Genomic DNA, 139,765 nt, shown 5'->3' with positions numbered 1-139,765 from the left:
TTATTATTTTAATTTTTGAGCATCCTTATTTGTTCAAATATGCTGTAGACTGACAAAATAAGATTAAGAATAATTAAATAGGGTTTGCAAGCATGTATTTAACCCGTAAACTGCCTTAAATATTTTTAAAACTTTGAGTTCGGCTAATTTCAAAATTCTAATTTGTAATATTTTAATTTTTGCGCATCCTAATTGGTTCAAATTTGCTGTAGACTGACAAAATAATATTTAGAATAATTCAGTAGAGATCGAAAGCATGAGTTTAACCTGGAAACTGCCTTTAATATCTTTAAATCCTTGTGTTTGGCCATTTTCAAAATTCTAATTTTTATTATTTTAATTTTTGAGCATCCAAATTGTTTCAAATTTGCTGTAGGCTGACAAAATAATATTTAGAATAGATAAATAGGGTTAGCAAGCATGCATTTATCCCGTTAACTGCCTGAAATATTTTAAAAACCACTTGTTCGGCATATTTCAAAATTCTAATTTTTGTTATTTTAATTTTTGAGCATCTTAATTGGTTCAAATTTGCTGTACACTGACAAAATAATATTTAGAATAATTTAGTAGAGATCGAAAGCATGAGTTTTACCCGGAAACTGCCTTAAATATCTTTAAATCCTTGTGTTTGGCCAATTTCAAAATTCTAATTTGTAATATTTTATTTTTTGCGCATCCTAATTGGTTCAAATTTGCAGTAGACTGACAAAATAATATTTAGAATAATTTAGTAGAGATCGAAAGCATGAGTTTTACCCGGAAACTGCCTTAAATATCTTTAAATCCTTGTGTTTAGACAATTTCAAAATTCTATGTTTTATGATTTTAATTATTGAGCATCCAAATTGGTACAAATTTGCTGTAGACTGAAAAATGAATATTTAGAATAATTAAATAGGGTTTGCAAGCATGTATTTATCCCGTAAACTGCCTTAAAAAATTTAAACACCTTGAGTTCGGCCAATTTCAAAATTCTAATTTTTAATATCTTGATTTTTGACCATCCTAATTGGTTCAAATTTGCTATATACTGACAAAATAATATTTAGAATAAATAAATATGGTTTGCAAGCATGTATTTAACCCGTAAACTGCCTTAAAAAATTTAAACACCTTGAGTTCGGCCAGTTTCAAAATTCTAATTTTTAATATCTAATTTTTGAGCATCCAAATTGGTTCAAATTTGCTGTAGATGACAAAATAATATTTAGAATAAATAAATATGGTTTGCAAGCATGTATTTAACCCGTAAACTGCCTTAAAAAATTTTAACACCTTGAGTTCGGCCAGTTTCAAAATTCTAATTTTTAATATCTAATTTTTGAGCATCCAAATTGGTTCAAATTTGCTGTAGATGACAAAATAATATTTAGAATAATTAATTAGGGTTTTTAAGCATGTATTTAACCCGTAAATTGTCTTAAATATTTTAAAAACCACTTGATCGGCAAATTTCAAAATTCTAATTTTTATTATTTTAATTTTTGAGCATCTTAATTGGTTCAAATTTGCTGTAGACTGACAAAATAATATTTAGAATAAATAAATATGGTTTGCAAGCATGTATTTAACCCGTAAACTGCCTTAAAAAATTTTAACACCTTGACTTCGGACAATTTCAAAATTCTAATTTTTAATATCTTGATTTTTGACCATCCTAATTTGTTCAAATTTGCTGTAGACTGACAAAATAATATTTAGAATAATTTAGTAGAGATCGAAAGCATGAGTTTTACCCGGAAACTTCCTTAAATATTTTTAAATCCTTGAGGTCGGCCAGTTTCAAAATTGTAATTTTTAATATCTAATATTTGAGCATGCAAATTGTTTCAAATTTGCTGTAGGCTGACAAAATAATATTTAGAATAATTAATTAGGGTTTTTAAGCATGTATTTAACCCGTAAATTGTCTTAAATATTTTAAGAACCACTTGTTCGGCAAATTTCAAAATTCTAATTTTTATTATTTTAATTTTTGAGCATCTTAATTGGTTCAAATTTGCTGTAGACTGACAAAATAATATTAAGAATAATTAAATAGGGTTTGCAAGCATGTATTTAACCCGTAAAACTGCCTTAAATATTTTTAAAACTTTGAGTTCGGCTAATTTCAAAATTCTAATTTGTAATATTTTAATTTTTGCGCATCCTAATTGGTTCAAATTTGCTGTAGACTGACAAAATAATATTTAGAATAATTTAGTAGAGATCGAAAGCATGAGTTTTACCTGGAAACTGCCTTTAATATCTTTAAATCCTTGTGTTCAGCTAATTTCAAAATTCTAATTTGTAATATTTTAATTTTTGCGCATCCTAATTGGTTCAAATTTGCAGTAGACTGACAAAATAATATTTAGAATAATTTAGTAGAGATCGAAAGCATGAGTTTTACCCGGAAACTGCCTTAAATATCTTTAAATCCTTGTGTTTAGACAATTTCAAAATTCTATGTTTTATGATTTTAATTATTGAGCATCCAAATTGGTACAAATTTGCTGTAGACTGAAAAATGAATATTTAGAATAATTAAATAGGGTTTGCAAGCATGTATTTATCCCGTAAACTGCCTTAAAAAATTTAAACACCTTGAGTTCGGCCAATTTAAAATTCTAATTTTTAATATCTTGATTTTTGACCATCCTAATTGGTTCAAATTTGCTATATACTGACAAAATAATATTTAGAATAAATAAATATGGTTTGCAAGCATGTATTTAACCCGTAAACTGCCTTAAAAAATTTAAACACCTTGAGTGCGGCCAGTTTCAAAATTCTAATTTTTAATATCTAATTTTTGAGCATCCAAATTGGTTCAAATTTGCTGTAGATGACAAAATAATATTTAGAATAATTAATTAGGGGTTTTAAGCATGTATTTAACCCGTAAATTGTCTTAAATATTTTAAAAACCACTTGTTCGGCAAATTTCAAAATTCTAATTTTTATTATTTTAATTTTTGAGCATCTTAATTGGTTCAAATTTGCTGTAGACTGACAAAATAAGATTAAGAATAAATAAATAGGGTTTGCAAACATGTATTTTACCCTAAAACTGCCTTAAAAAATTTAAACACCTTGAGTTCGGCCAGTTTCAAAATTCTAATTTTTATTATTTTAATTTTTGAGCATCTTAATTGGTTCAAATTTGCTGTAGACTGACAAAATAATATTAAGAATAATTTAGTAAAGATCGAAAGCATGAGTTTACCTGGAAACTGCCTTTAATATCTTTAAATCCTTGTGTTTGGCCAATTTCAAAATTCTAATTTTTAATATCTAATATTTGACCATCCTAATTTGTTCAAATTTGCTGTAGACTGACAAAATAATATTTAGAATAATTTAGTAGAGATCGAAAGCATGAGTTTTACCCGGAAACTTCCTTAAATATTTTTAAATCCTTGAGTTCGGCCAGTTTCAAAATTGTAATTTTTAATATCTAATTTTTGAGCATCCAAATTGGTTCAAATTTGTTGTAGACTGACAAAATAAGATTAAGAATAAATAAATAGGGTTTGCAAACATGTATTTTACCCTAAAACTGCCTTAAATATTTTAAAAACCACTTGTTCGGCAAATTTCAAAATTCTAATATTTATTATTTTAATTTTTGAGCATCTTAATTGGTTCAAATTTGCTGTAGACGGACAAAATAAGATTAAGAATAAATAAATAGGGTTTGCAAGCATGTATTTAACCCGTAAACTGCCTTAAATATTTTTAAAACTTTGAGTTCGGCTAATTTCAAAATTCTAATTTGTAATATTTTAATTTTTGCGCATCCTAATTTGTTCAAATTTGCTGTAGATGACAAAATAATATTTAGAATAATTAAATAGGGTTTGTAAGCATGTATTTAACCCGTAAACTGCCTTAAATATTTTTTAAAACTTTGAGTTCGGCCAATTTCAAAATTCTAATTTTTAATATCTTGATTTTTGAGAATCCGAATTGGTTCAAATTTGCTATAGACTGACATAATAATATTAAGAATAATTTAGTAGAGATCGAAAGCATGAGTTTTACCTGGAAACTGCCTTTAATATCTTTAAATCCTTGTGTTTGGCCAATTTCAAAATTCTAATTTTTAATATCTAATTTTTGAGCATCCAAATTGTTTCAAATTTGCTGTAGGCTGACAAAATAATATTTAGAATAATTAATTAGGGTTTGTAAGCATGTATTTAACCCGTAAATTGTCTTAAATATTTTAAAAACCACTTGTTCGGCAAATTTCAAAATTCTAATTTTTATTATTTTAATTTTTGAGCATCCTATTTGGTTCAAATTTGCTGTAGACTGACAAAATAAGATTAAGAATAATTAAAAAGGGTTTGCAAGCATGTATTTAACCCGTAAACTGCCTTAAATATTTTTAAAACTTTGAGTTCAGCTAATTTCAAAATTCTAATTTGTAATATTTTAATTTTTGCGCATCCTAATTGGTTCAAATTTGCTGTAGACTGACAAAATAATATTTAGAATAATTTAGTAGAGATCGAAAGCATGAGTTTTACCTGGAAACTGCCTTTAATATCTTTAAATCCTTGTGTTTGGCCAATTTCAAAATTCTAATTTTTATTATTTTAATTTTTGAGCATCTTAATTGGTTCAAATTTGCTGTAGACTGACAAAATAATATTAAGAATAATTAAATAGGGTTTGCAAGCATGTATTTAACCCGTAAACTGCCTTAAATATTTTTAAAACTTTGAGTTCGGCTAATTTCAAAATTCTAATTTTTATTATTTTAATTTTTGAGCATCTTAATTGGTTCAAATTTGCTGTAGACTGACAAAATAAGATTAAGAATAAATAAATAGGGTTTGCAAACATGTATTTTACCCTAAAACTGCCTTAAAAAATTTTAACACTTGAGTTCGGCCAATTTCAAAATTCTAATTTTTATTATTTTAATTTTTGCGCATCCTAATTGGTTCAAATTTGCTGTAGACTGACAAAATAATATTTAGAATAAATAAATATGGTTTGCAAGCATGTATTTAACACGTAAACTGCCTTAAAAAATTTTAACACCTTGACTTCGGACAATTTCAAAATTCTAATTTTTAATATCTTGATTTTTGACCATCCTAATTTGTTCAAATTTGCTGTAGACTGACAAAATAATATTTAGAATAATTTAGTAGAGATCGAAAGCATGAGTTTTACCCGGAAACTGCCTTAAATATTTTTAAATCCTTGAGTTCAACCAGTTTCAAAATTCTAATTTTTAATATCTAATTTTTGAGCATCCAAATTGTTTCAAAATTGCTGTAGGCCCACAAAATAATATTTAGAATAATTAATTAGGGTTTGCAAGCATGTATTTATCCCGTAAACTGCCTTAAAAAATTTTAAATTTAATTGGTTCAAATTTAATGAATTAATGAGAGAAGACGCGACAATACTTTGAGAAAATACTTTTTTATTAATAATTTTAATAAATTTATGTATTTCAGATGTCCTTGAAGTGAATTAAAGAGTGAAGACGCGACAAAACCCTGAGAAAATACATTTTAAATAATATTTTTTTTAAAAAAATTAATAAATGAATAAATTAATTAATTAATTAATTAATTAATTAATTAATTAATTAATAAATAATAAATAAAAATTACATGAAGTGAATTAATGAGAGAAGACGCGACAATACGCTGAGAAAATACTTTTTTATTAATAATTTTAATAAATTTATGAATTTCAGTTGTCCTTGAAGTGAATTAAAGAGTGAAGACGCGGTAAAACCCTGAGAAAATACATTTAAAATAATATTTTTTTAAAAAAAAAATTAATAAATGAATTAATTAATTAATTAATTAATTAATTAATTAATAAATAATAAATAAAAATTACATGAAGTGAATTAATGAGAGAAGACGCGACAATACGCTGAGAAAATACTTTTTTATTAATAATTTTAATAAATTTATGAATTTCAGTTGTCCTTGAAGTGAATTAAAGAGTGAAGACGCGGTAAAACCCTGAGAAAATACATTTTAAATAATATTTTTTTTAAAAAAATTAATAAATGAATAAATAAATTAATTTATTAATTAATTAATTAATTAATAAATAAATAATTAATAAATAAAAATTACATGAAGTGAATTAATGAGAGAAGACGCGACAATACTTTGAGAAAATACTTTTTTATTAATAATTTTAATAAATTTATGAATTTCAGTTGTCCTTGAAGTGAATTAAAGAGTGAAGACGCGACAAAACTCTGGAAAATACATTTTAACTAATATTTAAAAAAAAGATAAATAAATTAATTAATTAATAAATTAATAAATAAATGATAAATAAATATTCCATGAAGTGAATTAAAGAGAGAAGACGCGACAAAATCTGAGAAAATACATTTTAATGAATAATTTTAATAAATTTATTAATTTCAGTCGTCCTTCAAGTGAATTAAAGAATGAAGACGCGACAAACCCCTGAAAAAATACATTTTAACTAATATTTAAAAAAATATATATATATGAATAAATAAATATAATAATAAATTAATTAATTTATAAATAATTAATTAATTAAATAATTAAGTAAATAAATAAATAAATATTCTTTGAAGTGAATTAAAGAGTGAAGTAGCGACAAAACCCTGAGAAAATACATTTTAACTAATATTTAAAAAAAATAAATAAATGAATAAATGAATTAATTAATAATTAATAAATAAAAATTACATGAAGTGAATTAATGAGAGAAGACGCGACTATACGCTGAGAAAATACTTTTTTATTAATAATTTTAATAAATTTATGAATTTCAGTTGTCATTGAAGTGAATTAAAGAGTGAAGACGCGGTAAAACCCTGAGAAAATACATTTAAAATAATATTTTTTTAAAAAAAAATTAATAAATGAAATAATTAATTAATTAATTAATTAATTAATTAATAAATAATTAATAAATAAAAATTACATGAAGTGAATTAATGAGAGAAGACGCGACTATACGCTGAGAAAATACTTTTTTATTAATAATTTTAATAAATTTATGAATTTCAGTTGTCCTTGAAGTGAATTAAAGAGTGAAGACAAGGTAAAACCCTGAGAAAATACATTTAAAATAATATTTTTTTAAAAAAAATTAATAAATGAATAAATTAATTAATTAATTAATAAATAAATAATAAATAAATATTAATAATTTTAATAAATTTATGAATTTCAGTTGTCATTGAAGTGAATTAAAGAGTGAAGACGCGGTAAAACCCTGAGAAAATACATTTAAAATAATATTTTTTTAAAAAAAATTAATAAATGAATAAATTAATTAATTAATTAATTAATTAATAAATAAATGATAAATAAATATTCCATGAAGTGAATTAAAGAGAAGACGCGACTAAACCCTGAGAAAATACATTTTAACTAATATTTAAAAAATAAATAAATAAATAAATTAATTAATTAATTAATTAATAAATAAATAAATAAATAAATAATAAATTAATATTCCATGAAGTGAATTAAAGAGAGAAGACGCGACAAAACCCTGAGAAAATACATTTTAACTAATATTTTTTAAAAAAATAAATAAATGAATAAATTAATTATTTAATTAATAAATAAATAATAAATAAATATTCCTTGAATTGAATTAAAGAGTGAAGACGCGACAAAACCCTGGAAACAACATTTTAACTAATATTTAAAAAAAAGATAAATAAATTAATTAATTAATCAATTAATAAATAAATAAATAAATAATAAATTAATATTCCATGAAGTGAATTAAAGAGAGAAGACGCGACAAAACCCTGAAAAAATACATTTTAACTAATACATTTAAAAAACATAAATAAATAAATCAATAAATGAATAAATAAATATATAAATAAATTAATTAATTAATAAATTAATAAATAAATGATAAATAAATATTCCATGAAGTGAATTAAAGAGATAAGACGCGACTAAACCCTGAGAAAATACATTTTAACTAATATTTTTTAAAAAAATAAATAAATGAATAAATTAATTATTTAATTAATAAATAAATAATAAATAAATATTCCTTGAAGTGAATTAAAGAGTGAAGACGCGACAAAACCCTGGAAAAAACATTTTAACTAATATTTAAAAAAAGATAAATAAATTAATTAATTAATCAATTAATAAATTAATAAATAAATGATAAATAAATATTCCATGAAGTGAATTAAAGAGAGAAGACGCGACTAAACCCTGAGAAAATACATTTTAACTAATATTTTTTAAAAAAATAAATAAATGAATAAATTAATTATTTAATTAATAAATAAATAATAAATAAATATTCCTTGAAGTGAATTAAAGAGTGAAGACGCGACAAAACCCTGGAAAAAACATTTTAACTAATATTTAAAAAAAGATAAATAAATTAATTAATTAATCAATTAATAAATAAATAAATAAATAATAAATTAATATTCCATGAAGTGAATTAAAGAGAGAAGACGCGACAAAACCCTGAGAAAATACATTTTAACTAATACATTTAAAAAACATAAATAAATAAATCAATAAATGAATAAATAAATATATAAATAAATTAATTAATTATTAAATTAATAAATAAATGATAAATAAATATTCCATGAAGTGAATTAAAGAGAGAAGACGCGACTAAACCCTGAGAAAATACATTTTAACTAATATTTATTAAATAAATTAATTAATTAATTAATTAATAAATAAATAAATAAATAATAAATTAATATTCCATAAAGTGAATTAAAGAGAGAAGACGCAACAAAACCCTGAGAAAATACATTTTAATGAATAATTTTAATAAATTTATTAATTTCAGTCGTCCTTCAAGTGAATTAAAGAGTGAAGACGCGACAAAACCCTGAGAAAATACATTTTAACTAATATTTAAAAAAATATATATAAATGAATAAATAAATAAATTAATAAATTAATTAATAAATAAATAATTAATTAATAAATTAATTAATTTATAAATAATTAATTAATTAAATAATTAAGTACATAAATAAATAAATATTCCTTGAAGTGAATTAAAGAGTGAAGTAGCGACAAAACCCTGAGAAAATACATTTTAACTAATATGTATTTAAAAAAAAATAAATAAATGAATAAATTAATTAATTAATTAATAAATAAATAATTAATAAAAAAATATTACATGAAGTGAATTAATGAGAGAAGACGCGACTATACGCTGAGAAAATACTTTTTTATTAATAATTTTAATAAATTTATGAATTTCAGTTGTCCTTGAAGTGAATTAAAGAGTGAAGGCGCGTTAAAACCCTGAGAAAATACATTTTAAATAATATTTTTTTTAAAAAAATTAATAAATGAATAAATTAATTAATTAATTAATTAATTAATTAATAAATAATAAATAAAAATTACATGAAGTGAATTAATGAGAGAAGACGCGACAATACGCTGAGAAAATACTTTTTAATTAATAATTTTAATAAATTTATGAATTTCAGTTGTCCTTGAAGTGAATTAAAGAGTGAAGACGCGGTAAAACCCTGAGAAAATACATTTAAAATAATATTTTTTTTAAAAAAAAATTAATAAATGAATTAATTAATTAATTAATTAATTAATTAATAAATAATAAATAAAAATTACATGAAGTGAATTAATGAGAGAAGACGCGACAATACTTTGAGAAAATACTTTTTTATTAATAATTTTAATAAATTTATGAATTTCAGTTGTCCTTGAAGTGAATTAAAGAGTGAAGACAAGGTAAAACCCTGAGAAAATACATTTTAAATAATATTTTTTTTAAAAAAATTAATAAATGAATAAATAAATTAATTAATTAATTAATTAATTAATTAATAAACAAATAATTAATAAATAAAAATTACATGAAGTGAATTAATGAGAGAAGACGCGACAATACTTTGAGAAAATACTTTTTTATTAATAATTTTAATAAATTTATGAATTTCAGATGTCCTTGAAGTGAATTAAAGAGTGAAGACGCGACAAAACCCTGAGAAAATACATTTAAAATAATATTTTTTTTTAAAAAATTAATAAATGAATAAATTAATTAATTAATTAATTAATTATTTAATTAATAAATAATTAATAAATAAAAATTACATGAAGTGAATTAATGAGAGAAGACGCGACAATACGCTGAGAAAATAGTTTTTTATTAATAATTTTAATAAATTTATGAATTTCAGTTGTCCTTGAAGTGAATTAAAGAGTGAAGACGCGGTAAAACCCTGAGAAAATACATTTTAAATAATATTTTTTTTAAAAAAATTAATAAATGAATAAATAAATTAATTAATTAATTAATTAATTAATTAATAAACAAATAATTAATAAATAAAAATTACATGAAGTGAATTAATGAGAGAAGACGCGACAATACTTTGAGAAAATACTTTTTTATTAATAATTTTAATAAATTTATGAATTTCAGATGTCCTTGAAGTGAATTAAAGAGTGAAGACGCGACAAAACCCTGAGAAAATACATTTAAAATAATATTTTTTTTAAAAAAATTAATAAATGAATAAATTAATTAATTAATTAATTAATTATTTAATTAATAAATAATTAATAAATAAATATTACATGAAGTGAATTAATGAGAGAAGACGCGACTATACGCTGAGAAAATACTTTTTTATTAATAATTTTAATAAATTTATGAATTTCAGTTGTCCTTGAAGTGAATTAAAGAGTGAAGACGCGACAAAACTCTGGAAAATACATTTTAACTAATATTTAAAAAAAAGATAAATAAATTAATTAATTAATAAATTAATAAATAAATGATAAATAAATATTCCATGAAGTGAATTAAAGAGAGAAGACGCGACAAAATCTGAGAAAATACATTTTAATGAATAATTTTAATAAATTTATTAATTTCAGTCGTCCTTCAAGTGAATTAAAGAATGAAGACGCGACAAAACCCTGAAAAAATACATTTTAACTAATATTTAAAAAATATATATATATGAATTCATTTTAAATTGTTATTTTTAAAAATAAATTAATTTAATGTCGTCCTTGAATTGAATTAAATAGTAAAGACGCGTTGAATCCCCGAGAAAAAATAATTTTAAATTGTTATTTTTTAAAATAAATTAATTTTATGGTTTCCTCCAAGTGAATTGAATAGTCAAGATGCGTAGAATCCTCGAGAAATTCATTTTAAATTGGTATTTAAAAAAAATGAATTTTATAGTTTCCTTGAAGTGAATTAAATAGTGAAGAAGCGTAGAATCCCTGAGAAATTCATTTTAAATTGTTATTTTTAAAAATAAATTAATTTTATAGTTTCCTTGAAGTGAATTAAATAGTGAAGAAGCGTAGAAACCCTCAGAAATTCATTTTAAATTGTTATTTCTAAATATAAATTAATTTTATGTCGTCCTTGAAGTGATTTAAATAGTGAAGACGCGTAGAAACCCTGAGAAATTCATTTTAAATTGTTATTTTTAAAAATAAATTAATTTTCTGGTTTCCTCTAAGTGAATTTAATAGTGAAGTCGCGAAGAAACCCTGAGAAATTCATTTCAAATTGTTATTTTAAAAAATAAACTAATTTTATGGTTTCCTTTAAGTGAATTGAATAGTCAAGATGCGTAGAATCCTCGAGAAATTCATTTTAAATTGTTATTTTTAAAAATTAATTAATTTAATATCGTCCTTGCAGTGAATTAAATAGTAAAGACGCGTTCAATCCCCGAGAAATTCATTTTAAATTGTTATTTTTACAAATAAATTAATTTAATGTCGTCCTTGAATTGAATTAAATAGTAAAGACGCGTTGAATCCCCGAGAAAAAATAATTTTAAATTGTTATTTTTAAAAATAAATTAATTTTATGGTTTCCTCCAAGAGAATTGAATAGTCAAGATGCGTAGAATCCTCGAGAAATTCATTTTAAATTGGTAATTAAAAAAAATTAATTTTATGGTTTCCTTGAAGAGAATTAAATAGTGAAGAAGCGTAGAAACCCTGAGAAATTCATTTTAAATTGTTATTTTTAAATATAAATTAATTTTCAGTCTTCGTTGAAGGGAATTAAATAGTGAAGACGCTTAGAAACCCTGAGAAATTCATTTCAAATTGTTATTTTAAAAAATAAACAAATTTTATGGTTTCCTCTAAGTGAATTTAATAGTGAAGACGCGTAGAATCCCCGAGAAATTCATTTTAAATTGTTATTTTTAAAAATAAATTAATTTTATGGTTTCCTCCAAGTGAATTGAATAAACAAGATGCGTAGAATCCTCGAGAAATTCATTTTTAATTGGTATTTAAAAAAATTAATTTTATGGTTTCCTTGAAGTGAATTAAATAGTGAAGTCGCGTAGAAACCCTGAGAAATTCATTTTTAATTGTTATTTTTAAAAATAAATTAATTTTCAGTCGTCCTCTAAGTGAATTTAATAGTGAAGTCGCGTAGAAACCCTGAGAAATTCATTTTTAATTGTTATTTTTAAAAATAAATTAATTTTCAGTCGTCCTTGAAGGGAATTTAATAGTGAAGATGCTTAGAAACCCTGAGAAATTCTTTTTAAATTGTTATTTTTAAAAATAAATTAATTTTATGGTTTCCTCTAAGTGAATTTAATAGTGAAGTCGCGTAGAAACCCTGAGAAATTCATTTCAAATTGTTATTTTAAAAAATAAACTAATTTTATGGTTTCCTCTAAGTGAATTGAATAGTCAAGATGCGTAGAATCCTCGAGAAATTCATTTTAAATTGTTATTTTTAAATATAAATTAATTTTCAGTCGTTTTTGAAGGGAATTAAATAGTGAAGACGCGTAGAATCCCCGAGAAATTCATTTTAAATTGTTATTTTTAAATATAAATTAATTTTATTACGTCCTTGAAGTGATTTAAATAGTGAAGACGCGTTGAATCCCCGAGAAATTAATTTTAAATTGTTATTTTTAAAAATAAAATAATTTTATGGTTTCCTCTAAGTGAATTTAATAGTGAAGACGCGTAGAAACCCTGAGAAATTAATTTTAAATTGTTATTTTTAAAAATAAATTAATTTTCAGTCGTCCTTCCATTGAATTAAATAGTAAAGACGCGTTCAATCCCCGAGAAATTCATTTTAAATTGTTTTTTTTTTTAAAAATAAATTAATTTTCAGTCGTCCTTGAAGGGAATTAAATAGTGAAGACGCTTAGAAACCCTGAGAAATTCTTTTTAAATTGTTATTTTTAAAAATAAATTAATTTTATGTCGTCCTTGAAGTGATTTAAATAGTGAAGGCGCGTAGAAACCCTGATAAATTCATTTTTAATTGTTATTTTTAAAATAAATTAATTTTCAGTCGTCCTTGAAGGGAATTTAATAGTGAAGATGCTTAGAAACCCTGAGAAATTAATTTTAAATTGTTATTTTTAAAAATAAAATAATTTTATGTCGTCCATGAAGTGAATTAAATAGTGAAGTCGCGTAGAAACCCTGAGAAATTCATTTTTAATTGTTATTTTTAAAAATAAATTAATTTTCAGTCGTCCTTCAAGGGAATTTAATAGTGAAGATGCTTAGAAACCCTGAGAAATTCTTTTTAAATTGTTATTTTTAAAAATAAATTAATTTTATGGTTTCCTCTAAGTGAATTTAATAGTGAAGTCGCGTAGAAACCCTGAGAAATTCATTTCAAATTGTTATTTTAAAAAATAAACTAATTTTATGGTTTCCTCTAAGTGAATTGAATAGTCAAGATGCGTAGAATCCCCGAGAAATTCATTTTAAATTGTTATTTTTAAATATAAATTAATTTTATGACGTCCTTGAAGTGATTTAAATAGTGAAGACGCGTTGAATCCCCGAGAAATTAATTTTAAATTGTTATTTTTAAAAATAAAATAATTTTATGGTTTCCTCTAAGTGAATTTAATAGTGAAGACGCGTAGAAACCCTGAGAAATTAATTTTAAATTGTTATTTTTAAAAATAAATTAATTTTCAGTCGTCCTTGCATTGAATTAAATAGTAAAGACGCGTTCAATCCCCGAGAAATTAATTTTAAATTGTTATTTTTAAAAATAAAATAATTTTATGGTTTCCTCTAAGTGAATTTAATAGTGAAGACGCGTAGAAACCCTGAGAAATTAATTTTAAATTGTTATTTTTAAAAATAAATTAATTTTCAGTCGTCCTTCCATTGAATTAAATAGTAAAGACGCGTTCAATCCCCGAGAAATTCATTTTAAATTGTTTTTTTTTTAAAAATAAATTAATTTTCAGTCGTCCTTGAAGGGAATTAAATAGTGAAGACGCTTAGAAACCCTGAGAAATTCTTTTTAAATTGTTATTTTTAAAAATAAATTAATTTTATGTCGTCCTTGAAGTGATTTAAATAGTGAAGGCGCGTAGAAACCCTGATAAATTCATTTTTAATTGTTATTTTTAAAATAAATTAATTTTCAGTCGTCCTTGAAGGGAATTTAATAGTGAAGATGCTTAGAAACCCTGAGAAATTCTTTTTAAATTGTTATTGTTAAAAATAAATTAATTTTATGGTTTCCTCTAAGTGAATTTAATAGTGAAGTCGCGTAGAAACCCTGAGAAATTCATTTCAAATTGTTATTTTAAAAAATAAACTAATTTTATGGTTTCCTCTAAGTGAATTGAATAGTCAAGATGCGTAGAATCCCCGAGAAATTCATTTTAAATTGTTATTTTTAAATATAAATTAATTTTATGACGTCCTTGCATTGAATTAAATAGTAAAGACGCGTTCAATCCCCGAGAAATTCATTTTTAATTGTTATTTTTAAAAATAAATTAATTTAATGTCGTCCTTGAATTGAATTAAATAGTAAAGACGCGTTGAATCCCCGAGAAAAAATAATTTTAAATTGATATTTTTAAAAATAAATTAATTTTATGGTTTCCTCCAAGAGAATTGAATAGTCAAGATGCGTAGAATCCTCGAGAAATTCATTTTAAATTGGTAATTAAAAAAAATTAATTTTATGGTTTCCTTGAAGAGAATTAAATAGTGAAGAAGCGTAGAAACCCTGACAAATTCATTTTAAATTGTTATTTTTAAAAATAAATTAATTTAATGTCACCCTTGAAGGGAATTAAATAGTGAAGACGCGTTGAATCCCCGAGAAATTCATTTTAAATTGTTATTTTTAAAAATAGATTAATTTTATGGTTTCCTCTAAGTGAATTGAATAGTCAAGATGCGTAGAATCCTCGAAAAATTCATTTTAAATTGTTATTTTTAAAAATAAATTAATTTAATGTCGTACTTGAAGTGAATTAAATAGTAAAGACGCGTTGAATCCCCAAGAATTTCATTTTAAATTGATATTTTTAAAAATAAATTAATTTTCAGTCGTCCTCTAAGTGAATTTAATAGTGAAGACGCGTAGAAAACCTGAGAAATTCATTTTAAATTGTTATTTTAAAAAATAAACTAATTTTATGGTTTCCTCTAAGTGAATTGAATAGTCAAGATGCGCAGAATCCTCGAGAAATTCATTTTAAATTGTTATTTTTAAAAATAAATTAATTTTCAGTCGTCGTCTAAGTGAATTTAATAGTGAAGACGCGTTCAATCCCCGAGAAATTCATTTTAAATTGTTATTTTAAAAAAAAAATTAATTTTCAGTCGTCGTCTAAGTGAATTTAATAGTGAAGACGCGTGGAAAACCTGAGAAATTCATTTTAAATTGTTATTTTTAAAAATAAATTAATTTTCAGTCGTCCTCTAAGTGAATTGATAGTGAAGACGCGTAGAAAACCTGAGAAATTCATTTAAAATTGTTATTTTTAAAAATAAATTCATTTAATGTCGTCCTTGAAGTGAATTAAATAGTAAAGACGCATTGAATCCCTGAGAAATTCATTTTAAATTGTTATTTTTAAAAATAAATTAATTTTATAGTTTCCTTGAAGTGAATTAAATAGTGAAGAAGCGTAGAAACCCTCAGAAATTCATTTTAAATTGTTATTTTTAAATATAAATTAATTTTATGTCGTCCTTGAAGTGATTTAAATAGTGAAGACGCGTAGAAACCCTGAAAAATTCATTTTAAATTGTTATTTTTAAAAATAAATTAATTTTCTAATTTCCTCTAAGTGAATTTAATAGTGAAGTCATGAAGAAACCCTGAGAAATTCATTTCAAATTGTTATTTTAAAAAATAAACTAATTTTATGGTTTCCTTTAAGTGAATTGAATAGTCAAGATGCGTAGAATCCTCGAGAAATTCATTTTAAATTGTTATTTTTAAAATTAATTAATTTAATATCGTCCTTGCAGTGAATTAAATAGTAAAGACGCGTTCAATCCCCGAGAAATTCATTTTAAATTGTTATTTTTACAAATAAATTAATTTAATGTCGTCCTTGAATTGAATTAAATAGTAAAGACGCGTTGAATCCCCGAGAAAAAATAATTTTAAATTGTTATTTTTAAAAATAAATTAATTTTATGGTTTCTTCCAAGAGAATTGAATAGTCAAGATGCGTAGAATCCTCGAGAAATTCATTTTAAATTGGTAATTAAAAAAAATTAATTTTATGGTTTCCTTGAAGAGAATTAAATAGTGAAGAAGCGTAGAAACCCTGAGAAATTCATTTTAAATTGTTATTTTTAAATATAAATTAATTTTCAGTCTTCGTTGAAGGGAATTAAATAGTGAAGACGCTTAGAAACCCTGAGAAATTCATTTCAAATTGTTATTTTAAAAAATAAACAAATTTTATGGTTTCCTCTAAGTGAATTTAATAGTGAAGACACGTAGAATCCCCGAGAAATTCATTTTAAATTGTTATTTTTAAAAATAAATTAATTTTATGGTTTCCTCCAAGTGAATTGAATAAACAAGATGCGTAGAATCCTCGAGAAATTCATTTTAAATTGTTATTTTTAAAAATTAATTAATTTTATAGTTTCCTTGAAGTGAATTAAATAGTGAAGAAGCGTAGAAACCCTGAGAAATTCATTTTAAATTGTTATTTTTAAATATAAATTAATTTTCAGTCGTCCTTGAAGGGAATTAAATAGTGAAGACGCGTAGAAACTCTGAGAAATTCATTTTAAATTGTTATTTTTAAATATAAATTAATTTTATGTCGTCCTTGAAGTGATTTAAATAGTGAATACGCGTAGAAACCCTGATAAATTCATTTTAAATTGTTATTTTTAAAAATAAATTAATTTTATGGTTTCCTCTAAGTGAATTTAATAGTGAAGTCGCGTAGAAACCCTGAGAAATTCATTTCAAATTGTTATTTTAAAAAATAAACTAATTTTATGGTTTCCTCTAAGTGAATTGAATAGTCAAGATGCGTAGAATCCTCGAGAAATTCATTTTAAATTGTTATTTTTAAATATATATTAATTTTCAGTCGTTTTTGAAGGGAATTAAATAGTGAAGACGCGTAGAATCCCCGAGAAATTCATTTTAAATTGTTATTTTTAAATATAAATTAATTTTATGACGTCCTTGAAGTGATTTAAATAGTGAAGACGCGTTGAATCCCCGAGAAATTAATTTTAAATTGTTATTTTTAAAAATAAAATAATTTTATGGTTTCCTCTAAGTGAATTTAATATTGAAGACGCGTAGAAACCCTGAGAAATTAATTTTAAATTGTTATTTTTAAAAATAAATTAATTTTCAGTCGTCCTTGCATTGAATTAAATAGTAAAGACGCGTTCAATCCCCGAGAAATTCATTTTAAATTGTTTTTTTTTTTTAAAATAAATTAATTTTCAGTCGTCCTTGAAGGGAATTAAATAGTGAAGACGCTTAGAAACCCTGAGAAATTCTTTTTAAATTGTTATTTTTAAAAATAAATTAATTTTCAGTCGTCCTTGAAGGGAATTAAATAGTGAAGACGCGTAGAAACTCTGAGAAATTCATTTTAAATTGTCATTTTTAAATATAAATTAATTTTATGTCGTCCTTGAAGTGATTTAAATAGTAAAGGCGCGTAGAAACCCTGATAAATTCATTTTAAATTGTTATTTTTAAAAATAAATTAATTTTATGGTTTCCTCTAAGTGAATTTAATAGTGAAGTCGCGTAGAAACCCTGAGAAATTCATTTTAAATTGTTATTTTAAAAAATAAACTAATTTTATGGTTTCCTCTAAGTGAATTGAATAGTCAAGATGCGTAGAATCCTCGAGAAATTCATTTTAAATTGTTATTTTTAAATATAAATTAATTTTCAGTCGTTTTTGAAGGGAATTAAATAGTGAAGACGCGTAGAATCCCCGAGAAAATCATTTTAAATTGTTATTTTTAAATATAAATTAATTTTATGTAGTCCTTGAAGTGATTTAAATAGTGAAGACGCGTTGAATCCCCGAGAAATTAATTTTAAATTGTTATTTTTAAAAATAAAATAATTTTATGGTTTCCTCTAAGTGAATTTAATAGTGAAGACGCGTAGAAACCCTGAGAAATTAATTTTAAATTGTTATTTTTAAAAATAAATTAATTTTATGTCGTCCATGAAGTGAATTAAATAGTGAAGTCGCGTAGAAACCCTGAAAAATTCATTTTTAATTGTTATTTTTAAAAATAAATTAATTTTCAGTCGTCCTTGAAGGGAATTTAATAGTGAAGATGCTTAGAAACCCTGAGAAATTCTTTTTAAATTGTTATTTTTAAAAATAAATTAATTTTATGGTTTCCTCTAAGTGAATTTAATAGTGAAGACGCGTAGAAACCCTGAGAAATTAATTTTAAATTGTTATTTTTAAAAATAAATTAATTTTCAGTCGTCCTTGCATTGAATTAAATAGTAAAGACGCGTTCAATCCCCGAGAAATTCATTTTAAATTGTTATTTTTAAAAATAAATTAATTTAATGTCGTCCTTGAATTGAATTAAATAGTAAAGACGCGTTGAATCCCCGAGAAAAAATAATTTTAAATTGTTATTTTTAAAAATAAATTAATTTTATGGTTTCCTCCAAGAGAATTGAATAGTCAAGATGCGTAGAATCCTCGAGAAATTCATTTTAAATTGGTAATTAAAAAAAATTAATTTTATGGTTTCCTTGAAGAGAATTAAATAGTGAAGAAGCGTAGAAACCCTGACAAATTCATTTTAAATTGTTATTTTTAAAAATAAATTAATTTAATGTCACCCTTGAAGGGAATTAAATAGTGAAGACGCGTTGAATCCCCGAGAAATTCATTTTAAATTGTTATTTTTAAAAATAGATTAATTTTATGGTTTCCTCTAAGTGAATTGAATAGTCAAGATGCGTAGAATCCTCGAAAAATTCATTTTAAATTGTTATTTTTAAAAATAAATTAATTTAATGTCGTCCTCTAAGTGAATTTAATAGTGAAGACGCGTAGAAAACCTGAGAAATTCATTTTAAATTGTTATTTTAAAAAATAAACTAATTTTATGGTTTCCTCTAAGTGAATTGAATAGTCAAGATGCGCAGAATCCTCGAGAAATTCATTTTAAATTGTTATTTTTAAAAATAAATTAATTTTATGTCGTCCATGAAGTGAATTAAATAGTGAAGACGCTTAGAAACCCTGAGAAATTCTTTTTAAATTGTTATTTTTAAAAATAAATTAATTTTCAGTCGTCCTCTAAGTGAATTGATAGTGAAGACGCGTAGAAACCCTGAGAAATTCATTTTAAATTGTTATTTTTAAAAAAAATTAATTTTCTAATTTCCTCTAAGTGAATTTAATAGTGAAGTCGTGAAGAAACCCTGAGAAATTCATTTCAAATTGTTATTTTAAAAAATAAACAAATTTTATGGTTTCCTCTAAGTGAATTTAATAGTGAAGACACGTAGAATCCCCGAGAAATTCATTTTAAATTGTTATTTTTAAAAATAAATTAATTTTATGGTTTCCTCCAAGTGAATTGAATAAACAAGATGCGTAGAATCCTCGAGAAATTCATTTTAAATTGTTATTTTTAAAAATTAATTAATTTTATAGTTTCCTTGAAGTGAATTAAATAGTGAAGAAGCGTAGAAACCCTGAGAAATTCATTTTAAATTGTTATTTTTAAATATAAATTAATTTTCAGTCGTCCTTGAAGGGAATTAAATAGTGAAGACGCGTAGAAACTCTGAGAAATTCATTTTAAATTGTTATTTTTAAATATAAATTAATTTTATGTCGTCCTTGAAGTGATTTAAATAGTGAATACGCGTAGAAACCCTGATAAATTCATTTTAAATTGTTATTTTTAAAAATAAATTAATTTTATGGTTTCCTCTAAGTGAATTTAATAGTGAAATCGCGTAGAAACCCTGAGAAATTCATTTCAAATTGTTATTTTAAAAAATAAACTAATTTTATGGTTTCCTCTAAGTGAATTGAATAGTCAAGATGCGTAGAATCCTCGAGAAATTCATTTTAAATTGGTAATTAAAAAAAATTAATTTTATGGTTTCCTTGAAGAGAATTAAATAGTGAAGAAGCGTAGAAACCCTGACAAATTCATTTTAAATTGTTATTTTTAAAAATAAATTAATTTAATGTCACCCTTGAAGGGAATTAAATAGTGAAGACGCGTTGAATCCCCGAGAAATTCATTTTAAATTGTTATTTTTAAAAATAGATTAATTTTATGGTTTCCTCTAAGTGAATTGAATAGTCAAGATGCGTAGAATCCTCGAAAAATTCATTTTAAATTGTTATTTTTAAAAATAAATTAATTTAATGTCGTACTTGAAGTGAATTAAATAGTAAAGACGCGTTGAATCCCCAAGAATTTAATTTTAAATTGATATTTTTAAAAATAAATTAATTTTCAGTCGTCCTCTAAGTGAATTTAATAGTGAAGACGCGTAGAAAACCTGAGAAATTCATTTTAAATTGTTATTTTAAAAAATAAACTAATTTTATGGTTTCCTCTAAGTGAATTGAATAGTCAAGATGCGCAGAATCCTCGAGAAATTCATTTTAAATTGTTATTTTTAAAAATAAATTAATTTTCAGTCGTCGTCTTAGTGAATTTAATAGTGAAGACGCGTTCAATCCCCGAGAAATTCATTTTAAATTGTTATTTTTAAATATAAATTAATTTTCAGTCTTCGTTGAAGGGAATTAAATAGTGAAGACGCTTAGAAACCCTGAGAAATTCATTTCAAATTGTTATTTTTAAAAATAAATTAATTTTATGTCGTCCATGAAGTGAATTAAATAGTGAAGACGCTTAGAAACCCTGAGAAATTCTTTTTAAATTGTTATTTTTAAAAATAAATTAATTTTCAGTCGTCCTCTAAGTGAATTGATAGTGAAGACGCGTAGAAACCCTGAGAAATTCATTTTAAATTGTTATTTTTAAAAAAAATTAATTTTCTAATTTCCTCTAAGTGAATTTAATAGTGAAGTCGTGAAGAAACCCTGAGAAATTCATTTCAAATTGTTATTTTAAAAAATAAACAAATTTTATGGTTTCCTCTAAGTGAATTTAATAGTGAAGACACGTAGAATCCCCGAGAAATTCATTTTAAATTGTTATTTTTAAAAATAAATTAATTTTATGGTTTCCTCCAAGTGAATTAAATAGTGAAGAAGCGTAGAAACCCTGAGAAATTCATTTTAAATTGTTATTTTTAAATATAAATTAATTTTCAGTCGTCCTTGAAGGGAATTAAATAGTGAAGACGCGTAGAAACTCTGAGAAATTCATTTTAAATTGTTATTTTTAAATATAAATTAATTTTATGTCGTCCTTGAAGTGATTTAAATAGTGAATACGCGTAGAAACCCTGATAAATTCATTTTAAATTGTTATTTTTAAAAATAAATTAATTTTATGGTTTCCTCTAAGTGAATTTAATAGTGAAATCGCGTAGAAACCCTGAGAAATTCATTTCAAATTGTTATTTTAAAAAATAAACTAATTTTATGGTTTCCTCTAAGTGAATTGAATAGTCAAGATGCGTAGAATCCTCGAGAAATTCATTTTAAATTGTTATTTTTAAATATATATTAATTTTCAGTCGTTTTTGAAGGGAATTAAATAGTGAAGACGCGTAGAATCCCCGAGAAATTCATTTTAAATTGTTATTTTTAAATATAAATTAATTTTATGACGTCCTTGAAGTGATTTAAATAGTGAAGACGCGTTGAATCCCCGAGAAATTAATTTTAAATTGTTATTTTTAAAAATAAAATAATTTTATGGTTTCCTCTAAGTGAATTTAATATTGAAGACGCGTAGAAACCCTGAGAAATTAATTTTAAATTGTTATTTTTAAAAATAAATTAATTTTCAGTCGTCCTTGCATTGAATTAAATAGTAAAGACGCGTTCAATCCCCGAGAAATTCATTTTAAATTGTTTTTTTTTTTAAATAAATTAATTTTCAGTCGTCCTTGAAGGGAATTAAATAGTGAAGACGCTTAGAAACCCTGAGAAATTCTTTTTAAATTGTTATTTTTAAAAATAAATTAATTTTCAGTCGTCCTTGAAGGGAATTAAATAGTGAAGACGCGTAGAAACCCTGAGAAATTCATTTTAAATTGTTATTTTTAAAAATAAATTAATTTTCTGGTTTCCTCTAAGTGAATTTAATAGTGAAGTCGCGAAGAAACCCTGAGAAATTCATTTCAAATTGTTATTTTAAAAAATAAACTAATTTTATGGTTTCCTCTAAGTGAATTGAATAGTCAAGATGCGTAGAATCCTCGAGAAATTCATTTTAAATTGTTATTTTTAAAAATTAATTAATTTTCTGGTTTCCTCTAAGTGAATTTAATAGTGAAGACGCGTAGAAAACCTGAGAAATTAATTTTAAATTGTTATTTTTAAAAATAAATTAATTTAATGTTGTCCTTGAAGTGAATTAAATAGTGAAGACGCGTAGAAATCCTGAGAAATTCATTTTAAATTGTTATTTTTAAAAATAAATTAATTTAATGTCGTCCTTGAAGTGAATTAAATAGTAAAGACGCATTGAATCCCTGAGAAATTCATTTTAAATTGTTATTTTTAAAAATAAATTAATTTAATGTTGTCCTTGAAGTGAATTTAATAGTGAAGACGCGTAGAAAACCTGAGAAATTCATTTTAAATTGTTATTTTTAAAAATAAATTAATTTAATGTCGTCCTTGAAGTGAATTAAATAGTAAAGACGCATTGAATCCCTGAGAAATTCATTTTAAATTGTTATTTTTAAAAATAAATTAATTTAATGTTGTCCTTGAAGTGAATTTAATAGTGAAGACAAATAGAAACCCTGAGAAATTCATTTCAAATTGTTATTTTAAAAAATAAACTAATTTTATGGTTTCCTTTAAGTGAATTGAATAGTCAAGATGCGTAGAATCCTCGAGAAATTCATTTTAAATTGTTATTTTTAAAAAATAAATTAATTTTCAGTCGTCCTTTAAGTGAATTTAATAGTGAAGACGCGTATAAAACCTGAGAAATTCATTTTAAATTTTTATTTTTAAAAATAAATTAATTTAATGTCGTCCTCTAAGTGAATTTAATAGTGAAGACGCGTAGAAAACCTGAGAATTTCATTTTAAATTTTTATTTTTAAAAATAAATTAATTTAATGTCGTCCTTGCAGTGAATTAAATAGTAAAGACGCGTTCAATCCCCGAGAAATTCATTTTCAAATTGTTATTTTTAAAAATAAATTAATTTTCAGTCGTCCTCTAAGTGAATTTAATAGTGAAGACGCGTAGAAAACCTGAGAAATTCATTTTAAATTGTTATTTTTAAATATAAATTAATTTTATGTCGTCCTTGAAGTGATTTAAATAGTGAAGACGCGTAGAAACCCTGAGAAATTCATTTTAAATTGTTATTTTTAAAAATAAATTAATTTTCTGGTTTCCTCTAAGTGAATTTAATAGTGAAGTCGCGAAGAAACCCTGAGAAATTCATTTCAAATTGTTATTTTAAAAAATAAACTAATTTTATGGTTTCCTCTAAGTGAATTGAATAGTCAAGATGCGTAGAATCCTCGAGAAATTCATTTTAAATTGTTATTTTTAAAAATTAATTAATTTAATATCGTCCTTGCAGTGAATTAAATAGTAAAGACGCGTTCAATCCCCGAGAAATTCATTTTAAATTGTTATTTTTAAAAATTAATTAATTTAATATCGTCCTTGCAGTGAATTAAATAGTAAAGACGCGTTCAATCCCCGAGAAATTCATTTTAAATTGTTATTTTTAAAAATTAATTAATTTAATATCGTCTTTGAAGTGAATTAAATAGTAAAGACGCGTTGAATCCCCGAGAAAAAATAATTTTAAATTGTTATTTTTAAATATAAATTAATTTTATGGTTTCCTCCAAGTGAATTGAATAGTCAAGATGCGTAGAATCCTCGAGAAATTCATTTTAAATTGGCATTTAAAAAAATTAATTTTATGGTTTCCTTGAATTGAATTAAATAGTGAAGAAGCGTAGAAACCCTGAGAAATTAATTTTAAATTGTTATTTTTAAAAATAAAATAATTTTATGGTTTCCTCTAAGTGAATTTAATAGTGAAGACGCGTAGAAACCCTGAGAAATTCATTTTAAATTGTTATTTTTAAATATAAATTAATTTTATGTCGTCCATGAAGTGAATTTAATAGTGAAGACGCGTAGAAACCCTGAGAAATTAATTTTAAATTGTTATTTTTAAAAATAAATTAATTTTATGTCGTCCATGAAGTGAATTAAATAGTGAAGTCGCGTAGAAACCCTGAGAAATTCATTTTTAATTGTTATTTTTAAAAATAAATTAATTTTCAGTCGTCCTTGAAGGGAATTTAATAGTGAAGATGCTTAGAAACCCTGAGAAATTCTTTTTAAATTGTTATTTTTAAAAATAAATTAATTTTATGGTTTCCTCTAAGTGAATTTAATAGTGAAGTCGCGTAGAAACCCTGAGAAATTCATTTCAAATTGTTATTTTAAAAAATAAACTAATTTTATGGTTTCCTCTAAGTGAATTGAATAGTCAAGATGCGTAGAATCCTCGAGAAATTCATTTTAAATTGTTATTTTTAAATATAAATTAATTTTCAGTCGTTTTTGAAGGGAATTAAATAGTGAAGACGCGTAGAATCCCCGAGAAATTCATTTTAAATTGTTATTTTTAAATATAAATTAATTTTATGACGTCCTTGAAGTGATTTAAATAGTGAAGACGCGTAGAATTTAATTAGTGAAGACGCGTTGAATCCCCGAGAAATTAATTTTAAATTGTTATTTTTAAAAATAAAATAATTTTGTGGTTTCCTCTAAGAGAATTTAATAGTGAAGACGCGTAGAAACCCTGAAAAATTAATTTTAAATTGTTATTTTTAGAAATAAATTAATTTTCAGTCGTCCTTGCATTGAATTAAATAGTAAAGACGCGTTCAATCCCCGAGAAATTCATTTTAAATTGTTTTTTTTAAAAATAAATTAATTTTCAGTCGTCCTTGAAGGGAATTAAATAGTAAAGACGCATTGAATCCCTGAGAAATTCATTTTAAATTGTTATTTTTAAATATAAATTAATTTTATGTCGTCCTTGAAGTGATTTAAATAGTGAAGACGCGTAGAAACCCTGAGAAATTCATTTTAAATTGTTATTTTTAAAAATAAATTAATTTTCTGGTTTCCTCTAAGTGAATTTAATAGTGAAGTCGCGAAGAAACCCTGAGAAATTCATTTCAAATTGTTATTTTAAAAAATAAACTAATTTTATGGTTTCCTCTAAGTGAATTGAATAGTCAAGATGCGTAGAATCCTCGAGAAATTCATTTTAAATTGTTATTTTTAAAAATTAATTAATTTTCTGGTTTCCTCTAAGTGAATTTAATAGTGAAGACGCGTAGAAAACCTGAGAAATTCATTTTAAATTGTTATTTTTAAAAATAAATTAATTTAATGTTGTCCTTGAAGTGAATTAAATAGTAAAGACGCGTTCAATCCCCGAGAAATTCATTTTAAATGTAATTTTTAAAAAATAAATTAATTTTCAGTCGTCCTCTAAGTGAATTTAATAGTGAAGACGCGTAGAAAACCTGAGAAATTCATTTTAAATTTTTATTTTTAAAAATAAATTAATTTAATGTCGTCCTTGCAGTGAATTAAATAGTAAAGACGCGTTCAATCACCGAGAAATTCATTTTCAAATTGTTATTTTTAAAAATAAATTAATTTTCAGTCGTCCTCTAAGTGAATTTAATAGTGAAGACGCGTAGAAAACCTGAGAAATTCATTTTAAATTGTTATTTTTAAACATAAATTAATTTTATGTCGCCCTTGAAGTGATTTAAATAGTGAAGACGCGTAGAAACCCTGAGAAATTCATTTTAAATTGTTATTTTTAAAAATAAATTAATTTTCTGGTTTCCTCTAAGTGAATTTAATAGTGAAGTCGCGAAGAAACCCTGAGAAATTCATTTCAAATTGTTATTTTAAAAAATAAACTAATTTTATGGTTTCCTCTAAGTGAATTGAATAGTCAAGATGCGTAGAATCCTCGAGAAATTCATTTTAAATTGTTAATTTTAAAAATTAATTAATTTAATATCGTCCTTGCAGTGAATTAAATAGTAAAGACGCGTTCAATCCCCGAGAAATTCATTTTAAATTGTTATTTTTAAAAATTAATTAATTTAATATCGTCCTTGAAGTGAATTAAATAGTAAAGACGCGTTGAATCCCCGAGAAAAAATAATTTTAAATTGTTATTTTTAAATATAAATTAATTTTATGGTTTCCTCCAAGTGAATTGAATAGTCAAGATGCGTAGAATCCTCGAGAAATTCATTTTAAATTGGTATTTAAAAAAATTAATTTTATGGTTTCCTTGAAGTGAATTAAATAGTGAAGAAGCGTAGAAACCCTGAGAAATTCATTTTAAATTGTTATTTTTAAAAATAAATTAATTTTCTGGTTTCCTCTAAGTGAATTTAATAGTGAAGACTCGTAGAAACCCTGAGAAATTCATTTCAAATTGTTATTTTAAAAAATATACTAATTTTATGGTTTCCTCTAAGTGAATTTAATAGTGAAGACGCGTAGAAAACCTGAGAAATTCATTTTAAATTGTTATTTTTAAAAATAAATTAATTTAATGTCGTCCTTGAAGTGAATTAAATAGTAAAGACGCATTGAATCCCTGAGAAATTCATTTTAAATTGTTATTTTTAAATATAAATTAATTTTATGTCGTCCTTGAAGTGATTTAAATAGTGAAGACGCGTAGAAACCCTGAGAAATTCATTTTAAATTGTTATTTTTAAAAATAAATTAATTTTCTGGTTTCCTCTAAGTGAATTTAATAGTGAAGTCGCGAAGAAACCCTGAGAAATTCATTTCAAATTGTTATTTTTAAATATAAATTAATTTTCAGTCGTCCTTGAAGGGAATTAAATAGTCAAGATGCGTAGAATCCTCGAGAAATTCATTTTAAATTGTTATTTTTAAAAATTAATTAATTTAATATCGTCCTTGCAGTGAATTAAATAGTAAAGACGCGTAGAAACCCTGAGAAATTCATTTTTAATTGTTATTTTTAAAAATAAATTAATTTTCAGTCGTCCTTGAAGGGAATTTAATAGTGAAGATGCTTAGAAACCCTGAGAAATTCTTTTTAAATTGTTATTTTTAAAAATAAATTAATTTTATGGTTTCCTCTAAGTGAATTTAATAGTGAAGTCGCGTAGAAACCCTGAGAAATTCATTTCAAATTGTTATTTTAAAAAATAAACTAATTTTATGGTTTCCTCTAAGTGAATTGAATAGTCAAGATGCGTAGAATCCTCGAGAAATTCATTTTAAATTGTTATTTTTAAATATAAATTAATTTTCAGTCGTTTTTGAAGGGAATTAAATAGTGAAGACGCGTAGAATCCCCGAGAAATTCATTTTAAATTGTTATTTTTAAATATAAATTAATTTTATGACGTCCTTGAAGTGATTTAAATAGTGAAGACGCGTAGAATTTAATTAGTGAAGACGTGTTGAATCCCCGAGAAATTAATTTTAAATTGTTATTTTTAAAAATAAAATAATTTTATGGTTTCCTCTAAGTGAATTTAATAGTGAAGACGCGTAGAAACCCTGAAAAATTAATTTTAAATTGTTATTTTTAAAAATAAATTAATTTTCAGTCGTCCTTGCATTGAATTAAATAGTAAAGACGCGTTCAATCCCCGAGAAATTCATTTTAAATTGTTTTTTTTTTAAAATAAATTAATTTTCAGTCGTCCTTGAAGGGAATTAAATAGTAAAGACGCATTGAATCCCTGAGAAATTCATTTTAAATTGTTATTTTTAAATATAAATTAATTTTATGTCGTCCTTGAAGTGATTTAAATAGTGAAGACGCGTAGAAACCCTGAGAAATTCATTTTAAATTGTTATTTTTAAAAATAAATTAATTTTCTGGTTTCCTCTAAGTGAATTTAATAGTGAAGTCGCGAAGAAACCCTGAGAAATTCATTTCAAATTGTTATTTTAAAAAATAAACTAATTTTATGGTTTCCTCTAAGTGAATTGAATAGTCAAGATGCGTAGAATCCTCGAGAAATTCATTTTAAATTGTTATTTTTAAAAATTAATTAATTTTCTGGTTTCCTCTAAGTGAATTTAATAGTGAAGACGCGTAGAAAACCTGAGAAATTCATTTTAAATTGTTATTTTTAAAAATAAATTAATTTAATGTCGTCCTTGAAGTGAATTAAATAGTAAAGACGCATTGAATCCCTGAGAAATTCATTTTAAATTGTTATTTTTAAAAATAAATTAATTTTCAGTCGTCCTTGAAGGGAATTTAATAGTGAAGATGCTTAGAAACCCTGAGAAATTCTTTTTAAATTGTTATTTTTAAAAATAAATTAATTTTATGGTTTCCTCTAAGTGAATTTAATAGTGAAGTCGCGTAGAAACCCTGAGAAATTCATTTCAAATTGTTATTTTAAAAAATAAACTAATTTTATGGTTTCCTCTAAGTGAATTGAATAGTCAAGATGCGTAGAATCCTCGAGAAATTCATTTTAAATTGTTATTTTTAAATATAAATTAATTTTCAGTCGTTTTTGAAGGGAATTAAATAGTGAAGACGCGTAGAATCCCCGAGAAATTCATTTTAAATTGTTATTTTTAAATATAAATTAATTTTATGACGTCCTTGAAGTGATTTAAATAGTGAAGACGCGTAGAATTTAATTAGTGAAGACGCGTTGAATCCCCGAGAAATTAATTTTAAATTGTTATTTTTAAAAATAAAATAATTTTATGGTTTCCTCTAAGTGAATTTAATAGTGAAGACGCGTTGAAACCCTGAAAAATTAATTTTAAATTGTTATTTTTAAAAATAAATTAATTTTCAGTCGTCCTTGCATTGAATTAAATAGTAAAGACGCGTTCAATCCCCGAGAAATTCATTTTAAATTGTTTTTTTTTAAAATAAATTAATTTTCAGTCGTCCTTGAAGGGAATTAAATAGTAAAGACGCATTGAATCCCTGAGAAATTCATTTTAAATTGTTATTTTTAAATATAAATTAATTTTATGTCGTCCTTGAAGTGATTTAAATAGTGAAGACGCGTAGAAACCCTGAGAAATTCATTTTAAATTGTTATTTTTAAAAATAAATTAATTTTCTGGTTTCCTCTAAGTGAATTTAATAGTGAAGACTCGTAGAAACCCTGAGAAATTCATTTCAAATTGTTATTTTAAAAAATAAACTAATTTTATGGTTTCCTGTAAGTGAATTAAATAGTGAAGACTCGTAGAAACCCTGAGAAATTCATTTCAAATTGTTATTTTAAAAAATAAACTAATTTTATGGTTTCCTCTAAGTGAATTTAATAGTGAAGACGCGTAGAAACCCTTAGAAATTCTTTTTAAATTGTTATTTTTAAAAATAAATTAATTTTCAGTCGTCCTTGAAGTGAATTAAATAGTGAAGAAGCGTAGAAACCCTGAGAAATTCATTTTAAATTGTTATTTTTAAAAATAAATTAATTTTATGGTTTCCTTGAAGTGAATTAAATAGTGAAGAAGCGTAGTAACCCTGAGAAATTCATTTTAAATTGTTATTTTTAAATATAAATTAATTTTCAGTCGTCCTTGAAGGGAATTAAATAGTGAAGACGCTTAGAAACCCTGAGAAATTCTTTTTAAATTGTTATTTTTAAAAATAAATTAATTTAATGTTGTCCTTGCAGTGAATTAAATAGTAAAGACGCGTTCAATCCCCGAGAAATTCATTTTAAATTGTTATTTTTAAAAATAAATTAATTTAATGTCGTCCTTGAAGTGAATTAAATAGTAAAGACGCGTTGAATCCCCGAGAAAAAATAATTTTAAATTGTTATTTTTAAAAATAAATTAATTTTATGGTTTCCTCTAAGTGAATTTAATAGTGAAGACTCGTAGAAACCCTGAGAAATTCATTTCAAATTGTTATTTTAAAAAATAAACTAATTTTATGGTTTCCTCTAAGTGAATTTAATAGTGAAGACTCGTAGAAACCCTGAGAAATTCATTTCAAATTGTTATTTTAAAAAATAAACTAATTTTATGGTTTCCTCTAAGTGAATTTAATAGTGAAGACGCGTAGTAACCCTGAGAAATTCATTTTAAATTGTTATTTTTAAATATAAATTAATTTTCAGTCGTCCTTGAAGTGAATTAAATAATGAAGATGCTTAGAAACCCTGAGAAATTCATTTTAAATTGTTATTTTTAAAAATAAATTAATTTTATGTCGTCCTTGAAGTGATTTAAATAGTGAAGACGCGTAGAAACCCTGAGAAATTCATTTTAAATTGTTATTTTTAAAAATAAATTAATTTTCTGGTTTCCTCTAAGTGAATTTAATAGTGAAGTCGCGAAGAAACCCTGAGAAATTCATTTCAAATTGTTATTTTAAAAAATAAACTAATTTTATGGTTTCCTCTAAGTGAATTGAATAGTCAAGATGCGTAGAATCCTCGAGAAATTCATTTTAAATTGTTATTTTTAAAAATTAATTAATTTAATATCGTCCTTGCAGTGAATTAAATAGTAAAGACGCGTAGAAACTCTGAGAAATTCATTTTAAATTGTCATTTTTGAATATAAATTAATTTTATGTTGTCCTTGAAGTGATTTAAATAGTGAAGGCGCGTAGAAACCCTGATAAATTCTTTTTAAATTGTTATTTTTAAAAAAAAATTAATTTTCAGTCGTCCTTGAATGGAATTAAATAGTGAAGACGCTTAGAAACCCTGAGAAATTCTTTTTAAATTGTTATTTTAAAAAATATTAATTTTATGGTTTCTTAAAGTGAATTAAATAGTGAAGAATCGTAGAAACGCTGAGAAATTCATTTTTAATTGTTATTTTTAAAAATAAATTAATTTTCAGTCGTCCTTGAAAATAATTAAATAGTGAAGACGCTTAGAAACCCTGAGAAATTCTTTTTAAAATGTTATTTTTAAATATAAATTAATTTTATGTTTTCCTTTAAGTGATTTAAATAGTGAAGACGCATAGAAACCCTGAGAAATTCATTTTAAATTGTTATTTTTAAAAATAAATTAATTTTATGGTTTCCTCTTAGTGAATTTAATAGTGAAGACGCGTAGAAACCCTGAGAAATTCTTTTTAAATTGTTATTTTTAAATATAAATTAATTTTATGTTTTCCTTTAAGTGATTTAAATAGTGAAGACGCATAGAAACCCTGAGAAATTCATTTTAAATTGTTATTTTTAAAAATAAATTAATTTTCTGGTTTCCTCTAACTGAATTTAATAGTGAAGTCGCGAAGAAACCCTGAGAAATTCATTTCAAATTGTTATTTTAAAAAATAAACTAATTTTATGGTTTCCTCTAAGTGAATTGAATAGTCAAGATGCGTAGAATCCTCGAGAAATTCATTTTAAATTGTTATTTTTAAAAATTAATTAATTTAATATCGTCCTTGCAGTGAATTAAATAGTAAAGACGCGTTCAATCCCCGAGAAATTCATTTTAAATTGTTAATTTTAAAAATTAATTAATTTAATATCGTCCTTGAAGTGAATTAAATAGTAAAGACGCGTTGAATCCCCGAGAAAAAATAATTTTAAATTGTTATTTTTAAATATAAATTAATTTTATGGTTTCCTCCAAGTGAATTGAATAGTCAAGATGCGTAGAATCCTCGAGAAATTCATTTTAAATTGGTATTTAAAAAAATTAATTTTATGGTTTCCTTGAAGTGAATTAAATAGTGAAGAAGCGTAGAAACCCTGAGAAATTCTTTTTAAATTGTTATTTTTAAAAATAAATTAATTTAATGTTGTCCTTGCAGTGAATTAAATAGTAAAGACGCGTTCAATCCCCGAGAAATTCATTTTAAATAGTTATTTTTAAAAATAAATTAATTTAATGTCGTCCTTGAAGTGAATTAAATAGTAAAGACGCGTTGAATCCCCGAGAAAAAATAATTTTAAATTGTTATTTTTAAAAATAAATTAATTTTATGGTTTCCTCTAAGTGAATTTAATAGTGAAGACTCGTAGAAACCCTGAGAAATTCATTTCAAATTGTTATTTTAAAAAATAAACTAATTTTATGGTTTCCTGTAAGTGAATTTAATAGTGAAGACTCGTAGAAACCCTGAGAAATTCATTTCAAATTGTTATTTTAAAAAATAAACTAATTTTATGGTTTCCTCTAAGTGAATTTAATAGTGAAGACGCGTAGAAACCCTTAGAAATTCTTTTTAAATTGTTATTTTTAAAAATAAATTAATTTTATGGTTTCCTTGAAGTGAATTAAATAGTGAAGAAGCGTAGAAACCCTGAGAAATTCATTTTAAATTGTTATTTTTAAAAATAAATTAATTTTATGGTTTCCTTGAAGTGAATTAAATAGTGAAGAAGCGTAGTAACCCTGAGAAATTCATTTTAAATTGTTATTTTTAAATATAAATTAATTTTCAGTCGTCCTTGAAGGGAATTAAATAGTGAAGACGCTTAGAAACCCTGAGAAATTCTTTTTAAATTGTTATTTTTAAAAATAAATTAATTTAATGTTGTCCTTGCAGTGAATTAAATAGTAAAGACGCGTTCAATCCCCGAGAAATTCATTTTAAATTGTTATTTTTAAAAATAAATTAATTTTATGGTTTCCTCTAAGTGAATTTAATAGTGAAGACTCGTAGAAACCCTGAGAAATTCATTTCAAATTGTTATTTTAAAAAATAAACTAATTTTATGGTTTCCTCTAAGTGAATTTAATAGTGAAGACTCGTAGAAACCCTGAGAAATTCATTTCAAATTGTTATTTTAAAAAATAAACTAATTTTATGGTTTCCTCTAAGTGAATTTAATAGTGAAGACGCGTAGAATCCCCGAGAAATTCATTTTAAATTGTTATTTTTAAAAATAAATTAATTTTATGGTTTCCTTGAAGTGAATTAAATAGTGAAGAAGCGTAGAAACCCTGAGAAATTCATTTTAAATTGTTATTTTTAAATATAAATTAATTTTATGTCGTCCATGAAGTGAATTAAATAGTGAAGATGCTTAGAAACCCTGAGAAATTCTTTTTAAATTGTTATTTTTAAAAATAAATTAATTTTCAGTCGTCCTTGAAGGGAATTAAATAGTGAAGTCGCGTAGAAACCCTGAGAAATTCATTTCAAATTGTTATTTTAAAAAATAAACTAATTTTATGGTTTCCTCTAAGTGAATTGAATAGTCAAGATGCGTAGAATCCTCGAGAAATTCATTTTAAATTGTTATTTTAAAAAATAAACTAATTTTATGGTTTCCTGTAAGTGAATTTAATAGTGAAGACTCGTAGAAACCCTGAGAAATTCATTTCAAATTGTTATTTTAAAAAATAAACTAATTTTATGGTTTCCTCTAAGTGAATTTAATAGTGAAGACGCGTAGAAACCCTTAGAAATTCTTTTTAAATTGTTATTTTTAAAAATAAATTAATTTTATGGTTTCCTTGAAGTGAATTAAATAGTGAAGAAGCGTAGAAACCCTGAGAAATTCATTTTAAATTGTTATTTTTAAAAATAAATTAATTTTATGGTTTCCTTGAAGTGAATTAAATAGTGAAGAAGTGTAGTAACCCTGAGAAATTCATTTTAAATTGTTATTTTTAAATATAAATTAATTTTCAGTCGTCCTTGAAGGGAATTAAATAGTGAAGACGCTTAGAAACCCTGAGAAATTCTTTTTAAATTGTTATTTTTAAAAATAAATTAATTTAATGTTGTCCTTGCAGTGAATTAAATAGTAAAGACGCGTTCAATCCCCGAGAAATTCATTTTAAATTGTTATTTTTAAAAATAAATTAATTTTATGGTTTCCTCTAAGTGAATTTAATAGTGAAGACTCGTAGAAACCCTGAGAAATTCATTTCAAATTGTTATTTTAAAAAATAAACTAATTTTATGGTTTCCTCTAAGTGAATTTAATAGTGAAGACTCGTAGAAACCCTGAGAAATTCATTTCAAATTGTTATTTTAAAAAATAAACTAATTTTATGGTTTCCTCTAAGTGAATTTAATAGTGAAGACGCGTAGAATCCCCGAGAAATTCATTTTAAATTGTTATTTTTAAAAATAAATTAATTTTATGGTTTCCTTGAAGTGAATTAAATAGTGAAGAAGCGTAGAAACCCTGAGAAATTCATTTTAAATTGTTATTTTTAAATATAAATTAATTTTATGTCGTCCATGAAGTGAATTAAATAGTGAAGATGCTTAGAAACCCTGAGAAATTCTTTTTAAATTGTTATTTTTAAAAATAAATTAATTTTCAGTCGTCCTTGAAGGGAATTTAATAGTGAAGATGCTTAGAAACCCTGAGAAATTCTTTTTAAATTGTTATTTTTAAAAATAAATTAATTTTCAGTCGTCCTTGAAGGGAATTAAATAGTGAAGTCGCGTAGAAACCCTGAGAAATTCATTTCAAATTGTTATTTTAAAAAATAAACTAATTTTATGGTTTCCTCTAAGTGAATTGAATAGTCAAGATGCGTAGAATCCTCGAGAAATTCATTTTAAATTGTTATTTTTAAATATAAATTAATTTTCAGTCGTTTTTGAAGGGAATTAAATAGTGAAGACGCGTAGAATCCCCGAGAAAATCATTTTAAATTGTTATTTTTAAATATAAATTAATTTTATGTCGTCCTTGAAGTGATTTAAATAGTGAAGACGCGTTGAATCCCCGAGAAATTCATTTTAAATTGTTATTTTTAAAAATTAATTAATTTAATATCGTCCTTGAAGTGAATTAAATAGTAAAGACGCGTTGAATCCCCGAGAAAAAATAATTTTAAATTGTTATTTTTAAATATAAATTAATTTTATGGTTTCCTCCAAGTGAATTGAATAGTCAAGATGCGTAGAATCCTCGAGAAATTCATTTTAAATTGGTATTTAAAAAAATTAATTTTATGGTTTCCTTGAAGTGAATTAAATAGTGAAGAAGCGTAGAAACCCTGAGAAATTCATTTTAAATTGTTATTTTTAAAAATAAATTAATTTTCTGGTTTCCTCTAAGTGAATTTAATAGTGAAGACTCGTAGAAACCCTGAGAAATTCATTTCAAATTGTTATTTTAAAAAATATACTAATTTTATGGTTTCCTCTAAGTGAATTTAATAGTGAAGACGCGTAGAAAACCTGAGAAATTCATTTTAAATTGTTATTTTTAAAAATAAATTAATTTAATGTCGTCCTTGAAGTGAATTAAATAGTAAAGACGCATTGAATCCCTGAGAAATTCATTTTAAATTGTTATTTTTAAATATAAATTAATTTTATGTCGTCCTTGAAGTGATTTAAATAGTGAAGACGCGTAGAAACCCTGAGAAATTCATTTTAAATTGTTATTTTTAAAAATAAATTAATTTTCTGGTTTCCTCTAAGTGAATTTAATAGTGAAGTCGCGAAGAAACCCTGAGAAATTCATTTCAAATTGTTATTTTTAAATATAAATTAATTTTCAGTCGTCCTTGAAGGGAATTAAATAGTCAAGATGCGTAGAATCCTCGAGAAATTCATTTTAAATTGTTATTTTTAAAAATTAATTAATTTAATATCGTCCTTGCAGTGAATTAAATAGTAAAGACGCGTAGAAACCCTGAGAAATTCATTTTTAATTGTTATTTTTAAAAATAAATTAATTTTCAGTCGTCCTTGAAGGGAATTTAATAGTGAAGATGCTTAGAAACCCTGAGAAATTCTTTTTAAATTGTTATTTTTAAAAATAAATTAATTTTATGGTTTCCTCTAAGTGAATTTAATAGTGAAGTCGCGTAGAAACCCTGAGAAATTCATTTCAAATTGTTATTTTAAAAAATAAACTAATTTTATGGTTTCCTCTAAGTGAATTGAATAGTCAAGATGCGTAGAATCCTCGAGAAATTCATTTTAAATTGTTATTTTTAAATATAAATTAATTTTCAGTCGTTTTTGAAGGGAATTAAATAGTGAAGACGCGTAGAATCCCCGAGAAATTCATTTTAAATTGTTATTTTTAAATATAAATTAATTTTATGACGTCCTTGAAGTGATTTAAATAGTGAAGACGCGTAGAATTTAATTAGTGAAGACGTGTTGAATCCCCGAGAAATTAATTTTAAATTGTTATTTTTAAAAATAAAATAATTTTATGGTTTCCTCTAAGTGAATTTAATAGTGAAGACGCGTAGAAACCCTGAAAAATTAATTTTAAATTGTTATTTTTAAAAATAAATTAATTTTCAGTCGTCCTTGCATTGAATTAAATAGTAAAGACGCGTTCAATCCCCGAGAAATTCATTTTAAATTGTTTTTTTTTTAAAATAAATTAATTTTCAGTCGTCCTTGAAGGGAATTAAATAGTAAAGACGCATTGAATCCCTGAGAAATTCATTTTAAATTGTTATTTTTAAATATAAATTAATTTTATGTCGTCCTTGAAGTGATTTAAATAGTGAAGACGCGTAGAAACCCTGAGAAATTCATTTTAAATTGTTATTTTTAAAAATAAATTAATTTTCTGGTTTCCTCTAAGTGAATTTAATAGTGAAGTCGCGAAGAAACCCTGAGAAATTCATTTCAAATTGTTATTTTAAAAAATAAACTAATTTTATGGTTTCCTCTAAGTGAATTGAATAGTCAAGATGCGTAGAATCCTCGAGAAATTCATTTTAAATTGTTATTTTTAAAAATTAATTAATTTTCTGGTTTCCTCTAAGTGAATTTAATAGTGAAGACGCGTAGAAAACCTGAGAAATTCATTTTAAATTGTTATTTTTAAAAATAAATTAATTTAATGTCGTCCTTGAAGTGAATTAAATAGTAAAGACGCATTGAATCCCTGAGAAATTCATTTTAAATTGTTATTTTTAAAAATAAATTAATTTTCAGTCGTCCTTGAAGGGAATTTAATAGTGAAGATGCTTAGAAACCCTGAGAAATTCTTTTTAAATTGTTATTTTTAAAAATAAATTAATTTTATGGTTTCCTCTAAGTGAATTTAATAGTGAAGTCGCGTAGAAACCCTGAGAAATTCATTTCAAATTGTTATTTTAAAAAATAAACTAATTTTATGGTTTCCTCTAAGTGAATTGAATAGTCAAGATGCGTAGAATCCTCGAGAAATTCATTTTAAATTGTTATTTTTAAATATAAATTAATTTTCAGTCGTTTTTGAAGGGAATTAAATAGTGAAGACGCGTAGAATCCCCGAGAAATTCATTTTAAATTGTTATTTTTAAATATAAATTAATTTTATGACGTCCTTGAAGTGATTTAAATAGTGAAGACGCGTAGAATTTAATTAGTGAAGACGCGTTGAATCCCCGAGAAATTAATTTTAAATTGTTATTTTTAAAAATAAAATAATTTTATGGTTTCCTCTAAGTGAATTTAATAGTGAAGACGCGTTGAAACCCTGAAAAATTAATTTTAAATTGTTATTTTTAAAAATAAATTAATTTTCAGTCGTCCTTGCATTGAATTAAATAGTAAAGACGCGTTCAATCCCCGAGAAATTCATTTTAAATTGTTTTTTTTTAAAATAAATTAATTTTCAGTCGTCCTTGAAGGGAATTAAATAGTAAAGACGCATTGAATCCCTGAGAAATTCATTTTAAATTGTTATTTTTAAATATAAATTAATTTTATGTCGTCCTTGAAGTGATTTAAATAGTGAAGACGCGTAGAAACCCTGAGAAATTCATTTTAAATTGTTATTTTTAAAAATAAATTAATTTTCTGGTTTCCTCTAAGTGAATTTAATAGTGAAGACTCGTAGAAACCCTGAGAAATTCATTTCAAATTGTTATTTTAAAAAATAAACTAATTTTATGGTTTCCTGTAAGTGAATTAAATAGTGAAGACTCGTAGAAACCCTGAGAAATTCATTTCAAATTGTTATTTTAAAAAATAAACTAATTTTATGGTTTCCTCTAAGTGAATTTAATAGTGAAGACGCGTAGAAACCCTTAGAAATTCTTTTTAAATTGTTATTTTTAAAAATAAATTAATTTTATGGTTTCCTTGAAGTGAATTAAATAGTGAAGAAGCGTAGAAACCCTGAGAAATTCATTTTAAATTGTTATTTTTAAAAATAAATTAATTTTATGGTTTCCTTGAAGTGAATTAAATAGTGAAGAAGCGTAGTAACCCTGAGAAATTCATTTTAAATTGTTATTTTTAAATATAAATTAATTTTCAGTCGTCCTTGAAGGGAATTAAATAGTGAAGACGCTTAGAAACCCTGAGAAATTCTTTTTAAATTGTTATTTTTAAAAATAAATTAATTTAATGTTGTCCTTGCAGTGAATTAAATAGTAAAGACGCGTTCAATCCCCGAGAAATTCATTTTAAATTGTTATTTTTAAAAATAAATTAATTTAATGTCGTCCTTGAAGTGAATTAAATAGTAAAGACGCGTTGAATCCCCGAGAAAAAATAATTTTAAATTGTTATTTTTAAAAATAAATTAATTTTATGGTTTCCTCTAAGTGAATTTAATAGTGAAGACTCGTAGAAACCCTGAGAAATTCATTTCAAATTGTTATTTTAAAAAATAAACTAATTTTATGGTTTCCTCTAAGTGAATTTAATAGTGAAGACTCGTAGAAACCCTGAGAAATTCATTTCAAATTGTTATTTTAAAAAATAAACTAATTTTATGGTTTCCTCTAAGTGAATTTAATAGTGAAGACGCGTAGAATCCCCGAGAAATTCATTTTAAATTGTTATTTTTAAAAATAAATTAATTTTATGGTTTCCTTGAAGTGAATTAAATAGTGAAGAAGCGTAGTAACCCTGAGAAATTCATTTTAAATTGTTATTTTTAAATATAAATTAATTTTCAGTCGTCCTTGAAGTGAATTAAATAGTGAAGATGCTTAGAAACCCTGAGAAATTCATTTTAAATTGTTATTTTTAAAAATAAATTAATTTTATGTCGTCCTTGAAGTGATTTAAATAGTGAAGACGCGTAGAAACCCTGAGAAATTCATTTTAAATTGTTATTTTTAAAAATAAATTAATTTTCTGGTTTCCTCTAAGTGAATTTAATAGTGAAGTCGCGAAGAAACCCTGAGAAATTCATTTCAAATTGTTATTTTAAAAAATAAACTAATTTTATGGTTTCCTCTAAGTGAATTGAATAGTCAAGATGCGTAGAATCCTCGAGAAATTCATTTTAAATTGTTATTTTTAAAAATTAATTAATTTAATATCGTCCTTGCAGTGAATTAAATAGTAAAGACGCGTAGAAACTCTGAGAAATTCATTTTAAATTGTCATTTTTAAATATAAATTAATTTTATGTTGTCCTTGAAGTGATTTAAATAGTGAAGGCGCGTAGAAACCCTGATAAATTCTTTTTAAATTGTTATTTTTAAAAAAAAATTAATTTTCAGTCGTCCTTGAATGGAATTAAATAGTGAAGACGCTTAGAAACCCTGAGAAATTCTTTTTAAATTGTTATTTTAAAAAATATTAATTTTATGGTTTCTTAAAGTGAATTAAATAGTGAAGAATCGTAGAAACGCTGAGAAATTCATTTTTAATTGTTATTTTTAAAAATAAATTAATTTTCAGTCGTCCTTGAAAATAATTAAATAGTGAAGACGCTTAGAAACCCTGAGAAATTCTTTTTAAAATGTTATTTTAAAAAATAAATTAATTTTATGGTTTCCTCTTAGTGAATTTAATAGTGAAGACGCGTAGAAACCCTGAGAAATTCTTTTTAAATTGTTATTTTTAAATATAAATTAATTTTATGTTTTCCTTTAAGTGATTTAAATAGTGAAGACGCATAGAAACCCTGAGAAATTCATTTTAAATTGTTATTTTTAAAAATAAATTAATTTTCTGGTTTCCTCTAACTGAATTTAATAGTGAAGTCGCGAAGAAACCCTGAGAAATTCATTTCAAATTGTTATTTTAAAAAATAAACTAATTTTATGGTTTCCTCTAAGTGAATTGAATAGTCAAGATGCGTAGAATCCTCGAGAAATTCATTTTAAATTGTTATTTTTAAAAATTAATTAATTTAATATCGTCCTTGCAGTGAATTAAATAGTAAAGACGCGTTCAATCCCCGAGAAATTCATTTTAAATTGTTAATTTTAAAAATTAATTAATTTAATATCGTCCTTGAAGTGAATTAAATAGTAAAGACGCGTTGAATCCCCGAGAAAAAATAATTTTAAATTGTTATTTTTAAATATAAATTAATTTTATGGTTTCCTCCAAGTGAATTGAATAGTCAAGATGCGTAGAATCCTCGAGAAATTCATTTTAAATTGGTATTTAAAAAAATTAATTTTATGGTTTCCTTGAAGTGAATTAAATAGTGAAGAAGCGTAGAAACCCTGAGAAATTCTTTTTAAATTGTTATTTTTAAAAATAAATTAATTTAATGTTGTCCTTGCAGTGAATTAAATAGTAAAGACGCGTTCAATCCCCGAGAAATTCATTTTAAATAGTTATTTTTAAAAATAAATTAATTTAATGTCGTCCTTGAAGTGAATTAAATAGTAAAGACGCGTTGAATCCCCGAGAAAAAATAATTTTAAATTGTTATTTTTAAAAATAAATTAATTTTATGGTTTCCTCTAAGTGAATTTAATAGTGAAGACTCGTAGAAACCCTGAGAAATTCATTTCAAATTGTTATTTTAAAAAATAAACTAATTTTATGGTTTCCTGTAAGTGAATTTATCAGTGAAGACTCGTAGAAACCCTGAGAAATTCATTTCAAATTGTTATTTTAAAAAATAAACTAATTTTATGGTTTCCTCTAAGTGAATTTAATAGTGAAGACGCGTAGAAACCCTTAGAAATTCTTTTTAAATTGTTATTTTTAAAAATAAATTAATTTTATGGTTTCCTTGAAGTGAATTAAATAGTGAAGAAGCGTAGAAACCCTGAGAAATTCATTTTAAATTGTTATTTTTAAAAATAAATTAATTTTATGGTTTCCTTGAAGTGAATTAAATAGTGAAGAAGCGTAGTAACCCTGAGAAATTCATTTTAAATTGTTATTTTTAAATATAAATTAATTTTCAGTCGTCCTTGAAGGGAATTAAATAGTGAAGACGCTTAGAAACCCTGAGAAATTCTTTTTAAATTGTTATTTTTAAAAATAAATTAATTTAATGTTGTCCTTGCAGTGAATTAAATAGTAAAGACGCGTTCAATCCCCGAGAAATTCATTTTAAATTGTTATTTTTAAAAATAAATTAATTTTATGGTTTCCTCTAAGTGAATTTAATAGTGAAGACTCGTAGAAACCCTGAGAAATTCATTTCAAATTGTTATTTTAAAAAATAAACTAATTTTATGGTTTCCTCTAAGTGAATTTAATAGTGAAGACTCGTAGAAACCCTGAGAAATTCATTTCAAATTGTTATTTTAAAAAATAAACTAATTTTATGGTTTCCTCTAAGTGAATTTAATAGTGAAGACGCGTAGAATCCCCGAGAAATTCATTTTAAATTGTTATTTTTAAAAATAAATTAATTTTATGGTTTCCTTGAAGTGAATTAAATAGTGAAGAAGCGTAGAAACCCTGAGAAATTCATTTTAAATTGTTATTTTTAAATATAAATTAATTTTATGTCGTCCATGAAGTGAATTAAATAGTGAAGATGCTTAGAAACCCTGAGAAATTCTTTTTAAATTGTTATTTTTAAAAATAAATTAATTTTCAGTCGTCCTTGAAGGGAATTTAATAGTGAAGATGCTTAGAAACCCTGAGAAATTCTTTTTAAATTGTTATTTTTAAAAATAAATTAATTTTCAGTCGTCCTTGAAGGGAATTAAATAGTGAAGTCGCGTAGAAACCCTGAGAAATTCATTTCAAATTGTTATTTTAAAAAATAAACTAATTTTATGGTTTCCTCTAAGTGAATTGAATAGTCAAGATGCGTAGAATCCTCGAGAAATTCATTTTAAATTGTTATTTTAAAAAATAAACTAATTTTATGGTTTCCTGTAAGTGAATTTAATAGTGAAGACTCGTAGAAACCCTGAGAAATTCATTTCAAATTGTTATTTTAAAAAATAAACTAATTTTATGGTTTCCTCTAAGTGAATTTAATAGTGAAGACGCGTAGAAACCCTTAGAAATTCTTTTTAAATTGTTATTTTTAAAAATAAATTAATTTTATGGTTTCCTTGAAGTGAATTAAATAGTGAAGAAGCGTAGAAACCCTGAGAAATTCATTTTAAATTGTTATTTTTAAAAATAAATTAATTTTATGGTTTCCTTGAAGTGAATTAAATAGTGAAGAAGCGTAGTAACCCTGAGAAATTCATTTTAAATTGTTATTTTTAAATATAAATTAATTTTCAGTCGTCCTTGAAGGGAATTAAATAGTGAAGACGCTTAGAAACCCTGAGAAATTCTTTTTAAATTGTTATTTTTAAAAATAAATTAATTTAATGTTGTCCTTGCAGTGAATTAAATAGTAAAGACGCGTTCAATCCCCGAGAAATTCATTTTAAATTGTTATTTTTAAAAATAAATTAATTTTATGGTTTCCTCTAAGTGAATTTAATAGTGAAGACGCGTAGAAACCCTGAGAAATTCATTTCAAATTGTTATTTTAAAAAATAAACTAATTTTATGGTTTCCTCTAAGTGAATTTAATAGTGAAGACTCGTAGAAACCCTGAGAAATTCATTTCAAATTGTTATTTTAAAAAATAAACTAATTTTATGGTTTCCTCTAAGTGAATTTAATAGTGAAGACGCGTAGAATCCCCGAGAAATTCATTTTAAATTGTTATTTTTAAAAATAAATTAATTTTATGGTTTCCTTGAAGTGAATTAAATAGTGAAGAAGCGTAGAAACCCTGAGAAATTCATTTTAAATTGTTATTTTTAAATATAAATTAATTTTATGTCGTCCATGAAGTGAATTAAATAGTGAAGATGCTTAGAAACCCTGAGAAATTCTTTTTAAATTGTTATTTTTAAAAATAAATTAATTTTCAGTCGTCCTTGAAGGGAATTTAATAGTGAAGTTGCTTAGAAACCCTGAGAAATTCTTTTTAAATTGTTATTTTTAAAAATAAATTAATTTTCAGTCGTCCTTGAAGGGAATTAAATAGTGAAGTCGCGTAGAAACCCTGAGAAATTCATTTCAAATTGTTATTTTAAAAAATAAACTAATTTTATGGTTTCCTCTAAGTGAATTGAATAGTCAAGATGCGTAGAATCCTCGAGAAATTCATTTTAAATTGTTATTTTTAAATATAAATTAATTTTCAGTCGTTTTTGAAGGGAATTAAATAGTGAAGACGCGTAGAATCCCCGAGAAAATCATTTTAAATTGTTATTTTTAAATATAAATTAATTTTATGTCGTCCTTGAAGTGATTTAAATAGTGAAGACGCGTTGAATCCCCGAGAAATTAATTTTAAATTGTTATTTTTAAAAATAAAATAATTTTATGGTTTCCTCTAAGTGAATTTAATAGTGAAGACGCGTAGAAACCCTGAGAAATTAGTTTTAAATTGTTATTTTTAAAAATAAATTAATTTTATGTCGTCCATGAAGTGAATTAAATAGTGAAGTCGCGTAGAAACCCTGAGAAATTCATTTTTAATTGTTATTTTTAAAAATAAATTAATTTTCAGTCGTCCTTGAAGGGAATTTAATAGTGAAGATGCTTAGAAACCCTGAGAAATTCTTTTTAAATTGTTATTTTTAAAAATAAATTAATTTTCAGTCGTCCTTGAAGGGAATTAAATAGTGAAGACTCGTAGAAACCCTGAGAAATTCATTTCAAATTGTTATTTTAAAAAATAAACTAATTTTATGATTTCCTCTAAGTGAATTAAATAGTGAAGACGCGTAGAAAACCTGAGAAATTCATTTTAAATTGTTATTTTTAAAAATAAATTAATTTTATGGTTTCCTCCAAGTGAATTGAATAGTCAAGATGCGTAGAATCCTCGAGAAATTCATTTTAAATTGGTATTTAAAAAAAATTAATTTTATGGTTTCCTTGAAGTGAATTAAATAGTGAAGAAGCGTAGAAACCCTGAGAAATTCATTTTAAATTGTTATTTGTAAAAATAAATTAATTTTATAGTTTCCTTGAAGTGAATTAAATAGTGAAGAAGCGTAGAAACTCTGAGAAATTCATTTTAAATTGTTATTTTTAAATATAAATTAATTTTCAGTCTTCGTTGAAGGGAATTAAATAGTGAAGACGCTTAGAAACCCTGAGAAATTCATTTCAAATTGTTATTTTAAAAAATAAACTAATTTTATGGTTTCCTCTAAGTGAATTTAATAGTGAAGACGCGTAGAATCCCCGAGAAATTCATTTTAAATTGTTATTTTTAAAAATAAATTAATTTTATGGTTTCCTCCAAGTGAATTGAATAGTCAAGATGCGTAGAATCCTCGAGAAATTCATTTTAAATTGTTATTTTTAAATATAAATTAATTTTCAGTCGTTTTTGAATGGAATTAAATAGTGAAGACGCGTAGAATCCCCGAGAAATTCATTTTAAATTGTTATTTTTAAATATAAATTAATTTTATGTCGTCCTTGAAGTGATTTAAATAGTGAGGACGCGTAGAAACCCTGAGAAATTCTTTTTAAATTGGTATTTTTAAAAATAAATTAATTTTCAGACGTTCATGAATTGAATTAAGAGTGAAGACGCGAAGAATCCCTGAGAAAATACTATTTAAATTGTCCTTGTGTTTGGCAAATTTCAGAATTCTTATATTAATATTCTAATTTTTGAGCTTCCAAATTGGATCAAATTAGCGGGAGACAGAAAAAATTACTTGCAATAACCTAATATAGCTAGCATGCATGAATGTAACACGAAACAGCCTTAATTATTTTTATAACTTCGTGCTTGGCCGATTTGAAAATTCTAATTATGAATCTCTTAATTTTTTTGCATGCAAATTGGTTCAAATTTGCTGGTGAAATATGATTTTTGTAAGCGATGTAAAGGGATGCCACACTTTGCAGACTTGTTAATAAGGCCTTGCTTAAGAATTATTTAGTTGATCAAACATCAATCAAATTGCCAAACTAGAGTTGTAACTATGCATTTTAACCAACCGGCAAGCATTAATTACTCCGATCTTATTATTAAAAATGGGTATCTTGACAAATTACTTTTCTTTTAATTAGAAATTAGAATCAAATATTTTACTAGATAATTGTCAAGGATGGTTTTATGGAAATTGAGAGGTTTCTTATTGTAATGGATTTTCTTGTTTGATTTATTGCGCGACAACTCGTACAGTTATTTTTAATAAAATGTAACGTATATATGATCTAGTTGCACACTCGGATCGATTTTACTGAGTTTTGCCCTCTAGAGCACATTTAAGATCAATGCGAAGAAGGTGAACAAAAATGAATCAGCATTTCAAATGAGATATGAACGGACTGTTGCATGATTTTCTAAAGGTTTTTGACACCTCCACCTCCGCCGCCACCTTCAGGTGCTGCCACGTAGCCTCGAGCTGCCGCATCTCAACTTCCAGCTATGCCCGTTGCGATTCCAGCTCCTCCAGCCCAACCAGCTGCTCGGCCGCGTCCATCCTGACCTTCGTCAGGGCCTTCTGCGCGGTCAGCTCGGCCTCGTTGATCTGCTCCGTCGCGTCCAGGCTAGACATGGCCAAATAAAAATCGATATTTAACATCGATATTTTTTCTGACGATATTTATCGATTTTTATCGATGTTTTTTGTGGCTTAACATAGGTTATATAGGACGATATTTTAACATCGATATTTTTTCAGACGATATATATCGATTTATATCGATAGTCAAAAACATTTGGTGATGTTTAGTCCAGGCGCCGCACCAACTTCTCGTTTGCGACGCATTCCGGGGTCTTCATGTCAGTCTTGGCTGCTCCAGACCTTCCTTCTTCTCCGCCGGTTGTTGTCCTCCAGGCCATTTCTGCGGTCCTCTCCAGTCCTCCTAGCAGTCCACGTCCAAGTCCTCCAGATCTCCAGATCCTTGCCAGCGTATGGGAAAGCAGCTCATTTTATTAATTTAGCCCGAAATCTTAATCTAGTTTGCAAATCCATTGAAAAATACATAAAAATTATGTTGAAATTCAACAAATTTACCTTTCAATTTAAATTCGCTGAATAAAAATTTATAATACAAAGAAAATGCGGTTAAATTTGAATATATTTTAAAGAAAAATAAATATTGAAATCCGATAAAATACAATAAAATTATCCATTACATTAATTCAGAACTAAGCAACAAATTTAACCAAAAAATTATTTATATAATATTGATAACCATTTGAAACGATTAAATCTAATTTAAATTCCATTTATAAAAATCCTAAGGCATCCTCTTATTATTAAGCTTAAATTCATTAAACAAAAATAAATACGTCGAATATTCATATAAAATAGATAAAAATTAATTATTAAATTAAATATAAATTTAAATAAAATAATTATTGTTATTATTCAATTTTAAAAATTATAATTCTGTTGAAATGTTTTTCGGTGCTTCTTTGAAGTAGTGCAAATTTTAATTCATTAACCCTTCTCCGTAATCGCACAAAAATTGCTCTATATCAATTTAAAAATTTCAAACTCTTATTTCATCTGAAACCACCAGCAATAAAATATTATTATCTCTAGGCGAGTGCGTTTGTTTCCATTTTGAATGCTAAAAAATATTTAAAAAATATTATTTACAGCGTGAAAAACAAATCTGTGCTTCTGAGGAGATTGAGAACAGTCTAGTGATGGATTTTGAAATTCTGATTGTTAAAATCCGGGATTAGGCAAAAATTAAAAAATTGAAAAATTGTTTTTTCTCGCAATTTTGAAACTTTGAAACGCCAAATCTCGGGTTCTGAGCATCTCAATTACCAAATCTAACTACCGTTGGACACGTCTCAATCTCCTCTGAGCAGTTGGAATGTTTAAAAGGAGCTTAAACTCGTCCCCTTTCATCCCCAGTGCCACAATTTTAATAACAAGCGACCGCCGTTCCTGTCGCCGCTCCTTGTTTTGCATCGTTCGAGTTGTGTGACATCTTATTGACAAAGAGCAAGCTCCCCAAACCGATCTGTTTGTTAGAACAGGTCAAGTCCCGAGATTTTGAGGTTCAAAGTTTAAAAAACGCGTAAAAAACAAGCAATATATTTAACTTTTCGTGATTTGGAAAGTAATAAAATGTCACAACCGGAGATTTCAGATTTAAATGAGATGTTGAAAAGAATTTAAAGTGATATGGAGCATTCTTTGTGCGATTACGGCGAAGAGTTAATGAAGTGAAAATTGCACTTGACAGAAACACCAAAAAACATTTCAACAGGAATATAATTTTCCAAATTTATATTAACATTAAACATATTATTTGAAAATATATATTTTTATTAATGAATTTTTATTCGTATTATATTAATTTTCAAAACATTTATTTTTATTTATTTAATTTCAGCTAAATAAGATTTATGCCTAAGAAATTAAATAAATCGAGTTCAAAGAAAATTTAATCGCTTCAAATGGTAATAAGAATTACATAAATATTTTTTTAGTGCGATGTAATGATTAGTTCCGAAATAATCAACAGCTATAGATTTTGATTATTTTACGAAATTTAAAAAAATTTTAATTTAAATTTCTTTACTTTATAATAAAATTTAGCAAGATGTTCTTTGTTAATTAAAATTTTTAAAGCGAATTTGAGTGGAATGAAAAATATTTTTTAATTTAGCGTAATTGTTATGATTTGTTGAAAAGATTTGTGAACTAGATGAAGATGTCGGGCTAAATGAATAAAAGGAGCTGCTTTCCCATTGGGTAGAATGGATCTGGGGGACTTGGAGGACGCGAGGGACTGGACTGGCGGACTGAAGGACTGAAGGAAGGAGAGGAATAGGAGCAGTGAAGACGGACCCGAAGACCACGGAGACGGAAGGTGCGGATAGCGGATCAACAAGGCGCAGGAGGCTCTGGCGAAGACCAGGTCAGACGACGCCGAGCAGCCGTCGAGCGTGGCGGCGTTGGAAGCGGCGGTGGAGGCAGAGGGAGCGGTGGTGGAGGCGACCGAGGTGTTGGCGGCGGCGGAGGTGGCGGAGGCGGAGGTGGAGGTGGTGGAGGCGGAGGTGGCGGAGGCGGCGGAGGGAGCGGTGGTGGAGGCGGCGGAGGGAGCGGTGGCGGAGGCGGCGGAGGGAGCGGTGGCGGAGGCGGCGGAGGGAGCGGTGGCGGAGGCGGCGGAGGGAGCGGTGGCGGAGGCGGCGGAGGGAGCGGTGGCGGAGGCGGCGGAGGGAGCGGTGGCGGAGGCGGCGGAGGGAGCGGTGGCGGAGGCGGCGGAGGGAGCGGTGGTGGAGGCGGCGGAGGGAGCGGTGGTGGAGGCGGCGGAGGGAGCGGTGGTGGAGGCGGCCGAGGTGTTGGCGGGGGTGGCGGAGTGGGCAGTTTGAGGCGGTGGGAGAGGAGAGGTCGAAACGGAGACGGCTGCTGGTGGAGGCGTAGAGTCGCGCGAGCAGCGAGGAAAGAGGCTGCTGGAGCCGTGTTGCGTGCGGCAGCGTTACAGTTACAATTTAAAAAAAGGCCATTGGACACGCTGCTTGCGTTCCTGCATCGATTTTATTAATTTTCCCTCTGGTGCAGGTAAGATTGCTGCGAGAAAATTAACAAAAATAAATATCACCGAAAAAGGTTTGCCCAACCAAAATGATAAAAGGATAAAATACAAATAAAAAAAACTGAAATGTGCATGAATAGCAAACAAATCCAATTCCTTTTTGTTTTCTTTGCTGTTAAAAAGTACAGTCATGGAACTATCGCATGTCATTTTAAACGCTTGGAAATTTTTCTTTTCTTAACAAATATTAATGCAGTTAAATTAAATATTTTATGCAAAGAAATTTAATCTGTCATTCACATCAGGAAAATACTCCATCACTCTCGCTCATCATTGCTCTCTCGTCGGCTCCAAATTTTTTGCAATAAAAAAAACTGCAAACTAAATAGGGCATGGAATAAAGTTTGCAGAAGCGTTGGCCGAAGTCACAACTCGGTGTCGGCTGACCGACAGGAAAGAGAGTTTGCCTGCAGCGCGTTTGTACGCAGCGCACGACACAAAATCGGCCTCTGCTATTTTAAATCAAAATAGAGCAATAGATTTGGGCCAAACAATCAATTCTGTTCGAGGTGTAGCAGTCGATCGTGCAAAGGTTTGGCGGCGATTTCAGCGGCGAAGGCAAATCCGAGGAGCAGGAAGGCGAAGGCGCCGGCTACTTCTCGTCGGCGACGGCGCGGTAGTCGGCCATGTCACCGAATTTGCGCACGTCTCGCGCCTGCCACTGCTGCCACAACGCAAACGACGCAATTCCCCGCTCGTGGCTCGCTGCAGCGGCATTCCGATCGAAGGGAACCAGATTCAAATTTAATTTAAATTATTCACTACTGCCATCCTTAATTTTATCATCCCTTGTCTTCATTACAAACTCTAGATAGTATTCGGGTTTACGGCAAAGGGTTAATAAACTGAAATTGTACTTAACAGAAACACTGAAAAACATTTCAACAGCATTATAATTTTTTCGAATTAATATTAATAATTAACATTTTATTTGAAAATATTTTTAATTTATTAATGAATTTTTTATCTATTTATATTAATATTGAAGAAATTTTATTTATTAAATTAATTTCAGCAAACTATTCATTAAGCCTCAGAATTTAAGTAAATTGAATTCAAAGGAAATTTAATTGTTGAAATGGTTATTAGAATTGGATAAATATTTTTTTGTTCGCTTTAATATTTAGTTCGTCAATTATTAACAGCTATTGATTTTAATTATTTTATAAAATTTAAAAAATTTGAATTTAAATTTATTTACTTTATAATAAAATTTAGCAAAATGTTCTTTGTTTTAAAATTTTTTTGAAGCGAATTTGCATTGAGGGAAAAATTTATTCTAATTTATTGTAATTTTTATGATTGTTTGAAACGATTTGTGAACTAGCTGAAGATGTCGGGCTAAATGAATAAAAGGAGCTGCTTTCCCTTAGGCTAGAATGGATCTGCATCTGGAGGACTTGGAGGACGCGAGGGACTGAACCGGCCTGGAGATGGAGATGGAGGTGGAGGACTGGCGGACTGAAGGAGCAACGAAGACGGACCGGAAGACCCTGGAGGTGGACCGAGCAGATCAACGAGGGAACAAGGTCGGACGCGGCTAAGCAGCTGTCAAGCGCGTCGCCGCGGCTGGTGATGGCGGTGGCGGCGTCGGAGGCGGCGGCGGTTGCAGCGGCGGAGGCGGCGGAGGTGGCGGCGTCGGAGGAGGTGGAGTTGGAGGTGGCGGCTGTTTCGGCGGCGTAGTCGGTGGCGGCGTCGGAGGCGGCGGTGATTGCAGCGGCGGAGGTGGCGAAAGCGGCGGCGTCGGAAGCGGCGGTTTCGGCGGCGTAGTCGGTGGTGGCGTCGGAGGCGGCGGTGGTTGCGGCAGAGGAGTCGGCGGCGGAGGTGGCGCCAGTTTCGGCGGCGTGGGAGGTGGCGACAGTGGTGCGGAGATGGCGGCGGCGAAAGCGATGGCAGCAGAGGGCGTAGTGGAGGCGGCAGTGGTCCACGAACGGGAGCTGGAGGCAGTAGCGGCGTGCGGAAGCGTTGCGTTTTTAATTAAAAAGCATGCCGATCGAGACGCTGCTTGCACACCAGCATCGATTTTGCACCGATTTTATTAATTTTTTCCCTCTAGTGCATATTGCGGCAAAATTATGAATAAAAATAAATAAATCATCGAAAATTTGCCTTTTGGTTCGGTTCGAAAAAGGTTTGCCCAACCAAAATGATACAAGGATAAAATACAAATAAAAAAACTATGAAATGTGCAGCGCTTGGAAATTTTTCTTTTCTAAATAAATAATGATGGGGTTAAAGTATATCTTTTATGCTACTTCCTTCTTTTCGCTTAATTTGGGCAATAAATTGAATTGGCCAGCCGCGCAGAGTGAAAATGCTCCGGTTTTATGGATGCTGCTGATTGCGAGAGCGGAGCGAAAACCAAATTTCAGCCTCGCCTCAGCGCAAGGTGAGCAAGAGCCGTCGCGGCGTAAAGTGAGAAAAAAAGCAGCTAACAGACCACGCTCGTTATTTTGTAAGCCCTCCCCGGCCCATTGACAGTCGAAAACGCACTTTATAAAGTGGGAAAAAGATTTTTGTAAAGGAATGAATTCAATTTAGGTTGCATCCTTTCCACTATCCAGACCGCACAACTGGAGCTGTTTCATTTTATTTACGAGGAGTTATAATTCGTGTCATCGGACGCGCGCTTTCGAGAGATAATGAAAAGAGGAAAACACCCGTGGGAATAATCAAGAGCTGCCTACGCGAGTGCGTGTGTATTTTATTGTATTTTTTTCTTTTAACGCGGCCCACGCGAGTGTGTGCTTTGCGCCAGCAGAAAAGTGATAACTGTGCGAGCAAAAGCAACAGAAGCCGAGACTCACTCCCACGCCAAAACAAGTGGAAACACACTCGAAACGCGAACACTCAACAAGTGACACCAGTGCATGACCACTTGCAGATAAAATCAAAATTAATTGAAAAGCCCTTTCAACGTTCAAACCCAGATTTATTTTGCTGTTCATTTGAATTAAAAACAAAAATAAATTTAAATCTTGAGAAATAATTTAAATAATTCGCAAAAATACGGATGCTGGACGCTCTTAACGAGGGAAAACGGACCACATTTGCATTTGATTAAAAAGATTAAAAAAACAGAGGAGCAGTAATGAAAGGCTATTTATTGGTTTGTCATGCTAGATGCAATTTAATTAAGCTGTTTGTGAATTTGGACGGGCGGAAGGACACCTTATTAATTATGAAAATGCGAAAAGAGCAGCTGTTTGCTGCTGCTGCTGCACACGTGGCACGCACACGCACTTATTATATACTTAATTGCCCCGACAAGCCTTTTCTTTCCTCGCATATTTAAATACATTTATTTCTTTACATTAAACTCCTACTCTTTTTATGATAAAGTGTTTCGTAACAAATTGAGCGTCTCCAGGAGTAAGTAATTTACATGAGACACGGTGTGGCGGCAAATTGACAGCTCTGAGAGCACGCAAAGTAATTGAGCAGCGCGCGAGTGAACGCTAATTGCACTGAATCTACTCTCCTTACTAGCTGCCAGCAGAGTGCCAAGTGCTAACAATAAGTGCGAGTCGCCAAAAAAACGCATTTGTGCCAACCGACAAAGAATATCTCGACGGCTGGACTGTAATTTTAACAAAACAAATTATTTAAAATTAACCTCGAGATAAAAATTATGTCATCCCAATTATTTTAATATCTTTTTTGCCAACTGCCTCCGGCTGCACTCGCAGCTAATCCTGGCTCTTCTTGTCGAACAGATCAAGGAGCTAGCAGGTTAACAGGTCCAGTTACACGGCACCATGTGGCGATTCGCAGTCCTTGCGCGCGCCTTCGCCAGCTGCTGCACCTTCATCCTCGTCCTGCTTGCCGACTTGCTCGGGGCATTGTGGTCTTGAGGGCGCATCGCTCCAGCTAACAAGCAAGCGATCTTCGCGTGGAGCAGTTGGACGAGCAGGGCGCGAGTTGCAGGTGATGCTGCTCGCCACCTCGCTCGCTCAGCTCCGCCTCCAGCTGCCGCTCCGCCTCCGCTCCTCGCTCTGCCGCACTGCAACGTGCTCGCTGTGATTCCCGAGCTCCTTCAGCCGACCGGCTGCTCCACGGCGACCCACCTGGCCTTCGCCAGGGCGCTCATCTCGGCCAGGCTGCTCCGTCGCGTGCTGCCGCTGCTCCAGCTTCTTTCCGAAGAAGCTGGCTGCTCCACTCATTCCTTCTAATCCAAAACTCGTCCTCCAGGTCACCTCTGCGATCCTCTCCAGTCCCTCGTCTCGTGGTCCAAGTCCTCCAGATCCATGCCAGCATACAAGAAAGCAGCTCCATTTATTAATTTAATATCTTAATCTAGTTCACCAATCCATTAAACAATACAAAAAAATTACGTTGCAAAACAAGAATTTTACCTTTACATTCAAACTCTTAGAAATTATTTCAAAGAAATTGCGGTTAAATTGAAATAAATAATAAAAATAATAAAAAAAGCAGTAATAAAATCGAATATAATTAAATTAAATTAAATCCAGTAAATTTATTCGGAACTAAACATTAATTAGAACCAAAAATTATTTATGTAATTCTCATAACCATTTAAAACAATGTAATTTTCTTTCAATTCAATCAATTTAAATCCTAATACATCCATATTATTCAGCTTAAATTTAATAAATGAAAACATAAATGTTCAATATTAATATTAATAGATAAAAAATTCATTAATATACCAAATAAATCTTTAAATATAATATGTTTGCTATAACTAATATTATGAAAATTTGAAATCCTTTATTAATTTATTAATTTTAAGCGCAATTTTTATTTTACTAACCACCAAAAGTGCTCTACGGTACCATTTTAAATTTTTGCATCATCAACTTTCATCCGAAACTAAAGTTAAATAATTTTATTACCTAGGCTAAAATACGTTTGTCTCCATTTTGAAAGCTCCAGATTATCAAAACAATATTAATAACAACGTCTAAAACCCATCTGTAGTCCAGAGGAGATTGAGAACAGTCTAGCAGTGGATAGATTTTGAAATTCTGATTGTTAAAACCTGAAATTAGGAATTGCTAAAATCCCCAAAAATGAAAAAATGGATTTCTTTCTCGCGTTTTTCGTAACTTTGAACCTCCAAATCTCGGGTTCTGAGCATTTCAATTGCAAAATATACCTACCAATGGACTCGCCTCAATCTCCCCTGAGCAGCAGAAGGGTTAAGGAGATGCTAACGCTCATCCCCTTTCAACCCCATCGCTTCAATATCGTTAATAAGCGACTACCGCTCACTGTTGCATCTTTAATGCTGTATGACAACTTGTGGATGGAGAGCACACACACCACTTAATCCTTCAGCTACTTAAAGGTGGTCGAGGCGAGTGCAACGGTGGCTGGTTTCTGCAATTCTGATACCCAGAACCCGAGATTTGGAAGTATAAAGTTAATAAAACGCGCGAAAATCAAGCAATTGTGCAGTTTTCGTGATTTTGGCAACTTCAGATATTAACAATCATAATTTAAAAAACTGTCGACCGCTAAACTGCTCTGAATTTCCTTTGGAGCACAGCTTAGTGGTGTGTTTTGGCGTTGTAATTAATATTGTCCAAACAATTTGGAGCTTTCAACATGGAGACAAATGTAATTTCACCTGAGTAATAAAATTTTAAATTTTGAGTTTCGGATGAAAACAGTCCCAGAAAAAATTATAAGTGATGCCAAAGAACATTTTTATGCAATTATGGCGAAGAGCTAATAAAATATTGCTCTCATAAGAAACTCCGAAAAATGTTTCAACAGGATTATCTTATTTCTAATTAATATTAACATTCAACATTTATTTAGAGATAATTTAATTTTAATAATTTTTTTTTAAATTAACATTAATGTAGAACACATTTATTTTTATTTATTTAATTTTAGCTAAATAATAATCATGCCTTAGAATTTAAATATATATTGAATTCTAATAAATTTAATTATTTCAAATGGTTATGAGCAATGTATAAATATTTTTTCAACGATTTAATGGTTAGTTTCTATATAATTAACAGCTATTGATTTAAATTTATTAATCGACATTTACACATTTTTTAATTTGAATTTCTTTATTGAATAATAAAATTTAACAGGTTTTCTTTGTTAATTAAAATTTTTAAAGCGAATTTGAATGGAATGAAAAATTTTATTTAATTTAGCGTAATTGTTATGATTTGTTGAGAAGATTTGTGAAATAGATGAAGATGTCGGGCTAAATGAATAAAAGGAGCTGCTTTCCCATAGGCTAGAATGGATCTGAATCTGCAGGACTTGGAGGACGCGAGGGACTGGACTGGAGGTGGAGGACTGGCGGACTGAAGGAAGGACAGGAGCAGCGAAGAGACCGACCCGAAGACCCCGGAGACGGACGGAGCGGATCAACGAGGCGCAGCAGGCTCTGGCGAAGACCAGGTCGGACGCCGCCGAGCAGCCGTCGAGCGTGGCGGCGGTGGAGGCGGCGGCGGCGTTGGAAGCGGAGGCGGAGGGAGCGGTGGTGGCGGCGGAGGGAGAAGTGGAGGCGGCGGAGGTTGCGGCGGTTTCGGCGGCGGCGGATGGTGCGACGGTTTCGGCGGCGTCCTAGTCGGCGGAGATGGCGGTGGCGGCGGCGGAGGAGATGACGGCGGCGGAGGGTGCGGCGGTTTCGGTGGTGGCGGCGGTGGCGGTTGCGATGGTGGCGGCGGCGATTAATTGATTCGGCTTTTGCGTTTGGCGAAAGGACGAAAGAGGCGAGTGAATGGACCCGTGTCACACTTGGCCTCTGTCGGCCGAGGGGCGATTTTCCAATGGCGGGAGCAGGTGCTCAACGGCCGAGCCGCGCAGACACGACCGCTTATCTCGACGCATTAATCGCGCGCGCACCAGACGACTTTGTTTCTTCTGTCTGGTTTCGCGTGGCCCCCGCCTGCGATGCCCAGCTAATTTTTTCGCGCAATTTGCGATCCGACGACGACGTCGCTCTTATAGAACTTGGCCTGAACAAAAGCATTCCTTTATTTCGTTGCTCGCTTTAAAGTCGGTCGCGTTTGCCAGGCAGCGATGCGATTTGCGTCTATGGAGAATTGCAAACAGAATTAAGGAAAGTCTTGTTTGCTGAATGTATCAACGCCGTTTTACCATCCTCTAACCAGCGATTTTTCTTTTAATCTCTTAGGATGTCAAGCTGCACGAAATTTTCGCCACTGTTAATGAACAAACATATCTTTTATGGCGATACAAGTTTTTTATTTTTCTAACTCATTTTTGAAAACTAAGATAGCTCAAATTTATAAATGCGACATTGTAATTCATTAGTTAAAAATTATTGGTTTTAAAATACATTTATTTGTAATCGCAAAGTTTTTAATATTTAATTAATACTTTACTTTGTTTGCCTGTTAAGCTCTACGTTAATTTAGTTTAATTAATATGACAATCATGAGTGCTTTTATTATTTTGGCCATCGTTCGCATAAATAAAGATCAGACACGTAATTCTTCGAAAAGAGAATAATTTATTTTAATTTTTGAATTACTACAACTGACGCGTCCGATGTGGGCATTCGCGGCGTTCTTACGCAATTGTTTGAGGATGCGGCGAACACCCAGTGTTTTGACAAATTCAAAGAGTAATACAAAAATTAAAATAATTTATTCTCTTCTCGAATAATTACGTGTCTGATCCAATCTCAAGCCAATTAACTAAACAACGTTTTATATTACTATTATATTATGTCTGACTGCTCACTAGGATAAGTCACAACTGCGAATATCGACATAAGAGAGATCAGCTGCAGACTTACTGTTGAAATTTTCCAAACTAAAATCTGCCCGAATTGATTAAAGCAACGCAGATTAAATGGAATGAAAGGGATCGGTAGCGCGCGACACAATGAACGTGATGAATTCAAAGTGAAATTGTGTGCGACAGCCCCGAGGGAGCGCATCTGCCGGCATTACCAGTCGTCGGCACACGCCTTTTTGCGAAAGCCAAATTAAATCGGCGGCCGGCCGGCGCGCAGGTGTAGGGCACGCGTGAAACCTGATGATGCGGCCGGCGGGCGGGCGAGCGAATTTCCATTTAAATAGGCCTCTTTGGGGCAAAAAGTGGCGCCGGGGCTTGCCGCTCTGCGTGACAAATCGCTCCTCCGGCCTCGGCCATCGGCGCCCATTGGCATAATGCAGCAGAGACACGACGAGCCGATAAAAATGGCTGATACGCCATGCCCACCGCGCGCGCACATGCTCTCGATGGCTCCTCTCCGCTCCGCTTCGTCCGTTATACCGCACATACGCTTTGCAATAAAGTGTAATTTAGAGGAAGAGTAAAAATAGGCTAATGCGGTGATTGCGAGGAAGCATCTTTTTGTACTTAAACTACAGGTTTTATTGATGGACGGTCGGTAATTTACAAAAATAAAACAGATGTGAGAAATATAAATTACGGCAAAGATATTTTTTGCTCGTGAAATTGGGCCATAGCGCGAGGTTGGGCGCTCGGATTTCCTAAAAATGAACAGGGCCTTGACAGCGCCATATCAGCGTTCGCTGTCGATATAAATATACAACTGAGTGATTGAAACACGAGCCGACGAAAAGCCATGCTGCGCCAATTGGATCTCAAAATCGCTGCCTTGCAAATAAAGTCAGAAAAGGACATTTGTAAAGCAAGCGTTTAGCCTGCGCCAAAATTAATTTCTTTTTCTTTTGCAATTTATGCACCGAATTTGATTTTTAATAATGAGTTCAATGTCAGTGAACAGCGCCGGTGGAATTGATCATTGAATGGATATTTACAGGACATCAATGATCATAGCAACCGTAATTATTATTTTTGGCCGTAGCTATAGCAGTCCACTGAATTTATTGTTTTTGGAATCTAGAAAAAATTTAACTCCACAAAATGTATTACAATAAAATCTAGACCAAAGTGAAAAAAAATTTCCAATTTCTCGTCGTTTTCCAACGGTGTACAAATTATGAGCTATAAATTCTGTAAAAGGCGATGAAACACATGATTTCTCAATAGAGCTCACCCCGCTTGAATAAATTATTGCTGAAAATTTTAACAGCACTCATCCAGACAAATTTTAGTTCTACCAAATTAAAAGATCGTGATTAGTAACCGTTGGAATGGTTAATAATGCAATATTGGCTCCGGCCGGCGCCGTAATGCTGGTCGGCGGCGGCTTCAAAGGGCTTGCGGTTTTGCATGTTGCGACACGCACGCACTCTGGCGCGTTTGACAGTCGGGCCTCGTTTTGCACTCCCGGTCCCAGGCAGAGGGCTCGGCAAATGCAGTTCCCACGCACTGCAAACACTATTAAATTATTCCTTATATTCATTTCTAACCTTCAAACAAATTTGAACCAATTTGCGTGCTCCAAAATAAAAATATTAAAAATTAGAATTTTGAAATCAGCCGAACTCGAAAATTTAAAATTCTTAGGGCAATTACTGGATACAAATCATGCTTGCAAACTCTATTAAACTATTTTAAATATTAATTCCTGACTTTCCAGCAAATTTGAACCAATTTGCGTGCTCCAAAATAAAAATATTAAAAATTAGAATTTAGAAATCGGCCGAACTCGAAAATTTAAAATTCTTGGGGCAATTACTGGATTAGAGTCATGCTTGCAAACTCTATTAAATTATTTTAAATTATTATTTCTAACTTTCCAACAAATTTGAACCAATTTGCGTGCCCTAAAATAAAAATATTAAAAATTAGAATTTTGAAATCGGCCGAACTCGAAAATTTAAAATTCTTAGGGCAATTACTGGATTAGAGTCATGCTTGCAAACTCTATTAAATTATTTTAGATATTAATTTCTAACTTTCAAACAAATTTGAACCAATTTGCGTGCTCCAAAATAAAAATATTAAAAATTAGAATTTAGAAATCAGCCGAACTCGAAAAAATAAAATTCTTAGGGCAATTACTGGATTAGAGTCATGCTTGCAAACTCTATTAAATTATTCTAAATATTAATTTCTTACTTTCCAACAAATTTGAACCAATTAGCGAGCGCCAAAATAAAAATATTAAAAATTAGAATTTAGAAATCGGCCGAACTCGAAAAAATAAAATTCTTAGGGCAATTACTGGATTAGAGACATGCTTACAAACTCTATTAAATTATTTTAGATATTAATTTCTAACTTTCCAACAAATTTGAACCAATTTGCGTGCACCAAAATAAAAATATTCAAAATTAGAATTTTAAAATTTGCCGAACTCGAAAGTTTAAAATTCTTGGGGCAATTACTGGATTAGAGTCATGCTTGCGAACTTTATTAAATTATTTCTTATATTAATTTATAACTTTCCATCAAATTTGAACCAATTTGCGTGCTCCAAATTAAAAATATTAAAAATTAGAATTTTGAAATCGGCCGAACACGAAAATTTAAAATTCTTGGGGCAATTACTGGATTAAAGTCATGCTTGCAAACTCTATTAAATTATTTTAAATATTAATTTCTAACTTTCCAGCAAATTTGAACCAATTGGCGTGCTCCAAATTAAAAATATTAAAAATTAGAATTTTGAAATCGGCCGAACTCGAAAGTTTAAAATTCTTGGGGCAATTACTGGATTAGAGTCATGCTTGCGAACTTTATTAAATTATTTCTTATATTAATTTATAACTTTCCATCAAATTTGAACCAATTTGCGTGCTCCAAATTAAAAATATTAAAAATTAGAATTTTGAAATCGGCCGAACACGAAAATTTAAAATTCTTGGGGCAATTACTGGATTAAAGTCATGCTTGCAAACTCTATTAAATTATTTTAAATATTAATTTCTAACTTTCCAGCAAATTTGAACCAATTGGCGTGCTCCAAATTAAAAATATTAAAAATTAGAATTTTGAAATCGGCCGAACTCGAAAATTTAAAATTGTTAGGGCAATTACTGGATTAAAGTCATGCTTGCAAACTCTATTAAATTATTTTAAATATTAATTTCTAACTTTCCAGCAAATTTGAACCAATTGGCGTGCTCCAAATTAATAATATTAAAAATTGGAATTTTGAAATCGGCCGAACTCGAAAATTTAAAATTCTTGGGGCAATTACTGGATTAGAGTCATGCTTGCAAACTCTATTAAATTATTTTAAATTATTATTTCTAACTTTCCAACAAATTTTAACCAATTGGCGTGCTCCAAAATAAAAATATTAAAAATTAGAATTTAGAAATCGGCCGAACTCAAAAATTTAAAATTCTTAGGGCAATTACTGGATTAGAATCATGCTTGCAAACATTATTAAATTATTTCTTATATGAATTTCTAACTTTCCAGCAAATTTGAACCAATTTGCGTGCTCCAAAATAAAAATATTAAAAATTGGAATTTTGAAATCGGCCGAACACGAAAATTTGAAATTCTTGGGACAATAACTGGATACAAATCATGCTTGCAAACTCTATTAAACTATTTTAAATATTAATTCCTGACTTTCCAGCAAATTTGAACCAATTGGCGTGCTCCAAAATAAAAATATTAAAAATTAGAATTTAGAAATCGGCCGAACTCAAAAAAATAAAATTCTTAGGGCAATTACTGGATTAGAGACATGCTTACAAACTCTTTTAAATTATTTTAAATATTAATTTCTAACTTTCCAACAAATTTGAACCAATTTGCGAGCTCCAAAATAAAAATATTAAAAATTAGAATTTAGAAATCGGCCGAACTCAAAAAAATAAAATTCTTAGGGCAATTACTGGATTAGAGTCATGCTTGCAAACTCTATTAAATTATTTTAAATTATTATTTCTAACTTTCCAACAAATTTGAACCAATTTGCGTGCACCAAAATAAAAATATACAAAATTAGAATTTTAAAATTGGCCGAACTCGAAAATTTAAAATTCTTGGGGCAATTACTGGATTAGAGTCATGCTTGCAAACTCTATTAAAATATTTTAAATATTAATTTCTAACTTTCGATCAAATTTGAACCAATTTGCGTGCTCCAAAATAAAAATATTAAAAATTAGAATTTTGAAATCTGCCGAACTCGAAATGTTAAAATTCTTAGGGCAATTACTGGATTAGAGTCATGCTTGCGAACTTTATTAAATTATTTCTTATATTAATTTCTAACTTTCGATCAAATTTGAACCAATTTGCGTGCTCCAAAATAAAAATATTAAAAATTGGAATTTTGAAATCGGCCGAACTCGAAAATTTAAAATTCTTTGGGCAATTACTGGATTAGAGTCATGCTTGCGAACTTTATTAAATTATTTCTTATATTAATTTCTAACTTTCGATCAAATTTGAACCAATTTGCGTGCTCCAAAATAAAAATATTAAAAATTAGAATTTTGAAATCGGCCGAACTCGAAATTATAAAATTCTTTGGGCAATTACTGGATTAAAGTCATGCTTGCGAACTTTATTAAATTATTTCTTATATTTTTTTCTAACTTTCCAGCAAATTTGAACCAATTTGCATGCTCCTAAAACAAAATATTAAAAATTACAATTTTGAAATCGGCTGAACTCGAAAATTTAAAATTGTTAGGGCAATTACTGGATTAAAGTCATGCTTGCAAACTTTATTTACGCTTTCTAAATATTAATTTCTTAGTTTCTAGCAAATTTGAACAAATTTTCATGCTTTAAAATCGAAATAATAAAAATTAGAATACTGAAATTAGCCGAACTTGAAGTTTTAAAATTTTAAGGAAAATGCTGGATTAAAGTCATGTGTTCCAACTCTATTAACACATTTTAAATATTATTTTCTAACTATCAAGCAAATTTTCGAAAGAAGCAAAACAAGGAGCGGCGACAGGAACGGCGGTCGCTTATTATTAAAATTGTGGCATTTTGGATGAACGGGGGTGAGTTTAAGCACCTTTTTTCCCTCCAACTGGTCAGAGGAGATTGAGAAGAGTCCAACGGTAGTTAGATTTGGTAATTGAGATGCTCAGAACATGAGATTTGTAGGTTCAAAGTTTAAAAAAAACGCGCAAAAAAAAGAAATCTTTTTAACATTTTGTGATTTTTAAAATTCTTAATCTCGGGATTTAAAAACCAAAATTTCAAAATCTATCAATCGCTATAGACTCTTCTCAATCTCCTCTTGAGCGCAGATGTGTTTTTGACGTTATAATTAATCTTGTTTTAATAACTTTGAGATTTCAAAATGGAGACGAACGTAATTTCGCCTAAGGTAATAAAGTGTCACCCGGAGATTTAAGATGAAATAAGATATTCAAAATAAATTAAAGTGACAGAGCGCTTTTAGTGCGATTACGGCAAAGGGTTAATAAACTGAAATTGCACTTAACAGAAACACTGAAAAACATTTCAACAGGATTCTAATTTTTTCGAATTAATATTAACAATAAACATTTTATTTGAAAATATTTTAAAATATTAATGAATTTTTTTATCTATTGATAATCATATTGAAAATATTTTATTCATTTATTTGATTTCAGAAAACTATTCATTAAGCCTCAGAATTTAAATTAATTGAATTCAAAAGAAATTTAATTGTTCAAATGGTTATTACAATTGGATAAATATTTTTTTTGTTCGCTTTATTATTTAGTTCGTAAATTATTAACAGCTATGGATTTTAATTATTTTACGGAATTAAAAAAATTTTAATTTAAATTTCTTTACTTTATAATAAAATTTAGCAAGATGTTCTTTGTTTTAAAATTTTTTTGAAGCGAATTTGAATGGAATGAACAATTTATTCTAACTTGTTGTAATTTTTATGATTGTTTGAATCGATTTGTGAACTAGATGAAGATGTCGGGCTAAATGAATAAAAGGAGCTGCTTTCCCATAGGCCAGAATGGATCTGGATCTGGAGGACTTGGAGGACGCGAGGGACTGGACCGGCCTGGAGGTGGAGGACTGGCGGACTGAAGGAGGAACAGGAGCAACGAAGACGGACCGGAAGACCCTGGAGGTGGACCGAGCAGATCAACGAGGGAACAAGGTCGGACGCGGCTGAGCAGCTGTCGAGCGCGTCGCCGACGAATTCGTAGCGGCTGGTGATGGCCGTGGCGGCGGAGGGAGCAGTAAGGGGCGGAGGTGGCGGTGACTGAAGCGGCGGCGACGTCGGAGGCGGCGGCGTCGGAGGCGGCGGCGTCGGAGGCGGCGGCGTCGGAGGCGGCGGCGTCGGAGGCGGCCGAGGCGGCGACGTCGGAGGCGGCGAAGTCGGAGGCGGCGACGTTGGAGGCGGCATCGTCGGAGGCGGCGACGTCGGAGGCGGCGACGTCGGAGGCGGCGACGTCGGAGGCGGCGACGTCGGAGGCGGCATCGTCGGAGGCGGCATCGTCGGAGGCGGCATCGTCGGAGGCGGCATCGTCGGAGACAGCATCGTCGGAGGCGGCGGCGACGTTGGAGGCGGCGTCGGAGGGAAAACGCGACTGCGTCTTAACGAGGGAAAACGGACCAAATTTGCATTTGATTAAAAAGATACAAAAAACAGAGGAGCAGTAAAGGCCATTTATTGGCGTTTCGTGCCAGATGCAATTTAATTAAACTTTTTGTGAATTTGAACGGGCGGTTAATTATGAAAATGCGAAAAGAGCGGCTGCCTGCTGCTGCTCGCGTGGGACGCACACACTTATATTTCTTAATTGCCCCGAAAACGTGCGTAGTCGCTTTCCTCTTTCGCGAACCGAGAAAATATCGTGTTTCCACTCGAGTTAATTTCACGTCAGACGACGCAAATTAATGTAAAAGTGACAGATTAAAGCAAATTATATGCATTTTCATCTTGAAAATATTAATTTGCAGTGACTGCGAAAGTTTGAGTTAAAAATGATTCATCAAGGGTCCGCAATGATGAATATTTTCGATTAAATTTGTTCTGTGGAACGAAAAAACAATTGGAACGAGAGGAGTTGGAAAGCCGTTCAATAATTGGTGGGAACGTTTCATAAATGGTTCTCGTTGAAAACGGAAAGTAGCGTTGTGTAGCAAAATGCATCATTTTGGAGCGCGCACTTCGGATTTCGCCAGCTCATGCAATGCAAAATGGTTACCACCCGCCCGCGCCAGCATTTTGCGCTAAGCGAGACCTCTGCGCCAGTGCACGGCTGCGTCCAAAGGGCAACCCCATTTCCTGACCTTTTCCGCACTCGAATCGAACCGAGACGACGATTGCGATTCGTGAAAATTGTTCTGTCCACGCAGAAGTGACGCAGAAGAGAGTCGGCCCCGAATGCAGATTGTGCGCGACACTTGCTCACCGCGAGAGCTAGTTAGGCGCGATCCGACAATTTCGCAAAATGTCACCAAAATGCGAGCACTCGGCTGAAGTACACGGGCCTGGCCATATTTCTAAAAAGCCGCAGGTTGCTGCCATTTTGCACAATTTTCTATACAGAAGATTGAGATTTAAGTAAAGGATTGCGTGTAGAGCGTGTTGCGTGGCTGTCGTGACATGATAATTTATCCCAATTGGGAGCGTGCGCGTAACGAGAAATCGTCTAAGATAGAAAACGGCGTGCGCCCTACAATTAGAAGGAATTTGCACTGGCACTGCCGCTCACAAAGATTTGCTCTGCTTACGGAGAAATCGCAGTGCGAACTGACAATGAGGCGCCGCCGGGCCGCCGAGCCACCGACTGCGGCCGGCCGACCCATATTCCTGTCCTGCCTGCCTGCCTGCCTGCCGTGGCCCGTCTCCAATCTCTCGAATCCGCGTCCGCCGCTGACGGCGCACCGACTTTGGACGGACGTCCCGAATTCTAAACACGCCTCACGCGACGCTCGCCGCACCGGCAAACTCACGCGACACAGTGTACTATATTTTCAAACTTCCTCACAAACAAAAGCAGCAACCAGCTCAGATCTTTAAAAATTCCTGATGTGAGCATTTGAAAGGAAATATCTAAAAATAAAATGTGGAGGAAATATGTTTTCGTTAAGAATGCGCAGAGCAATTAAAAAGGGCGTCTTCAAGAGTTAAAAGCCAATCAAAATCAGATCAGAATGTAAGAGAAAGGGAAGACTAATAATGAATTTTGCCTCTTAGTTGAGATGATTAAGGATGATACTTAATTATGCAGCTATGCACTCGACTTTGCCGTGCGCCGAGCAGTCGATGGTCGATGGCGGCTCAATTGAGTCAGCGTATGACAGAGATGAGCAGAGCATGATAATAAAACGCCTGCGAAAGTGGCAACCGGCAACACACGGAATGCTTTTTATTTATTATTTAATCGGTGGATGATCAATTGTAGTATACTGTATTTAGCAGTTGGAGGAAATAAATTTAATAAAGCAAAAACTCTTAATTAAGATTTAAATTAAATTCTAGATTTATTTCCTACGAAATGTCGGCTAGCAAAAATAAGCACCTTGTAGGTTGTTGCAACAATTTTCAATCTTTAATTGTAGCAAATAAAACATTTATTTTATACGCTATACAAATTTTAATAACAGTATTGAGGCAGTTGGCAAATGAAGCGTTGGATTTCTGCGCAGCTGTAGTCCCTGAGCTTCTCGTTGGCCTGGTTGTTGACGTAGACGCACACGTTTTTGCCCTTTTTGGCGTCGTTCGGGTCTCCGCCGGACCAGAGGGCGCTGTTTTCGGCCAGCACCTCGCCGTCGCCCCACCAGAACTCGCCCGACTCGCGACCCCCGGCCGACGCCGCCATCGCCCACACCCACCAGCACGCTTCTGCTATTAATTATAATAATAAATTGGGGTTTATCTGGTGAACATTTAAACTCACGGCTTGTGACCTTCTTGGTTTCCTCGAAGAAAAGCGCGAGTTCTTCCACAGTCTTCGGTGCTGCCAGGTGCATTTTGTTGCTTTCGCAGAACCTTCTCGCTTCGTACCAATCCACCTGGCGAATTTTATATTGAAATTTGATCTGTTTAAGGTTAATAAAATAAAAACCCACTTCAAAAGCGGAGAAAAAGTATTTCTTGCCGTTTGCCAAAGTGGTCAAATTCAGTGCTAAATTTTTAAAATAGATTTATGCCGGGTGATTGGAATTTAAATTATTTCTTACGATTTGGTTCGCACTGCAGTTTTTTCGCCAGCTGCAAGAGTGATTGTTTAAATAAAACATAAAAGTGTGTTTTGATTTAATTCATACCTGTGAAACAATCTGATTTGTGTCTGCATCTGCGGACACAACTCCCAAAAACAGAGCAACTGAGAGAATCCGCATTTTCGTACCTGTGGAAATTTTAAATTTATCGATTATTAATTTTAAAAATACGAGACGGCAATGAGGAGTTACCAAGAGAGCAGCAGAAGAAAAATGATGATTTTTGTCGGCTTCTCTGCCTTTTTATCGCTAGCGGTTCAAGTAAAAAAGATTCGGAATGAATAATAAAGATAGGGCCTAAATAAAAATATATGTTTGACCCTTCGTCGCTTTTGGCTTGTTTGTTTATCTCGTTTTTTCCAGAGGTTAAGTTCACATACTTTTCTTTACCAAATCTTTCACTGCCAACAATAAAACCGCTAAAAACTTTTGAGCTCAAATTATCTTTAGGAAAAGTTGAAAGACATCTTTAAAAGAGACGTGTTCTGCATTTTAAGGCCCGAGGAACACGTCCCTAAAAATAATCTGTTTACCCCTGAACTTTTTATATTTTTCTTTGCCGGAATTGCATTCATCAAAGGTGGGTGTTGTCAATCCCTTGTTTTCAGCATTTCGTTATCTTTATGCCGGGCTCAAATTGAGAATGACGCGCGGAACCGTTCTCACTCCTCGCTCTCGACTGATTGTGAGATGTGACGAGTGTCATGCTGATGACGAATTTAACATTTTTTACGTTCTTTCGATGCAATTCTCAATTGATTTTGGACCAACACAGTAAACAATCTCGAATCAATATTTCCGATCTGGCCTTTGACATGTCGTGTGCTTTTTGACTGGTGTGTGCGATAAACCGAAACAAACGTACTATGACCTTGGTGTAAATTTAGAAACCACGCAGCTGCCGTGTCGAGAATTAATTTGCAGAACATCATATTATCAATTTAGTATATTGTCCTAAAGTGCAGCAGGTATTAAATGATAATAGTTTATGTGGAATATTTATATAGAGCAAAATGGAAACTAATAAAAATTTAAAATTTGCTCATGGTAATACATTTTTAACAGTGTGTAAAACTGGAAAATGTTTCTCGTCTTATTTTGCTCAAAAACAGGTGCCGACAGGGCATGAATACTCAAATCAATACACGGTTCTTGTGTTAAGTTACGTAAGTTACTATAGTTTTTGTAATGATTCAGGAAGTAAAAATATTAGTTTTAAATTTTGTTCAAATGTTTACAATACAATTATTAATTCTTCAATTTCAAATGTCTAGCGTTTCAATGCAGTCCTCGGGGTGCGGAGGCAAGTGGCCCTTGAGTGGGCTGGGTCCCTGAAATGTGCGGCCTGGTGCGCCCATTCAATCCGTTCGCGGTGTTATTGGGACCCGGGTTTCAGCATTCGTGCTAGTGCAGCGCGCGCCCTTCCCGCTCCTCCGGTCCTCGGACAGGGATAAAAAGAGCAAAAAAAAAAATTAAGACTTAAAAAATCGAGATGAATTGATTATTGCGCCAAATGCGGTGCACTCGCAGAGGAAATTGGGGTCCGAGTCGATGCAGTAGTAGTCCCACAATCCGACGCTGGAATCGGTGTTGATGTAAGCGCACGAACTGCCCTCGAGGTACTGGTCCGGCTCCAGCTCCAACGTGTTCCACAGGGTGCTGTTGACGGCGACTCGCTCGCCGTCGTGCCACCTGAATTCGTCTTTGGCGCGGCCGTCGTTCGTCAGCGACACCCACCAGTCCCTCACTTTTTAATTAAAATAAAAAATAAAATAAAATTTAGAACTAATTAATAGTCGGGGTCGACTGCTCACCCTTCTTCTCGGAAAGTATTTCTTTCCGTTGTCCGACAGCGTCACCAAATTCCAGCCTAGAAAAATAATGATTGGCAAACGTGGCGTGTCAGGGTCGGCAGGGTTACTCGCCTTCAGGATAGCCACCCTTGGGCTTTTCAGTGGCTGACTCTGCGACCTGAGCGACGTCCTGGATGACATTGGCAGCCGTCGAGAGCGAAACGGCCAAGAGGCAAAGGCAGGGAACGGCACGACTAGCCATTTTACTAAATACTAAAATTAAACGAAGGTTTAACAAAATTAGCGGAAAATGTATTAATTTTCTACGTTGTATCGACAAAGATTATGTATTTTTTGGCGGTGTGTGTGAGAAAGGCGAGAGAACTGCATGACCTACTCTTTGGAGAAGTCGAGCCAAGTGCGAATGAAAGAAAATATCTCCGTCGTCTTTTATATACGTATATAGAGATACAAAGTGCACGAGATGGCAATCACGTGTTCTTCGGGCCAAAACACGCTCCCCGAAAAATCGCATCTGCGGCCTTTTTGGCTCCTTGGCTGCTGCGATAAACCAAAACAACAATAAAAAAGCCCTTTTTGCGAATAAAGTAAAAATTTAAATGAAAAAAGCAATGGTCTAGAAAATATGAAATAAGGTAGAGAAAAGTCTATAACATCTATTCATCTTGTTTGATTGTATTTAAAAGATGTCAGACAGTGCCAAAAAAATACCAAGGAAAAGAAAGGGTCAAATAGGGTGCTCTGTTTAAAGTGGCTGCTGCTGTAAAAAGAGAGCATATGTACATAAATACAAAAATGGATGCAATTCGGTTTCTCAGGCGCTGTTATTTACAGTTTAAAGTTGAAAAAATTAAATTATTTTTGGTTCAATTGTTGTGAAACGTTTGTTCCAATATTATTCAATTCCTGTTGGTTATATCTATCACAAAATAATTTATTTGCATCTATTCAAACTTTCCTATTAAAGGAAATCCTTTATTTTTTGATTGGTTAACAAATAGGCTGCTTTTCGCTATTGTTTTGGATCTCAACTCATGAATCGGCCGGTTTCGCGAATTAATGCAGATTATTTTATTATTGTAAGTTAAAAAGTCTAAAAATATGTTAAATAATTTTGTTTTACTCGATCTAGTCTGGAGAGGCACTACTGGTTTCCGACTCTTCCGACCCTATGGTGACACCAAACAAAACAAAATACAAATCGCGCTGACCGCATTAACTTCCTCTCGATCGCCACAGCTTTTCGTTGTCTCAATTTCCAACTTATTTGGGGAAATACTAACAAGAAAAGTAGAGTTATCGCTGGCTAGGTGGCTATACTGCACTTGTTTCGGCACCTCAGGACTCGTGCACTTGACCTTTCTAAACAAAATCACAGCTGAAGATAATTATTCTGAAACAGCGATCGTCTTATATTGTTAGACGGCTGCATTACAAAGAAGACAAAATTTTGCTCAATAAAATTGCTGGACATTTTTTACCGATCTGATTTTTAATTTTTATTATGCTCATATATTCTATTCTATTCAGCAGATCGACGAGCCGGCGAGGCTGAAAATCTCGCTAAAATAAAAACGCACAGAGTTTGGTTTGGCGCGCATTCACTTCAAAAAGCATGGCCCCTCCCTTCCTCCCGTCGACTTTTTCACGTGGTGCGTTGCGTGCTCTCGTCTCGGATGTAAACAAAACAAAAAGCAGCGTGTGTTCGTTTTCGCCGCACGCCTGATGCAAGTTTCTCTGAGCGGACGCAGTTTGTTTCGCACCCTAGGATGAGAGGCAGGGGCCGAGGCAGGGGTAGGGGCCGAGGCGGGGGCGGGGGCAGGGGCAGGGGCGGGGGGCAGCAGAAGCGCAAGAGCCAGGACAGGCTGAATTTTACGAACAAGAGGTTTCGGCCCGACGAGCGGCACAAAGAGGAGGCGGAGGCGGCAGAGGAGCGCGTGTCCGAGACGTCCGAGTCTTCGGACGAGGAGCAGCCGTCCGACGACGCTTACCAGCAGCTTCTGGGCACAATGAGCGCCCGCGCGAGGCCGCCCGCCGTCGTCAGCACCGACGAGTCCGAGGACGACGACGACGCCAGCCACGACGACGCGGATGCGGACGAGCCGGACAGCGGCTCGGACGACGATATTGAGGCCGAGCATGAGCACCAAGGCCACGACAGTGAGTCGGACGCCGACGACGGCGGCGACGACAAGGTACACGAGGTATTTTAGTTGAACTTCATGCAATTTCATTAATTAAAAAATATCATCTCTGATCGAATTGAAAAATGAATTATATTAAAGCATGAAACCATGAATTCGGCCCTGGCTGTCGGAATTAAATATAATAATTAATTTTGCTGTGCCCAAAGGAGGCGGAGGCGGAAGACCCGTTCTGCGTGCACCTGAACGGGGAGCTGGAGGGGGCGTTGCTGGCGGCGGTGTCGGCCGACAAGCCGCAGGTGGAGACGAGCAAGCTGTTCTGGCCGCACCTCGGCCACATGCAGGTGCAGCTGCCGCGGGTGGAGGCGGCCTCGGCGGCCCCCAGGGCCTCCGGCTGGGGGCTGTGCGAGGCGGAGAAGGCGCTGCTGCGGGCGGCGGCGCCGCCCGCGCGACCGAGCGGCGCCGAGAGCTGGCAGCGGCTGCGCGTGAAGCAGCAGCTGTGGGCCAACGTGGACGCGGCGCTGTCCGGCGGCGGCCTCAGCGGGCTGCAGGCCGAGGTGTTGGCCGTGCTCAACAACTACCAGGACCTCTACTTGGCCGAGCAGACGGCCGCCAACCTCGAGCAGCTGCGCTTCGTCTACTGCCTGCACGCGGTCAACCACGTGCTCAAAACCAGGGCCAGGGTGCTGGCCAACAACGACAGGGTCAAGCGCGCCGGCGGCGACGTGCCCGACGACTGCAGGGACCAGGGCCTCGTCAGGCCAAAGGTGCTCATCCTCCTCCCTTTCAAAGACGCCGCCTACAGGTAATCCAAAATCGTTTGACAGAAAAATTAGTTGGTGCCCGAATATATGCTGTTGTCGCTTTCGTTGCAGGACGATCAACACGATAATCTCGATCCTGCTGGGCGACGGCAAGGGAACCGTGATGAACCACAAACGCTTCGTCGACGAGTTCACTGGCGAGGAGCTTGCGCTGCCCAAGAAGAATCCCAAGCCCGAGGACTACGAGCAGCTGTTCCGGGGCAACGTCGACGATAATTTCAAAATCGGCATGTCCGTTACGAAAAAAAGACTGAAGCTGTACGCGGACTTTTACGAGTCGGACATAATCGTGGCGTCGCCGGTGGGCCTGCGCGTGGTGGTGAGCGGCGAGGCCGAGGCCGAGCAGGACTTCGACTTCCTGGCCGGCCTCGAGCTGGTGGTGATGGACCAGGCGGAGGTGCTGGCGCTGCAGAACTGGCAGCACGTGCAGCACCTGTGGCAGCACGTGCACCTGCAGCCGCGCAACCGGCGCGACACCGTCTTCTCGCGCATCCGGCTGTCGGCGCTGGCCGGACACGCCAAGTACCTCAGCCAGACGTGCGTCTTCTCCTCGGTGCAGATGCCCGAGGTGGCCGCCCTGATGCGCGCCCGCTGCCGCAACTACGCCGGACGCGTGCTCGTCGCCAACCCAGTCCGCATCGGCTCCATCGCCCAGGTCGTCGTCCATCTGCCGCAGGTACGCAAACACGCTTTCTAAAACCAGTTCGCAATCGGCCTTTGCTGTCGGCAATTTGCTTATGCTTTTTAAACAGACTCGACTTAAGTTTTGAAAAGCAACTTAAGTTGTGACTCCTCAACTATTTTTTCCTTTTTTAATTTCCCGAGTAGGTACAAAAATTAAATTACACGCCATTTAAATTTGTTCCACTCTTCAGAGTTTCTAATCCACCATCATGTTCCATCTTTCCAAGCCTCAAACGTTCCAAATAAATCGACTGTCGCTTGTCAACAAACTCATTTAAATTATGTGCCAAATAACAATACAATTCTGCCAGGAAAAAACGTACTGGGTTCTAAATTAACAATTCACGTTTGCAAAATTACGAACTAGCAAGGAAAAATGCTGATTGTCTGCCCGCTTTGTTAGTAAATAATTCAATTTGTTTGGGTCAGGTGTTCCACAAAATCGAGGCGTCGTCTGTGAGCCAGTGCCTGGAGAAGCGATTCGAGGTGTTCGTGTCGAAGATTCTGCCGCAGTTCCGCGACTCGATGATGAGCCACACGCTGATCTACGTGCCCTCGTACTTTGACTACGTCCGCCTGCGCAAGCACTTGATCGACAAGGAGCTCAGCTTCGTCCAGATTTGCGAATACGCCGAGGTAGAATCGATTTAGTTCGATTTTTGTTCAACCAATGTAACGCTGTTTGCCGGCAGAACGGGAAAATCGCGAGGGCCAGGGACTTGTTCTTCCACAACGAGGCGCACTTTTTGCTCTACAGCGAGCGCTTCCACTTTTTCCGGCGCATCCGGCTCAAGGGCATCCGCCACCTCGTCTTCTACCAGCCTCCCACCCTGCCGCATTTCTACCCCGAGCTGTGCAACTTCATGCAGGTTCGTCCGATATTTCTAAGCACGCAGAAAATCAAGTGAATTAACTGTAAATAAAATTATTACTTGGACAGGAGGCGAACCAGAATCCGAGGAAGGAGGGCGGAAGCTCGACCAACATGACCGTGACGATTCTGTACTCAAAGTACGACGCGCAGAGGATCGCGTCCATCGTGGGCACGGAGCGGGCCTCCAGCATGATCGGCTCCGAGAAGACTGTCCACCTCATGGTCACCGGCGACGACAAACAATAATTGACTCTTATTTTTCCAATCTTTTTAATTAAAACCAGTGTTTACTTGCAGGAATCGAGTTTTATTTTGTTCACTAAAATAATTATCGCCGAAACAGAGTTCCTCGCGTAATAATTAATTAATTACAAGTCGCAATAAATACATAACAGCGCGCGCGCGTATTTTACTCTTTTTTTCTTTTTTATTTCTGATAAAATAGAATGATTGCAAGCGGTGTGCTAGAGTCTAGTAATAATTAATTACACGTATTGTTCATCTCGGATAAAACGATCAGATAGGAATTGCTAGCACTCGAATCAAGGCACAAATAATGGGGCTCGGGCGGCGAGAAAGCGAAACGAAGCAAGGCCAGCACCGATCTCGCGCGCGACGACAACCAAAACTTCTTATATTCAAATATAATCAAATTCGAGCAACAAACGACGTGGGTTGGCATCAGGTAGTTTACTTTCGCTTACACTTAGTACGATGGCCTTTGCAGGTTACAAATGTGTTTACATTATTTCATAATAATTCGTATTTTAGCTGCTCAGTGAAGTAAGGTAATTGTGCTTTCCAATCACATGAATATTTTTACCACGCGACGCCCCGAAAACCCTCGTCCATTTTTTTTCTTTTTTTGCCAAGAGTTGGGAGCGGGCGGCGTCGCGAGGTTCTTACAAAATCTGTGTCTGTGTGTTATACTTTTCGTAATAATTATATTGCTAAAGTGGTGTGTGTAACAACGTTATTGTCCAAGGCTACTTTATAAAGTTATTAGCAAAATATCGCATTTCCAGTGAGCATTGTTATTTTTTTCTTTCTCGCGCGTTCAAGACGCCGGCGATAACAATTTTTGTTTTTTCGTAGATTGAGCAACTGACTCAGTTGCGTGAACAAACGATTCCAAGCGAAAACGTGTGCTAATTATTTATTTAATAATATATTGCTGTACTTTCGATGGTTTCTCCTCGTCTTAACTCTGTATGCATAATTAATTATAGGTTTGCTTCGGCTCTATGCGCATAGACCCTGGTTGAAGCGCTAAAAGCTAGCTAGAGTCAGTGTACAGTTGAATCCAAGTAAAATGCAGAAGACGAATAGGAATAGTACTTTTGTATAGTTAATTAATTTAATGAAGTTTGGGTGTGTGTTTACGTACGGTCCGCGGTTTCAGTGATGGCACCGAATGTGAGCACGTCGACGAGTCTGAGAGGTTTATTCTGGGATAAGCTCTGCGTTTTCTTTCCATCCTGAGTGTGGCGTCGGCGTCAGGTTAAAATCGCTAGCGAGGGGAAGCAGGTAAAAAAAGAAATAAAAAAATGTACAAAACACGTTTTCCGGGAGGTGAGACAGGCCCGCGATCCTTACAACGACGACACTTTGTTTTTACACGCGCTTCTGTACAGACAGACAGACAGACGGAGAGAATGGCAGCGACGAACCTCAGGTCAGGTCAGGGCAGGGCAGGGCGGGTCAGGACGGGGATCAGTTCATCTTGGCGAAGGAGGCGTTGGCCGGCAGCGTGGCCGACCGCATCTGCGCCGCCAGCTTGGCCTGGTTGCCGGCCGAGCGCGTCGACTCCCTGCCGACCGAACGAAAGAGCAAAGTTTGCATCTCGCATCACACATCACAACAGCAGCTTTTTGCTTTGTAACCTGGGCGACAGTTTGACAGGGTCGAGGCCGGAGCCGGAGCCGCCAGCGCAGCTGTTGGCCTTGTAGCCGCACTTCTGGATCTTCTTGCTCAGCCGCGCCACCCACTGCTTCTGCTCGTCGTTGCTGGCCGCCAGCACGAGCAGCTCCTTGGCAGAGTTGGGGTCGTAGTGCACCTTGCACGGCGCCACGCCCTCACCCTTGTGCTCGATGTGCTCCTTGTGCACCTTGATCCGACATCCTGACACCAACACACAATTAATTTCTTTTTCTCGCCACCAAATAGTCATTTCGTGCCGTAAATCAGAATTTCCGATTGGTTTGAAATGACAAAATGGAGCTGGAAGAAAATTTGGGAGTCCATTAAATTGCTGTCGGCCAACTCTCTAAAAGGAATTTTCCGAGGAATGAAAAAAACTTGCTTCAAAATTCGATTTTTGCCACGCAAAATTCCACAGAGATTTCAGAGCTCATTGGCTGGGCAACAGCATCAAATACAAAAATTTCTCCTCGTGAAAAGGGCTTGACAAAATCAAATTTCGAATATCCATTGGGGAAAATGCGATACGTACTTCTGCACTCGAGCGCCGGCGGCGGCCGGAACATGTGCCACAGCGGCCTGGTGCAGACGTCGCAGATGGTCGGCATGTGGAATGAGATCTGGAGGAACTCGTGGCCCTTGAGCGCCACCGTGCCAGGCTTGTCGTCGTTGCGCAACTCGAGCTGCGCCACGGTCAGCGTGCCCGAGCCGCTGGTTCCGTCTTCCGGCCGGCGCACCTCGCCCTCCCCCGCGTACAGCAGCTGCCGAATCAAGTAAAAATCAAAGAACCAAATTTAATTTAGGCATCGCACCTGGAAGATTCTCGGGATATCTTTGGCATCGGCTCGGATGACGTCGCCCTGGGTAACTGGCCGCACGTGGAATACTTTGCTGTTGGACACGAAAATAAGTCAATCACGCGAATTTCAACGCGGCATCATATTTGTAATTTTAATTCCCGACTTTTAACTCACTTAAGATCTAGAATTAAGACAGGGTCGGCGTTGAGCTTTTCGCTCTCCGAGTTGTAGAAGATGATTTTCTTGGACGAAACGACGATGTACTGCTTTTTCCAGCCGTGCCGCCGTATGTTCTGCTTGTTGGGCACCGACAGCCAGCCCTCGAGGCGCGATTCCTGCATGAGGGCGTCGTCGGCGTCGTTCTCGGCGCCGCTGCTCAGCGACGCCGTCTCGCTCGACAGGGAGGCGATCTTGAGCTGCAGCTGCTCGATCTCCGAGTCCTTGCTCGCCGCCTCCATCTGCAGGCGCAGCTTGACGTTGTGGTCGTCCTGCGCCTGCGCCTGCAGCTCCTGCAACTCGCGCTGGTGCTTGGCCGCCATCTGACTGTACTTGTCCCGCTCCTGTGAAAATACCAAATTTGATTTATTTATTTTTTCACCCACCACCCCGTCAAAAGAAAGCAGGACCTGTGTGAGCTCCTGCTGCAGTTTGCGACACTCCTTCTCCTTGCGGCGCAGGTCGCCCGACGACACCTTGTTCTTGCCGCGGGCGTCCTTGCTCAGCAGGTCCTTGCGGTTCATGATTTCGGCCAGCTTGTTGACGGCCTGCGTCTTCAGCAGCTGCTCCTGCTTCAGCTGCGTCTTCAGCCGCTCCAGCTCTTCCTTGAGGCTCACGGACCGCGACAGGTCTGCCACAATCGCAAATTTAAAAATAAACAAACAAATAAATTGGACGACTCACCGTCCTGCATCGATTTGATCTGTCCAGCCAAGCTCTCCTTCTCCTTTTCCATCAGCTTCTTGATTTCAGTCTCCTTCTCGACCAGCTGCTCCGAGAGGAAAAATTAATTTTGACTCGGATTGAAACGAGAGATTGGATTACCGCGTTGATGGTAGCGTCCCTGGAGGCGATGTCAGTCCTGTGGCGCGCGAGCAGGTCCTTCAGCTCGAGCTCCTTCATAGTCTTGTCCTTCTCGAGGTCGGCCACCGTCTCCTCGGCGATCGACCTGGCCAGCGCCTCGGCGTCCGCCCGCGCAAGCGTCAGTTGCAGCTGGTGCGCCATGCTGTTCCGCTCCTCCTCCAACTGCAGCTGGTTTCGGCTTTTCTCCTCCAGCTCCTCGCGCAGCTCCTGCGTCTGCGTCTTGTACAGCGTCTGTCGACCAACAAAATTATATTGTTTCGACCGAGTGTACCACAAAAATGTTTTTTTTGCGTAAATTTTTCAAAATAATAAAATTAAAATTAACCGAAAAGTGCTGCTCGGCGTCGAGCTGCTCCTGCAGCTCCTTCATGTGGGCGTCGTCGCGCAGCCTGGCGGTCTTGACCGTGTCAAGCTGGTCCTGGGAGGCGTGCAGACTGTGTCTCATGTCGGACAGCTCGTTCTCGAGCTGCGTCTCTCTGGTCTTGAGGGTGGAGACCTCCGAGTTGAGCACGGCCACGTCCGACTGCAGGCCCAGCTTCTTGTTCTGCTCCTGCTCGAGCTGCGTGTGCAGCGCGCGCACCTTGTCGCCGTCCTGCCGGTGCTCGCCCTCCAGCTTCTGCAGCCGCTGCTGCATCTGCCGGTAGTCGACCGACAGCATCGACATCTGCCGCTCCTTCTCCTGCGCAGACATCTCGCTCTTCTGCCGCGCCACTTTCTCCTCGTTCAGTTTCGTCTGCAGCGCTGCGAATGCGACATTCCAATTTTTAAACAGGCCAATCTTATGTTTTAAAATTGGCTATTAATGGAAGTCTAAAGCGTATTTCAATTTATAGAATTAATTTTCCCCATTTGAGCGTCATATAAAGGAGATGCCGTGCTAGACGACGAACTCAACAGAAATCAGTGCAAAATTGGCCGAAAACGCGAGTTAAATTCGCGCCTCTGAATCACATTCCGATACAAGGCCTAAAGAACGGCATTTGTGAGCAAAAATGAATCGATTGACATCGGACGGAAAACCTTTTTGGACCCTAAATCATTTGAAAAAATAATTAGAGCGTACCTTTGACCACTTCAAGGTTTGCCTCCTCCTTGTTGACGAGCCTGGTCCTCTCGGTCTCTTCGTGAGAGCGCACCTCCTGCTGGTAGCGGTTCTGGGCCGCCTTGAGTTCTAGCTCGAGCGAGGCGCACTCCTTCTCCAGGGTGGACACCTTCTCGACCAGCCCCTGGCAGTCCTCGTGCAGATGAAGTTCGCGCTGCTTGGCGCTCTCCAGCTCGGACAGGGTCGACTGCAACCGGCCTGCGGGAAAGGTTTTTTTTATTATTTTTTTTAAAAAAAGGCCCAATCCATCAGGACGGGCGTGCGCGTACTCTCGAGCTCGTGCTGCATGCCGGACGCCTTGGATCGCGAACTCATCTCAAGCTGCAGCTGGTTCTGCAAGTGCGTCACTTCCTGCTTCAGCCGGTCACGCTGCGTCTGCAGCGTCGACACGTTCATCTGCAGTTCCCGCTGCATTTGCTCCGCTGCTGACCTGCAAAGTTCAACGTTTAAAATAATAGCAATTAATCCACAAGCAGCCAGGCAGAAGACTTGTAAATTAGAAAAAATATTGCGCTTTAGATGCGTGGTATTTATTTATTTTTTAATTTTTGCCTCGTCTGCCCGTGATAATTCCAAAAGGAGCGGAAACATTAGCACAAATAGGGCTGGGATGTTTACTTTTTTAAGCCTTGGAAGCCTTAAAGTATTTTTACTTGCGATTTTGGGCGTAGGCCTTAAATCTGTAGGGAATTTTTCGGTGTCTCAATGTGCCTGCCACACTGATCAATTCATCTGCTTAAATCAAGTCTAATTCTTCAAAACAGATCATAATCGAACGAAAACTGGATTAATTGATCGATTTTATGGGAATATAATGGATTATACTCCTTTGGCACTCGATTGAATTGACAAATTCCACTCATTTCTGTTACGGTGTTCGAATCCAATGAATTCACGAAAAATCCTTAATTTCGGGATTTGTTATCGACATTAAAAGTCAAAGGGATCGACTGATTAGCTCAGAGATTACTTTGAAAAGGTCAGATCCAATTTTGAGGAGTCAAGAGGCCCGAATAGCTGTGAAAAAGGCGAAAAAGGCTGACCTGGCGTTGGTGAGCTCGGAGATTTGCTTCCTGAGTCTGTTGGCGAGGTCGTTCTCCGACTTGAGCTTGTCGTTGAGCTCGGCGATCTGCTTCTCGAGCGAGGAGACGCGCTCGTAGGCGCCGACGTCGCGGCTGCGCTTGCTGAGCTCGTCGTCGAGGCGGTGCTGCAGCCGCTGCACGGTGGCCTCGAGGCCGCGCTTGCCGTCCTGCTCGGCGTCGACCTTGCGCTGCGCCTCCTTCAACTCGTGCCGCAGCAGCGTGATCGTTTTCTCGAAGCCGGTCACCTCGGCGCGCAGCTCCGCCTCGCGCCGCTCCATCTCGTCCAGCTTGGCCCGCAGCGACTTCTGTTTGGCGCGCAGCTCCTCCTGCAGGTGCTTCTCGTTCACCAGCTGCTGCTCCAGCAGCTCGGAACTCGCACTCTCGCTTCGGCTGATCTGCAAACGCACCGACCACACGCATCAATACAAAATCTCAGAGCAAAGAAATCGGATAGCACGGCAAGAAAATGAGAAAACAAACAAATTTTACTTGTAATTTTGGTCAGTTTTGGAATATTTTTGACACTCAATTCAAGCAGGAGGCTTGAAGAAACTGCATGCTCGTGGCAATTGCATAATTACTACCTGTCCAGGTTATTAAAAAATCGATTTCGCCGAATAGGAGGGGATTTTAGGGGGCCTTTAATTTGTCTTCAAATACTTTGACTCAGGATTCAGTTTGAGAAAAACAACGTGCTAGAGTAAATCAAAACTTTCTTGACAACAATTTTTTGTTCGCGATTTGAGGCAAATTTTCACCTTAATTTAATTGTTAAGCTAAGAAAACCTATTTAACAGAGGACAAAATTTCTTGAGAAAAACTAAATTAATATTCAAGTCCATGCGATACTTTTGTTTCCACTCATGCAAAAAATAGGGGGGAAAACTTACTCCGTCGTACTGAATTACGAAAAAAGCGCCGACAGCAGAGGATGGAAAGTTAACATGGAATTAGTGACAGTTCTGAGAGGACGCGCCGAGAATAAAATATTGCTTACCATGTCGAGACAGTCGCTGTTGCTCTTGCCCAGTTTCGACAGCAATCTGTAATTAATTGCCAGGTAATTTTAAATTTCTTGACACGGTAGGACGAAAATTTACAAAGAGGAAATAAATTTGTAAGCAAAATGCAAATGAGAGGAATTAATTGTGAAACTCTGGAGAAAGAGGAACTGACTGGTAGTCTTTGGAGTAGGTGAATCCCACGAAGGGCAGGTGGTTGCCGGCGAAGGCCTTGGGCGTGGGGAAGTTCTCCTCGGGACTCTCGTCCTTGTCGAGGTCGTCGAAGTTGCTGGTGTCCTCGTCGCCGGCGAGCTCAGGGACGACGGGCGGGACGCAGTCGCGGATCGAGTCGAACGTCCACTGGTCGTTGCGGAAGAAGGCGTGCGCCTGGATCTCGGCGACGCCGGTGCGGCCGAGGCGGACGGCCCGGTCGGTGAGGAAGCCGCAGATGAGGCTCTGCGCGCTCGGGCTGATGGGAACGTCCGGCGGGAAGTGCAGCGAGTTGCGGTGGTCCATGATGCGGCCGTAGGTGCCCACGAGGCTCTCGGCGTAGAACGGCGTGTCGCCCACCAGCATCTCGTAGAGGAACACGCCCACCGACCACCAGTCGCACTCGCGGCCGTACTCGCCCTCGCCGCCCTGCGACTGCAGCACCTCCGGCGAGATGTAGTCCGGCGTGCCCACCGCCGTGTCCGACCGCACCAGTCCGTCCTGCCGACAAACACACCGCGCGTTAGCTCGCAGAACAAAAACACAATAATTCATGTTGCTCGACAAGTTTCTGGCCTGATTTTGAGAATGAAATTCGCCACCTTCGTGAACAGCTGCTCATTTTTTAGTTTCTTTGTTTTGAAATTGAGCAGAAGGCTTGCAAGTCGGATTGGTCGCTTCTTATTGCAACGATTTTGGTCACTTATCAAACTGCAATGTCACGTTTTTAATTTGATTTTAATTTGTTAGTCTGTAAACATAGTAATTTAAATCAGTTCTAATTCTCATTTTCAACACCAGAAATTATGTTCTCGGAATTAGTGGTCATTTAATCACTTTTACTATCAGTAATTTCTCGTTTGCCTTATCACATTTTGTTTTAATCAAACACATTAAGTCCTAATGCAATTTTGGAAGCGAGTCTGATGTAAAATTAAGTCATTTTAAATGAGACATTGACGACAGCGACAAGTTCAGCTGGTATGTTTGTCAAGTAAACAACTCAATTTAAGTTGTATTTCTCCAAATGACTTTGACAAACAGCCGTGGATTTAGTTAATGTATTGAATAATTGTGAGAATAAACAACGATAATAGTTGAAGCTATTAACTTTGCTCTTTACTTAAAACACGCAAGAAAATACCGGATGGCCGCAATTCGGAATTTTCACGAGAGCTCTTTAATTGAGTTGGTATTTTAATTAGAATGCGAAACTAAATTGGTGGATGGTTAAAATTTATATTCGTGCCCTTTCCGGTCCTCGGACAGGGATTAAAAGAAAAAATACGAATTTGCCGATTACGACTGAACTGATAATGCGTTTTTTACTTTTTTTATTGATCAGACGAGCCTACGTGACATTGAAGCACTTGCTTGGCATGATTATGCATACTTAACAAAATAAGGCATTTTATTTAATAAAAGAAATGCCCAGAAAAACCCACTAGCTGAAGAAAGCATCCCAAACAATTCTGAATTTCTGTCACGCTTAGTGTGGCTAAACAAGAGGCCCTTTTTTCTATTTCAAGCCGCAACGCAAGACTCAGATTCTTTACCGAGGTTCTCTCGAGACCAAAAAAGTGGCTGCTAATTAATTTAATCCGCTTGGGTAGACGCTTTTCTTAGTTATTGGCAAATAATTGTAAAATCAAAGGCAACTCACCGCGCCCATCTTCATGCAGGTGCCAAAGTCAGCCAGCTTGAGGTGTCCGTGTCGGTCGAGCAGCATGTTGTCCGGCTTGACGTCGCGGTGCACGAAGCCCATGGAGTGGATGGCGTCGAGGGCGAGCACCACCTCGGCGCAGTAGAACTGGGCCCACTTTTCGGGCACGTCGTAGTTGGACATGAGGTTGACGAGGTCGCCGCCCGGCATGTAGTCCATCACCATGTACAGGTACTTGTCGTCCTGGAACGCGAAGTGCAGCTGCACGATCCACTCCGAGTTGGCGTACGCCATGATGTCGCGCTCCTCCCAGAAAAACGCAGAGTCCGACCGCTTGATCTGCGTTCGCAAACGAAATTTTGTTATTTATTTGTATTTCTGAGTTCGAGGAAAGCAGAACCATCTCAAATTTGCTGAGCAGCTTCATGGCGAACACCTGCTTGGTCGACTTCTGCCGCACGAGCTGCACCTCGCCGAACGCGCCGCGTCCGATCACCTTGATCAGCTGGAAGTCGTCCGCCTTCATCCGCAGTCCGCTGATGTCCCGCGACACGCCGTCATCTGCCCAATTTACAGTTTGGTTACAATTTCGGTCTCGAGAAGCATTTAAAAAACGAAAGGACAAACGGGAACGAATAAAAACTCACATCTGTTGATGAAGGCCTCCACATTTTTTTGGCGCCGCACGGCCGGGTGGTTACAATCGGACACAAGGGCTTGCACGGTATCCTAAAAGGGGCCACATTTATGTAACTATAGCATGCACGGCGGACACGCTCCTCGGCCGGCCGCCCGTCCGTCCCTTCGGACGGACGTACGGACGGACGGCCGAGGACCGGCACAGGGAGGGGGGAGAGGCAGCAGTTACCAGCAGGCAGTCGACGTTGGTCACGCTCCTCGGGTCGGTGATCCTCTCCTCGAGGGCCCGCACCCGCCGCCGCCTGTCCTCGTCCACGATCGCCTCCATTCTGCAACGCGAGCCGCAAATCGAATTAAAGCGCGAGCCAGTCTGCCGCGATTATCACAACACGGACGAAGGCGAAGGCGAGCAAAAGGCCAGAGTCATGCCTCAAATGCAAACAAACGCGTGACTCACCGCCCGCCTAGCACCGGACGGCACGCCGCCGGACCGGGACGCGGTCGGACGTCCGGCCGGCCTGCGTCCCGAACAAGTGTCCCGGGCGGGCGGGGGCGTGTCTCGCGGTGGCGGCGGACAGCGCCCGATCGTGCGTCCGGTCGGTCGGTCGGCCAGGCAGCCAGCCAGCGAGGGCCGCACCCCGCTAGCTCGCTCTCGACTCGACACCCACCTCGGTCCGAGTCAGCGGTCGACGCTCAGTTGGTGCTCGCACCCGCAGCCTTCGACATCGATGTTCCTCGAGCTCGGCAGCTTCGCCCTCTTCGATCTCGTCGCCGCCGTCCTGAGTGTGGTGTGATGTCAGTGTTCTGTTTGGTTCGCTCGGTGTGTTTTGTGTGCCTGCCTGCCGAGTGAATCGAATTAATTCCCCGTTTCGCCGCACCTCAACCGCCGCTGACAGCTGCTCCGGCAGCACTGGGCAGCACCGACACCGACCGCGGCCTCATCACGCCACGCCCCTCCCGCCGCAGCGCGCCAATTCAAAGTTTCCCAATCGACAGGAGAGTTAGCACCGGAGACTACGAGTTTTGCCGAGAATTACTAACTCAGCAGGTGTTTTCTCTTCTTGACCTTTGCTCGTTCGCCGCATCTCCATTTCTGAATTTAATTAAGAGCGGATTCCAAATTCCAATCAGGCGCGCGTCTTATACATCCGTCCATCGGCGGTTTCGTTTAAAGCAGATTAATTGAGGCAGAGTCGGTGGTGATGTGCAAGCGATAGGCGCGAGGTGAATGGATATTACGCGAGGCGGCATATTATAATTTTTGACTACCCATCCATTATTTGCGGCGAGAGGTGACGATGCGCCGCCAGCCCGTCGGACCTCTCACACACACTTTCTTTGATCGTTTAATGGGCGTTAGAGCAATGCCCGAAAAAATTCCGCTGTTAAAAATAAATCGCTTTTGTCGCCGCATAATTAAATGGCTGGCTGACAGTGTTCTTATGAATGCAAAAATTTAATTAAAAAAACGTTCTTGTAGTTTCATATTGTGGCTGCAATTTGACCTCTTTTAGCCCTCGGATCAGTGGTAGGTAGGTATGACCTCCAAAACCATTTGTGTATATTCATAAATATACGGAATATCGTGCGGAGGCAGAAATAAAAATTATAAATCAGATCGGTGAACAATTTTCAGCAATTTTTCTGATTGTGAGCAAAATTTTGTATTTTGTATAATGCGGCCGTCTAACAATATGTAAGACGATCGCTGATTCAGAATTATCTTCAGCTGTGATTTTGTTTAGAAAGGTTAAGTGCAGTGCTGAAACGAGTCCTGAGGTGCCGAAACAAGTGCAGTATAGCCACCTAGCCAGCGATAACTCTACTTTTCTTGTTAGTATTTCCCCAAATAAGTTGGAAATTGAGACAACGAAAAGCTGTGGCGATCGAGAGGAAGTTAATGCGGTCGGCGCGATTTGTATTTTGTTTTGTTTGGTCACCATAGGCGGTCGGAAACCAGTAGTGCCTCTCCAGACTAGCTGATCGAGCAAAACAAAATTGTTTAACATATTTTTAGACTTTTTACCTTAAAACAATGAAACAATGTGCATCAATTCGCAAAACCGGCCGATTCATGAGCTGAGATCCAAAACTATAGCGAAAAGCAGCTCATTTGTTAACTAATCAAAAAATAAAGGATTTCCTTTAATAGAGGAAAGTTTGAATATGTGCAAAATAAATTATTCGGCGCCGATGCTTTTGAGTAAGATAGAGTGAGAAACATTTTCCAGTTTGAACTACAAACAGTTACAAACTTAATTCCGGTAAAATTCAAATATAAAATTTTTATAACTTTCCATTTTCCTTTATAAATATTTTATTCTCATTTAATACCTACTGCAATTTAGGACAATACACAAAATTTCTATGATGTTCTACAAATTAATTCTCGACGCGGCAGCTGCGTGGTTTCTAAATGTAATCCAAGGTCATAGTACGTTTGTTTCAGTTCAGACCAAACAAAAGTATTAAACTATAATTTTTATAAAATAAATTAAATCATTAATTTATTTTAAAAATTTTCAGTTTTATTACAGGGGTCTCTGCAAAGGGTTGACCTAGCGGCGGTGGGGTATGAACGCCTGCAATTCCGAGTTTTGCAGGTTGCATTTATTTATATACGCGGCCTTCTCAAATTCGTCAGTGCCGCGCCGCACACTGCATGAAGCATGAAAGTAATCTACTATATTTATGGATTTTGAAAATATTTTATGGGTGGAAGTAAAATTCGAAGTCCGAATTGATAGAGTTGCTTATCGCTTTTATTGACGTAGATAAAAACTCGGTATGGTATCACAAAAATAGAGCTCTGCACAGTGAGTGAGGAGATTTGGAATAAGACACAACCTGGAGACACAACAGCTGCGGTGCGAGTGGTCGACGCCGTCGACGGAAGGCGCCGCGCCCCGCTCGCGAGTGAACAAAAAATAAAAAGTCGTCGTCGTCGTCGTTGTCGTGTAGAGCGGAGGGCGGGCTTTGGGCTTTGGCACGACCTGAGATCAGGGCAGGATGCGTCGGTCGGCGGGGGCCGTCAGATGGCCAGCGGGGGTCTGGGGGTGGCGCGGCGGCGGGCGAAGTTCTGCTCGACCTGCGCCAGGGTCTTGCCGGCTGTCTCGGGCAGCCAGAGGAGGGTGAAGGCGGCGCTGAGCAGCGCCACGAGGCCGTAGACGAGGAAGAGGCCGGCGGCGGAGAGCGCGTGCCGCATCGCAGGGTACGCCTTCAGCACCACGAAGCCGATCAGGTAGGCGTTGCACGTGGTCAGCCCGCCGCCGACGCCGCGCAAATCCGCCGGGAACAACTCGCCCACCATCACCCACGGCAGCGTCAACAGGCCCAGCGTCGACGTCAGGATGTAGCCGAGCACCGCCGTCGCCGGCACCCAGCTCGCGGCGCCTTCTGCCCGACCACAACAACAACAAAAAATCAATTCAAATTCAAATGAGCACCAATCTTGGAAAAATTATTAGTAGCTAGGTAGCTAGGAAAGCCGACCTGCGAACTGGAGGTGCCCGGCCAGCGCCAACATGCACGCCGCCATCCCCAGGCCGGAGACGATGGCCAGCGGCCGGCGGCCGCACCGGCTCATGGCCACGCTGACGCCGGCCGTCGCCACGAGCCGCGCCACGCCGATCAACACCGTCGCTAGGTACTTGTCCATCGTCACGCCAGCCTCCTGCACCACGTCCACCGCGTAGAAGATGACCACGTACACGCCTCGAATATTTCATTCAAAATTATTCCAATTAATTTTTAGCGTGGAGATTTTTCCCTTTTTTTAATTTATTAGAAAAAGTAAGGTGTATTATTTATGCTTCAACAAGGCCTTCAAGTCAATGCGAGGCTGAATAATCAGAGTTGTCAGAGATGCAAATGCACCTCCGGGCGTTGAGGGACAATTATTTCTTATGCAGTTATTTTAAAATGTTTCGCACCAACAAATAACACGTTTGACCGACAAATATTCTACTCACGTTGAGTAAGTCAGATAATATCCCCAGCAAATTTACCGAAAAATTTGTGATTAATAAATAAAAACGCACCCGAGGCCTGCTGGAAAAAGAAGAAGACGTTGAGGATGAGGAGCGGCTTCCAGAACTGCGGCGTCCTGAGAGCCTTGGAGAGGTTGCGCCAGCCCTGGGAGTCTGGCTTGCCCTGCTGCGCCCTGAGCAGCTCGTCGAACTCGACCCTGACGTTGGGGCCGGCGCCGCCGCGCAGCGCCGCCAGCGAGCGCTCCGCCTGCGAACGCCTGCCGCGACCCACCAGCCACGCCGGGCTCTCGGGCAACGCCAGGCTCACCAGCAGCGCCACCGTCGCCGCCGCGGCACCGCTCCACGCGGCCACCTGCCACGGAAACGCAGAACCTGCAGGTGAAACGGCAAAATTAAGAATAAATCAAAGCAGCAACCGCTATTGCGCCTGCATGTGCAGAAAATGTTTCAAAGTTGCTCTTTAGGAAAACTGTCCGGGATTTTAGGGATCATCTCATAATATCGTTTATCATCCCTTTTTGGACCATGCCATACCAACTTTTTTGCCTGCTTTAAAAAATGAAAAATCCACGCGCGTGCGCAGAAGGATTGCGAGAGCTAATAGAGTAGCGTTTCCGTTTGCTGACCGAGAACGTAGACGATGAGGATGCCGAGCGCGATGCTGATGGAGTTCCAGCAGAGGAGGAGGCCGCGCATGTGCGGCTGGACGACCTCGGCCATGTACACGTTGGTGACGGCGCTGGCGAGGCCGACGGCCAGTCCGGTGCCGACGCGGCCGGCGAACAGCTGCCAGAGGGAGCCGGCCGAAGCGAGCAGCACCCAGCCCAGCACGCACGGCACGTTCAGCAGCACCAGCGTCCACTTGCGACCGAGCCGCTCCAGGGTCCACGCTGACGCCAGGCACCCCACCGGCGTCGCGATGTTCGAGATGCTAGCTAACAAATATTCATTTCATTTACATTTCGCAAGAAAAAATTGGCTCGGAATTTCTGGAAAATATTTTTCAATCAATAAGTATATTACTTCTTTGGAATGAATAAAATGACAATTCCTCGATAAGTTCCATTTAGCCTGCTTTTATGCAAAGAGGAGCTTTGACATTGACAGAGGTGAAAATTCCAAATTGGAAAATTGCAAGGCACGCGAGGAATGCCGTCCATCGAGGAAAAAATGCGAGTGCACTGATCTGCAGAACCAGTTTTTTTATTGTTTACGTTTCGCTATATCGTCATCTCTAAAAGTGAGAATGAGAGAAACGAGAAACCGGTTCTCGGTGGCGCTTTTGTTTTCCGTTTGGCGCGTGCGGATAGTTACCGAACCAGGAGGCGGTGTTCTCGTCGAAGGGCTCGACCTTTCCAGGGATGCCGAGCTCGTCGAGCGTGGGCAGCGCCACCGCCGAAAAGCCCAGCGCCATGCCCGGCGACAGCATCGACAGCGACGTCCCCAGGGCGATCAGCAGCTACACAAAATCCATTCCTCTTTAATGTCACATTTTTTTTTTAAAAGGGGGAATTTGTATTTTGCAATTAAAAGAAGCGGGAATTAGCTTAGTTGATGCGTTGAAAGAACCAACAACCTTTTATAAGTGAGACGGAAAGCACGAGTTTCCGCCGGGGTTAATTACGTCAGAATCAATCACATGGGTTATCATTTAACTGCTTGCTCTCTAATCAACGCGTGGCAATGGCAAAACAAACAAATCAATATCGACTCTCGTGAATGTTGTAAAAAAAACTGTAATCGCGCAGACTGAAATTACGACACGATCGAGAATTTCCACCTCGTATTAATGGTTGATAAAATTAATCAAGACCTTTACCATATTGTTTAAATTGTTCGAGTGTCCACAATTTTAGTTTAAAAAATAAATAAAAATTAAACTTCTAGTCGATTAATTTCTAAAAGCGGCGATAGATAAATTTTAGAAGTGAGAGAGAAACGAACAAAAATTCCAAAACACGTCGTTGCACAAGTCTGGGCGGAAGTGGAACGACGAGCATTTAAATCTTTTAATGGGGCTGCTGACCTGGACGAGGGTGACCCTGAGGGTGGAGTGCGGGTGCTGGCCGGCCACGCTGTCCACCGACTTGTAGGTGATCGGCTCGTCATGATCGCTGTTGGACAAAAGACGACTTATTTCATTACTCGCCATCTCTCAACGCCCGCGTCAACAAACAAACAAACAAACAAAGCACCGAAGAAAAAGAAAAAATTGTCAGAGAGCGAGAAAGAAAAACCCCTCTGCTGGCGCTTCCCCGCGACACTCGCAGCAGACGCGTATTAATTGCTTGCCACACAATTTAATTAACCTTATACAGAATCGGCTTTACTGTCAACAAATATTTGAAATAAAACTCTCGTGTCCTTTGGAATTAACATGCAATTAAAACATTTGCTCAGCGCGTTGACAGACTGCCGCGCAGAGTTTATATTTGGCGTTGAGTCAATAGCGATAAGGGCGCGGAAGACGCGACGATAAGAAAATATGTATGGATAAAATGCGTGAATGCGCGAAAGGAAGAAGGCAAACAGCTGTCGGATCGTTTAGTTGCACGCTCGCTGGCAGAAAGAGAAAAAATGAATCGCGACAGCCTAGCTGCCTCGCGAACTCGCTCTTTACCTGCTTTGCTTTTATTCCACGCACAATTCATTTCCTAGTTGATATCTGGCACACTTTATTGCGAGCCATTTTATCAGAAGCGCAGAGAAAACCACTATTTATTGATTTCCCTTTTTCCTTCCACTTCCGAGTGATAATTAATTTTAGAAGGAAATTGGGATGGATGTTCTTTTGCAAAGGGCAAATTCGTGTCAACGAGCGAGGTCAGTGACATGACCGACATTCGCGCAATTTTGCTCTCTCTTGGATTCGCTTCGAGTCAAACTAAGTAGCTTCACGCCTCGCTTATTAGGAGAGAAAAATAGCGAAAGTTTTTTAAAAGTTTTAAATTGTTGCGCACCCAATGGAAATGTCGATCATTCAAAAGAGACTCCCAGAATTTCAATACAATCATAAAGTGAAAATTGTAATTGAAATTCTAAAAGGGATTTCGATATTTTCTCTTTTGACCTATCTGGCAGAAATTTAAAATCGAAGGAAATAATTAGAAATTGACCTGTCGACTGGGCAGTAGTCCGTTTCGAGCTCGAGCTCTGCTGCCTCGGCTGGCGTTGGCGGCATTTTCGGTGTGCTCGCGACGACGCCTGCAACGCTACTCAAGCATCATTCTGTTGTCTCTCACTCTCTGGCTCTGGCTTTGGCTGTGGCTGTGGCTGTGGCGGCTCCTCTCCACACACACACACACACACACACACGCACACACACACACACGTGTTGCCAATGCTCGACGGCCGGCCGGCCGCCGCCACCGTTACTCCAATCTCATCACATCGCAGATAAAAACGCACTCGCACGCCTCCCCGCATTCGCGATCAGATAATCGAATTCCCGACTCATTGACCGCGATGACGAAACAAAGTAATCGTTTCTCCTTGTTTTTGTTTTCCTTTTAACTTGTTTTTCTGGCCCAATTCCTTTTATTTTATTTTTTATCTGTTTTTTTTTCTTTTTGTTTTAACTATGGAAAGTTTCTCTACATATTAATATAAATAAAAACAAGACGGGATTGTGATGTTTTCAAGTGGCATCTTCTGATTAAACTTTATAGCTAATCAATTGCAATGCAATTAGTCGCCTTTACGGATGATTTATTGCTCGCAACCTCAACTATTCAATTTTGCGGTCGATCGTGTGTCTCGTGCATCGCATCCGATCGTCGTCTGCGAACTTTTCGCTTCTGCTTTCTGCTGCATGAATGGTGGGAATAATAAACGCGAGCGGCGGCCGGGTCAGTGAGCTGCTTGAGCACGCGACACTCGAGCAGTCGTGCGAGTTCTCGCGATTCAAGGTTAACACTTTTGTTTGCTTTCATCGCCGCGCGCGCAATGCTACGACGTTTGCCCGTCTCCACACGATTAAAAGCAATCAATCCTCAAGCTCGCTTCAATTGCGGGAGGCCAACTCTCGAATCAGCTGTTTCTTTCTTTTTTATTCATCAGTATCGAGATCTGCGTTGGCCGGACGCATAGTGCCGGACATGGACAGAGCAACAGCCAAGTCCAGGTTCGCCTTCGGACGAACAGGTTGGAGGCAGGAGAGAGCGAAGACGGTGCCGCGTGTGCAGCAGCAGCCTAATAATTAAACAATTTAAAAAAAATGAGAATTAATTATACCTGTATCAAAATTAGCCAATTTCATAGCCTAAAGGTTGAAGGGAATAAAAACAGCACGCTTGGGACTTGGGCGTTCGCCACGCAGCTCGAGTAGGCGGCGTAGGAACTTCGCCACCTTGGTCCTGTCCACGCATAAAATTTAACCAAAGGAGCACACGACGCCGGGGATCTCGTCTTTTTTAGATCAGGGTTAAATTGAATATCATTCTCTTCATTCGAAGCGATTCGTTCTTTAAAAAAATAATTCTACAAGGACGAGCTAATATAAATTATACCTATAATTTTTAATATTTGAAATCCCTTGATTTTCAGTCTGATTTTATTCCAAGACCTATGGCGACACTTATCAATCATAAAATAATTATAAATAACAATTATACACATTACATAAAATTTATAAAAGAAGCATTAGCGATGTTATCTTGAACTAGAGAAACCGTAGTGAGTCTTACTCGTTGCAGAGGAAGTTTAAAAAATTTGGGGAAAATGCAATTTTTTTCTCATGAGAGACGTGATTAAATTATTCTCATTTCAGAGCACGAAGATTAGACTTACAATTTTTAAAAAGGCCAGTTCTAAAACCAGCAGATTCTATGAATTCCATTAAATTTGGAGCCATGCATATAACTATATAGGATTTTTCTTGTTTATTTTAGCAATGATAAAAGATTAAATTCAAAGACTGATAACGCACCGAAAATGCTGAGAACAAGTACCTGAGGGATGGTGGCGTCGAGGTCGGCCAGGGTGAGCAGCAGGACGCAGAGGTTTCCGAGCAGTTAGGGTAACACCCTGACAGGCCTCCGCACCTCTCGTAGCATTTTACAGCCCTTTTTCAGGGTGGCGCTCGCGCCTTTCCCGGCGTGCCCGACGCAAGGTGCGCGCGGCTCGAAGGGTCTCTGGCGATCGCGGCAGTGATTATTCTCTCACACTAATTTTGCACTATCCATGTTTTCATCCTTTATCGCGCTAGGAAAAGATTAGATAATAGATATCGGAGGAAGTAATTGTTTTTTATCATTCAATTAGGCAAAATGACCAAATTTGTCGACTTGAAATTGAACACGGTTTGTTAGTTCGTGCTTTTTAAGGTCCGTTACTTATTGTGAGTAGCGCGTTACAGTAAAATAGTTTAAAAAAATAAAAAAAACACAGCTATCGTGATTGAGATTTGTTGGGGATGAATTAAATCTGACACAGTAAAAGAAGTTAAAATTTAAAAAAAGATAAAAATCGAAAGGGGTGCTATCGACCAGCGAATTTTGTTATCGAGTGTGTTGTTTGTTGGGCTGCGCGCGTGGCTATCGATGCGCGCGGAGGCGGCTGTTGGATGTGAGGCGGTGGCAGCAGCGTCGGCCGATCGATCGGCGGCGGCGGCGGGTTTAGGGGCGGCAGGCGGGCGGGCGGGCGGGCGGGCGGGGGAGGGAAGCCTCTCGCTGTGTGCCAGTCGAGTCGGGACCACAGCCGCGGCCGAACCACCCAGCCGAACGCAGCCAGCCAGCAAGCCAGCACAGAGCAAAGAAGAAGACAAGAGACGTCCTCGCACCGCCCTTTGAATGGTCAGTACCCGAACCCCGGCCGCCCTTGCTCTGTTGCCACGCGGGGCGGGGGTGCAGGCTTGTGCAAAATTTTAATTCATTTCTTTCCAGCTCTCGGAATTTTTTTTCCTCTCGTCAACGGAATGAACTGAATGCGATTTCCGAGAAGCGTTGCATGCGGGTGCAATTAATTAGTCGAGACGGTTTTCGCGGAACGGAATGCGAATGTGCAACCGGTGCATCGCGTGCTGAGAGGGTGCACGGCAGCAGGGGGTGGGTGGGTGGGTCGCGGGTGGGTCAGCGGCCGCCGCTTCTGCAACAGTGCAAAGGTCGCCTCCGACGCAGCACCTCCGAACCTCCGTCACGGACATGTGCGCCGCCACCTGCCTCACCCTCTACGTCGTGAGACACATTTTTCCTTTTTCAATCAAATATTTCCTAAAACCTATTTTACATCGCGAGTGTTTGAATAGCCGGGAATCAAGGCATAGCCGACACGAACGTGACGAAATGTTAATCAAATTATCTGCTGGCGTCGCGGTGTTAATTTGCTCGGCCGCGTCGCTTAGCTTTTCTCTTTTCTTCTCGCCTGTGCAAAGATAAAAGCAGTGCAATTTCCCAGCCCGAGAGATCATGAGTCACAAACTGTCGTTCACCGTCGTCTTGGTAAAGAGAACGTCTCTTTGTCTTTTGAATTACGATTCGTACAAATAATTGTACCTTATCGGTCAGCCCGGAGAATGGAAAACGCATGTTGTAAACACGCGCGCGCGGCTCTGGCGGCGAGTCTCAATTTGCTTTATTCGTCGCATCCGCATTAAATAAAGTGTGCGTAAACATCAGCTGACACGCGCTCGCCTTTTCGGTGCAAAACCTTGCCTGATTTCCCATTCAGAGGCACACACGCGCCGCTGTTTCCCGGCCCGATCCGAATGATCGATGCGACGAGAGCGGCGGCGAAAAAAGCGCTCGAGTGCGTGTCACGCGCCGCCGCCCGCCACCCACCCACCCACCCACCTCCCGCCGCAAAGATTGATGTTTTTCCAGATAACCGCGGCGAGCCACTCGGAAAATCTCTCTTTCAATAAAAGGACTCTTGTTCTCAGTCAATCCGACTGATTGACCCTCGTGTTTTCCCCAATGCTATCATCATTGCAGTATCCAATGGCTCAGTCAATAATAGCTTCTTTATCTCTGTTAGAAAAATTGAAACTTTTATTTCCTTTCAAAATCAAAATCAAAGCTACCGAAAGGTAAAATACAAGAAAAATCTCTACCATCTCCAACCAACTCTTAACAATTTGCTATCTGGATTTAACGTTCTAAAAAATAAATCAGAGGTTTTTATTTATTCATTTTGACAACGGCTTGTAGTTTACATCCGTCCGGTTGTTTTCTCAAGCGGAGTTTTCTGGGAGGAAAAACAGCAAGATTTTTTTTCAAACTACTTAAATGCTTAAAACGCCAATAAAATTATCAAGAAATGTTGAAAGTGTGAAGTTTCAATGTTTAAAAACGATATGATTTATGAGAAACATCGAGTGACGCGAAATCATGCAAATATTTTCAAATGTGAGTGGTGAAAAATGCAGCAATTTAACACTGACTTATCGGTTCTATGCATTTTGGGTAAAATAAAATTAACAATCAATTTTGTTCCCTCCGAAATGACCTCCGGCAGAAGTAAATATTCACTCTCTAAAATTTGTTTCGATCTGGTGTTTTGTGTTTAGATGGTGCGCGAGCTGTCGAGTTCGGGCAGCGGGAACTCTGGGTCGCGGTCGCTGGACCGGGCGCTGCAGAGCGGCTCTCCGGGCGGAAGCAGCACGTCCAGTTCGGCGTCGAGCAGTTCGCTGAGTCTGCAGGGCCGCTTCACCAGTCTGGGCGCCGCCCCCGCCGACGAGGCCCTGGCGCCGGCCTCCACCGCCTCCACCCTCTCGGTCGCACCCCCGTCCGTTTCGCCCGCCCCCTCGGCCGACCACCTGCCAGACTTCTTCCACCACAACCCTGAGCACTGCGCCGCCTCCTTCGCCGCCATCAACAAGATGCGCCAGAACTCTCAGGTACGAGTCAAAATTTCGTTTTTATTTTTTTATCTAGCAAATAAATTTTTGGAACTGAATGAGAAATTCTTCAAAGATTGTACCGCAAGTAATGAAATCATTAAAAATATTTTTCTAGGTTTATTCCATAAATTAACCTGCGGGTGCAATTAGAATGTTATCTTCAATATAAATTTTTGTGCTGAAATTGTCGGTGATTTGTGTCGCGTTCTTGAAACTTTTTCTCGTCGCAGAAATGGCGACCAGAGCAAATTGTCAGGAAAATTACGTGATTGGTGTCGCCTTGTCCTTGCCTTTCTTTTGCTGTCGGCTGGCGGGTTTCTCGCGCGCATATTTCGTAAAAAGCGACATTCGCCACGCAACCCCGGCCTTTGCCGATTTGCGACTCTGCTCTAATCCGGTTAAGAAAAGCGACGAGTCGTTTGCTCGGCCGGCGCGAAATTATTCCTCCAAGAAAACAGATTTCGATTTGGCCTTTGGCGCGGAAATGCCAGAGCGAAGGAGGGCTGCGATTGCCATTTCGCCCCGCGGCTGGCATTTCGGACATAAAATGCGCGCGCGTGACCAGCGCCGATCTCGCGCAAATATTTGCCGCCCGTCAAGCACACAGATTGATTTTCCCCTTTTAATAATTCACTCGATTCTTTTTCTCCGCTGCAGCTCTTCTCGCAACCAGAGGGCAGAATTTATTTGTTGCCTGAAAATATTATTTATTGAATTATTCCAATCGGGCCTTTCAAATAAATAAAAAAAATCTAGTTTTGTGGAAAATGTTTGGTTGTTGCAGTTGTGCGACGTGGCGCTGAAGGTGAGCGGCGAGGTGGTGCCGGCGCACAAGGTCATCCTGGCCTCGGTCAGCCCTTACTTCCACGCCATGTTCAACGGTCGGTCCTCCTTAAGAAAAGCACCTCACTCGAACTTTATTAATTTAATTATACAATATCCTGTCGGCAGACGACCTGGCCGAAAAGTCGCAGAGCGAGGTGACCCTGCACGACGTCGACCTGGCCGCGCTGCAGCTGCTGGTCGACTTCGCCTACTCGGGCCACATCCTCATCACCGAGGACAACGTGCAGATTCTGCTGCCGGCGTCCAGTTTGCTTCAGATGGCGAGCGTGCGCGAGGCGTGCTGCAAGTTTTTGATGCGCCAGCTGCACCCTTCCAACTGCCTCGGAATTCGCAGCTTCGCCGGTGAGCCACTTTCGCGCACACGATCAATCATTCTAATTTTGCTATTTTTCTGACTGCGTTGCAAATGTTTGACAGACGCGCACTCGTGCAAGGAGCTGCACCGGCGCTCGCACCGCTTCGCGCTGCAGAACTTCCAGGAGGTGATCACCACCGAAGAGTTCCTCCTGCTGCCCTTCAACGAGGCCAGTCTAAAGAATTCGAAAAAAAAAATGATAAAAAACATAATTAAATGGTTCCGTCCGCAGGTGGAGCAGCTCATCTCCAGCAACCAGCTCAACATTTCCAGCGAGGAGAAGGTGTTCCACGCCGTGCTGACCTGGGTCAAGCACGACCTGTCCGACAGGGAGCAGCACATTTCCAAGGTGGGACGCGTTTTTTTTTAATAAAAAATTAAATTGGAATTAACCAAAATTGGGTGACGCATGCAGCTGATGAAGCACGTGCGGCTGCCGCTGGTGGCGCGCGAGTTCCTGACCACGGCGGTGGACTCGGAGGCGCTGGTGCGCAAGGACGCCGAGTGCCGGGAGCTGCTGCTCGAGGCGATGAAGTACCACCTGCTGCCGGAGCAGCGGGCGGCGCTGGCCTCGAGTCGGACGCAGCAGCGGCGGCCGGACGGCGCGCGGCCCTACCTGTTCGCGGTGGGCGGCGGCAGCCTGTTCGCCATCCACAGCGAGTGCGAGTGCTACAACCCGCGCACCGACCGCTGGATGCCGGTCGCGCCCATGCTCTACCGACGCAGCCGCAGCGGCGTCACCGCCCTCGGCAGGCTGCTCTACGTCGTCGGAGGGTACGACGGCGCCACCGACCTGGCCAGCGTCGAGAGCTACAACCCGAGCCTCAACAAGTGGGCGTCGGTGACGCCGATGGGCACCAAGCGCAGCTGCCTCGGCATCTGCAGCCTCGACGGGCTGCTGTACGTGTGCGGCGGCTACGACGGCGCCTCCTGCCTCAGCAGCATGGAGCGCTACGACCCGCTCACCGGCGTCTGGAGCTCCTGCCCCGCCATGGCCACGCGCCGCCGCTACTGCCGCGTCTCGGCCCTCGGTCGGTCCGGCGTCATTTTAAATTTTTAAATAGCGCGCAGCTAACGGGTCGCTCGTTTTCAGACAAGTGCATCTACTCGCTGGGCGGCTTCGACTCGAGCAACTACCAGTCGAGCGTGGAGCGGTTCGACCCGCGCGTCGGCCGGTGGGCGCCGCTGCCCTCGATGAGCAGCCGCCGCAGCAGCTGCGGCGTCGCGGCCCTCGAGGGCAACCTCTACTGCGTCGGCGGCAACGACGGCACCATGTGCATGGCCAGCGCCGAGCGGTACAACCCCCGCAGGAACGCCTGGGAGCCCGTCGCGGGCATGCACTCGAGGAGGTTCGTCAAAATTCCCTCAACTCTCTCACTCAAGCTTAAACAGATCCTTGCTTGCTCAGATGCATGACAATTTTTTTTAATTACCCTGAAACTCTGGGGAAAGTCAATTTTATAAAATATGCTCCGACTCGACATGGCAAAATCTAAAATCTAAAAATCTAAATTCTTCTTCGACGCGAGCGGTGACATTTATTTGCCTATTTTGCCGACTTGAATTTCAGGTCGACGCACGAGGTGGTGGAGATCGACGGGTACCTGTACGCGCTGGGCGGCAACGACGGCAGCTCGAGCCTCAACTCGGTGGAGCGGTACGAGCCGCGGCTCAACAAGTGGACCATCGTGACCTCGATGCTGACGCGGCGCTCGAGCGTGGGCGCCGGCGTGCTCGACTGCTGCAATTTGGAGAAGACGCTGACCGGCACGGCGACCAAGAGCGTCGTCTAACTACGCACTCTCCTCACGCCGCTCGGCCGTGGGGACCAAGCTGCTGCCGCCATCGTCAGGACCACCCCATTCTAAATCTCAAGAGAGCCACGCGACACGCACGTTCTCAAACGCAACCAATGTGATTTTCGAGTCTCTCTGTTCTCACGAGAGGACGTCCTCGCGCGACAACACTGCCAAACATGCAAACAAACCGATCTCGTTTTCGGAATACAACTTTTAATTTTATTACTACTCTCGTCACAGCCATATCTGCACACACACACACAGAGAAGGAGGGAAATAAATTCCGTGGAAAGGGCGAAACCTTGGCTGTGATACCAAAATACCATTATTTAATAATCTCTCGCGTATTCTTATTAATTTGTAAACTTGCCATCTGCGAATAAATGCGCGTGTATTGTTAATGGAATATTGTGTGATATGCATTTTAAAACTTTTCAAGCTGCGTGTGAACTACGGTATTTATTTTCGGGACCATCATTTTCTTACTATTGAAAGCATCGCTTCAAATTCAAAATTAAATGCACAAATTCGCGTAGCGTAACAAGCAACCACCACACATTGAACAACAACAATTAATCGTCCCTCTCACTCAACGGTAAATTTAGTCTGTCCTAGTCTTCTGCTCTTGCTCCCTCTGTCCACCGTTCCCTGCAAAAACAGACACTTTAGGATGCGCACCAATTGTCTCGCGCCGCGCCGCGCCACAGCCCAAAAATTAGCAAAAGTAAACCCCGCCCGCCCGCCCGCCCGATAATCTGTCTCGTAGTGAGTGTATTTGTCGCAACACAAGCGGATGGAAATGCAAATAAAATGGAGAATAAAACCAAGTACAGAGTTTCTTTTGTTTTCTTCTGCGAATGGAAAGAGGAGGGGCTTGCCGTACCTCCGAGAGGGACTAATTAATCGCCAGCCACGCTGCGGGCCGTTTGCTCACTTATCTGTCCTAAGGACAAGCTGCCAATGTCCTTGCCATCTACAAAACAAGAGAACAGGTGCTCGATTTTACTCTGCGTGGCGGCCAGTCAAACTCAAGAGAGAAAGAAAGAAACAAAAGAGAGAGTGTCGTGGTCAATAGGGCGAACCGGTTTATTGGGCCAGCGATACACGTTAATTAAAAAATAATAGATAACGGGTCCGCGCGACAGGCAAATTTGGACTCGATCGCCTCGCCGCGGACACTACACTAGAACTTTCTTTTCTTTTCGTTTGTACAAAATGCGAAATTATTTCTTCTTGCCTTTGAGCAGCTTGTCCGACGACTCGTCGAACGCAGGGTCGTTCAGGTTCAGCATCAGATTGTTGGCACTCAGGTAGACGCGGTTTTGCGACTGCGCGATCTGAGCAAACAAATAAAAATAAATTAATTCAATTCGGATAGACCGATAGGAGAAAACGCACCGTCCTGGCGATCGACTGCGACGCGCGGATCTTCCTCAGCTTCAGGTAGCCAGGGTTCACCGAAATCGCCTCTCCCAAGTGAATAGGCTGTCAAGGAAAATGCATTTTGGCACAATAATTGTTTCAACGATTAACCTCGGAAAGGCCTCAGATTACTAAAGAGAAATCACTCAGTGGCGAGGGGCGCGGGTCCGGCAGGGCCTGGCCCTTTGCAAGCTCAAGGGATGTCCGCCTTGGAGGTTGGAGGTGCTCGGCGCCAGGACTAATGGCGCCGGGCTCGGTTTTATAACTGACTTTGGAACGCAAGGCGGCGTCGCTGTCCTGCCGGGTTTACAGAGCCGACGAATGCTTCACGCCGGCGCCAAGATTGCGGCAAGAGGGCCTCGGAACCTGCCGAGTCGCGGACCAGCGCCCCTTCCCCACCCTTTCATACAAATTTTTCATCACGGGCCGGCCCCCTCTCTGCCACCGGCCGCAGAGGAGGCTTTGAGTGTCGATTTTGTGGAAAAGGATATCATTTGCGCGGCTTCCGCCTCGCCCTCGGCCTGCACGATCTTCTGCTGCTTCTCCTGGACGGCGCGCTCGACGACGAAGGCCGCCCGCTGCGCCTCCTGCTGGGCCACCTGCTTGGCCTCGACGGCCTGCGTGTACTCCTTGCCGAAGCTCAGCTCGGTGATGGACACGTCGTCCAGGATGATGTTGAAGTCGCGCGCCCGCTCGGTCAACTCGCGCCGCACCAGCAGCGACACCTGCTGACGCAGCGTGATCAGCTGCGACGCGTTGAACTTGGCCACCACGCTCTTCAGCACTTCGTTGCAGATCGACGGCAGCACCTGTCGCAATTTTAAATAGTCAATTAGGTTCAAGTCTCTTTTAAAATAAAACCAGGACTGTATAATTTAAAGACAAAGGTCAAAGGTGCGCACCTTCTCGTCGTAGTCGAGGCCTAGCTGTCGGTACATGGAAGGCAGGGCGACCGAGTCCGGTCTGGAAAGCACTCGCAGCGAAATGTTGACCATCTGCAGGTCCTTGCTACCCGTCGGCGACGAGATCTTGCGGGGACGTGACCTGACAAAACATTACGTAATCGAAATTAAAGGGCAGGAGGAATATTTTTGGCGATTTTAGCGCACCTAATGTCGTAGATGATGGGGTACTGGAACCAAGGGATCCTGAAGTGCATGCCCTCGGCGAAAACGTCGTTTTGCACGCCGCCGATGCGGCTGAAAATGATGGCCCTGTGGCCGCCCTCCACTGCGGAATTGAACAAAATATTGAGAAAACTGATCGAGTTTAGTCGGCGGTGCGAGCTAACCTGTGAAAAGGGACTGGCTGATCCCGTAGGCCCCCGCGGCGGCCAGGCCCACCAGTTTGAGCGCCGTGCCCAAGCCCTTGGGGCCGCCTTTGCCGAACTTGCCCGCCAGGTCGTTCAGTTTGCTCTGCGCCATGCCGATAAATGCGGAGGAATGCCCAAAAAGAGTGATGTAATCAAATCAATTTGGCCGAGCACGCCGGCTGATTCTCGGTTCTCGGCCAATCGGTTTGGTGGAGATTGCGATTTTACTACCGAGAAAAATTGATAACCGGTTTATTTACTAATACCAATGCTTCAGTATGTAAAAATAACTGGATGTAAAACCGGTAGAGAAAAAACGAGGGTAAAAACTGGCGTTTTAAAAAGTATACCGGTTTTATTTTAAATTTTATTTCGTTGGGAATTCAGATTTTTGGCCTGAAAAACATTAAAATATTTAAAAACCTGAATTTAAATAAATTTAAATGCAAAATTTTAACCCGTTTGGACTGAAACTGCAGCGTTTTAGTCTTTCTCGGAAATGCGGTGCAGTAAAAAACCGGTATTTCCTTGGTAATAAAGATGGCTGCCGGTGAAACAGACGGGTAAAAGCACGAGGGCGGTGGGCGGTCCAAGGCCACGACTGACGGCAGCGGCAACCGGTTGAATCCTTGTTTTGACTTGTCCAGAGTGGATTTGGCGCGTAGAGCGTCCATCCGTGTCTGCAGATCGGCGAAACATGTCCAAGAGCAAGTGGCCGTGGGCCAAGGAGGTGAAGGGCGTGGACGACGTTCGGCCGACGCACCTCGAGGACGCATACTGCCTCGTCTCGAAGCCGTGCAACCGCGGGTGAGTGTTTTTCCCTGTCGATCGGACACCCAGATTGTTTTTACTCGGTTTTCGGACGCTGGCAGCAAGCACCGGCCGTGCAAGTACAACCCGCGGTGCGTGGACGTGGTGCTCGAGCGTCACTGGGCCAGGGACGAGCCGCCGCGCTCCAAAACGCAGACGCGCCTCAAGGACGACAAGGTGCGCTTCGCAGGACTGAAGAACGCCGGCGCCCTGTGCTACTGCAACGTCTTCCTCCAGCTCTGGTTCCACAACCCGCACTTCAGGTGCCGCGGCCCCTGCTTTTACCCTTTTTATCGAATTGATCGAAATTTTGGTCTCGCAGAGACGCCATCTACAAGTGGCACCCTGTGGAGGACGGCGAGATGACGGCCGAGGAATTCGTGTCTAGCGAGCTGTACGTGCCGCCGGCGCACTCGATCATCGGCCAGCTGCAGCTCATCCTCGCCGAGATGGAGTTTGGAAACTCAAAGTGAATTCGCTCAGAAATTATAAAATTTGTTGGTTTTGATTTATTGTTTTTTTTTTTTTGTGGCCAGCGTGGTGGACCCGATCGCGCTGGCCGAGGCGTTGAACCTGAACCAGACGGCGCACCAGGACCCGCAGGAGTTCGCGACGCTGTTCCTCAACTGCAGGAGCTACATCGCGGACAACATCACGCACAAGCTGCTGATGACCGAGTACCACTCCGTCATCAGGTTCGGTTAATTTTAAAAAGCGCGAATCGCAATAATCAAGGTTCGGACAGGTGCAACGAGTGCGGCCAGGCCAACACGACCAGCAACTCGATGCTCAACTTTGAGCTGCCGCTGTCGGCCAAGAAGCAGACCGTGTCCGAGATCATCAAGCAGACGATGGACGGCGAGACGCTGGACGGTGACAACCAGTACTTCTGCACGCGCTGCGCCAAAAAGTGCGACGCCCTCAAGAAGCTCGAGTTCACCAAGCTGCCGCCGACGTTCATGGTGCAGGTGCTGCGCTCCGAGTTCAACAGGGAAAAGAACCAAATCACCAAGCTGAAAACGTTCCTGGAAATCCCGCAGCAGCTGGAGCTGGGCGCGTTCGCTGCCAAGGACGCGCCCCTGTCGCACTCGTCCTACAAGCTGAGCGCCGTCGTCGTCCACCTCGGCACGGAGGTCTCTGGCGGACACTACATTGGTGCGTGGCGTCGCTAAAGCCCTTATTAAATTTATATTTATTTCCTTGCTGTGTGTTGCAGTGAACATCAGGGACGCCAAGAGCGGCAAGTGGTTCTCCTTCAACGACGTCAGCGTGGAAAACATGAACAAAGACTGCTTAGGTCGGTTTTTCGCAGATTTGATTTTAATTTTGTTACTAAACAACGCTGTTTGTGTTTGTTCAGTGGAGGGCGCGAAGAGCTGCAAGGCGAGCAAGGTGGAGGCGGACTCGCTGCTGTCCAACATCGCCTACCTGGTCGTGTACGACTCGGTGGCGGCGGCGAGCGTCGAGCCCGAGCTGCCGGCGTGGCTGCTGCCGGTGATCGAAACGCGCAACCGCGAGCTGGAGCTGTCCGAGGGGCTGCTGGCGTCCGAGGAGCTGCAGCGCACCACCCAGTGGCAGAGCAACAAGGAGTACATGACACACATGCAGCAGATCATCGGCGCCAAGACGCACAACGCAGAGTTCGTGCCGCTCAAGTGGCTGTGTGCGTGGGCCGAACACCCGCAGACCAAAACCAAGATCGACAACGAGCCCTTCCTCTGCCCGCACAAGCGGCTCGCCTTCACCAAGGTCTGCGCCACCAGGCTCGTCAGCACAAATGCGGTAAGTCGCAGTTACGCAAAACCTTTTTCTGCCAATTTTAAAGGACGATTAGCCCAAAAACGAGTTTTATTGATCTGATCGGGCCGCGCCGAGCCAGCCGATCCTGTTTTACTTTTATCATTTTTTCATTTCACGCGCTTTAAGTTTCATATGTACGTGCCCTAAATTAAAAATTTTCGCGCCGTTCTGTTTCATGGATATTGTTTCTCAAGTATTTCGATTACGGTGTTTTTTTGCGTTAGTTGCAACTTTATGAAACTCGCAACCAGGGTTTGCGAAACCGCATTTTTTTCGGAAAAAAAACACCAATGCATAGCAAACACTATATTTGGCGTGTTTTCCGCAATTTACCGCAAACACGTGTATTTTTATTGAAGATCAAAAATTCTCATGATGATTAACCATAGGTAGGGATTTTACAAAATTATTTATTTTAACTATTCGATTCTTCGATAATCGTAATTTTCCAAAATTTCAATAGATTTTTATGGCGCGAAATATGACTTTTTTCGTAGTTAAATTTAGTTTTTTCCAGCTGTTTTTTTTTTGCGAATTGTAAAATTGGTGAACCCTGCTCGCAACGTGTTGTTTTTCCAATATGAAAACCGATTTCAACCCAATTCACTTCTTGTATCTGAAAACTAATATTTACTAAAATGTAAACGTAAGTGTTTACAATATTGAAAGAAAAAAACACAGATGTAATACATAAAACTTAATTAATTTTGCTTCGTCGATCTTTTGGTGAAACCATGGGGCTTTTTACTGATTTTATATTTTTCGTCATCCACCATCAAGAGAATTTTTGTTTTTAAATAAAGTGTTTCGGGGAAAAAATGCGCAAAATTGCTAAAAACCACGCAAAAATAGCGATTTTTGTTATTAAGTTTTTTTTTCGGAAAAATTGGGTTTTTGCAATCTCTGCAGTTTACAGCGTGTTACACCTATAAATTGTGAGTCGCGACTTTTGAGTTATGCGGTCTTAAACAACACACGAGCCGACGAAATTTTGCCAGTCAGCTGCCGACGTCTGTATTGACCGGAATGCCAGCCGCCGATCAAAATGTCAAAGATGTCTAGATTGGTTCGAAATTGGTCTCAAAAACCGCGCTGTTAATTTGCGCACAGTCTGTTGGCTTTTGAATATGTTTGTTTAACCTGGGCTGGCTTCGACCTGATTAGTAGAATTATTTTTCTATTTGAAAATTAGGATACATTTTGCGAAGCGAGCTAAAAATTATTGCGCTTAGGCGGAGGAGCTGTTCGAGATGTACGGCGGAGGTCCGCGGCTGGCGCTGAAGCAGAGCCTGTGCCACGAGTGCGTGGCGGCGCACTGCAATTTGCTGCAGCTGAACGAGAGGCTGGAGAAGGACGCCAAGTGGGTGTCGCAGGACGTGAAGCGGCCCGGCGCGCCCGCCTTCTGGGTCAGCAAGAGCGGCTTCGCGCGCTGGAAGGGCCTCGCCAGGGCCAGGATCGAGTGCCGCCTCGCCGAGTGCGAGGACAAGGACGAAAAGGAGGACAAGGAGGAGAGCGGCGACGACGCGGACAAGCCCCAGCCCGTCCAGCCCGCGCAGGTGCCTCCGCCGGCCCCGTCCACCGACGAGCCCGACCCCAGCACCTTCGTCTTCAACTCGGATCTGCTCTGCCAGCACGGTCAGTCCTTTTTCCATTTCTCTTGGCACACGTACGGTGGTACAAATTTCTCGATTGGACGAGACATTTTAAGAAAATGGATCGTAACTACAAAATCGGTTTAAAATTGCTTATTTTAGCTGGAATTTGGTTTGTAGACACTGTTCGATTATCCTAAACGATCGGTGGGTCTTTATCGACGTTCCAGTAGAAATTTAAAATTTCCCACTAGGCTTAGTAAGTTTTTAATAGTTAAAAACTAAACGTAATTCTGAAAGCTGATGGAAGTCTTCTATTTTACATTCAGGTCAAAATAATTTTACATTATTCTTTAAATCAGTGTTTAAAATTTTATAAAATTAAAAAAATCGTTTAGAATTTTTCAGACATTAATTAATCATGAATCTATTAATTAAAGATAATCACGATTCAATGAAAACTGGTTTTAAAATTCGATTTTGAATGATTTCTAATTTTAAATCGCCTTGGGATATTTGTTAACACGTGAAATGTGTGTCCGAGTTAGCAAAAGAACCTTAAATTGGCAGGATCGAATTGAGAAAAATTAGAACAAAGCAAAAAATAAAACAGTTATTCTTGGATAATTCGCTAAAATTTTGGTTGGTTCGTGCCGAAGTGACTTCTAAAGTGTATTGCTCGTGTTTTTTAGTCTCATTACGTAATAACACAATGGAGCAGGCCTGTAAAAACGAATTAATTGTTGGTCCGAAAGGAGAAAAATTTCAACCTGCAATAATTTTAACGATTGAAAACTGACGGCTCCTCTCAATAAAAATTGGTTTGATTGTTATGTAACTGAAACGTGAAACGTCAAAAATTTGTCGGCTCTCATTTGACGTCGGCAGTAATAATTCAAACTCGAAACAGCTTGCTCCTGTGAGTAAAATACTCGAGTAGTGTACTTAATTCTCTTTAATCTTATCCAAGGTAAATTAACACAATATTTATAACCAATATTTGATATCGGGTCACGCACTCTCGCGGCTAATCTCACTTTCAGGCTCACTCTCTTAATTCGGGGGGAAAATCAACAGTTCGGAGGGTGGTTTTAAATCTGGGAAATGGTGACGTTGATGCCGAGGTTTCCGTGGTCGGAAAAGAGCTTGGCGATGCTCGGGTCGAAGACGAGGCAGTCCGAGTGGTTGATGGCGGCGGCGACGCCCTCGTGGATGGAGCGCGGCGCCGCCTCGTAGGTCAGCTTGCGCTTGTTGCCGTTCAGCTCGAGTTTGTAGGCGAAGTTCTTGGCCTCTTTCGGAGAGCCGACGATCTGCACGACCGCGAAGAACTGCGGATGCCCCTCAAACTTTTCCTGCTTCTCCAGGATCAGCATGAAGTTGTGTCCGTAGCACGTCTGCATCATCACCCAGTCGACGGCGCCTGAGATTCAAACAGAATTTTTATGTATCAAAAGAGACGAGATAAAAAGCGGACCTGGCAGGTTGATGTCGGTGGCGAGGAAGACGATGTCCTCGCCCGTCAGGTTGGTGATGGACTTGTGCGCGGCCAGCAGGTGCGGCATGACCTGCTCGAGCGGGCCCTGCCACTTGCACGAGGCGCCCGGACACGGACAGCTGTACGGCCGGAACGGACACTGCTCCTCGTGCTCGGCCTTGTCGCCGCACGCCAGGCTCAACGCGCACCCGCTCGCGTTGTACTTGCACGTGAACTTGAGCGTGTTGGCCACCTGTCCAGATAAGGAATCAGAATTTTTTTGTCAAGAGATTAAGAGACCGCGGGGACCTGCTCCATGGCGAGGTTGCGGATGTTGCCGAGCGGCGCTCGGCACGTCGGACAGCAGTTGAGCTTGGGCCGGCAGTTGGAGCAGACGAGGTGGCCGCTCTGGCACTGCAGGATGGGCGGCAGCACGTAGTCGAAGCACACTGGACACTCGAGCAGGCTGGCCAGGTCGGACGAGTCGCCTCCGCCGCCGCTGCTGCTGCCGCCGCCGCTCGACATCTTGTTCCTCTTGCGCTGCTGCTCGGCTCGAGGAGGGCTGCTCGCCCGCTTTCTCATCGGCCAACCCTTCTGCCCAGGGCCGACCCGCGGAGGAAAAGACACTCGGCGACTCCTCAATTCACGGCTGAACCTCCATCTCGCAATTCTCACTGCTCGCAGGCGTAAACAACGACTTGCGTCACTCCTCCTGACACACATTTCGATACTATCGCCCGAATCGCGCCGACCAGTCGAGAATTAGAACGCGGCGAACGCCGGCCCACCGACCACTATCATAATCGATCGATCTGTCACGCAAATTGCGCCCAAAGTAGCAGCTGGCACGCACTTTCACTGCTGGCCGCTCGCGACCGTAGCCGACGCCATGTTGAAACAGAGTTCTGTGCCATTCCTGTGATTTTCGCGCCCACCAACATGGCGGCTCCACCGATCTTTTGTTCGTCTCGCTACTCCAATCCAAATCCACAGCACGTATACTAGTTGGTTTTGTTATTACTAGATGGCGTACGCGCTGAGGATTCGCGGTATTAACAATAATATTCGCAATCATGAATTCTTTGGTGAATTTTACACATAATTTTGTAATTTTTGCAATTATAACTATTTCGTACTCCATATGTATATACCTGGAAATAACCGCAAAACTTGGCAGCAATGTTTAAGCAGATCTTGATTAGATAAGTATTGCCGCATATCGCTTACTTCTGAAAGAATTTTGTTCCGCGAATTTCTAGAACCATGCGGTGTCCAACACTGAAAAAGATTACAACTGAAGATACGGAAAGTATCGAGGATTTGGGTTGGCAATGGACAACTTTGAAATTATTATGAATTGTTGGACTACACAGTTAGCAGATCTTCACATTGTTATGCACACACCCTCCTTAAATTTTAGTTTGAACATTTCTATCTGAAAAATGTGCAGTACCATAATCAAATTAAGAACGAGAAGCCGCAGTGAAATTTCAAGATTTTTCCATATATCTCGAATGGATTGACACTGATTTTGATTCCCCCCGTCGCAATTTATCTACGGTGTGCGTATTACTAGGTAAATTATTCTTCTGGGGAAATAAATCCTGATTTTTAACATGGAGATGTGTTCTCTGCTTGATTTACGTTCGTTCTTTATCTTCAGAGCAGATTTTCATGCTTCTTTAAACTGCAAAGTGAGTAAATTTTAGGTCTTTCCCAATCTTCAGAGCATATTAAAGACGAAAATATTGTTTTTAGAATTTTATCAGTGCTGATCCTATCAAAGATTTGTTGTTAGTCAAGCCCAATTTTGCCATTGTTGGTAGCCTTTGTTGTCACCTATATTCCAAAAAATGCAAGATTTTTTACATAAAAATTTATTTTTCTTCCTATTTCTTTCGATATTTGTTAAAAAAATGAGGGTAGACAGAACCGGGATAGTAAAATAAATTGTTAGGTGCCCGCACAGTTGGCACTTGTTTTTGTTGAAAATGGTTTGTTTGATTCCGTGTTTGCAGGCGGTTTCACGACGAACGAGAACGTGCGGCGTCTAGTCTCGGCGGAGGTGTTTGAGCGGCTGCGGGCGTACCTTCCGGACGCGCTGGAGCTGCCGCAGGACGCGGCCACCTGCAAGAGTTGCCAGGTGAGCTTTTAGCTTGGGACTTGGGGGTGTCGGACGGCGAGTGTGACCCGTGTGCTTGGTTGGGCAGGAGGTCGACCTGCTGGCCAGCAAGCGGCAGGTGCAGCTGGAGGAGGTGGCGCGGCAGCTCAGGGAGAAGGTGCCGGCGCTGCTGTCCTTCCCGAACGCCACCAACCCCAACAACAAACACGTCGCCTACGAGACGCGCGCCAGCAGGCCGGACACCCTGTTCGTCGTCAGCTTCGACTTTGTGCTCGAGCTCAGCAGGTTCGCCAGGTGAGTCCTTGTTCGAATTTCTAATTTGTGGTTTTCGTCGCAAAATTTGCAATGGGCAAGTGGCTGCCGAATGTAACAGAGAATTTCTCGATGCTGCTGGGCAACCGTGCGCGCGATCAGGTCAGATTCGGCGTGTCTGCTGGGCTCAGGGGCCGAGCGAGTGGTGGAATGCGTTCGTGGAATCGGCCGATGCTTATCCCGCGCGTTGAAATTTATTAATTAACACCGAAGCTCGGCCGGCGCTGCAGCAAGTATCGCGCGCCGATCTGTCGTGGGTGTCTGTCTGTCGCCTGGCGCCGCCGCCGCCGCCGATACCATCGACACGCGTTCCCGAAGGCTTAATTAGCGAGCCAGCCAGCTTCCAGCCTCCACCTGCCACCTTTTCGCACCTCCAAAGTACTCGCGTCTTACAAAGCCATTGCAATGCCAAAATTAGGCATTTCGTTATTCTCCAATGACTTTGAAGCTCGCTGGTAATATGGGTAGTGTTGTCGCTTAAAACTGATTTTTCTTAAAGTGGTTTTACATTGTTTTGTTAAATGAATGTGTTCTTGAAATATGGCTGGTCAAACTTTACAATTTTTTAAACTTTTCCAAGTCCCTCCGATTTACGCTAAATAGATTTATTTCAAATATCATCGGCCCTGAAAAATCTGGCGTGTGTTTCATGGTCTTTTTTTACTATAAAATACCATTTTTTGCAAACTCTGCCTTTTGAAGGGATGTAACAGATTGTAGCTCGGCGTTTTGAGGTGCAAAGCCTGGTGATTTGTGAAGGAGGAAATAAAATTGAGTGTGTGAAGTGGAGAAGCAGAAAGAGGAACAGCAGCGAGGGGAGCGTTGGCCGCGCTCCAGCCTCGAGACGTGGACAATTTCTTCGCGTGTCTGTCGCTCGAGTTAATTAAATGGTTGTTTGCTCGCGCCGATGTATCAGATAAGCGGTCGGTCGGTCGGTTCGTCCGCCCGTCCGTCCGTTGGTGCGGGGCCGAGCTAAAAGCCAAGCCAAGATAGGCGCCGGCTCATTTCCCTAAAGTCTGCTGAAACGGAGAAAGTCTACTGCTGTGCGCGGTATCGGGCCCATTTGTCTTTCCACTTATGAATTTACCGACCGCAATAACGCAGCGAGCGCGCGTGCAGTGTCCACTCGATTTATGGGCTCGGCCCCTCGTCCACTCGCCCGCCAGCCCTCATTATTGCATTTTTCGCCCTTTCGCAGCGCGCAACATGAATCACCGCTCACTTTAATAAATCTCGGCCGGACCCGGCGGACCCGCACCCACACCGCCGACCTGAGAATAAAATTAAAGCCCAAATCGAATAAACGGCGATCAAAGCAATTTTTCCAGCACGTTCCACACGTCTTCAGCTTTCAATATTTTCAATTCTAATTTTTTATATTAAATATAATCAGGGCAGTTTGGATGAAATGCGTCTATAATTTTCGCCAGCCTTGATTTTTTATTAAAATGCCTTTTGCTCCTGATCATTAGGAGGCACGATTGCATTTCCTTGCTCTGGACTGTTTTACTCTTGAATTTATTTTTGTGCATTGCATGTCTGCGTCTTCAAATCCATCTAAATTTTGTGTCCTAAAACCATCTTGCCCCTGTTGGAGACAGATCAGTAAAAGAAAGCAAGAGCGAGTTATTAAATACTGATCAGGGTGATCGATCGGTGGAATGGCATAAATTTGCACGAGTGGACAGTAGTTTTAATTTGGCGAAGAAATTGGGGCTGACCGCTGCATGGATCCATTTGTCATCGCGTGGCGGGAGAAAAAGGCCGGTCACTTTTAATAAGAGTAAACAAACAGAGCAGCGAGTTATAAAGCTAAAAGGGTGGCTCGGCGTACATATGTAGGGTGGCTCGGCGGCGATAAATAAAGAAGCCAGCCGAGTCTGTCGAGTCTGTCGTCTGTGCAGCCAGCGCCGCGGGGGTGACACACACACACACACACACACGCGCGACGCGAACGGGCCAAGGAAGGCAGTGATGCATGGTCGGCACCCTCTCCTCTCCTCTCCTCTCCTTGAAGACGTCGCCCATGAATTATTGCGCCCTGCAGCACCCTCCGCCCCCGCCGCCCACCCCCCGCACATAAATCATTAGCCGGCCGAGCTCGCGAAAAGAGCCACCCTGCCTGCCTGCCACCCACCCTTCCACCCTGCCAGCCCAGCCACCCTGCCACCATTTTTCCCGCCATCTGTTACTCGCGTCGCAAATTTCTTTCCTCCAGCCACTGCATCAATTCATGCCCCAGAAACAACACACTCGCCCACCCTCCGATCAAATCTGGTTCACGTGCATTCCCGATGAGAAAAAAACTTGCACAAAAATCAATTTATTTATTTTTTTCTCAAAAATCACTCAATCTCAAATTGTAATTACACGTTTCCTTAATTGAATCAGCAATTTTCATCCAAGCCATTCTAAGGCTATGAACGGTTTCAAAATACATATTTGAAACATTAGGAAAAGCAATAATTGAAGAGAATTTAAAGAAATTCCACGATGAGAATCAAATCGGGGGAAAAGTGAAAATAAAAGATATTTATGGATGTTTAAATCGTTTTCTAATTAGTGAAAGAAAAGTAAATTCAGTCAACAACATCACCATTGATTGTCCCAAATATATTTGGAATGCAAGCCAAATAAATGAATTAAAGTTATTTGACGAGGGGGTGGAGGGTGGAGGAAGCACGAATTTAATGGGGAATCAATTTGAGTGGGAGCAGGAAGAGTGAGTGCGGTCGGTCGGTCGGACGCGATGAATTTAAATGGTGGTGCAAATTGGGATTCAATGATAAATCGATTAATGAAAGGAGCAGCTGATGGGGAGGCGTGCTCGCTCGCTCGCTCGCCCGCTCGCGGCAGCTGCTTTCCTTTTTGCCGCGCGCGCGAATTTCGTGAGGCGGCGGCAGTGGCAGGGTGAGTGCGCGGGGGCCGCGATTAAAAGCGCATTTGTCACTTTTCATAAGTGAAATCCGATCTCGGAGAAAAAGCTAATTGCACATTAATTCCGGCTTTTTCTTTTGAGCGCGGCTGCTGCGTTTGAAGTCGGAGGCGCTTTGCACATACGCGAAACTGCCCCTTCCGCGCGCGCTCTCGCATGTCAGAGCAAACACGCTAATTGAGAAAACAAAGCGAGCCAGCTTGTTTATTTTGATATACGCGGGTGCATTTTAATTATTCGGCCCGACGGGGATTTGGCCTGCCAGCCGGCCGGCCGGCTCAACCCTTTGAGACGCGAAAAACGCTCCGAAACACACACACACGTGTTTGCCTTGTCCGCCGCGTGTTTCTCCTTGTTTGTCCTCTTCTCCGCTCTGCTCTTCTCTTCTCTTGACGGCACAAAGCACGCATGCTAATCTGCGGCGCGGCCGAAAGAAGCCCAGATTAACTTTCCCTTCGGCCAAAAACTCATTTGTATTCGTCACTTGTCCGCTCTATCTGACACACACGCACTCACGCACACACTCGCAAAACATTTTTCCGCAATTTCCTCTCGCTCCGTTTCCATTCATTGCGTGGGTCGGTCGGCCGCCGCGCGCTCGATCGCCCGCCGGCGCTCAAACGTCTCTTCGAAAATAAACAAACACGATTGCATCGCTCCTTCTCTCGAGACAATTTAATGTTTCAAAACAAATCTGTTGAATTGCATTTGGAGGCGGCAGTTGCAGTTAGTCAGAGTTTTAACCCTGAAAACGCTTCAATTTGGCCATCTCCATTCATCGAGTGTGGTTATGCGGCACAGATAAAATTATCTTTAATAAAGGTCACATAACCCGGTGTTTGACATTGAAATTATTAAATTTACCGTCCGCAGCAAAATAGAGTTCTTTTGCAATATTTTGCGTCATTCGATGGCTCTGCTCGATAACTGATCAAGTGAGTTGGGATTTTTTGCGTTGCGTTTGCTGCGGTCGTTGAGTCAGGTAGCAACCTTGGCGGTGTCAGGGCGGCGGAAAAAAGCGAGGTGTTTGTTTTGGGCGACCGCAGCAAAGTGCATTCCGCGCACGACCGGACAAATTGGTGATTGCGCTGGCTGGCTGGCTGGTCGGCTGACTGGCTGGCTGACTGGCTGGGCCGCGGCAAAAAGCTGCAAGTGGCGACATCCGGCGTCGCTGGAAAAAAGCGCATTGGTCACGGCCGTTTGCCCGCCCGCCCTGGGCTGCAGCGCGGCCGCCGATTACATGCACGTGAACGGCAAAAAGCGGAGAAAAAAGGTGCGGTCAGCGCCGCAAAACAAACGGAGCGCGTCCGACGAGCAAAATGAAAAAGAAGAAAAAACAAACTCACTCGCCGTCGAACCATTCATCCCGAGCGCGCAGCTGAATGAACTCGATACACACACACACACTCTCTCAAACTCATTTCGGCTCGTTAGCCAGCCGCGGCCGCAAACAGAAACCGATCCCGCCATCAATGGAACCGTCAAATTTTGTGCGCGGAAACACAAGAGGCGTGAGGCGAACAACTCGGCCGGAAACTCGCCAATTCGGAGCCTCTTTCCTTCGTTTCCACCCGCGAAGATTGATTCATCCTGAAAAATAGTTGCAGCAAATCGATTTCTTTTATTTAAAACTTTACAGATAGATTTAAGACAAAATTCTCTAAAATTATATTTATCTTTGCCAAAAATCTGCGAATATTATAGGAAAGATCTTAAGTTTAGTGAAATTTAAAAATAATAATTGCATCCGAATTTAAGGATATTTAAAATTTTATTTGATCGTGACGAGAGGAAAAAGCGAAAAGCATGGACAAACCGTTCAATTTTTCAATGAATGGGACCATTTATAAGTTCACAAAATTGATGTTAATTTCATTTTTGTCACTAAAATATGTGATGAAACTGGGCCTAACAATGTATTTTGTTAAAATTATGTCCCGTAAAAGTCCACAATTTTGTTTTTTCGTTTCTTTCTCTCTCCAAATTTTAGGAATTTTTGTAATCAGACAATTTCAGAGTATTGAAAAAAAAATGAATGGAAATATTATGAAAACGAAGAAATTTCCCCATTGACTGTCTCGTAACTCCAAATTTAATTTAATAAATTTAAACTGTTCAATTGTTAACGCCATTCTGTAAATCGATTTTGGCTAATAGCCGAAATCGAAATTGCGAGGGAGCGATTTTCCCGAATGACGAAGCGCACATTAGCCTGGTCGCAATTTTCTGTGCGACTAATGACTTTTCCGTCAGCGTCTTTTCTATCGGCGACGTTTGTGTCTCAATCGTGGGCGTCGCTTGTCGAGATCGGAAGTCGAATTTGGCGAATTTTTCGTGGCTTGTCCTCGATTTGGCTGGGGGGTGGCGGGGGTTGGGGGTCCTAATGACTCGTCTCCGGCGGCGGCGGCGGCAGCGGGGGCGGAGGGCGCGGCTGGCAGTGACGGATGAGCTACACGTCCCGCGAGGAAACGCGCCGCTTTTTTCTCTGCTCTCTTTCTCCGCTCTCCGCTCGCAGCTCAGCTCTGTTCCGTGAGTGAGTGTGCGAGTATGCAACGCGCGTTGCCTGCGATCCAGGGGCACAGAATCGGACGGACGGACGGACACGAAGCAGCGGCGTTATCGCGCGCGCGGCCGACCGGTCATTAGTCTGCAAATGGATCAGAATGCCGAGTCGCTGCTCTGCGCTCGATTGCCGCGGCGCGCACATAATTAAGCTGCCCTCGAAAACGATTAGACGCCTGCTCTCTAATGCACTTTTCATTCGCATTTAATGACCCGGCAATTCGCCAGCCGTCATACATTCGGACGAGTAAACAAAACAATTCGCTTCCTCTCCTGCGCCGCGCGCATCCATTATTTTGCCACTCGCGCGATTAAGCCAAATTTAAATCACTCCGCCACCGGGCCATTCCGTTTCCTTTTTAATCGCGAAAAGATGCCAAAATAATTAAACAAAAAATATATTAAATAAATGAAACAAATAAATGTAGTTTTGAAAACAAAAATGGAATAAAATAATGTGGTGGCCTCCGGAAATGGAGCATCTTGTCGAGTTTTGATTGTTGGCCTTGTTAAAATATTTGCTGGAAGAAAGGCGATCGGATTTATTGGGGTGCTGCCGAGTTTTTCGGCGCGGGCCGAGGAAACGCGATTCATGAGCCGGAGGGGCGGCGTCGGCGGCGGCAAAAAGCGCGGCCGCTCTTCTTTCGCGGCACCTGTTTGCGCCTCTAATGCAGCAATGTGTGTTTTGAAAATTGCGAATTGGGCCGGTGGGCCCGGGTTTTTGCGTGAGTGCGCGCAGCGCGCGGGCATTGTTTCGGTGATTAATGGCGGCTGGCAACATCAATCCGCCGCCGTTGCCGCCGCGGCGCTCCTCCTTTCTAATGTAATGTAGGCGAATTATTAATACTGTTGTCATAAGTGCAGCGCGCTTTTTGTCGCGCCTCACTCAGCCCGCCGCGCGCGCTCGGCTTAATTAACAGAGTCACTCGCAGCCCGTCCGCCCGCCCGTCCGCCTGCCGCTGAAGGCAAGAAGCGCCCCATTGATTGATAATTTGATAACAACGCGCGCACGCATTGTCTTGCCACCCCCGCCTTGCTTGCTTGCTTTTGTTATTGTTGTTTCCGAAATTCTAAAACAGCTCTCTTTCCGCCACGGCTACACACTACTCCCCTTCCGACGCATTTACAAATATCACAGATGAATTATCATTTCTCTACACTCTTGATGGTATCGCACAATATTCATGGTATCAAAAATTATCAATTAATATGCAGAGAGCAATGCAGTCTAGGAAAAGTAGACCCGACCGCAGTCACGTGTACGCCTTGCACTCTGAAGGAAACTGTGCCGCCGAACAGTGCTTCGTCGCGGGTGGTGCAGCATTCCACTCCGCAACTACACTCGACGGCCGAACCAACTTTGGATGCACTGTCACTTCTAAATCGCTGATCAAATTTAAGGAGAAAATTTAATTAATTTTTCTAAAACTCGAATCATTGCAATAATTTTAAATTTCAACCCCCGCGTCCAAAATTGTACCATGCGGGTTTTGGCTTTTTAGGAATTTGTCGTCGTTTCAAAGCGAGACAAAACTTCTGTCGGGCCGAGTCAACGGAAGGGTTGTTTGAGCACAATTTTTATTTGTCTTTTGTACGATTCCGCGAGGGGGAGACAAAGCGCGGCAGGCTAATGAATAGCGAAAAGATGGGCGTGCGTGGGAAAAAGTGCAAGGAGGAGAGCGAGCGGAGGAATGCAATTGCGATGATTTGTGGGGTGCAGCGCCAATGGGGCCGCAAAAAAATTCAATTAATCTGCGGTGCGTGATACGCGCGCGAGCGGGCGAGTGGCAACGCAAACAAAACGCTGCATTGTCGTCGGATGTGAGGGTGGGTGGGCGGGTGGGCGGAAAAATGCTCCTTTTTCCCTGCGCTGCCCGCTGTCCGCGGTGGCAATATAAGGAGGGAAAGCGGAAAAGGCTTTGTTTGATTTGCATGCGCGCCTACCTTGCTTGCTTTTTTGTTTGAACACGCGTCTCTGGACACGGGCCGCGCTCGCGCGCGCGCGTCCCAAGGGATCTTCCCTGCCGCCCGACAAACGCTAATAATAATATCACAGAAATGCAAATTGCCGCGGCGCAAAGTTTATCGATTAAAAGACGAGAGCGCGCCGCGCGTCCAGAGAAATAAAACGGAATTGGAAAAGCTACGTACAACTTTTGACACGCGTCGCGAGGGTGTTTATTGCCCCGCAGCGCGCATCGCGCCAAGCACAAAAAAGCCGACACGACCGCCGCTGCCGCTGCCGCCGCGCTAATTTTCATTTTTATCTCTTTTTTCCTCCCTGTGCAAACAAATGCGCGCGGCCGCGACCAGCAAAAACTCCTTTGACGAATTTCACGCTTACTTTACAAATTTCAGCCGCCGCCAATATTTTATTCTCTGCCCGTCAACTCGGTCGGCTCCAAATGTTGAGTTTTGAGCTGATATGGCATCTGTCAAGCTATCCTTGATTTTTGCGGGCCAAATCCAAATCAATCGATGGTTGGTTTCGTCAGTGGAATAAAGATTTTTCAGAAGACTACACGAGCCTTTTCTGCAGACGTGTCGTTATAGTTAATACATATTAATTTCATAGGGAATAATTAAAAGTAGCACGAGTTTTACAACAACCGGTCGACCAGTTGTGCGGCGTCACAAGTGCGCCCTAGATTCCAGAAGTCAGCCTCGCGGTTGGCTCCAAATGACAAAATAAATTGCTTTTATTTTCCAATTTGAGCCCAGATATCTCTTGCTGTAACAAATATATTGAATTAATGAATTGTCTTTGTTTTGTTGTCGTTGGCAGGAACCCTGGAAAGGCGTCGGCGCCGTCTGAGATTTCGAACGCGTCGTTGATGTGCAAGCACCAAAAATTGCACGTGGACCTTGGTCTGAACGGCCGCTTCGAGGCGCTGGAGAGCGACAAGAGGTGAGCCATCTCTCTCTCTCTCTTCCTCTTCCTCTCCGTCAGGGTGTCGCGCATTAATCTCGATCATTAGCAGCGGTGCCGAATTTGGTATGCACCCCTGGCCTGCGCGCTGCTCCATCGATTCGCAATTACGGCCGCGCGCGCGCTATTATATTCACTTTATGTCGTTATGCACGTTTAACACACTGCCGTGCCGGCAATTGACAGCCACCAGCCTTTCCTCGATCCTTTTTCTCTCTCGCTCTGCTTCTTATCGGCCCCGTCAAACGCAAGCCCGCGCGCTGCGCCGCGCCGCGCCGAACGACGAATTGCCTCCCAAGCACATTGTCAACCAAAGTTTCTCCCGCCGCCGCCGCCGAATTCCTCCGACTAACTTGTCGCCAGATCGCGGCAGCAAAAAGCTGCAAATACTCGAATTTCCTCCCGGCAAAGCGCCGTAAATTTCCTCCAGATTCGTCGAAACGATACCGAAATTTGCACCCCTGCTGAGAAATGATTTGAAAAATTGCGACGAATCTCTTGCAGTTGTTTTTGGCGGCGTCGGAATTTGTCCGCGGTGACATTCCAGAGGCGGCGGCGATTAATCTAAACGTCTAATTGCTTCCGAATCAAACTCGTGTGTGTTTGTGCCTCTGCTGCAGCCGCCGCCGCTGCTGCTGCTGCTGCTGCTGCGTGTTATTATTAATTGGCGACGGCCGAGGACTAGCAAGAGGGATGGGGGCGCAACGCAAAAAGCGGAGCAATTAGGTGAGCGGAGGCAAAAACACGCTTTTATCTCTTCGGCATTCCGCTACATTTGATCTTGATCTGCACCCTCTGAGAGCGGCGACGGCGACGGCGGTCAGTTTCCCAAATTGAGTGTGTGTGTGTGTGTGTGTGTGTGTGTGTGCACCTTGGCCCCTCGGCCGACCGTGCAAACGAGCCAAAGTTTCCGCTCGAAATACTCCTAAGCGACCGCACGACAAACACTCGCTCGAAAAATTGCACTCGCGCTTAATTATTCGAAGCCATGTGACGCGCCGCTCCAAACGTCAATCAATGCAAATGCAAACGCAATTACGCGATCGCACGTGACGCGCGCCTTCATTAAAATTAATTTGGCAACTCGCACTGGCCCACAGCTTCTGGGTGCTGGTCGAACCCTGCGAGTGGAAACTGCTGGCCAGGCACTTCGTCTACGACTACCAGATCGAGCTGCACACCGCCACCTCCGAACAGGACGTCGACCGCGTCGAACCAGGTCAGTACCTCCACCCCTTTTTCTCCATTAATTTTTAAGAAATTTTAATTTTACCGATTTAAAAAGAAACTTTAAATAAATTGCCAACTTTTCTTGTCGGGTATAGTCTAAAGGATTATTTAAAAAAAAAAAAAATGAATAAGTAAAACGGAAGGCGCTTTCCTTGGAATTGCCTGAGAAGTTTTGCTGCCATTGAAAGTTTTTCAGAGCTGTCTTGAGATGCCTTTGTCAAACTGTTTCGAGCCGATCAAATGAAAAGTATAGCCGAGGGTGGCGCCACCAGGCGACTGCCTGGACGCGCAGAGGGCTGTCGCCGCAAGTTCTCGTCAAGCAAAGCGAATTCGGTCGCGACTTGCCATCTTTTTGCCGGCAAAGTTGGGTTTGTCCGGTTGCCGGTGGCGAGTTTGAAACAAAAGTGCGATGGGGAAAAGTTTGGCTCGGCTGCGCAGGGCGCGGGGGCGGCCGTGACGCGTGCGGCGTGACAAAGGCTATCGCTCCACGCATCGCGCCGAGACAGATTTACGCCGCTTATTTGTCAGCGCGCTGGCCAGGGGTCACTCGGCCGCCAACGCCGAAGCTAAGCTAAGCCAGAATTTGTAAACTGTCCGCAGCCTTATCGCTCTCGGGGAAAACTCCCTGCGGCCCCCGACAGTTGAGTCGAGTCGAGTGGAGAGAGAGAGGTGATTTTTCCCACCGGCACGCAGCGTTTTCGCGTTTTCGCTCCGACGAGCATCTTGTGTCAATATTTGGAGGGTGCAAAAAGCAGCGGCCGCCGCCGTTGCCGCCGCCGCGCGGATAAATAATAACAAGTGTGCAGGCTGCAAAGTGAGTCTGCGTCAGTAAACACGCACGCACGCCTTTGAAGTCGCTTTTTGCACCCTCCGATATTCAAATCGAATATCGCATTTTGTTTAACCACCGAGCGAACCAATTAAATTTTTCGCCCAGACTTGCGTGCTCTTCTGCTCCGCGCACTCGCATTCAAATTAATTGAACGCCGAAGCTAAAAAGCGATATTTAATAAATTTAAAACGAGACGAATATTTGCAAAGGACGCGTTTTCTTCCTCTCGCCGAAGATCGATATTGCCGAGAGCGCGCGGATTAAAATGATCGATTATTTGTATTGTTGGGGAATAGGCAGGGCAGGCGATCGGAGCGGCCACTAATTTCCATTTATACGAGGCTGCGATAAAGTTTTGCGTGCGGGCGGGCGGGCGGACAAGTGGCCCCGACGCTGCCATCGGCGCCGCCCCCTCGGGGGCCGTTTCTCGAGATTGCCTGCATTGTTCTGGCTCAATTACAAGTTTGCTCCTCTCTTTCTTCTCTGGCTGCAGATTCAAGGAGAAGGAGCGGCGGCAGAAGAAGCTAGTAAATAAACAAGGATGCGCTTAAATGAATTTACAATCGCACGCTCCGGCGACCAACGTGAAAGGCCGCGCGGCGCTGAATGGAATGGAAACGCGCGCGTCGTGCAGCCGCGAGAGAAAGAGAGAGAGAGCGAAAAAAATATGATAAAATCGATAGCACGGCACAGCTACTTAAAAAGGAATCGTCGGCGAGCAGAGAAGAGAAGAGCAGAGCAGCAGATGACATATATTCTCGGCTCGGGGATCGCGCGCGCTGCAAATGGGCCGAACCGCCAAATCGCCGCCAATCAATCTCGGGCAAATCGCTTCGCCAGACGCCTCGCCGCGCATTTCCATTTTCCTTCTTTCTCTTTCTCTCGCTCGCTCTCGATCTTCTCCCTGACTTTTCCGTCTACGCCGCTCGCAACACGCGCGCACGACAAACCCCCGATCACCATCATGATGATGATGATCCTCTCACCGCACTTCGAAAAAACGGAAAATCCGAAAGATGTGCAAAAAATCGGTTTCGCGGCGAATTATCTTTTTCCAAAAAATGCCCAGCGAGGCGTTCTTTTTTAACTTGTTGCTTGTTCTTCACAAGGAAAAAATTTTACAATCCGTCTCGTTTTTCCAACCTATACACAAATCATTTCATATTTATTTCGCCAAATTACCAGAAATTTTCAAAAGTAAAATGTGTAAATCAGAAGAAAAAGGTTGAAAATTTTGCATTGGTCTGAAATTATGCATATTTCAAGAGATAAATATCCGCAAAGAAAATTAAAATTTATAAATGCACAGCGAGTTTAAAATATTTTCCAAACTTGAGAGTCCTGTTTCGTAACTTTTCCAAAATCTGCTGCAGTAAATTAAGCACGGTTTTCACTATAGATGGTGTTTTTGTCGACTGCCCGACCGTTTTTGTTAAACCCTGACAACTGTCAACACGAAAAAATAATTAAAACTCTTTTGAAAATTCTGGTCAGTTTCTCTTGGCAATTTTAAACATCGGATGAGGAAGTAAAAACATTAGTTTGTCCTTTTCAAATTGCGTCTCTGCACGAAAGTTTGTTTTCTTGTCCCTTAAAATAGGAAAGAATGGCTAAAATGCAATTTCGGTCTCGGGTATTCGCTGAGAAGACAAACACAATTTTGCGTCTTGCCGAGAAATTCTTAATCAGACGATTTTGTTTGCTTGCGTGCGAAATAAGGAAGGAAGGAAGGAAGAAAGGGTTGCGCATTCCGAGCGAAGCGAGTCCGGCGAGGAATGCGGCGAGGATCGAATGGTGTGCGGTGCGGGGGCGTTGGCAGGTGACTTACGAGTCGGCCGTTATTAAACTGCGAGCCGAGGCTGTGAACAAATTGCGCTCTCAACGACTTAATCACGCGCATTTGCATCCGCACAAAGGAGCTAAAGAGGCGCCATCCATCACGCCGGCCGCGCGTGTCCGAGACTCGGAGGGCGCGAAACCCGCCCTGTTTACACACACACACACACACACGACGACGAGCAGCGCCGGCAAATATCAATTAGGACTGCGGCTACTCGCTCGCTCTTGGCTCTCGGCGCCGAGATTTACGGCCAAACTTGCCCGACCGACCACTCCTCCCGCCTGATTAAACTCTGATTTCCCGCGCGCCGAACCCTCTCAAATCCGATTTGCACTTTCTTCCAGACGCGCGCACGCATACATTGCTCCATTTCCCCCAGATATTTTTGCCAATATCTCAAGGCTCAATGGCCTCTGCTCTCGGCTATAAGTATTAATTTAAGTTCCAGAGGTTACTTTAGAGGTATTTAATAAAATTCATCGAGCAAAAAGCCTCTTTCGCTTATTGCTTCAGAGAGTGGCCGCTAAAAATTGAAATGTAAAAAAGCTGGTTGTTTTGGCCATAAAGACGCGCACTTTCCTTTCGCACTGACCATCAAAGAAGCAGCTGCATCGCGCAGCGGAGGAAATTTGAGGAAATTTCGAGAAGATGCGTGCGTAGCGGCCGGCGGTTTTAGTGCCGGCGAGAATTAGCGCGCTGTAAAAAAGTTGAGGCGAATGTGCTAATTGTCGTTTGGTCTAACAAGTTTTATGAAGTGCTTCGATTCCCCTCGCGCCGCGTCTCGGCCGCTGCTTCGAATCTTCTTGCCGCTCGTCGTCGTCGTCGTCGTATCTATAATATACGCGCGCGGTGGCTGTGAAAAGGGTCCGAATGTATTATCTTGCGCGCGGCGTCGCTGGCTGGCTGGCTGGCTGGCTGGCTCGGCTTTTTGTCCTTGCTCAGCACAGATTTATCTGGCCGCTCCATTTGTATGATTAAATGCCGCTGCGCCGCGGCCCGGCCGGCTAATAACATTTATTATTGTAATTTCTGCCCCGCTATTTGTTAACTTTTATCTTTTCAATCTGAAGCCGAGCCGGTCCGGGCCGAGCAGAGTGTCCGGCCGGCCGGCCGGCCGTCGCTTGCACGGCTGCTGCTGCGCGATCGCTGTAATTACCGCCGCGCGCCCCGATAAATTACGCGCGAGAGGCGCCAAAAGAGCTCTAATTAATTTTCGCAATCGAACCGATGCCGCGCCGAATTAGGAGATCCGCCTCCGCCCCTCTGCGCGCGATCTCTTCTAATTATTTCGCCCCCAACAACAACACACACTGCAAAATCAAATATCAATCCACTCGCAAAGCGATTCGAATGCATTCTTTTTCAATTTACTCACGCATGCCCCCGAATAACTTTATTAAAAAATGCTTTATATTAACCACTGCAGGAAAATAATCGGGATCAAAGAAGATTATTTAAATTAATGTTGCCAATTTCTTTTAAAATTAAAAATCGAGCGCAAGTCTAAATGTATGACCTGGGATATTGCTTTTAGTTAAAATTAAAATTTTGATTATTTTTAAAACGTTTCCCAAAAAAATCCCAGAAGTTTTAATTGTGCTGAACTAAGAAAACAATTTGTCAGGCGCAGAAGTGAACGATTAAAAGACGGATCGATGGTTTGTGTTTCTGTTTGGCGTGGCGTTGCGTGCGGCGTGGCGCGGAGTTGGCAAATTCGCAACAAAGTGGAAAGCTGGCATGAGTAAGCAGCGTTTCCGAAATTTATTCCTCGGCCGGCGCGAACGAACGAACGAACGAAACGAAACGAAACGAAACGAAAGGGAGGGCGGAAGGAAGCGAGGCGGCGGCCGGTCGGCTTTGTTTCGTCTCGCTTTTTCGGCCCCCATGCGATGCCTTGCTCTAGGGTGGCAGGGGGTGCGTGTGCTTCTCATTTGCATGCGCGCCGTTAATCACCGACCGACGCGCGGATGGACAACGAAATCAACGCGAGAGAGAGAGAGAGAGAGAGAGAGAGAGAGAGAGAGAGAGAGAGAGAGAGAGAGAGCTCTTAAGGAGCATTAGCTAATGGCCGACGCGCGAAAACCAAAGATGACCGCTAATTAATTAATCAGCGCCGAGATTTACGACCGGCCGCGTGACGAGTCGATTTTCCGACAAGCAAAGCCTCTCCAGCTCTTTCCCACAATTTAATTAGCCGCTCTTGCAAATCACTCCATCCATCATCGCGCGATCCGCCAATAAAACTCTCGCTCGCACCAACTCCTCATTTGTCCCAATTTTAAAAGACAAAACCATTTAAAACTTTGTCGTTTCACAATAACTGCAATTTAAGGTTTATTTCCAGAGATAAAAAAACTTGGTCCAAGCTGTCCAGGTATAGCCGTGAAAATTTCATTTCGGACGAAATTGGCTTTAATTTTAAACGATGTGTTGGTGTTGATTGCCCGCTGGAATCGTTTTAAAAGGAAGAAAATTGATTACGTCCTCACAATTTGGGACTGATCAAACCAGAAGCTTGCCAAGCCGCGAAAATTTAGAACAAAATCGTTTCTTGGTCGTGCTGTGATTTTTGTGCCATGTCACGTATTTTCAATTGATTGTCCACAAACAATTTGCTCACTCGACTGATGTTCTTTCGTAAATCTAGGAACGATTTATTATTTCTAGAATAGCGAACACCTGTTTTAAATATGTGATAACAAACTCGTGCGACATCAATGGGCTGCGTGTTAAACATGCGCTGTTTTTGCGTGCGGAGATGAAACGCAGAGAGAAAAATGGTACGGCTGCTTCTTTTTTTCCTTCTCTCCTTAGTTGCTTTTTGCTTGTGACAAGAAAGAAGCGATTTGTGTAAGTAGCGTTGTTTTTCAGACGTGGCAATCGCCTTATTTCTTTGTCTAATTCGAGTTATGGCACTTGTCTCCCGCTCTCGGCGGGAAAGCATCGAGAAAAATCAGCCGATTAATCAGCTTTTTGCAGCCAGCATCCGACGAGAGTGACGTCACGCTGAACGGCTCTCGCTCGCTCGCTCAGCAAATTCAATATGCGAGCCGCGAAACCAATTAGGCAAATCGCTTTGTTTACGCCGCGCCGATTTGTTTGTTATTGTCCCGCCACGCCACACTTTGGCACTCGTCCATTCCCTGATTTAGCCCGAAATTTCCGATTGCTGACACTTCATTCTGATAAAATGACACGAGCAAAAAATTCCGTTCTTTCTTAACTGTGACAAATTAAAAAAAAACTAGGAAATTAAATTTATTTTAAAGCATTTATTTTTTAAATTTTAATTGATAACTCAATTGCATTTCTAGCGGAATATTTAGTAGTAAAAAAATAAATTGAAATTAATATGAATCATGTTAAGTATACTTGTACAGTATTATGTGTCATTTGCAATCGAAAATGTTAACAGCTCAATTCATCAAAAGTCACAATGAGATAACATAATATTCTGAGAGATCTCGAGTATGATTGTTGGTTGCGTAGAACTAAAGAAGAGAAAAGAAGTTTTTCGTTGTGCGGAAAAGTTGGGCGCGCGGACGGGACGTGAACTTGGACGGGCCGGTTGTGTTTGGTTCGGTTCGGGGCCGACCGACCGACGGACCGGCGTTTGCTTCAATTAGAGCGAAAGTGCTTTTTGTGCGTTGCGTTGTGCTGTGCTGTGTATTCCCCTCGTCGTCGCGGCGGCGACGACGGCGGGTTATGCAACTTGTTTCGGAAATTGCGAGTGAGTTGAGCGAGTGTGGCAGTGCGTGTACAGTTGTTGTTTTGTGCCGCGCTGCCATATCTCATAAACGTCGCCGCCGCCGCGCTGACAGCCGCTGACAAAACTTTTGCTGCCGCCCGCCCGCCCGCCCGAGTCAGCAAAAAGCAAAAAGCGGGCCAAAACCTTCTCCTCCTCTTCCCTTTTCGGCTCGCGTTTCGGCCGCCGAACGCGAATCATTAATCTCGGCCGACTCGTTTATTACCCGCACCCCCGACTCGGATAAATCCACATCGGCGTTTTCTTTCTCTCTTTCTCCGGGCTGACTGATGTCTTCCTCCTGCCCGCCCGCCCGCCTCCACCGGCCAGCGTCCCCCTCAAAAATTAATTACCTCTTTGCTCCAAAGACGACGCCGCCGAGTCGCAGAAAATAAGAGAAAATCAATTCTCAGTCGCACACCAACAGTAAAATTATTTGTGTTTTGCAAACCATCAATTAAATAATGTGCATCGATTCAATTAAAAGGGAAATTTATTTATTTTAAATCGTGTATGCTATGTGCTGGGGAATAATTCAAAGCGAAAAGCAGAATTGCTAATTAAAAGACGGCAACTGCTTTTCCCTTTGATTACTTTGCGCGAGACAATTGTCTTGAGCGCAGTTTTGCGACTTAGTCCAAGTTTTCGTCGCCGCGTTGTGCGCCGAGAGCCGAGAAAGAAGCTTTGCGCGCGGCTTTGAGCTTGTTTTGCGTCTCGCGTTTGTTCTTTGAAGTTTGAATGAACTCGTCGGTCGGTCGGTCGGTCTGTTGGTTGGTTGGTTGGTCTCGTTCTCTCTTTCACTCACTCACTCACTCGCTCGCGTGCATTTTCGCTTGAATGTAAATTTTCTGGTCGGCTCATTGAATTAAAGCGCGAAACGGAGACACAATGGTGGGCAAAAAAGGCAGAGCTCTTGTAATCAGCGCCTCCGTTCGAGCGCAAATCCTCGTTTTCGACCTTTTTGCCTTGAAAAGCGGCTTAGCAATTATTATTATTAAGCTGCTTTGCTCGCTGACTGACTGAGCGAGTGAGCGAGAAAGGGTTCAAACTTTGCGTCGCTGTCCTCCTCAAACTTCTCATCTTTTGCTTAATTGAGACGCATCCTTTTTATCTCGTTAACTGCGGCTCAATTTAACACTGTTGAATTTAATGTTTATTTGCTAAAATAAAATTAATCGAATTTCTTTTTAATTTTGGCAGAGGTGTGCGCCGAGTGTCTGTTGCTGAGGAAGAAGACTGTCGAGTTCTCGTACAAGGGCTGCTACCTGCAAATCCGCAGGGTCGAGCTGGACGCGAAGAAGGTGAGGCAGGCGTAACACCGGCTGCTGCCTTGATTTACTCGCCCAAATTGCTACCCAACGCCCTGATTTATTTGCTGCTCGTAAATAAAACACCTTTCTCGGTGGCTCGGCCGCCGCTGCCGCCGCCGCCGCGCACCAGCACCAGCAGCCGAGACGAATCCTCACAATTGATGACCGAACCGACAAATAATTCGGCCCGCGCAGCATAGAGAGAGAGAGAGTTATAAAAAATAAATGAACGGCTGGGCTGTAATTCATTCGAAAATACCACAGCCGGATAATTAGGCTCGAACAAATGCTCAAAAGGAATGCGCCAAACGGATTATCGATTTTTCCCATGACCAAGATTTGACAAATCGAATTCTCTCTTGCTTTTTTTATATATCATCGAGTGACTTTGACTTTTGGGCTTGAAACCTGCATTTTGAAACATTTGTTACTTACTTCAGCTTGAAATATTTGAAAAAAAAAGAAAAATTATAATTCATTTTTTTCCGGATTAAAAAAATTGGTGGACAATCATAGTTTTGAATGTGGTTTAGCAAGTAAGCGGAAATTTTTGACAAGAATTTTGGGAAAAGGGTTTTGGTCCGACCTGTAGGTGGGCGCAGGCAGGGACACGCGGTAGCCGGTGCGTTGGTCGTTGAGAAGGCTTCGGAAGGCGCAATTAGAGTGGCTCGGGGGGCGTGTCCGCACCTGGAATCCGATCTGTTCTTTAATTATTTATTAAGGTGGCGGTCGTGACGCGGAAATTACAGCCAACAGAGGCTCGCAGCCGGTGACGAATGGCTGGCGCCGCGGGGGAAGTCGGGGTCTGGCGCGCAAACGGCCCCGGAGCCCGCAGAAAGGAAAACGGAAAAAGGAAAACGGCAGGCGCCAAGGCTCATCCCCCGATTTCTATCCGTGTTGCAGGCCGACGAGCACTCGCGGTCCAAGAGACGCAGGCACAAGGACCATTTCGAGATCAAGGTCAACGCCCTCGACACCCTTCGCGCAGTCAAGACTAAGGTGACTTTCTTCTCTTTCCTTTATTTTGAATAAGAAATTATTTCTTGAAGATGAATTTCCTGTGGTCTGTAGTCAGCTTTTTTATTTCATGGTATAATATAAATCGGTTTGTTTTAATTCAAATTGAATGGAAAATTTCCAAGAACGAGCCAACATGTGACGTTAATCGCTACCTTTAATCGACCTTTCAAAATAATTAAATTTTGGATCGATCTTCGGGCCTTAAATTTCGAAACATTTGTGTGTGATGCGAGGAGATAGAGAGAGAGAAAGCGAGTTGTGAGCTAAATGTCGCTGGTTTTGCGGAATTGGCCGCTGGAGGGCTTAGCGGCCGGTTGCGCTGGTGGCCGCCGCTTTTTGCCCGGCCGCCTTATCAGGATTACGAGAGCGAGCGAGCGAGCGAGCTCGCGTTTTTGCCAAACGAACGAACGGGTGGACGGGCGGACGAAGCAACGAAGGCAAACACGCGGCTTGCTTTTTGCCCGCTTTTTGCCGGACCTTTGCGGGCCGCTTAATCATAGCGGACGCGCCGGGAATTGTAATCGCCAAGCTGCTCCACTTTCAACCCCTAAGAGGATTCCACCCCCGCGCCCAGCCCGCCCTCGCCGCTGTAGCAAACGCCGCGAATTGATCGAATTTCGCTGCACGGTCAACTCGGCGAATAAATAATTTCGCTTTCCTCAAGAAGACGTGTCGTGTGAAATGAAAATAAAATATTACAAATAAAAAATGTATCTTTCTTTGTGCGTGGAGGGTAAAAAATGGAATTGTCCGAGTTTGGCCGCGTCGCGATTTTTCCCGGCCGCTTTTTGTGGCGCGTGAAAAAGGAGTTGAAGGCGATTAGCCGGCGGGAGGGGGACACCGCGCGCTCTGCGACGCTCATATTTCAAGCGGCTCGTAAAACAAGCATTAAACACGGGCAAAAAGCGTTTTACACACACACACACACTCACACGAGACTTTTTAATCTGTTTGCACCTGTTGGCTCCTTCGCAGAATCCGATTAAACGGCTGCTTTTCTCTCTCTTTCTCTTTGGCTCGATTTTTCGTTTGTTTGCGCAGATCATGAAGAAGCTGGCCAACAACTCGTGCTTCAGCGACCTGCATCTGTGGACCGAGGACGGCCGCGACCTCAGCGACCTGGCGCTCACCCTGCAGGACTACCAGGTGCGCCAGGGCGGCGTGCTGCTGCTCAAGGTGCGTTTCCTCCCTTTCTACCCCTTCCAAATTTAAAAAAAAATAAACAAAGCCGCCCGAGATAACACACACGACTCACGCATGCAATGCAAATGCGGCCGCTAATTCCGCTCTCTTATCTCGAGTTACAAAACGCTAATTAACACCGCGCGCGCGGAGCAGAGCAGCCGAGCAGTAGAAAGCCGCGCACGTCCATTTTTCATCCGCTCCCAAATTACAATTCTTAATTTGGAAGCCTGCGCGAGTACACAGCATCCGAGCGCAGCAATTTGCCACTCGATTGCTGCTCCGCTCCCCACAGTTAAATACTTATTGTGACTTTAAACATCTCCTTTTCGATCGGTGAACACAGTCTGAATAAATCGTGTACCAAATTTTGTCCGAAGCGCGGCAAGTTTCGAGAATATCGGCCAAAACCGAATTTAAACCTAGTGTTGGGTCCAATTTGGCGACTTGATTAATCAAATTGTTGGCCGCGATTGTTTAAAAGGAGCAGTGACGTGGTCAGTGGTTGGAATTAAGACGGTGTGGAATTTGAGAGGAGTTTCGAGTCGTGACTCAGGTGATTAATGGAGTGATTTCTCAATCTAAACACAAATCAATCACTTTTGCCACCGGCCGGCCGGCGCCGCGGTTCTGCTGACCTCCGGCTCGGGTCGTTCGGCTTGCTCAGGCTCAGGTCGGCTGGCTGGCTGGCTCACCTGAAGCCGCAGCGCGCGAGCAGGATGCGAATAAATCAGAGCTTTACCACCCGCTTGCCTTTTGCGCCTCGCAACTTGTCGCCTTTGTAAAATTCTTTGTTTTCGACTTCAAAGGCCGCTGCTGGAAATGTGTGGATTAGCCGGAAAACAAACAAATGAATTAATTATTCGCGGCGGCCTTTTGCGGATTAACGCTCGCGCTCGCGCTCGGCTGTGTGGAAATAAAAATTTTAATTTCGCCGACTCACTGCGTGCTCTCATGTGCTGGCTCGTAAAACGTGAACTCTACGACTTATTGAAAATTTTCTGCCCGCTGCCGCCGAGCTTTCTTTGAATAATTCATCGTTCGTCGGAATTTGATTTTGTCCTCGCGTCGGATGCATATTACTCTTTGCTTTCTCGGTAGACGGCAAATTAAAATCGCTGTTTATTGCTCGGCGTAAAACGCGCGCTCCAAACACACACACATTCACTCACTCACTTTGCGCCGCGCCGCTCGCTAAACCGGATTCAAAACGCGGCGCAAAATCGCGCATCAACCCAATCAGATAATGTAGATAGCCAATCTCGTCTCAGATAAAACGCGAATAGCGAAATAAATCCATCAAGATCGCGATGCCTCGAAATATGAATTGTAAATTCAAATCAAACAAATCAATCTCGTTTTTTTTCTCCAAAATTCACGTAGGTCTGTATTAATTTTTACTTTTCGGCAAAATATTCCCTGAAATATCAAATGCACTCGAAGCAATTTAAAAATGAATTCAGTTGTTTCGGAGAGTTCAGTATAATTAAAAAAGCAATTCATCTCTTAAATCTTGTTGAGCAGCTTTCTTGCTCGGCGTTCGAATCCGCTTTTGGAGTGGATCGACGGCTTTTATGTTCATTTGCATGCTGTCAATAAAAGTGCTGCCGGCTTTTATCGACGCTTTCCTGCTGCTCGTTGGAATTAGCAGGCCAGTGTTACATCCGTGATTCGAACGCAGAAACAAACAAACAAACGACCCAATCTGGGCCCGATTCGGGCCAGAAAATTGACACATTTATCTGACCGTCCGGTGGGTCGGTCGGTCGGTCGGGTGCGAAAACAAATAATAAAATTAGCCAGCGCGCGACTCTGCTCGACTCGACTCCTCGGCCAGCTCGGAGATAAGCCCGGCGGCGTAATGGATGAGCGTCGGCGCAGATTGAGTCGAGAAAAGGCCACTTTGCTCTGCTCTGCCCGGCTCGGGGCCCGGCCCGGTCGGCGATAAGACTCGCGCTCGCTGCTCTTTTCTCGCGCCAGACATGCAACTGACATAGATGAATTCGCTGTGCTGCTCGATAAAAGCCAGCCATGGCATCAGCATCAGCCGCCGGAGAAAGAGCAGCCAGAGAGAGAGAGAGAAGAGAGAGATGATTTATCCCTCGTGATACAAACATTGATGCGCGCACACACACTTTGCACAACAATCTCGCCAACAGCCACCCACCCTCCCCCTCCCCCCACGCGGACAAACAACACTCTCAATTTGATACACGCACAACACGATTCGACTGTTTAATTTTTTTTCTAAATTCGAGATGGATGCGTCGTAAATAAGGTTGATTTTAGAGGGCAATTTTTTGTAAATGGAACGAGAAGACGGACAAGGATATTAAAAGAAAATCAGCAGAAATTTATTTACTAATAAGTCTGTTCTTGGTAACTTGCCATGATTTTCTTGTTAGACATAAATTCCTCCGTTTCCCCTTCCTCGAATTACTATTGTAACGTTTTTTTAATGTTTTTGACGGAAATATATCAAATTAGTGCTCAATCACACAATTGTTCCATTTAAATTGCAATAAATTAGAAATAGAAACCAGCTTTTTTTTAAATGATGGCTAGGCAGGTGACCAGTGGTTTAAAAACATTGATTTTCGGGTTCTGCGAAACTTTCATCACTTTTAATTGAATGGCTAACCGGACAAATTTAATTTTTACAACTATCCTTCACCATGTAAATTAAAGCAAAAAGTGAGAGGATAAACACTGTAAAGTGTCGTTTCTACACTTGCGGACACATTGTTAGAAATGAAATTCGGAGCGTCTTTGGCCGGTCAAGTGCAATTTAAATTCCCAGCTCGTGAGCGCGAGCACTATTAGCGTTTGTGTTTGTGTGTAGGCGAGGCGAGAGGGTTGCGGGGCGGGGGTGCGAGCGAGCGAGCGAGAGGCTTTTCGAGTGTCTGCCAGAGCCATTAAGCGAGCAAATTACGAGCTCATCTCGGCGATAACGAATTTGCATCTTGTCTTATTACCATGCTGCATCTGCTCCGTTCTCCGGCAAAACAGCAGCAACAAAGCACGGCCCTTGTGTGTGTGTGTGTGTGTGTGTGTGTGTATTCCGACTTCTGTATGCGGCTCCAAATCCGTGAATCAATCGCTTCGTCCGACCGAAATTTGTGTTCTTTTTATTTTGGGAGTTTTTAGCTGGCGGCGAAGGGTTAATTAAAGCGGCCGGCCGGCCGGCCGGCGATTCGGTCGAGTGCGCCGAGATTAGCTGCTGGAAAATGCACTTTGCGCTTCCCAATCGATTGCTTTCGTTTTTTCTGTGCGCGCTCAAATTACTCTCTCGACTCGCGCGTTGCGACGGGGCAAAAAACGCTCTGTCTCCGATCACTCGCCCGGCACAATGCGCTTTTTTCCTTTTTTCGCCCCGAGCCGCGTCCAGCACTTGCACAGCACAAATCGCGCCTCAAGCGTGTCCGCCCGCCGGCCAGCTCGCCAGCTCCGTCCTCAAATTTTTACCGCTCGCGGCAACAGAGTTCAACACTTTGCACACTTGACCGACCGTTCGCCGTGAAATTTAGACTAGGCACCTTTTTTCCCCGCGGGCCCATTTCTTTGCCTCTTCAAAATGTCATCCTAACTCGTGACAATTTTTTGCCTTTCGTTATTTTCGAAGGCTCCATTTCGGTACACGCGTGAAATCAAATTAAAAAACAACGAAATGCAAAGAAAAACTAAATTTTACCAATCAGGCCAAGATTTCAAGTGTTGAAAAGCCGACGTTGAACGCCTTTAAAATGAATTAATTTTTTTCAAGATATTTAAATTGTATTATTACGATCAGCTTAACACTTGATGAACCTTATAGCTTAATTAATTAATTAAATATTTTATGTAAGAATGTCAACCAGAAATTAAACTCGCGAGCATTCTGTGATTCGTTTTCATTTGGTGCTGATAAGTGAAGAAAAACAAGTCTTTGATTCTCGACCAAACCTCTTCAAGTTTTCAATCTAACAGATATGAATTAAATTAAATAAAATAACTTGATTCACTCTTTCAATAAATTGCTGACAGTTGAAATTGCTTCCTTCTTAATTTTACTGGGTGAAAACTATTTATGAAATCCTCTTGAGACTTATATTGTGTCACTTTTGCGGAGAAAATAATACAAATTTGCAAAGCGGCTGAGAGAGAAAAATGCAGCTTGGTTTTCGTGCACGTCGTGAAAAAGAGCGCAGTGTGGAGAGTTGCAATCGCGTGCTGGCGGCGAGCAATTAAAGCAGTTTATCGAAATTAAAAGGCACGAAACAGGTGCGCGCTCGGCCGGCCGACCGGCATCTGCCTTTCTTTTCTTTCTCTCGCGTCTCTTCAATTGTATAACAGCTCGTTTTGAAATAAAAATCGACCAATTGAGTTATTCGCGGAGTCTGAAATTCGTCGGGCGGTCGGTCGGTCGGCGACGTTAATTGCTACTCGACGGAATTAAGAAAAGTGGGTTTTAATTGAATTTGCGGGCAGGTGAGCGCGCGCGGCAGGGCATCTGCGTTTTCGGTGTCTGCTGTCTTTTCGCGAAATGGTAAGAAGAAGAAATAAGGCAGCTGGCGCGGTGTTTGCGTTCGCCTTTCTCGGCTCTCTTGGCTTTGCCACTTTTCGAGACGCCAGCAAGCGAGCGAGAGAGCGAGGGTGGCTGCTGCTGCTGCTGCTGCGCTGCGGCGGCACAAAAGATGTTGATGTTGGCACAAATTTGAAAAATGACTTCATCTCTGGCGCTTCATCTCGCGGCTGGGCGGGCGGCGGGGCGAGTGATACACCCCTCGCGCGCCACTACGCAGCGCAGTTCATTAAAGACGACGCGCGCCAGCTCGTAAATTACGACAATTAACCCTTTCGCACTCTGCCTCCTGCTAGCGCCACGAGAAATATTATATTTTGGCCCAATAAAGCGACGACTCTGTCACGTCGCACCGCAGAAACCGAATTCGAAACGTCTTCGCCCTCCTCGCCGGCACCGCACCGCACCGACACCGGCCTTATTAAATTCCCTCCCTGGAGAAGAAGAAACAATTATTATTCGCGTAAATTGCTTTTCTCCGCAGCGAATTCCTCCTCTGCAACAAATCGCTCGGGCGCGCGCGCATTCTTTTCCAAATTGCTAGCCAGCTGCGTGCGCCCCGTTTTTCTAATTAAAATTGATTATTTTGATTCTCGAGTCTGTCGTCGCGTGGAGTTCTTTGAAAAAGCGCGAGTTAAACAAACAAAGAGCGTAAACAGCGCGCATTTGCAGAAAAAATGGCACGGCAAGAAGCGCATAAAGCACGCGCGCCGACCAAAAAACGAGCGAGCGAGCGCTCTTCACGCTCAATCCTTTGCTTCGCCGCTCGAATCGTCGCATTTGAATTAAACACGTCGTAACGAGCACCGACGCCGCAAAAAATAATCTCGGCTTTTTTTCCCCACACAAAAACAATCCTTTTCATCGCCATTCAATTGATTGCAACTTTGTATCGCGCGCCTTGCTTTCCTTTCTGCAGCCATTCTTGCTCGATTTTTGAATGACTAAGAAAATAAATTTGCGTCAAATATTTCTAGGTTGTTATTTCAGGGGGTGGCTGCGGCGGCGGCGGGGGTGGAAATTCGCAGCGCTCGCTCTCAGGGCGGTTGCAATTGTGTCCGGGGATGATTTCTCGCGAGGATATACGCGCGCGGGCGCTTTAATAACGCCGCCGCGCAGCGCAAAAAAACGGCAGCAGCAACCGACGCTGCCGCTGCCTCTGCTGCTGCTGCTGCTGCATGGCACACACACACACACACAACTAATGACACAAACGCTCTCCAGGACAGCCCCAACAGCCCCCGAAAGACTCGTTCCAGCCTCCGGGTCAACTCCAGAAACTCACATTTGTTTGTGTCGTGTGAAAAAAGGGCCTGACAACTTTGACAATTCTCAAATGTTTGACGCAATGAGCTAATTTATTTTATTCTCACTGCTAAATGCTTATTTAATTAATTCCAATATTTATTTTAGTTTTAATTTGTTTCCGTTTAAATTCTTTGGAAATTGGTTTCACGTATTATTTTAAAATTTAAATAATTCTGCAGCAGCCACAGTAGAAATCAGCTCGAAGTTTGCACAACCCTATATAATTTTACTACTTGTTCTTGTTTGTTTAAGAATATTTTACCAATTGAAATTATATGAATTTGAATCTATGGTTGATTTCAAACTTTTGAAAATATTGCATTTTTGCACGGCTGGATTGGAATGGGGTTTCGTCTTGCTGATTTGCTGTTTTGAGGGTCGTTTGGGCTGCCTGGAGGAGGGAGTTGCTGGCTGGCTGGCTGTTGGGGCGAATTCGGTGTAAGGAGAGCGGCGCAAAAAGCATCGGTTGGGACGCGCGGAGGACGAGGCAAAAAGCGGGCTCACAGCACACACATGCCGCTCGCTGCAAACAGCGGCAGCGCCACAGTGCAGCTCGCAGAACGGCAGAAAACAAGCTAATGACCTGCCGACTCGCCCCCCGATCAATTAATTAATTGCGACAACAAGCAAAAACCATTTCTCCGGCCGTTTTACCGCTCCAGGTGACTCGCTCGCAATTTTCTCTTTTCGTCCTGGCCGAATCAGGAGAGCAAACACACTTCTCGTTTGAGGCAAAAGAAATATGCACGCGGCGATTCGGCGTAGATTGAACACGATTTCCGAATTAATTCTGAATATTTGCGGGAATACTGATAAAATCGGACGAAGAATTTGGTTGATGAAACGGTTTACAGTTGAAATCCGATCGGACACTATTTAAATACTAGAACTGAAATAGTTTTGCAATAACAAATGACAAATTCTTTAGTTTAACTGACGGTTGGACTCACCCCTTTGAATCAGGATCTGCGCACTATCAAACGATATTCACGTCAGCACCGAGTGGCTGACGGGCGAAAACTGAATTCTTATTTTCAAATCGTCTTTCTGCCGTTAAACAACAATGCAAAATTTCAATAATTCAAACCGCCGACAATTGTTGGCTCGCAACAAAAAGCAGGGCCGCGCTCCCATACTGCTACTAAATGTATATTGTTGAATGGTTGGAAATAATGGAGCAGGAGCCATATATTACATTGCAGAGATCAAATCAAGACGAGGCGAGGAGTTGAAATTTTCGGCATTAAGCGGCTTTTGTCCGAGTCTAAATATTATTTATATCTGCCTTTAATTTTGAATTATATCATTGATTTCATGTGGGAGAAGACCAAAGTGCATGATGGGGTTTCAAATTTTCCGTCTTAACTAGATGATTTTTGTTAGCGCTTGAAATGTCCTTTTAAGAAAAGATCTCGAATATAGAGTTGATAATATGCGTTCTGCAAAATGTTTCAAATCGGGAGAGCTGAAATTTTAATTTGAAAAAATAATTTTCTATTGTTTGCATGCTAATCCAGATTTTGAAAATCATAAATTTCTTTTATATGCCAGGCGGGAAATTTAATTTGATTTTTATTGTTTGCGACGAGACGAGACAAATGTCCTGTTTTGGTTATTGCACATTTTGGAGATGAATTATTGGTAGATTCCGCAAGAAAAAAACTCAATGAACCCTTGCTACAGTCCACAATTAAAATTAATTGTTAATTTTTATTCTCTTTTGATTCCAAATCTTCAATATTTTTTATTTTAAAATACAGAAGTAAAACAAATATCGTAATTACGGTCCAATCGGAAAAAAAATGTATATAAATTTTATCGAAGGCACCCGTGAGTGAGGAGTGAATTTGCAAAATTTGGGCTGGTGCGTTGGCGGTGCTCGGTGGTCGCGCGCGTCTTTGCTGGCGATGCGAGTCGTCGGGTGGGACAGCTGCATCGGTTCCCACGCCGCGACTGCGAGGCCCAAACAAATTGTGTCGTCAGCGGCGGCGGCAGCGGCGGCCCATCTGGAGCAGATAACACGCAAATGGGCCAACGACGACGACGACTCACTGCTGATGCTGATGCTGAGCCGGGCGACGCACAAACACACGCACACACACACCAAGTGTATCTCCGAAACCCGTTCCGCTCGAAACGAAACGCGAAACGCCAAGTTGAGGACAATTAAAAGCGGTCCGTTTGGCCGAGTGATTATTCCGCTCACATCGGCCGCTCGTCATAATCAGCAGGTGCTTTTGCCGCTCGCTCGCTCGCTCGCAACAATGGCAATCGACGCACGTATATCACTCGGCCAACCGCCCGACCGACACACTGCATTCCGCACCAAAAACGCAAAAAACGCGAGCAGCCCAACACGCAAAATTCCAACCTCCAAACGCTTTTCGGCTAAATTTACAAAAAAAAAAAAAAAAATCATCCCGAACCGGGGCCTTGAAGTTTTTGCCGAAATTAATTTATTTTTTCCAATTCTGTTCCGAGAGAGAGAAAAAAAACTGTCGTTTTGCGCGCATAAAATGTTTATTTGGCTTTGCTCTGTTTGATTGCCGGCCGGCTTTACGAGCCAATTAGCTGTTTGTGTGTGAGTGTGAGTGTGGGTCGAGGGGATTCAAATTGCCGTGAATAACTGCCAAGTGTATTATACGTTTACGAGTTTTGTTTTATTTTGTTTTGTGTCGCAGGAGGACAAGCTGAGCAACGAGTCGGACGAGGAGCGGCCCTCCGCCATGCTAGTCGACCCCGAGCAGGGCTTCACTGGTGAGTTTTTGCTTTTCGCCCCGGCCCAAGAAAAGCAAAGCAACCCTTCCGCAAGTCATCCGCCGCCAATTTCAAACTCTAATTGCAATTCCCGCCGTTTGCTTGCGCGGAAAATTATATCGAACGCAAAACAAGTGATTCGCGTGATGGATCGGCGGCCGGCCGATGCGTCTTTCGCCTTTGACACTCGGCTAATTTTCTCTCCGCCAAAGATAGAGCGAGCAGCAGTGCGTGTACTCCTAATTCACTTACGCGCTCCATTGCCACGCAATTCCGATCTCGCTCCAAAAATAATCTTTGTTTCTTCCTCATTGTCACAGTCTCCGTGCCAAGTGCCTATTTTCAATTTTTGTCAAATTATTCTTTTTCACTTGCCAAATATCCTATACGCATTTTTTTATTTCGACATGAGCAACCCATGGCGTTAAGGCGTGCCCTGAAACTCTAAGAATTTGTTTTAAATATAAAATAAATTCAATTTTAAAAACTTACGAGGAATTAAAATGCATTCACAGCATTACAGAATTTTTTTAAAACTAATTCATCGCTTCTAAGTGCGATTAATTAATTCCAACTTTTTCTATTTATCAAAGACTGCAAAAATTCATGCATTTCATAGAAACAAAAAGCGTGCATTGGTTTGTCAATAATATAAATTTTGAGCCTCAAATTCACTTAAAGGGTGGACAGAATTTAAAATTGCATACAAAGGGATTACGTTTTTGGAAACACTCTCTGAATTATTCATCGAATTGTGTTTCTACTCTGGTAAAATGTTAGTTTTTGAGATCTTTTTCTTGGTTTGGTTGCTGGCATTGGCAGGAGTGGATGTATGTATGCATGTGCGTAATTCAAAAAAGGAGTTGTGCGGCGGCGAAGAGTTGAAATTTAGTCGGTCGATTAACGCCAGCGAGATTCGAGGGAGGAAAAGGGTTTGTATCGAAAGGAGGGTGCACGGAAGGCAAGTCATGTTAATGATATTTATTAATTCGCAGCGCAGCCAAGACAAATTTTATAAACTGCTTTGCTCCCCCGAAAACAACCCTCGGTTGCTCCCTCGGCCGGCGGCCCGAAGACAAGTGTAACTACAAACGCGCGCCGATTTGCATCCCTTTTCGCTGCCTTTCCTTTCAAATAAATAATATTTCTGCGCCCCGGCCGCGCGACGCCGAGGGAAATTCATGTTCATTTTTGCCTGCCATTTCAATGCCGATCCAGACCGAATTCTTGCGCGCCAATTAATTCGTTGTTTGCGCTGGAATTCGAGTTGAGTCTCAATTAATGCGCCGCCGCCGCCGCCGCCGCCGCACCGCGATTAGGAAAAGTGTATCAAACTCAAGAACAAATTCCTGCCTCGCAATTAGCGCCACAATTAAATTGCGCGCGTGTGTGTGTGTGTGTGTGTGTGTGTGTGTGTGTGACAATGTCATACACATCTCGAAGCGCTGCACCTGCGAGGCCGACGCAATTTTACTCTCGCTCCACTCACCACCAGAGAGGCAATACCAACGGACAGCCAGGGTTTGACAAAAGGGCGCACAATTGACAGCATTACAAACAGTCCGGAATAACCTTTTAATTTTACAATTCTTTTTAACGCGTAGAGAAACTGGGAGGACCGTGCATGCACTCCTTTTCAATCGGTAATATTGGGAAAATCTCCTTTTGAACTTTTGAATTGGATATGAAAATCCTGGAAATTTAATAAGCGTAGAATTATATATAGAACCATCGACTGCTCCAGATTTTTCCAACTGATTTTTGTCATTATTTTTTCTTTGAGTTCTAATTTTGTTAAATCAATCAAACGTTGCGGTAATCACGTCTTTCTTCAGACGTAAATTGTTTTTCCAGAGCCTTCTTTCCAGTTCAAGATTTAATTTTAATTTTTTTAAAGGTTAACCACGAGAAATGAACTACTGTAAAAATCTTACTTTTATTTCACCACACGTTTTCTTTGGCCAGAAATGGAATAAAACCCTATATCATTAGCAAAAAATACTCCTCGTCTAGATAATCCGCAAATTTATTCATTCTTTTCCGAAAAATAAAACAATTATGTAAATCTTCATTCCTGCTGAGGTGGGGTCATTTTTTCTATTTCTTCATTTCCATAATATATATTATTGTGTATGAAAACGAGGGTTGTCGCAATTAGTTTGATTTTTTCCGTGTCAATCGAGGGTAAAGGGGTTGAGGCGACTAAACAAAACTAGTGTGGTGCATTTGAATGCTTTATGAAATGGATCTTTTTTGCGGTGGTTGGCCTTGAATTGCCGATTGATGCTTCCGACTTTGCAAAAAGCGCCGAGCAAAATCTGGGGGAGTGGAATAAATAAGGAAGACGTTGGAGCTTTTTTCTTGGGCCGGCGCGGCGAGGGAGCCAAGTGGGTCGTTCGCTTTTTTGCCCCCCGGCCGTCCGGCGGCCGCCGGCGAGGGGTTGCAGCCGCCGCGCGCGCGACCTTGCCGCCTTTTTTGCCCATTTGCGAAGGAAAAGGAAAAAGGGCCCGGCGGCCGGGCCGGGCCGGGCCCGCGACGAGGAAATTTCGAGGCGGCGAATTTTTGGGCTGCGCGGCGGCGGCTCGCAATTCGCGCGCCGCCGGCCGGCCGGCCGAGCCGCACAGCACCTGCCGAGACAAAATGGCGGCGGCCAATTGTGCGCGATTGGGCGGGCATTGTGCGCTGCCGCCCACCGCCCCACCCGCCTGCGCGCCCCCGCCGCCCCCGACCGCCTCCGCAGCCCAACGCCCACGCCAATCGTCGCCCGGACAGCCCTCCAACCCCCGGGAAACAACCCTTCGCGAGATATACAAGCAAATTATAAATTGCAACAATGGTTTTCGGGTAAATTTCTCTGTTTTACCTTTTAAAATCATTTTCAGGTAAATTTGCAAAACTGAAAGCGCTCTGATTTGAAACTCTGGGTTCAAATTTTGTTTTAGAATTAATTGCAAATCAATAGCAAAGTCTGTGCATTTTTCTTATTTTTACGGAGCAAAAAAAATGTATAAGAAATCGGCATTCTGTGCAAATTGAAAGGCTGGGTGTCAGGGCGGTTCGGTTCGGTTCGAAGCGGTGCGGTGCGGCGTGCGTTTGAATAATTTCGGGGGTGACACGCAAGTTATAAATGATGCAGTCGGGGATTATCGGCTGTCGAGCCAACTGTCTTGAAAGAGTTGCGCCATTATTTATGTGGTGCGTGGCGAAAGGACGAGGGAGAAAATTCCCGCATCTCTGCCGTTCCTTATTCCTTTCTGCAAAGTGCAAGCTCTGCTCTGACGAGGGTGTATAAATACATTTTGCGTTCGTGTGTTGCAGGAACCATTCTGGCGCAGCAGTGAATCCAAGTGCATTTACTTTTTTCTACTACTATATATTGCCGCGCATCAAGTGCCTCGTCTCTCGTGTTTTTGTTTCTTGCCCCAAACCTGTTATACTATTGAATATAATAATTTTGATAATAAAGTGACAAAACAAAACCCAACTGCCTTTTTATTCCACGCATCGTCGCAGGAGAAATACAAATTTGAATGGACCGGCCGGGAAGGACGACGAGAGTGCAGGCCTCCGTGGGTTGTTTCGTTTCGTTTCTCGTCTCGTTCGGCTCGTTTTCTCTCTTTCGCTTTGAGAAATGGACGCACTCGTGTTTCGACCATTAGCGAGCGGAAAAAAGAGATACAAATCGCAGGCCATCTCCCCTGCTGATGACTCTGCTCTTCTCCCTTCACAACAAACCTTCTTTCTTATTCCCGAGATCGCTCCATTCTTTCTTCCAGCGAGCGCAAAATATCTGCTGGCGGACGGGCGGGTGACCCCCAAACCTGACAAAGCGACTGCCACCTCCCTTTCAAACTGGATTTCCACCCCCTGCAAAAAATGAATGGATTAAAATGGTCCATCCCAATCTGCTTAAATTGACTCGAGTTTGATGCCAA

At 39.1% G+C, this 139,765-nt stretch overlaps 10 protein-coding genes across 17 annotated transcripts; 4 read left to right on the top strand and 6 right to left on the bottom strand.

Moving 5' to 3' along the window:
- Positions 1-55,327: 55,327 nt before the first annotated feature.
- On the top strand, positions 55,328-55,765 carry LOC135943612 (uncharacterized). Its single transcript, XM_065490247.1, has 2 exons — positions 55,328-55,376; positions 55,473-55,765. Exons 1-2 carry the CDS (start codon positions 55,328-55,330, stop codon positions 55,763-55,765), a joined length of 342 nt encoding a protein of 113 aa, XP_065346319.1.
- A 7,018-nt stretch (positions 55,766-62,783) lies between these two features.
- LOC135943604 (uncharacterized) lies at positions 62,784-63,404 on the bottom strand. The gene has a single exon (XM_065490234.1). It carries the CDS (start codon positions 63,402-63,404, stop codon positions 62,784-62,786), a length of 621 nt encoding a protein of 206 aa, XP_065346306.1.
- Positions 63,405-65,346: 1,942 nt separating this feature from the next.
- LOC135934084 (CD209 antigen-like protein E) lies at positions 65,347-68,324 on the bottom strand. Of its 2 annotated transcripts, XM_065475596.1 has the most exons (9): positions 68,303-68,324; positions 68,038-68,178; positions 67,927-67,982; positions 66,305-67,859; positions 66,158-66,240; positions 66,071-66,101; positions 65,960-66,015; positions 65,788-65,902; positions 65,347-65,735 (listed from the first exon to the last, which is right to left on the bottom strand). In XM_065475596.1, exons 5-9 carry the CDS (start codon positions 66,230-66,232, stop codon positions 65,485-65,487), a joined length of 528 nt encoding a protein of 175 aa, XP_065331668.1. In that variant the 5' UTR covers positions 66,233-66,240; positions 66,305-67,859; positions 67,927-67,982; positions 68,038-68,178; positions 68,303-68,324; the 3' UTR covers positions 65,347-65,484. The 2 variants fall into 2 exon arrangements, with proteins under 2 accessions (XP_065331668.1, XP_065331670.1); XM_065475598.1 differs by having other exon boundaries at positions 65,347-65,732; positions 66,158-67,859.
- Positions 68,325-69,682: 1,358 nt separating this feature from the next.
- Positions 69,683-72,748, top strand: LOC135933918 (U3 small nucleolar RNA-associated protein 25 homolog). Of its 2 annotated transcripts, none has more exons than XM_065475332.1 (6): positions 69,683-70,121; positions 70,280-70,875; positions 70,946-71,570; positions 72,008-72,214; positions 72,271-72,447; positions 72,519-72,748. In XM_065475332.1, the coding sequence occupies exons 1-6, from the start codon at positions 69,696-69,698 to the stop codon at positions 72,696-72,698; spliced, it is 2,211 nt and encodes a 736-aa protein (XP_065331404.1). In that variant the 5' UTR covers positions 69,683-69,695; the 3' UTR covers positions 72,699-72,748. The 2 variants fall into 2 exon arrangements, with proteins under 2 accessions (XP_065331404.1, XP_065331403.1); XM_065475331.1 differs by having other exon boundaries at positions 69,683-70,130.
- Rok (Rho kinase) lies at positions 72,739-82,846 on the bottom strand. The gene is made up of 19 exons (XM_065475329.1): positions 82,618-82,846; positions 82,179-82,278; positions 81,958-82,039; positions 81,711-81,871; positions 81,311-81,649; positions 79,613-80,148; positions 79,434-79,479; positions 78,398-78,831; positions 77,624-77,784; positions 77,316-77,552; positions 76,578-76,993; positions 76,214-76,483; positions 76,073-76,157; positions 75,799-76,019; positions 75,347-75,732; positions 75,185-75,263; positions 74,905-75,133; positions 74,336-74,573; positions 72,739-74,262 (listed from the first exon to the last, which is right to left on the bottom strand). Exons 2-19 carry the CDS (start codon positions 82,275-82,277, stop codon positions 74,166-74,168), a joined length of 4,116 nt encoding a protein of 1,371 aa, XP_065331401.1. The 5' UTR covers position 82,278; positions 82,618-82,846; the 3' UTR covers positions 72,739-74,165.
- Positions 82,847-84,683: 1,837 nt separating this feature from the next.
- LOC135933920 (facilitated trehalose transporter Tret1-2 homolog) lies at positions 84,684-89,213 on the bottom strand. 2 transcript variants are annotated; one of them, XM_065475336.1, is made up of 7 exons: positions 89,055-89,213; positions 87,965-88,052; positions 87,253-87,397; positions 86,565-86,873; positions 85,990-86,310; positions 85,442-85,663; positions 84,684-85,345 (listed from the first exon to the last, which is right to left on the bottom strand). In XM_065475336.1, the coding sequence occupies exons 1-7, from the start codon at positions 89,117-89,119 to the stop codon at positions 84,981-84,983; spliced, it is 1,515 nt and encodes a 504-aa protein (XP_065331408.1). In that variant the 5' UTR covers positions 89,120-89,213; the 3' UTR covers positions 84,684-84,980. The 2 variants fall into 2 exon arrangements, with proteins under 2 accessions (XP_065331408.1, XP_065331409.1); XM_065475337.1 differs by lacking the exon at positions 87,965-88,052 and having other exon boundaries at positions 89,055-89,167.
- Positions 89,214-91,571: 2,358 nt separating this feature from the next.
- On the top strand, positions 91,572-97,590 carry LOC135933919 (kelch-like protein 17). 3 transcript variants are annotated; one of them, XM_065475333.1, is made up of 10 exons: positions 91,602-91,730; positions 91,821-92,111; positions 93,443-93,772; positions 94,560-94,656; positions 94,727-94,963; positions 95,039-95,145; positions 95,209-95,325; positions 95,392-96,007; positions 96,070-96,325; positions 96,547-97,590. In XM_065475333.1, the coding sequence occupies exons 2-10, from the start codon at positions 92,079-92,081 to the stop codon at positions 96,767-96,769; spliced, it is 2,016 nt and encodes a 671-aa protein (XP_065331405.1). In that variant the 5' UTR covers positions 91,602-91,730; positions 91,821-92,078; the 3' UTR covers positions 96,770-97,590. The 3 variants fall into 3 exon arrangements, with proteins under 3 accessions (XP_065331407.1, XP_065331405.1, XP_065331406.1); XM_065475335.1 differs by lacking the exon at positions 91,821-92,111 and having other exon boundaries at positions 91,572-91,730; XM_065475334.1 differs by lacking the exons at positions 91,602-91,730; positions 91,821-92,111 and adding an exon at positions 92,170-92,375.
- On the bottom strand, positions 97,215-99,732 carry Phb2 (prohibitin 2). Of its 2 annotated transcripts, XM_065475338.1 has the most exons (8): positions 99,489-99,732; positions 99,307-99,427; positions 99,100-99,241; positions 98,689-99,006; positions 98,174-98,251; positions 98,013-98,112; positions 97,659-97,748; positions 97,215-97,423 (listed from the first exon to the last, which is right to left on the bottom strand). In XM_065475338.1, the coding sequence occupies exons 1-7, from the start codon at positions 99,619-99,621 to the stop codon at positions 97,675-97,677; spliced, it is 966 nt and encodes a 321-aa protein (XP_065331410.1). In that variant the 5' UTR covers positions 99,622-99,732; the 3' UTR covers positions 97,215-97,423; positions 97,659-97,674. The 2 variants fall into 2 exon arrangements, with proteins under 2 accessions (XP_065331410.1, XP_065331411.1); XM_065475339.1 differs by lacking the exon at positions 97,659-97,748.
- A 359-nt stretch (positions 99,733-100,091) lies between these two features.
- On the top strand, positions 100,092-139,303 carry LOC135944229 (ubiquitin carboxyl-terminal hydrolase 48-like). 2 transcript variants are annotated; one of them, XM_065491046.1, is made up of 17 exons: positions 100,093-100,316; positions 100,382-100,582; positions 100,642-100,788; positions 100,856-101,014; positions 101,065-101,474; positions 101,536-101,616; positions 101,680-102,101; positions 103,352-103,754; positions 107,204-107,328; positions 107,396-107,601; positions 115,902-116,024; positions 117,146-117,264; positions 124,893-124,993; positions 125,906-126,001; positions 127,064-127,198; positions 135,755-135,830; positions 139,149-139,303. In XM_065491046.1, the coding sequence occupies exons 1-17, from the start codon at positions 100,207-100,209 to the stop codon at positions 139,169-139,171; spliced, it is 2,937 nt and encodes a 978-aa protein (XP_065347118.1). In that variant the 5' UTR covers positions 100,093-100,206; the 3' UTR covers positions 139,172-139,303. The 2 variants fall into 2 exon arrangements, with proteins under 2 accessions (XP_065347126.1, XP_065347118.1); XM_065491054.1 differs by lacking the exons at positions 117,146-117,264; positions 135,755-135,830; positions 139,149-139,303 and having other exon boundaries at positions 100,092-100,316; positions 127,064-127,202.
- LOC135944296 (E3 ubiquitin-protein ligase Siah1-like) lies at positions 104,649-105,944 on the bottom strand. The gene is made up of 3 exons (XM_065491147.1): positions 105,495-105,944; positions 105,186-105,438; positions 104,649-105,131 (listed from the first exon to the last, which is right to left on the bottom strand). The coding sequence occupies exons 1-3, from the start codon at positions 105,906-105,908 to the stop codon at positions 104,803-104,805; spliced, it is 996 nt and encodes a 331-aa protein (XP_065347219.1). The 5' UTR covers positions 105,909-105,944; the 3' UTR covers positions 104,649-104,802.
- Positions 139,304-139,765: the final 462 nt, after the last annotated feature.

Source organism: Cloeon dipterum, chromosome 1, assembly GCF_949628265.1.
Source record: "Cloeon dipterum chromosome 1, ieCloDipt1.1, whole genome shotgun sequence".
Lineage (NCBI taxonomy): Eukaryota > Metazoa > Arthropoda > Insecta > Ephemeroptera > Baetidae > Cloeon > Cloeon dipterum.
The sequence above is the reverse complement of the archived record's forward strand: the minus strand, read 5'-3'. Positions and strand labels throughout refer to the sequence as shown.

What these genes read in the sequence shown, in the direction of transcription:
- LOC135943612 (XM_065490247.1), top strand. Translation starts at nt 55,328, where the DNA reads ATGGATCTGAATCTGCAGGACTTGGAGGACGCGAGGGACTGGACTGGA. An exon ending in CGCGAGGGACTGGACTGGAG is followed by an intron (nt 55,377 to 55,472) that starts GTGGAGGACTGG and finishes GAGGCGCAGCAG; the next exon opens with GCTCTGGCGAAGACCAGGTC.
- LOC135943604 (XM_065490234.1), bottom strand. Translation starts at nt 63,404, where the DNA reads ATGCCGCCTCCGACGATGCCGCCTCCGACGATGCCGCCTCCGACGATG.
- LOC135934084 (XM_065475596.1), bottom strand. Translation starts at nt 66,232, where the DNA reads ATGCGGATTCTCTCAGTTGCTCTGTTTTTGGGAGTTGTGTCCGCAGAT. An exon ending in ACTTTTTCTCCGCTTTTGAA is followed by an intron (nt 65,903 to 65,959) that starts GTGGGTTTTTAT and finishes AAAATTCGCCAG; the next exon opens with GTGGATTGGTACGAAGCGAG. An exon ending in AACCAAGAAGGTCACAAGCC is followed by an intron (nt 65,736 to 65,787) that starts GTGAGTTTAAAT and finishes TATAATTAATAG; the next exon opens with CAGAAGCGTGCTGGTGGGTG.
- LOC135933918 (XM_065475331.1), top strand. Translation starts at nt 69,696, where the DNA reads ATGAGAGGCAGGGGCCGAGGCAGGGGTAGGGGCCGAGGCGGGGGCGGG. An exon ending in TTCAAAGACGCCGCCTACAG is followed by an intron (nt 70,876 to 70,945) that starts GTAATCCAAAAT and finishes CTTTCGTTGCAG; the next exon opens with GACGATCAACACGATAATCT. An exon ending in AGCTGTGCAACTTCATGCAG is followed by an intron (nt 72,448 to 72,518) that starts GTTCGTCCGATA and finishes TTACTTGGACAG; the next exon opens with GAGGCGAACCAGAATCCGAG.
- Rok (XM_065475329.1), bottom strand. Translation starts at nt 82,277, where the DNA reads ATGGAGGCGATCGTGGACGAGGACAGGCGGCGGCGGGTGCGGGCCCTC. An exon ending in CCTGCATGAAGATGGGCGCG is followed by an intron (nt 80,149 to 81,310) that starts GTGAGTTGCCTT and finishes GTTTGTCGGCAG; the next exon opens with GACGGACTGGTGCGGTCGGA. An exon ending in GATCAAATCGATGCAGGACG is followed by an intron (nt 76,020 to 76,072) that starts GTGAGTCGTCCA and finishes CGATTGTGGCAG; the next exon opens with ACCTGTCGCGGTCCGTGAGC.
- LOC135933920 (XM_065475336.1), bottom strand. Translation starts at nt 89,119, where the DNA reads ATGCCGCCAACGCCAGCCGAGGCAGCAGAGCTCGAGCTCGAAACGGAC. An exon ending in CCTCATCGTCTACGTTCTCG is followed by an intron (nt 86,311 to 86,564) that starts GTCAGCAAACGG and finishes TTTCACCTGCAG; the next exon opens with GTTCTGCGTTTCCGTGGCAG. An exon ending in CGGGCACCTCCAGTTCGCAG is followed by an intron (nt 85,346 to 85,441) that starts GTCGGCTTTCCT and finishes GTGGTCGGGCAG; the next exon opens with AAGGCGCCGCGAGCTGGGTG.
- LOC135933919 (XM_065475333.1), top strand. Translation starts at nt 92,079, where the DNA reads ATGTGCGCCGCCACCTGCCTCACCCTCTACGTC. An exon ending in GGGAGCAGCACATTTCCAAG is followed by an intron (nt 95,326 to 95,391) that starts GTGGGACGCGTT and finishes TGACGCATGCAG; the next exon opens with CTGATGAAGCACGTGCGGCT. An exon ending in CTGCCGCGTCTCGGCCCTCG is followed by an intron (nt 96,008 to 96,069) that starts GTCGGTCCGGCG and finishes GCTCGTTTTCAG; the next exon opens with ACAAGTGCATCTACTCGCTG.
- Phb2 (XM_065475338.1), bottom strand. Translation starts at nt 99,621, where the DNA reads ATGGCGCAGAGCAAACTGAACGACCTGGCGGGCAAGTTCGGCAAAGGC. An exon ending in CCCATCATCTACGACATTAG is followed by an intron (nt 99,242 to 99,306) that starts GTGCGCTAAAAT and finishes ATGTTTTGTCAG; the next exon opens with GTCACGTCCCCGCAAGATCT. An exon ending in GTCGGACAAGCTGCTCAAAG is followed by an intron (nt 97,749 to 98,012) that starts GCAAGAAGAAAT and finishes CTTGTTTTGTAG; the next exon opens with ATGGCAAGGACATTGGCAGC.
- LOC135944229 (XM_065491046.1), top strand. Translation starts at nt 100,207, where the DNA reads ATGTCCAAGAGCAAGTGGCCGTGGGCCAAGGAGGTGAAGGGCGTGGAC. An exon ending in CATGAACAAAGACTGCTTAG is followed by an intron (nt 101,617 to 101,679) that starts GTCGGTTTTTCG and finishes GTGTTTGTTCAG; the next exon opens with TGGAGGGCGCGAAGAGCTGC. An exon ending in TCGAGCTGGACGCGAAGAAG is followed by an intron (nt 124,994 to 125,905) that starts GTGAGGCAGGCG and finishes TCCGTGTTGCAG; the next exon opens with GCCGACGAGCACTCGCGGTC.
- LOC135944296 (XM_065491147.1), bottom strand. Translation starts at nt 105,908, where the DNA reads ATGTGTGTCAGGAGGAGTGACGCAAGTCGTTGTTTACGCCTGCGAGCA. An exon ending in GCAACCTCGCCATGGAGCAG is followed by an intron (nt 105,439 to 105,494) that starts GTCCCCGCGGTC and finishes TTATCTGGACAG; the next exon opens with GTGGCCAACACGCTCAAGTT. An exon ending in CACCGACATCAACCTGCCAG is followed by an intron (nt 105,132 to 105,185) that starts GTCCGCTTTTTA and finishes TTTGAATCTCAG; the next exon opens with GCGCCGTCGACTGGGTGATG.